At 41.3% G+C, this 144,179-nt stretch overlaps 2 protein-coding genes across 3 annotated transcripts; one reads left to right on the top strand and one right to left on the bottom strand.

The window, feature by feature from the left end:
• Positions 1-14,816: 14,816 nt before the first annotated feature.
• Positions 14,817-89,534, top strand: Fbxo11 (F-box protein 11). 2 transcript variants are annotated; one of them, XM_057789259.1, is made up of 23 exons: positions 14,817-15,601; positions 65,005-65,129; positions 65,248-65,329; positions 65,985-66,126; positions 68,778-68,907; positions 69,927-70,010; positions 70,246-70,378; positions 72,171-72,277; positions 72,360-72,471; positions 72,563-72,669; positions 72,745-72,882; positions 76,833-77,050; positions 78,912-78,997; positions 80,246-80,340; positions 81,535-81,657; positions 81,752-81,837; positions 82,998-83,074; positions 83,161-83,304; positions 85,900-86,010; positions 87,224-87,331; positions 87,565-87,673; positions 88,078-88,176; positions 88,256-89,534. In XM_057789259.1, the coding sequence occupies exons 1-23, from the start codon at positions 15,337-15,339 to the stop codon at positions 88,383-88,385; spliced, it is 2,811 nt and encodes a 936-aa protein (XP_057645242.1). In that variant the 5' UTR covers positions 14,817-15,336; the 3' UTR covers positions 88,386-89,534. The 2 variants fall into 2 exon arrangements, with proteins under 2 accessions (XP_057645242.1, XP_057645237.1); XM_057789254.1 differs by having other exon boundaries at positions 14,818-15,601; positions 65,982-66,126; positions 88,256-89,533.
• A 14-nt stretch (positions 89,535-89,548) lies between these two features.
• Positions 89,549-110,510, bottom strand: Msh6 (mutS homolog 6). The gene is made up of 10 exons (XM_057789248.1): positions 110,191-110,510; positions 100,046-100,245; positions 96,887-97,056; positions 93,181-95,725; positions 91,515-91,780; positions 90,587-90,704; positions 90,364-90,453; positions 90,101-90,255; positions 89,819-90,018; positions 89,549-89,717 (listed from the first exon to the last, which is right to left on the bottom strand). The coding sequence occupies exons 1-10, from the start codon at positions 110,448-110,450 to the stop codon at positions 89,636-89,638; spliced, it is 4,086 nt and encodes a 1,361-aa protein (XP_057645231.1). The 5' UTR covers positions 110,451-110,510; the 3' UTR covers positions 89,549-89,635.
• Between the last annotated feature and the right edge of the window lie 33,669 nt (positions 110,511-144,179).

Below are 144,179 nucleotides of genomic sequence, written 5' to 3' on the forward strand. Positions count from 1 at the left end.
ACCACTGCCCAGCACAAAGTCAACTTTAAGAAGCGGTTTATTTTGAATTATGGCTTAAGAAGGATGTGCTGGCTAGTTTTATAACAATTTGAGCCGGGCGGTGGTGGCGCACGCCTTTAATCCCAGCACTTGGGAGGCAGAGGCAGGCGGATCTCTGTGAGTTCGAGACCAGCCTGGTCTACAAGAGCTAGTTCCAGGACAGGCTCCAAAACCACAGAGAAACCCTGTCTCGAAAAAAACAAAAAACAAAACAAAACAAAAAAAAAACAATTTGACCTCAGTGGAAAAAATGCCTTCATAAAATTGTGCTGCATTCTTTTCTCCTCAAGTGACTTCTGATCATGGTGTTTCCCTGTAGCAATAGAAATTTAACTAATGGTATGGGAGAATTGTCTGTATTCTGTCAATCATATCTTAAATAAACACTGATTGGCTGGTAGCCAGGCAGGAAGAATAGGTGGGAAAACCAGACAGGAAGTAGAGGTGGGGCAATGAGAACAAGAGTATTCTGGGAAGAAGGAAGCTCTTTCCACAGTCCTGCCCAGACCACAGAAGAAACAGGATATGACCTGCCCTGCTGAAAAAGGTACTGAGCCACGTGGCTAACATAAATAAGAATAATGGGTTAATATAAGTTATAAGAGCTAATACAAAGCCTGAGCTAATGGGCCAATCAGTTTATAACTTATGGAGACCTCTGTGTGATTTTCTTTGGGACTTGCTGGCTATGGGAACTGGGCAGGACAGAAACCCCAACGAGCAGGTCCTCATGTTACAGAATGGCACCCAATGTGGGTCAACTGCATCCACATAAAACCTGACAGAGCTTGGGAAGTAATTCTGGGAAGAAAAGAATAAAGTAAAGCATGGTTTCTTGGTAGCAGCAATTTCTCAGGTCTGCTCTGCTTGCTAGAGGCAAGCAAGCACTCTCATTTAAGAGAGGATTCCTGACTCAGCTTTAGCTGAAAAACCTTGCAGCTCTTTTAAAAGGTCCTGCCATGAAACACTTAAATGGTGTTGATGAAAAACTGACCACATGCTTTTTGGTTTTCAGCCGTAGCAGAAAAAAAGGTGTGCCATTTTAAAATGCCGGCTTTCTGGGCCATCTTGCCAGTAAAAACTCTGACTCTTTCAGTCAGGTGGTCTGACTATGGAGCATTTGAATGTAGTTTGTGAGCAGAATGCTGCAGCTTGCTTGCTGGCAGGAACCTTGAAATGCCATAGAGTTGTGGCAATAAACATGGTTCTGGCCGGTACCTCTATCATGAGCCTGGAATCTCATAAAGCTAAGGAATGGGCTGGATCCAGCTGTCAAGGCCACAGCTTTAATCCTACCCATATTGTTTGGTAAATTAAAGACTCGTGTAGTCAGCAAATGAGAGATTATTCAGTAAAGAGAGATTCAAAGAAAAAAACCTCTAAATGGTTTACTGTGTGTTAAAAAATATGTGCTGGCTTGGGAGAAAAAAAGAAAAAGGTTAAAGTCCTTAAAATAAAGAAGAAAGAAAGAGGGTAGTTGGATGTGGTGGTACATACCTTTAAGCCCAACACTTGGGAGACAGAGGTAGACTGACCTCTGTGAGTTCAAGGTGTGGTAGCACACACCTTTAATTCCAGCACTTGGGAGGCAGAGACAGGTGGATCTCTGTGAGTCCAAGGACAGCCTTGTCTATAGAGTTATTCCAGGACAAAGATATACAGAAACCCTGTCTCAAAAAGTCAAAAATTAAAAATAAAAGAAATAGAAGTTAAAATAAAGACACACAAAGATGGAAAACACACAGAGAATCTTGATATTGTATGTTATTAGGCTCTCATTGAATTGTTTGAATGCTGAGGAAGGAGCAACAATTGCTAAAAGATATTTGCTTATAAATGCTGCTGAATTAATCCAAGATAAATATTTTGAAAATATCTTGACTTCAAGATTGAAGTCAAAAGATATGTTTGGAGAAGAGATTTTGCTTATGTTTCTACAGGAAATGGGAAGACGTGGATTCATTATGAATTAAGAAAAATCAGGTTTGATCAAGGAAGACCACCTGAGAAATCTCTGGTTGGAACAGATGGCCTGGATGTCAGAGTTATACATCCAGAACAGATTCAAGATTGCTGCCTGAGATGATCAGCCTCACAGGATACTTCAGTCAGGACTTGATCATAATTCTAAATTTTCTTTAGGTCTCCATAAGATTATCAGCACCCCCAACCAGCAGGAAGTAGCCTGGAATACTACACCCACATTTCCAAAAGATGGACTATGGATATTTTCCTTTGTTTAAAAAAAAAAGAGGGGGAAGTCATATGGGAGAATTGTCTGTATTCTGTCAATCATATCTTAAATAAGCTGATTGGCTGGTGGCCAGGCAGGAAGTATAGACGGGAAAGCCAGACAGGAAGTAGAGGTGGGGCAAAGAGAACAAGAGTATTCTGGGAAGAAGGAAGCTTTTTCCACAGTCCTGCCCAGACCACGGAAAAACAGGATGTGACCTGCCCTGCTGAAAAAGATACTGAGCCATGTGGCTAACATAGATAAGAATAATGGGTTAATATAAGTTATAAGAGCTAATACAGGGGGCTGGAGAGATGGCTCAGAGGTTAAGAGCACTGGCTGTTCTTCCAAAAGATCCTGAGTTCAATTTCCAGCAACCTCATGGTGGCTCACAACCATCTATAGTGGGATCTGATGCCCTCTTCTGTTGAGTGTACAATCAGATAAAACACTCATATACATAAAATAAAATAAATCTTAAAAAAAATTTAAAAAAGAGCTAATACAAGGCCTGAGCTAATGGGCCAATCAGTTTATAACTTATGGAGACCTCTGTGTGATTTTCTTTGGGACTTGCTGGCTGTAGGAACTGGGCAGGACAGAAACTCCAATGAGAAGGCCCTCATGTTACAAACTAAGATAAAGGGATACAGCAAAATAGCCAGTGGAGGAATGGTAGCTAGTAAGAGTGAGGTCATACTGGTCACAGTCTGCAGTCAGGAAAAAGAAAACAGACAGAAAGAGGAGCAGAGTTATTTAACCTCAGGGCCCAATCCCATTAATTCATTTCCTAAATGGCCCCATCTTATAAAGGTTCCATAACCTTCTAAAACATCAACACTACTTAAGAACCGAATGTTTAAAACACACGAGCTATGGGATACATTGCATTTTTTTTTCTTTCCTGGCCACCACAGGCTTAAGTCATCTCATAATGCAAAAGCATTATTTCAATTTTTAAGTTTCTTCATAGTCTTTTTATGAAATTAATTACATTCTCTCTCTCTCTCTCTCTCTCTCTCTCTATATATATATATATATATATATATATATATATGTATGTGTGTGTGTGTGTGTGAGAGAGAGAGAGAGACAGAGAGACAGTGCAGGTGGAGGTCAGAGGACTTATAGAAGTTGGTTTTCTCCTGCACCATGTGAATCCTGGGGACTGAATTTAGGTCCTCAACCTAAAAGCCATCTCACTGATTCCATGCCTTTGAATAGTTCCAACTGTTGATGGAAGTTTCTGTCCCATAGAAACTGGTTTCTGGTCCCAAATAAACAGCCCCAAATAAACAGTCCCAAATAAACACATAGAGGCTTATATTCATTATAAACTGTTTGGCCTATAGCTCAGGCTTATTACTAACTAGCGCTTACAATTTAAATTAACCCATAATTCATATTTATGTTTAGTCATGTGGCTTGGTACCTTTTCTCAGTAAAGCATTTTCATCTTGCTTCCTCTGCATCTGCCTTGTGACTACTTCTCTGCCTTTCTTCTTCCCAGAATTCTCCGGGTCTTGTCACCCCACCTACACTTCCTATTTGGCAACTAGCCAATCAGCATTTTATTAAACCAATATGAATGACAAATCTTTACAGTATACAAGTGCATTATCCCACAGCACCCAATACTTCAAAAATCCAAAGTCAAAATCTCCTCTGACATTCAAGGTAATCTCTTAGTTGTGTTACCTTTTAAAAGAAAATGAAAAATAATTTACATACTTCCAATATACAATGACAGGGGGTAATCATTTTCATTCCAAAAGGGTGGAACAAAGGCATAACAAGTTAAAATCAGACCAAAGCAAAACTGAAATCCAGCAAGGAAAACACCAAATCATATAGCTGTATCTGGTCTAGAGCCTAACGTGGAATCCCCACCACTCCAGGTCTGCTGTCTATAGCAGATATCAATACTCAAGGCTGCTCAGCACTGCCTCAGGCTTTCTTGACAGAAGTCCCACAGTCCTGGCACCTCCAACATTCTGGGGCCACTTCTGGAACTTAGACTTCACCTTCCCAGCTCTATGTGCTGGCCACTCAGGGCCTTTCAGGGAATTCAAACGCTCCCACACATTGCCTGGCCTTGGTGGCTTTCTGGAATGTTGGTGTGAGTCTTCATGCCCCCCTCACTTGTATGTATTTGATGCATGACAAAGCAGTACCATGCAAATGATGCTGCCAAGTTCTTCTGCAGGTTTGAGATGCAGCTGACCCACTTGGACCACAGCTGTAGAGGCCTCTCTATACTTTGGTGGCTGAATCTAAGAAAATACGTCCGTCGTTGGCCATTTGGGATCAGGAAATCCTTTTGGCAGTATATCCAGTTCAACCCTTCTCTTCTCAAACATACTTGTATGTTTATAAGCCAGAGCCTTCAGTACATCCATCCTCCTGTCCCAGTGTAGACACAAGCTTCCTCTATGTTGGCACTATTTCTTCAATAAATATATCTGCTTCTGCATTCACCTTGTTTGTAAATTTATTTAATTTGCCTACCACCCATGGAAACAAAGATGTGCTGTTTCTTTTTTTGTTTGTTTGTTTTTTGTTTTTTGTTTTTTTGAGACAGGGTTTCTCTGTAACTTTGGTGCCCGTCCCAGAACTAGCTCTTATAGACCAGGCTGGCCTTGAACTCACAGAGATTCGCCTGCCTCTGCCTCCCGAGTGCTGGGATTAAAGGCGTGCACCACCATTGCCCGGCGTAACTTTATTTTTATTGTTTTAACACATAAACATACACTCACACACAGAAAATGAGAGTGAGAGAGAGAGAGAGAGAGTGAGAGAGAGAGAGAGCATGCACGAGCTGCTTATTTCTGTCAACTTGACACAAACCAAGGGAATCTTAATTAAGAAAATATATCCACAAAGCCACAAGACTCTCTATATAGACAAGTCTATGGAGTATTGTCTTGATTAATGATTGATGTGGGAGGGCCCAGCCCATTGCAGGTGGTGCCCCCCTGAAAGATGGTCTTTGACGGTTTAAGAAAACGGACTGAGAAAGCCACGTGGAGTAAGCCAGTAAGCAGCATTCCAATTCCTGCCTTCAGGTTCCTACCTTGAGTTCCCAGTCTTACTTCTCTTGATAATAGATAATGATGTGGAAGTATATGCTAAATAGACCCTTTCTTCCTCAAATTGCTCTTGATCTTGGTGTTTTATCTCAGTAATAGAAATTCTAAGACGTGCACTCTGCCGAGGTCAGAGGACAACTTTTTTTCTTTTATTGTGTGGGTTCTGGGGATTGGATTCAGGTCATGGGGCTTGGTAGCAGTGTTAGGCCTTTGTCTGCAACTTTAAATCTTCTTTTGCTTACTTGCCAAACTGCACAGTTCTCTTATCTTTCCACTCTACAGCTTTCTGCATAGACCTAGATAAGAACGAGGAGGATTAAGCAGGACACTGCCTAAATGCTATTCTGTCTTGAATTTTTCTCCACTAAACAAGTTAGTCCATTACTTTTTCTTTTTCTTTCTTTTTCTTTCTTTTTTTTTTATTTTTTTTATTTTGAGACAGGGCCTCTCTACACAGCTCTGAAAATCCTGGAACTCACTATATAGTCAAGGCTGGCCTTGAACTCACAGAGATCCACTTGCCTCTGACGCCCAAGTGCTCAGATTAAAGGTGTGTGACACCACACCTGACTTTAGTCCATTCCTTTTGAATCCAACCTCACTCAAAACTTCAGAACATGGGCAGAGCACAGAAAGAATCTTTGTCATAATGTAACATGATGGCTTCCAATCTAATTCCCAACAGCCCTTCTCCCCAGCCCCGAAACCTCATGAGCTGTGTCTCTACTATTTTCATTTCTCTAGAGCAGTGGTTCTCAGCCTTCCTAACACTGCGGCCCTTTAATTCAGTTCCTCATGTTGTGGTGACCCCAACTATAAAATTATTTTCATCGCTACTTCATAACTGTAATTTTCCTATTGTTACAAAATGTAATGTAAATATCTGTGTTTTCCAATGGTCTTTCCCAACCCCACGTGGAAGGGTTCTTTGACCCAAAGGGGTCACAACCCACAAGTTGAGAACCACTGTGCTAGGCATTCTGTCTTCCAAATTCCCACCTGCGTGGTCCAGTAAGCTCTTCTTCTAGCCTTCCAGGACTTCTCTAGACCATAGCACCAAACTCTTCTGTATCTCTTCCTCAAACAGTTGCAAAGGTTTAAAATCCATAGTGAGCTCTATCACTGTAACTCCCGACTCCTGGTACTACTTCTCTATATTAGTTCCTTTCTTCACTACCGTGGCAAAATACCTGGCAGACACAATTTAAGAAAAACTGAGGATGCAGCTCAGAGGTGGGATGCTTACCTACCATGCACTAGCAAGCACAAAGTTCTGTGCCCAAGTTTGCAACATGGATTAAAAAGAAAAAAGAAAGGAGGGACTGAAAAGATGACTCAGCAGTTGAGGTTGCTTGCTTCTCTTTCAGACAACTGGAGTTTGGTTGCCAGTGCCCACACTGAGCAGCTCAACACGACCTGTTACATCAGCTCCTGGGGACCCGACACCCTTTTCTTGCCTTCAAAGGCACCTACATTGTATATACACACATAAATAAAAATGCAATAAAAAATGTTTTTGAAGAAGAAAAGCAAGCAGGGTGTGGTGGTGTACACTTTTAATCTCAGTACTCAGGAGGCAGAGTGCTATCTATGAATCAGGCAGATATCTGTGAACTCAAGTCTAGTCAAGTGAGTTCCAAGCCAGGTAGAGTTACACAGTGAAACCCTGTTTCAACCCCCATACCCCCAATGTAAGTAATATTATTTATTTGTTTGTTTATTATATTCTAATTCCAATTTCTACACGTCTCCTGTCACATCCTCCCTACCACCCTACACTTGTGGAGTCCATGCCTCCTTTTTTTCTCTCTCTCATTAGAAAACAAACAAAAAACAGAATAAAACAAAGGGAAAAAAACAAAGAAAAAGTATAAGACACACACACACAATGGAAACCATAGTGTAGTGCCAAAGACCAGTAAAGCAAAACAAACAAACAAACAAACAAACATTATGAGACAAAGATCCTCTAAACCTACCACTGAGTTTGTTTCCTGTTGGCTGTGGATGCTGGGCACAGGGCCTGACCGTAAGTGCGGTTTGTGCACCCACTGACCATGGAAGGGTTTGTTGGGCTCGTCCACCATGGTGGGGAAGGCATGGTGGTTGAAGTCTGAGGCTGCTTCTGCACTCAGAGAGAAGCTAGCAGACAGGCAGTGAGGCCAGGTTCTAAATCATCAAGGCCCAAACCCGCACCTACTGACCCTCCTCTTCCATCCAGACCTCCCCACAACCCTGTTAAAGTTCTGGAACCTTCCAAAATGGTGCATTCAGCTGGAGACCAAGCTAAAACCATTGCACGTTCAAACTGTCACACCACTTTTTATACAACGTCTTCCTTCCTCTCCCTAGACCACAGCTCCAAACTCTTCCATATTCCTCTCCCAAAACCGTGGCAAAGGCCTAAGAGCGACAATCACTTCAGTAACCACCCCACTTCTGGTACTATTTTGGATTAGTTACTTTTCGTTGCTTTCACAAAATACCTGACAATAACTTCAAAATGTCTTTTTTCTTCTAAAGGCCTACATCTGGTTTCACTCCATATGAAGGTCAAAGCTAGTCTGATTGGTCTGAGGGTAATTCCCTCTCCTTGGCCAGAGACAAAGAATTGGCATGAAGCCAATTAGTTATGGACCTGAAGGTTTGGGTAGCATTTCAAAGTCTAGTTCTTTCTCTAGCCTCTCTTCTTTCCCTTGGAATCCTCTCTGTATCTTGAATGCCTATTTCTCTTTCAGCCTGGTGTTTCTGGCCTGGAAACACAAGGTTGATCTTATCCTGGTTTCTGCCCAATGATATGACTTCTCCCATATGTGAGCCCAGCACTCAGTTATGGTAATCACCTCAACAATCCATGCTTACAGTCTTAGTTCTGATTTTTCTGGGATTTGCCCATTTCCAGAAAGAACTGAAGACTTTATCAACTGTAAGGTACAGTTGTTGCCACTGTTTCTTTTTCTAGAGCTCGGTACTAACCCTGCTCCCAAGGCCCCCTTTCCTGCAGTGTGTTCTAACTGCAAAGATTCCTGACTTGAAGCTGGTTACAGCTTCAAAGGGCCATGATTGCAGAAACACAGTGGGAGATCAGCGTGTCCTCTGGCACATGCCTGTCTTCAACTGCCTGCTTCTTTTAGTTGTTAGACCCTCGGGTAGGTTTATTGCTATCTCTTTTCTTCCTTGTCCAGTTTTTTTTTTTTTGTTTTGTTTTTGTTTTTTTTTCTCCCTAACATTTACTACTCCCAGTGGGACTTGATTAGTGTTTTGTTGTTGCTTTCTCTTTTGGAGACAGGATCTTGCTCTGTAGCCTTGGCTTGCCTAGAACTGGATATACAGAATCAGCTGCTTCCAAATCAGAGATGCTCCTTTCTCAGCCTCATGAGTGCTTCTGGGATTAAAGTCATTTGCCACCTTACTAGGATGAGTATTTATTTTAACCTGCTACTTAAGTGGGACCAATTCTTCCTCTAATACACATAAGCCTTCAACAGCTCCTCAACCCCTACCCTGCCTCAGCCCTGTATGTTTCTCGACCTGCTGCTTCCACTTGCCCTCAGCAGCTACCCTCTCCCTATGAGTTCCATGTACTGCTTGAGTGGAGAAACCCTTCTGGAGGATTCTCTTTTCATCAGATCCAACCCATGTCAGGTTCATGCCTATAGCTGCCCTACCTCTTTCTTTTATGTCTTTCTTATACTTAAAAAAAAATTCTCAGGGCTGGAGAGATGGCTCAGAAGTTAAGAGCAGTGATTGCTCTTCCAGAGGACCCCAGTTCAATTCCTAGCAACCACACTGTAACTCACAACCATCTAGAATGAGATCTGGTGCCCTCTTTTGACCTGCAGGCATACATGCAGGCAGAACACTGTATACATAATAAATAAATAACTTTAAAAACACAAATGCACATGTACAATAAACAAATAAATAAAATACATTTTAAAAATTCTTATAACATTAATTTTCTAGTCACATTTCCTTAGAAGAACATACCTACTCCCTATGCCCCCCCCAATGTACATGTAATCTTTTGTTTGGTTAGTTTTTGTTTGTTTGTTTGCTTGCTTGCTTTTCGGAGATGGTTTCTCTGTAGCTTTTGGAGCCTGTCCTGGAACTAGCTCTTGTAGACCACGTTGGCCTCAAACTCACAGAGATCCGCCTGCCTCTGCCTCCTGCTGGGATTAAAGGTGTGTGCCACCGCCCAACTGTACACAGAATCTTAACCCTGGTCAGATAATGTGTAAAGTAAACTCACCCTCAGCAGCAATGACAATAATGACTAACCAGAGACTGAACGTCTACTATGCATTAGGCACTGGTTGACGCACACTCTTTTTTAATAGACACTAATGTCTTTAGTCCTTGTGATAACCCTGCACAATGAGAACTATTATTATAGCTCCCCACCCTCATTTTGCAGATATAGAAACGGGCCCAGAGAGGCCAAGGGATTTGCTCAAGGTCATCCAGCCAGTGACTGTACTTCTGTGACCTTGTCCCTCACAACCGTGGCCCTTTAGTTTCTGTCACCTCCTAGGCCTTCCATAGGACAACTTCCATACAGAACTTTGACCTAGTCTTCTCAACATTGACAAACTGAGTTCTCCCTTTTAAAAGCGAAATATAAAGATGTATAAATATAGACCATAATCCACCCTAAATCTTGAACATAATTAATTTCTCATACTGTGCTGGTTACATTATTCTTTGGGGAAGGGCATTGAAGCTATTCTGCAATTCTTTAAAGATGACCTCTAGAGAAAGTATAGCTGGATGGAGATCACCAGGCTTTTCCATGTAGACAGACATTTAAAGCCTTGTTCCAAGTTAATTTTTACTACCCTATAAAGTACTATCCGGGCACATACTAAAGAATGACTTTCTGAAGCTTAGTGAAATAAGTCATTCATACTCCAACACCGATATCTTAGAGCTGGTTATTCCTGTAGGGAAACTATATTCAGATCAAACTAATTTCTTCAATGACATAAAAGGAGCGAGAGGCTTTGGGGTGTCTTATGTAACCAACTGAGTGCTGATGGCTTGGGACTTGATGGCAGCTGACAGGGAAAGGGAAGTTGAACCTTAGAAATGGCAGAAATTATAATTTAAAAATTACAATAAATATCACCTGCCAGGTATTAAAATGATTAAAGGGCTTCTTTTTCTACACTCCTATTGTGAGAGGTTTCATAAGCAAATAATTTTAAGTATGTTAACCTGTTAAATACTAGTAATTAGCTGAGAAAAACAAACACAAATGTTCTTGAAGATGGAGCGAACCCTGAAGGAATTTCGTCCTCTGAGATCATACTAAGTGCTACTGAAGTAATTCTTGAAGACTGCCACCCCAGGTGAAACCCCCTTTACATTTTCCTCTCTTTCCCGCCACCTAATAACAGTGTCTGGAAAAACAAAACCAAAAATCAACCAACCAAACAAACACCCCAGGGGATTTGGTTCAGTAGGTAAGAGAGTTGAGAAAAATGAGAACCTGAATTTGAATCCCAGCAGCACCCACGTAAATACATGGGTTCACTCCATGCACCCACTTGTAGTCCTAGTGCTATGGGAGGCAGGCACAGCAGTTAGACTCACTTGGGCCTGCTGGCCACCAGCGTGTGAGACCCTGCCTCAAAGGGGGCATGGCGGTAAAGCAGGCCATCTGATATCTTCCTCAGGCCTTTATGTGTGAGCACGCTGGAGCACAGCATACCTGCCTATATACCACCCACACAAAACAGGGTGTAGCTCACAGTGGTCTTGAACTCACAACAATCCTCCCACCTCAGCTTCCTGAGTGGTGAGATTACAGGTGTGAGCTATCATGCCCAGCTCATTGACAACTCCTATGGCAACTGTCAGGATCAGTTGCTAATATACACGGGCCTGGCGATGGATGAAAACCCTCTGGAATGTTTTAGGTTTTCATGAGAACCATTAAATATTTGTAATAGCTGTGAATGGAGGACACTGGACTGGTAGACAGTGGGTCTGTTGCTGAGTAGTTAACGGGGTATGGTTTGGTCACCTCATGTCTCTGGACTTTAGTTTCGCAGTCTGTCAAATACAGAAATGAAATGGTCTCCAAAGCCCACCCTAAAAACTCTGAGCTCCACAATTTTAAGATATTTTTGAACACTGGTGTACAAACAAGACTTAATTCCACGAAATAAACTAAAAATATGTCTAAACCAGTGACATGGGAATAGATACTTTAAAAAATATTTCCCCAAAGATTCATTATTGTTAAGCTAGTTTCTCTCTGACACTTCATCATTTCAGCTAGGAAACGGAGCAGAGCAAATGCCATCTCATGGAGGAGGAGGTGCCAGTGCTCTCAATACTGCCAAGGTTCAGGCAGGAAGGATGTAAGTTCAAGGCCCGCCTGAGCTACAACAGAGATCATATCTTAAAAAACAAAACAAATCTAGTACATAAGGATTGTTTCCAAAAGAAAAGAAATCCATTCTTTGTCGCTCAGGAAGATGAGGAAAAGAAGGCAAGGGGCCAGGGGAGAGCTAAGAGCTAATCCACTTTCCGTGCCCTCTCCTGGTGGAAAGATAAGTTGGATGTAAAGAGCTGACAGATGCACATACATATGGATATTCAAGAAGCCTAAGATAAAGGGTTGCTTTTCTGGGCATGCCTGCAAAAGGCCAAAGCCTCTTCGAGTGCACTATCAGCCTCCAAGTGTGTTCAACATGATGCAGGGAGAACAATGCAATGTTGGAAGAGGTGGCCCCAGAAGCACAAAGCAAGTCTCCTGCCTCATCAAGGCATGGGGTATTTGAGAAGTCCAGAAGTGATGATGTGTTTCAGCAAGATGACAAAGTGCCACTCTGAGGATGACCAGATCCGTGAAGCCTTGAGTTCAATACAGACACTGTAGTGTGGGGGAGGAAAGAAAGTGACAAACACCTCCAAATGAATTACAATGAAAGGAAACCGCATAATATCTCAAAAATGATAGAAACTACCAGTTTTACCTAGGGGCCACACTAGAGAACAATAATACATGGTGTGGCACTTGGGGCATAGACATCAGTCCTTTCCTCCTGCCATGTAAACCTCCCTATTCCTCAGTCACTGTTTATTAGAAAACAGAGTTCCTGGGCAAGCAGTATATGGCACATGCCCTTTGCATTTGAGAGGCGGAAGTAGATCTTTTTGAGTTCAGGACCAGCCTGGTTTTACAAAGTAAGGTCCAGGTCATCTAAGAGCCTGTTTGGAAGGAAGGAGGGGTGTTTCTTTTCTTTTTTGTTTGTTTTGTTTTACCAGACAGGGTTTCTTAGTAGCTATGGAGCCAGTCCTGGAACTTGCTCTGTAAACTCACAGAGATCTGCCTGCCTCTGCCTCCCAAGTGCTGGGATTTAAGGGTATGCACTACCACCGCCCGGCTATAAAATTTTAAAGTAATCAGGATATGGACACAATTATACTATTTTCCCATACTTTTAAAACTCTTCCCTCAATGTTTATTTAAACCTAAAACCAATGTTTATTTTCACCTAGTTAACAACCATAACATTTTTAATGCTTATTTGCATATTTGCTTAGAGATGAGCCTTGTTATACATATACAGTTCAGAATGGCTTAGAAATGGCCATCCTTTTGTTTCGGCCTTCAGAATTCTGAGATAATAGGCATGATCTACTCGTGCACGACTGGGTGTTTTGTTTGTGTATCTGTGCACCACATACATCCCTGGTGCTTTCAGAGACCAGAAGATGCTGACAGATGCCCTGGAACTGGAGTTACAGACAGTTGTGAGCTGCCATGTGGGTGCTGTATTGAACGTGGGTCCTCTGGAAGGGCAGTCAGTGCTCTTAAGGAATGAGCCTTCTTTCTTCAAGATGTTTTTCAAATAACTGTCTTCACATACAGGTTTTGAAATGATTGTTCACAAGTCTTCAATTTCCTGACTTAAAAATAGAACATCTCAAAAATCACCATACTCGCCCCAAAGAAAGAAAGAAAAACAATTGTATATTATATGATAAAGTTTTATTTAAACGGCAGGAGAGATGTCTGCTATCCAGAAAGGTGATTTGCCTAGAGTCACCTAAGAACTCTGGGGCTCACACAGCACAACACTGGTTTACTGCAGTCCTGGTGCTTCTCTGAGAATTCACGTTTCTCTCTCTCGGTCTTGCTTTTATCAAGCTTGGTAATGTCTTATCTATCTTAAGCCTAGAGAGCAGTCAATGAAATTCAAGCAGGAAACCACTGAAAGCTCTGAAAAGAAGGGAATCCAGAAGTGAACCACTAGCTAGCTGTGCTATAACGAATAAATAGCGAGAGGAGTGCGTTTTCAGCCATCACAGTGGCAGCCAGGGAATAGAAATGCGATCTCCTTGGGGAGAGATTATGCTAACGGGACCAGATACAGATACAAAAGTAATTCCTCTTGGGAGTTTCTCTTTTTGAGTGTGTGGGCCCTAAAAAATAAAACAATGAAATAGTCACGATCACAACCTCCACACATTTATTTCTTCCGGAACATTATGTAGACCACTTTTCCAAACATCAAAGCAAACTAGCTGGCCAAGATCTAAAACATTCTGGTTTGGGTTAACAGACATTGGAACCGACTCCAAACTTTAAGCTCGGCGAAAGCACATCTCTAAGGTTTGCAAATACCCCCAGCTGGTTTCATGGGCACAGAACCTGGAGCGCTCCCTACAGCTCAGAGTTAGAACCTACCGAGCACAGAAATCCCGAGTTACCAAAGACTGACTCTCTCACTCCACTCCACTTTCCGTTTAAGAAAACCAGGTGAAGGCTGGGGTGGAGGGAGGCTGAAACGGCAAAAAGCAAGATTAATCACTTCTCCCAATTACATCAGCAGCCCCCGCCCTTTCTTCCGAGCACCTCCTCTCCTAGAATCTTCGCTGCGTACTGGCGCTCCTTCGCCTACCCCCAGCTCCATTATATGCCCTGATACCTCCCCATTATCACCCGCCCTGCCACACTCCCCCTTTCCTCTTTCCTCCTCCTCCGGGGGGGGGGGGGAGAAGGAGGAAACCCGAGAGAGGAAACAGGGCGTTGGAGGAAGGGACTTCGCGATAAGAGAGGAGGCTCCATTGGCCCGGAGGATGCACGGGCGCTCCCCATTGGTCCTGCCCGGCCGGAATCCCCGCCCCCTGGCCCTGCCCCCTCCCCTCCCCCGCCGCCCCGCGGCCCTCCCCCGCGCCCCCAGGCCAGCCCCACGGCGGGGAGGGACCGACCGGGTTAGAGTGGAGGCTCCGGCGGTGTCAATGGCTCCTCCTGCCACGGTGCAGCAGCAGCGGCGGCGGCGGCGCTGGGGCTGAGGAGGAAAGGCTCCTTTAAGGAGGAGGAACGACGACGCCTCTTTTTGCCCCTATCTCCTCCCTTTACACTCATTTCCCCTTCGCTGGGGGGGGGGGCGGCGGAGGAGAGAAGAGGCCGAAGAAAGAGAAAATTCCTCGCAGGGCGCTCTTTCAGGGGGTGTGGGGGGAGGAAGAGGAACGGAGGCGCCCGGCGCCCCCCGCGCGCTCCCGCCCCGCTCTCCCTCTCCGGGATCGCCCGCCCACTCCCCCCGCCGCCGGAGACGCCGCTCGGGAGTCGGCGGGCCCGGCTCGTCTGCTCGGCCGCAGACGCCGCCGCGCTTCGCCTCGGGCTCCCCAGGCGGACGGACGCCCTTTCTTTCTTTCTCTCGCCCGGCCCGTCTTTCTGTCTGCGTCCCTCGCGGCCGCCCCGCCCGGCGGCCTCGGCCTTGCCCGTGCGCCAGGCCTGGCCGACCGGCCTCGCTCGAGCTCCGGCTGTGCCCCCGGCCTCCTCGCGGACCCGGGGGCTCACGCCCGCCCCGGGCCCCCCCGTCTCTCCGTCCGTCCCTGCTCTTTCCCGCTCCCCACCCCCCTCTTCCCCGGTACCCGGAGCTCGCGGTGAGTGTGAGAGTGTGTGTGTGAGTGTGTGTGTGTCCCTCCGCCAACGCCGCCACCTCAGCCCGGCAAATGAACTCCGTCCGAGCCGCCAACCGGAGACCCAGGCGAGTGTCGCGGCCGCGCCCGGTGCAGCAACAGCAGCAGCAGCCCCCGCAGCAGCCGCCGCCGCAGCCGCCCCAGCAGCAGCAGCAACAGCAGCCGCCGCAGCCGCCCCAGCAGCCTCCGCCGCAGCCACAGCAGCAGCAGCCTCCGCCGCCGCCGCAGCAGCAGCCGCCGCCGCCGCCACCACCGCCTCCGCCGCCGCCTCAGGAGCGGAACAACGCCGGCGAGAGGGGTAAGGCCGCGCTCGGGGCCGGGCAGGCGGGCGGGCGGGGGCGGCGGCGCGCCGGGGGTGGGAAACGGAGGCCGAGCGGAGGCGGGTCCCACCGTGCCGCAGTGTTCGCCTGGGCCCGTCCTGGGTCCGGCCTGGCCCGGCAGGAAAAGCCGCGGCTGCGCGATTCGCCCGGGCTGCGGCTCAGGCCGCGCTTTGTTTGGTTTCGGGGCCGGCACTCTCCGTCCCCACCCCTCCTTGGGGCTTCCCGGCTGGCTCACCCACCCCACCGGAGTCTGTTAGCGGCCGGGGGCGGGCAAAGGGTGGGATTTTTCTCCCCCTTTTTGCCGCCTGGCTGGGTCTGGGCTCCCCCTTTCTCGTGGTAGATGGGGGGACAGCCGGCAGCGTGGGGCGGTGAGGCTGGCTGGGGAACTTGTTTTCCCCTTCTCTGTGGGCTCCCCCTTGCCCTGGAGGAGGGGGAGAGGGGCGCCCGAGTGGTCCGCTAGCTAGGGAACTTGTGTGCCCCCCGCTTCAGGTCATGGGGCAGGGGGAGCAGCGGGTCCATTCCAACCCTACGATGTTTGCTGCGCAGTTTGCCTTTAGTTACGGAGCCCCTGGGAAGGACCCGTTAAATCAATACCTTTAAATAAATATAGAAGCCATCGGCCATTTCCAGCCCCCTCCCTCGTGTGCAGTGCAGTTACCCTTCCGCTGTGTCGTTCCCCTCATCTATCCTCCCCACTACACCGCGGTGCTCCCCTCTGTCTCCTGGTGGGTTTGAGCACCCCTGTGGTGGAACCGGCCCCTTGGGATCGTGTGTGTATCCGTACGTAGACTCTCTCGCGCGCGCGCATGTGTTGTGACCAAGGCCTAGTGAAATGTGTCATTTGGCCCCAACTGTGCTGCGCTGTCTGGTAACCACCATTGTCTAAGGGTTGAGGCTCCCCGAGGTTGGATTCCTGCTTTAGCAAAAAATAATGTTCGGTTTTGCCTGGATGATGTAGTTATCTGGGGAGGTTTGTGAGATGAGAGTTGCACCTTGATCTCCGAACATAAGTAGTCTCTCTATTAATGAACTGCTTGTAGTGGGTGTAAGTAAGCACGGTATTTTTGTGTATGGTTGTTTAAAGGAGACTTGTTAGGAGACATTTTGCGTGTTTGGTTGGCGGATTAAGGTTAATTTTTCTTGGGTTGCGTTGGTTGTCACATCTCCTTTGATTAAGAAGACTACGTTTAAAGGTATTTTTTAGAATTGTACATTCTTTCCTTAACTGTTTAATTGTATTTGATCGAAATATTTATCAGAAGTAGGCAATTGTTAGTTTGAAAAACAGTTTAAAAGGTTTGCATTAGTCACTGTTACTATAGACGTTGAGAAAGCAGTTTGTTGTATGTTGTTTGAGAGAAGGGGATGTTTCCAGCCAGCTAGAGTGCTTTTGCAACAGGGTTGGTAAAAATGTTTTAGCAATTCTGTGATACGTTTACCAGTTTTTGACAAATTAAAAAAAAATGTATCTCATCGTTACCTTTCCCTTAAACTACCAGAGTTCCATCCAAATAATTATCAGGTCTTCTAGAGTTGACACTAGGGAACACAAGCAAAATTGAAATGTTACATGAAATGTTAAAGATTCTGTCGTTACGGTAAGCCTTTAAAGAGGTCCTGATCTGTTGATAGTAGCAAATCACTTAAAGTGTCAGTCCACTCCCATTGTGTATTTTTAAATGTTTCTTCTGCATTCCAGTCTCACCACTTGTTCTAGTTCCAGCTAGTTGAGGTAGACCCTGGGCGTTTTCTTCATTTATTCTAAATTATTAGTTACCAAAGTCTATTCCTACCTACATCTTGGTTATTGATGGTCACACGCCACAGTGTCAGTTTTCTTTTTATTGTTGTGCAAAAACTGACAAAGATGTTTTTGAATTGTGGTTTCATTATATACTTAACCAAATAGTAAGTGAAGTGCACTCTGGGGTTGTTGGTTGTGTTGTAGCAAGTAGGAACTGTTGTGGAGGTTCAGTATTCGCACAGAGGGGATTAGGACTTGCTGGTTAGCCTGATGACCTCAAAAATGAATAAAATATTAAGATGAATTAAGACTAAAGTAATAAAGGTTTTGCTAGACTTGTGCAAAAATAATATCTTTTTTTTTTTTTTTTTTTTTTGGTTTTTCGGACAGGGTTTCTCTGTGGTTTTGGAGCCTGTCCTGGAACTAGCTCTTGTAGATCAGGCTGGTCTCTGCCTCCCAAGTGCTGGGATTAAAGGCGTGCGCCACCACAGCCCGGCAATAATATCATTTTTTGAAAGATTAGCATTTTTGTTACATTTTTAAATGTGCTTAAAAATTTTAGGGCGTATACAGAGTATTTCTAGCTTAAGAGTATCATATTATTAATAGCCATTTAGGAATATGCTGTAATTAATAATTTTATGAGGAGGGGCAGAAAGATTATTGGATGGATAAAGGAGCTTGTCACCAAGCCTGATGACCTACCTGCCTGAGTGTCCATGCTGAGACACACATGGAAGGAGAGGACCAGTTCCCTTAGGTCATTTTCTGACCTTATACCCTGCCGTACACATACATGAAATAAATGAATAATAAAGATTTAAATGATTTTATAAGGGAATTAAGGAACCAAGGCTAATGTGTTTGTGGTTATTTTTTAAGTCTTGATGAATATGTAATTCTTACATTATTCTTAGTTATAGTTATATAATAGTGGTTCAGATAGTAAATCAAAGTGAGAATCACAATTTTTAGACAAACTGGTTCAATCTGTGTATAAAGTTGACTTATTTCATATGAAGATGTGCTATAAGCTTTTTAGTTCTAATACAGTTATAGACATTTTTTAAACGAAAGTTCTTTCAGGTTGTTTGTTAGTTGCTCCTTTATTCCCAAGTTAACTATGATAAAAATTCCTTGGCTGTGCTATTAAGTATCTATCTACAGCTGTGTGTATCTGTTTTGTACACATATACACATTTTCTCTTGTATTTAATGACCAGTGTTTGACGTGCAATAGAAACTTGGATAGGATCTTAGTAGGATTATATGCCACTTACCTGGAGAATTTAATAGGCTACACTGGGAGAGGAGTAATCGTCTACACTAACTGAAGCTGTTTGTTTTAGACTGAAAATTTTTAGTTTGGGATTTCACGTACTACTAAAAACTAGAAAAAAATTTGTGTTCCATGTAGTCACAGTTGAGAAATATATTCCATGATTTAATGAAGTTGGAAAACATTGGGGTTGAATTTTGTTTTTTGGTTTGTTCATATATTTTGTTTACTTATTTATTTAGAGTCAGGGTCTCCTTTGTAGCTCTGACAGGCCTGGAACTCACTGCATAGACTGTGCTGGCCTCCCACTTCCTGAGTTCTGGGATTAAAGGTATGCACCACCATGCCAGGCTATAGCTTGTGTTTTTAATTTACTATTTATGGAGAACTCTGTTTAGTAGTTGTATATATAATGTGTAAAGTTCAAATCAGGATAAGCATCAAATAAACATCACTTTGAATGTTTATAATTTCTTTCTGGTTAAAAACAGTCCTAGTTTTTTTTTTGAGGTACATAGTACATTGTTTCTGTAGTCCTCCTACTATAACAGCAGAGCACCAGTGCTGAGTTCTCTTTTTACTGTGATGGTGTGCTGTCCCACTTTCCACATCCTCTCTCCAGCTTTCGTGATTCTGTATCAGTGAGGTTAACTTTTGAAGTTCCACATAGACATCTGTCTTTCTGTGCTTGGCCTGTTTTACTTAACATCACGAAAATGACAGATTTCATCCTTTTCTCTCCCTGAAAAGTGTGTGCATGTGCTGGTACTTTAGTTGCTAGTTCTTGAGTTGTTTGCATCTCCTGACTAAACAGTAAATGAGGCAGTGTAGGTTTAACATACTGAATTCATTTCTTTCGTTTATGCGTGCATGTTTACTCTAAAATCCTAAAAGGGTTTTAGCTTTTGCAACCTGTCCCAGAGTTCATTCTCTTTATTCTTAGAACCTATTTTTTTTTACTTTTTCTAGAAAATACAAGGAAAACAAATGTGTAGATGTGCTATAGATATTTTAACTAGTAGTTTTTTAAGATTTATTTAATAACATTTCTGTGTGTGTGTAGGTTATGTACATGTACGAGTGCAGAAAAGAGTGTCAGGTCCCTAGGAATAGTTAGGAGCCACTTACTTGACAGGAATGGGAACCTGGATCCTGAAGAGAAGAGCAGCAAGTGTTCTTAACAGCTGAGCCATCTCTCTAGCCCTTATTTAAAAAAAAAAAAAAAAAAAAAAAGTCTCTCCATGTAGCCCTGGATGGACTGGAACTCACAGCCTGCCTCTAACTCCCACGCCTAGGGATCAAGAATGTGTGCCACCGTGCTCAGTTTCTTAGTTTCCTGTTGCTATGTTAAGGCACTGTGACCAAGGCAGCCTATAAAAGAAAGAGTTTATTTGGGGCTTACAGTTTCAGAGGGTTAGAGTCCATGGCATTCGTGGTGGGTGATATTGCAGCAGGCAGGGCACTAGAAAAGTAACTGAACACTTAAGTCTTGTACAAACACCCAGCAGAGAGTGCTGACTGGGAATGGTGTGGGTGTTTGAAACCTCAAAGCTGGGCCCCCATGGCACACTTCCTCCAACAAGGCCAAACCTCCTCTGCCTCCTTCTCAGACAGTTCCACCAACCGGTGACCAAGCATTGAGACTTGAGCCTATGGGTAGAGGAGCATTTTAATTCAAACGCCCCCACCTGGTTAACCAGGTTTTTTTTTTTTTAAGATGCTAAAATCATTTTTTAACTGGTTACGATTGACCCATCATTGTAATCCCAGCTGTAGGGAGGCAGACACAGGATCATGATTTGTAAGCTAGCCTGGGCTACAAAGCAAGACTCAAATAAAAAATAATTAGTACATGTGCACAATTTAACATTCAATTCCCTTTTTTTATTAAATATTTTTACATGTAAATGCCTGTGTATGAGGTTGGGGAGTATCAGATCCCCTGGAGAAACAGGCAATTTTGTAGGTGCAGGGATTTGAACTCGGGTCCTCTGCAAGAACAGTTCTTAACCACTGAGCCATCCATCCAGTCTTGATAGTACCTTTTTATATATGCCTCTCCCTACTAAATTCTACTTGGGATCAGTCACTCTTCCCAACTTGTCCATCATGATGTTATTATAAGAGAATTTGAGTTGTGTAAATATATTTACATAGAAGTTTCTGAAAATAGTGGTAGTTTCTAGTATGTGGGAAAGAGCATGACTGTTTTGGGTGCTGAAAATTTTATAAAGCATTACTTAAGAAATGTACTAATGCCATATATTAGTAGATATTGCTATTTATTATCAGAAGTGATTTCTTAACACAAAAATTTAGTATTTATTTTTATATTTGTATGATAGTATGATAAAGATCTCATCTCTGACTGTAGGCTCTGGTCATGTGTGCTGGATATATCTTCTGTGTGACTATTTGGGCTTATAGGATTTTACCTTCAGGTTCTTCATACTGCTTATAGAAGGAACCTCTAAGACCTATTTTTGGATCTAAAATGTGATTTTTCTTTTTTAAGGAATTAAATGCCCTGGGACACTGTTTCCATCTAGCGACATAACCCTCACTAAAGCTCCTGAGAGAAGAATGTTGTTCTTTAGACCGCTTTCTTAAGGGAGCCTGTTTTCCCAAAGCTTAGAAACTGAGGGATACAAAATGTTAATGTCACCATTCTGCTGGTGAGACCTCAAGGCTGTCATTGCAGTACTTTTTTTCTTTCTTTGAAGCTCCTTGAAATCCTGGCAAACCCAAGGGAAGGCCAGCTAACTTGTGAGCCTATTAGGTAGTTAAGAACCGCCAGCAGTGCTGTCTAGTTGTGACGTCTGCCTTCCATAACTCAAATTTGGCAGAGTCCACTGTGCATCCTGCAGTATGCTAGGGGAAGGGGACTAGTTTTAAGACCCTAAACCAAAGTCTGAATCCTAAAATCCTTTCTACAAAATGACTTAGTACAGAATCGGCATATAAACTTTACATACCCTCCCATAGACAAGAAGTCATTTCTGGATTGCTCCTTATAATGCAAGTGTTATGGAGACTGTTACACTGTCTTCTCGGGAATAGCAATAAGGAAAGGCTTACATACATGACAATTTCCAGTATGGATGGAGTTTCCTCTCCAGATAGTTTTGCTTTGTTGAAACAGGGTCTTTATTATGTTTCTCTATCATGGAACTTGCTATGTAGGCTAGGCATTTGGGCACTTAATTTTTTTCTTAATGTTAGAAATAGCTTACTGGAGGCCTGGCATGGTAGCATATACCTTTAATGCCAGCAGGAGCAGGCTGATCCCAGGGTTCCAGGCCAGGCAGGGTGGTATAGTGAGACCCTGTCTTTAAAACAAAAGAAGGAAAAATAGCCAGTCTGTGGTTTATTTCAATGTAAGAGTTCTTGACTTCCTATTTCTCTGTCACTAATAATGTACTCTTATTTTGTATAAATCCTGTTGTACCTGTCTCAGAAGAATTCTGATTTTTACTTTCCATTTCACTTTTTTATTAGCTTGAATTACATTCTTCCAAATAACTTGGATTGGTGACAAAGTGGCACTCCTCAAATTGCACTTGTCCATTGGAAACAAAATTAGGGAAACATAAAATATAAGGGGCCTGACAGATAGACAGCATAGTGTGAAGAACTTAGCTGCTATAGGGCAAGCAGCACACTGCTTTAGGGTCTTTGAAGAGAGGGGAGCACTTGAACTATACAAAAGTGTAAGAAGGAAAGATAACGAGCACCTATGATATGTACATATGATAATCCTCAATAATGACTACTCTTTGAAATATTTTTAAAAAGGGGAGGTTCTGGCCAGTCATGTACAAAATTAAATTTTAGAAAATAAGTGCCCATGAGACATTAAAGACTCGGGTTGGTCCAAAAGTTTTGATCTAGATGACTTGGTATAAACTGAGCAACACTGATTTTTTTTTAAAAGCTATTCTTTTTTATAATAGATTTATTTATTTTATAAGTGTTTTTGCCTACAGGTATGCATGTGTACTATGTGTATGCTTAGTGCCCATGAAATTCAAAAGTGGGCATTGAATCTCCTGGAACTGAAGTGACATTGTTGTCAACTCTTTGGGAGTGGAACCTGGGTCCTCTGCAAGATCAGGAAGTGCTCTTAACTGCTAAGCCATTTCTTCAGCCCCAATAGCACTGATTTTTTTAAAATTGTAAACAAGTAATCTTAAATATAGTGAATTGAGTTAGTTTGTTTTTTGATTTTTTTATATATAGATGAGTGTCTGCATGTAGGTGTGTACGCGTAAGTGCAGGTGCTGAGTCCAGTGGTATTGGGTCCCCTGGAGATGAAGTTAAAGGCTGGTTGTAAATCTCCTGACATCGGTGCTGGGAATTGAACTTGAGTCCTCAGGGAAAGCAGCAAGTGCTCTTAACCACTGAATCATCTCTCTAGACACTGGTTGATTGTGTTTGTCTGTTTGTTGTTCTTAAGTAGGAAACAAGCAATAGGTATTGAACAATAAACACTAACTTTCTGCTGAGCACTAATCTTCAGGCACTTTCATAATATTCTCTCATCGAACCATGCAGCAAGTCTGGAAAGTACATTTCATTATTCATTTTTCAGCAGAACAATCAGGAATCACATTTTCATGCATAAGAAGTAGCAAAAAGGACTTTCAAAGTTGATTTATGTCACTGACTCCGTGTAAAAGGAAATGGCCAGAACATGTTTGGTTGAATGCTTCCATCGTGTTCAGAGGAGGATTAACCTAGCCCTTGCAGCAGATCCGTCCTTTATCTGATCTCATCTAGTTTTTGGAAATGGGTACGTTAGTTTCGCACTGTTAATGAGTCTCGTGGCTTCACATGTTCCAAATAACCTTATGATAATTTTCCTCACTTGTGGACTAGTTAGTCAAATGCTGCTCTGATGGACCAATATGAATTTTTTTCTAGCATGTTGATGACACCACTAGCAATTATTGTACAAAGAAGGGTCGATTTCCTCTGAATTACAGTTTAAGAGTAAAGGATTTCAAGCCATTTTAGCTCATGGGTACAGGTGGAATATCTCAGGAGGGGAAATGTGAGTTAAATAATAGTTAAATAACAGTAATTTAAACTGGTTTGGAAGTAAATATGCTTCCCTTACCAGAAGATTTTTTTGTTTTAATATTTGTTTAATATTAAAATAGATGTGCTTAAACTTAAAGTAGAGAATAAAGAAATGAAATCAACTAACTTCCTTCCTGTAATTTACTTGGTTTTAGCCAGATACCAAAAATAATTTGTTTTACTTTAAAGTGGACACTAATTGTGTTTATTCATTTTAAAACACCTTAATTGATACGTATGTTAAAACAAGTGTAGGTTCTATATGATTATTGCTTACCTCTCAGTTTCTGACACTTTCAGATGTTCTGCTCTTCTAACACGTAGGACATTGAAAAGTTAACGATTTAAAAAGTGAAGGAAAAATTATTAAAAGCTGTTCTACTTGGTGTCTAAACATTAAAAACTATTACTACTACTGTATCATGAGAAAAGGAGGGTTAATTAATTTTTTCTTTTGTTTTATGAGAAGAAAGATTTAGGGTTTATGTGCATGAAAGTTTTGCTTGTATGTATGTATTGTATGTGCAGTGTATGTGCCTGTGAATGCTTGTGAGCCACAATGTGGGTGCTGGGAATCGAATTCACGTCGTCTGCAAGAAGAGCAAGTGCTTTTAACTACTAAGCCATCTCTCTAGCCCAGGTTACAGGGTTTTTTCCAAGTGTAAACATTGGAAGGATAGAACTAGATTTAAAAACTAGTGCTTTAAATTATTTTTCAATAGTAATGGTAATCTTAGTTTTTTACTGTTTCCTGATTGAACAACACTGTTTTCCAGATAGTCAAGTTGAATTGAGGCAGAATCTATGTTGAAGGTTTTTGTTTGGTTTGGAATTAACTGACCACCAATGTAGATTCAACCTCTTTGTATTACTTCTTTAGTATCTTGCTTAGTATAACCATCTGATTTGAATTACATACAGTCTGCGAGTTTGTCAGCTCTACTTGGGTTTAGATGCCTTCTTGCCTGGTGTACAGAGTTTATAAAATTTTGTTTTCTGCCTAAGCATTGATTTTATATCTTGTACCCATAATATATGACATAGTACATATATATGGGAGCATGTTGGTTTTGAGAATTTATAATCTGAAATTGGAGAGATGGTTCAGTGGTTAAGAGAATTGACTGCCCTTCTAGGGGACTTGGGTTCAATTTGCAGGGCATGCACGCATGCGCGCTCACACACACACACACACACACACGCGTGTGCGGCAGTTTACTACTGTCTGTAAACTCATGTTCCAGGGGACCTGACACCCTCTTCTGGCCTTCAGGGCTAGTCATCAGGTATGCATGTGGTACAGAGACATACACATAGGCAATACACATAAAATAATAATTTAAAAAGGAAGAATTTATATCAACAGGAAGTTGCTGGAGAGAAGAAAAAACATAAAACCCTTTAATTTATTTTTTTAAAAGTTCATTTTATGTGTATAAGGGTTTACCTGCTTGAGAATGGAAGCCTTGAAGGTACATTCTGCATGGCTTTTCTGAATGCACTCTGACTTTAGTTTTCTTAAGGATTCCCTCTCTGAAACTGATTTTGCTTTAAGGATTGGGATAGAGAGAAGTAGATTTGGAATGGGTTGTAGTGGTACATATAGATGAGTCATTTGAATCAGTAAAGGACATTTGGATTTTTAAATTTTTATTTTATGTGCATTGGTGTTTTGCTACATATATATTTGTATGAGGATGTTAAATCCCCTGGAACTGCAGTTTCAGACAGTTGGGAGCTGCCATGTGGTTGTTTAAAATTAAACCTGGGTTACTCTGGGAGAGCGGTCCTTAACCGCTGAGCTATCTCCCCATCCCTAGAGTCTATTTTACACACACACACACACACACACACACACACACACACACACACACAGAGAGAGAGAGAGAGAGAGAGAGAGAGAGAGAGAGAGAGAGAGAACATTGCAGTAATGATTTTTGTTAATCTTCTTTTTTTTTTTTTAAAGAAAGACGTGCCAGGGGCTGGAGAGATGGCTCAGAGGTTAAGAGCATTGCCTGCTCTTCCAAAGGTCCTGAGTTCAATTCCCAGCAACCACATGGTGGCTCACAACCATCTGTAATAGGGTCTGGTGCCCTCTTCTGGCCGGCAGGTATGCACACAGACAGAATATTGTATACATAATAAATAAATAAATTTAAAAAAAAAAAAAAGAAAGAAAGACGTGCCAGGCGTTAGTGGCACATGCCTTTTTTTTTGTTTGTTTGTTTGTTTTTGTTGTTGTTGTTTTTTTTGTTGTTTTTTTTTGTTGTTGTTGTTTTTCGAGGCAGGGTTTCTCTGTAGCTTTGGTGCCTGTCCCGGAACTAGCTCTTGTAGACCAGGCTGGCCTCGAACTCAGAGATCCGCCTGCCTCTGCCTCCTGAGTGCTGGGACTAAAGGCGTGCGCCACCACCGCCCGGCTCACATGCCTTTTTTTTTTTTTGCCAGCACTCAAGAGGCAGAGGCAGGCATATCTCTGATGAGACCAGCCTGGTCATAGAGCTAGTTCCAGGACAGCCAGGGTTACACAGAGAAACCCTGCATTGAAACAAACAAACACCCCTAAAACAAAAAAAATCAGACTTGCAGTCAAAGTATGTTAAGTACACAAGTAGTGCCCAGTTTGATTCCTTTGGACAAATTTGTAACTGATAACATCTACATGAATACATAAACATTACGTCTTCTGTTACTGCTCCCAACTCTTTCTAATTCCCTGGATTAGTTGTACATGTTTTAAACTTTATGTTAATAAAATTATCCTGTGTGGACTCCTGTGTTCCTTGCTACTTGACTGTAGTATTTGTGGGCTTCATCTATGTTGATGGCTTATAACATTAGCCTTTTCACTCATTTATTACGTTGCTTAAATATGCTGTAATATTGAACCTAGAGACAAACATAGAAATTGTTTTTGTGTTTGGATGTCAAAGAACCTTATTATGTGTATCTTACATTATTATGTGTACACACACATATTATGTTATTATGTGTGCACACATGTCCACAATCCTTTTGCATTTTATGTCAACATATATTGTTGCATCTTCTCAAAGAAATTTACAAGAAATGGAAGATAGGACAGTTTGAAGACAAGTGAACCCTGGCTTTTCATGATTATGTCACTAAAACTTCACCATTCTAACAATCCAAAAATACAGTGGAGGAGAATGTTATGTCCTCTGTGTTCATTTTTCAGATAGCCACATTGGTATTAAATTAGCTGGGTTATGCCAGAGACATTACTATAAACATGTTGGTGCTTGTTCCCCACCACCACCTTTTTGTTTTGTTTTGTGAGACAGGGTTTCTCTGTGTAGCCCTGGCTGTCCTGGAACTCACTCTGAGGTTGGCCTCAAACTCAGAGATCCTCCTGCCTCTGTCTCCCGAGTGCTAGGATTAAAGGTATGGGCCACCACCAACCAAATGACTTTTTTTTTCTGTTGTACATTATATCCTGACTGTAGTTTCCCCTTCCTCCATTCTTCCTTGTCCCTCCCCCCACCTCCACTCTTACCCAGATCCATTCCTCCTCTGTTTCCCTTCAAAAGGGAAAAAAAGGGTCCCAAACACAAGCAAAAGAGTCAGAGACACCCTATTCCCAATGTTCGGAGTTCCACAAGAACACCAAGCTATTCAACCATAAGATACAGAGGACCTGCCGGGCGATGGTGGCGCACGCCTTTAATCCCAGCACTTGGGAGGCAGAGGCAGGCGGATCTCTGTGAGTTCGAGACCAGCCTGGTCTACAGAGCTAGTTCCAGGACAGGCTCCAAAGCCACAGAGAAACCCTGTCTCGAAAAACCAAAACAAAAAACAAAACAAAAAAAAAAACAGAGGACCTACGCAGACCCATACAGGGTCCGTATTTGTCGCTTCAGTTTCTGCTTAGTTGAAAATGTGGGTCATGTTCTCTTTGTGTCCACCCATCTGGCTCCTATAATCCTTCCTCTTCTCAGGGGTTTCCCTGATTCTGCCTAGTGTTTGGCTGTGAGTCTCTGCATTTGCTCCCATCAGCTGCTGGAGGAAACCTCTTTGAGCTAGGCTCTGATCTGTAAGTATAGTAGAAATCATTTTATTGACTTTCTGTTTTTTTGTTTTTGTTTGTTTTTTTTAATTTTTATTTTTTATTTTTAATTTTTGGAAACAAGGTTTCTCTATAGCTTTGGAGCCTGTCCTGGAACTAGCTCCTGTAGCCCAGGCTGGCCTCAAACTCACAGAGATCCACCAGCATCTGCCTCCTGAGTATTGGGATTAAAGGCTTGCCCAGCTACTTTTTTCCCCTTAAGGATCACTATGAAACTTGCTTTGGCCATGCATTCTTGGGCTCAAGAAATCTACTTCAGTCTTTTAAGTAGCTGGGATTTAACATTTGTGCACCACTGTCCCTGCTCGCTTGCGCGCGCGCGCTCTCTCTCTCTCCTCCCTCCCCACCTCTGTGTGTGTGTGTTGTGTGTGTGTGCGCATGTGTGCGCGTAAATGTATGCACATGTATGCCATAGCATATGTGTGGAGGTCAGAGGATACTGCTGGGTGTCAGTCTTCACCTTCCACCTTGTTTGAGACTGTGTCTTTTTGTTGTTGTTGTTGTTCCCAGTTGTCCACCTCCGTTTTCCTGTAGGAATGCTGGAACTACAGGTGTCCGGGTACTTGTCCAGCTTTCACATGGTTCTGGGAATTGTGGCTTTTACTCATTGAGCTACCTTTGTAGCCCGTACAAACTGTGTTGTCAGTATTTCAAAGTTTACCTTTCATTGCCTGAAATCCTATCTACTCAAGAGGCTGAGGCAGAAGGATTATAAATTTAAGGTTAGCCTGGGCAATTTGGGGAGTTTCTATCTAAAAATAAAACTTTGGAAAGAGAATTGGAGATGTGTCTCACTAGTCTTGAGTTTAATTCCCAGCACGGTTTTCTTCTCTCCCCAACCTACAAAAATAAACAAACTTCATGTTTCACTTATAAATTACAGGTTTATGTGGTTGCAAGGATAGCGTCTTTTTATCTTTAGAAATTTTAAAATACTACAGATTTTGATTTTTTTTAAAGATTTTAATTTTTTTAATATTTATTTATTATGTATACAATATTCTGTCTGTGTGTATGCCCGCACACCAGAAGAGGGCACCAGATCTCATTACAGATGGTTGTGAGCCACCATGTGGTTGCCAGGAATTGAACTCAGGACCTTTGGAAGAGCAGGCAATGCTCTTAACCACTGAGCCATCTCTCCAGCCCCAGATTTTGATTTTTGAGTATTCACTCCAATAACTAATGCTACTGAAGTGGTTCTAGCCTTAAAGTTATTAAAAAGGGTCTTGCACTGGGCAGGTACCACATGTGTAGGCAGAGGGATTATGAGTTCAGGATGAACCTGGGCACAGAATTGAGTTCCAGACCAACTTGGAGTATATGGTGAGAGCCTACTCCCCATCCCCATCCCCGGGGTATTCCTAAATAGCCCTGGCTGGCCTGGAACTCCCTATGAAGATAACACTGGATGGAACTCTAGAGTGCTGGGATTAAAAGCATGCTCCGTCACACCCATCAAAGAAACACTTTTTCTGTTCTCTGGCTTTTTGCTCATTCTTAACTGCTCTTTATTGTTTTACAGTCAGTATATAGTAAGAATTTAAAAAAACTTAGGGCTGAAGTGATAGCTCGGCAGTTAGCAACACTGGCTTTTTTCCCTGAGGACCTAGGTTTGGTTCTTGGCACATGAGTGGCACATGGGTAGGTGGTTCACAACCATCTGTAACTCCAATTCTAGGGTATCAGACACCTACTCTGGCCTCTGTGGGCATCAGACATACACAATATGCAAAGATGTGCTTGCAAGAGAAAGACCCATTCACATAAAATAAAAATAGAAAAATCTTAATTTTTTTTAAAGAATTGGTAACTTTTTTGGTTTTTTTGAAACAAGTTTTCACTGTTTAGCCCTAGTTATTCTGGAACTCATTTTGTAGACCAGGCTGGCCTCAATCTCAGAAATGTGGCTGCCTCTGCCTCCCAGGTGCTGGGATTAAAGGTGTGCACCACCATTGCCTGGTTAAGAGTTTTAAACTTTAGTTGAAAATTTGAAACTTACTTTGCTGTCTTGACAGACAGGAAAAAAGATGAAAATAAACATCATTGGTAAGTTCTCAAGTAAAAGCTTGTGCTAAAGTGACTTCCAGTCTTGTGTCCCTAGAATACAGGTGTCCCCCGAGAATGACTGCTTGCTTGAAATGGATGATATGGTAGCCTTACATACCAAAGGAGAAGAGATTCGCAGCTTTATGTCTGTTCTTAGTATTTGCTGGTCTAGACTGAGGTTATCTTTCCTGTCCACAAAAGCAGGTTAGAGGAGATTACTGTCTTCCTTTCCTGGCTTATCTTTTTTCCAGACAAGGTCTTACCCTCTTTGTTTCAGCTTTGTGTTTTTTTTTTTTTTTTTTTAAATTTATTTTACTGAGCTGTGTTTTGTAAATGTTACCTAAAAAATTTGGAGATAAGAATCACCTCCTCCCTTTCCCCCTCAGAGTGATTTCTTTTTGACATCTACTCCTTTTCTTTGGAGGGCGGGGGCTGGGTGGTGGTGTTGGCGGCAGTCTCATTTGTAGACCAAGCTGGTCTCATACTTCTGGCAGTTTCAGCCCCTGGAATTCTGGAATTACAGGCATGAATCATCATGCCCTGTGGAGAAGGATTTCTTAATTAGGGACTTTTTTTGAGTAAAATGACTTCTGAGACCTTACAAATTCTTTGTGTAGTTTTTGAGTTACTAATATAATTCAATGGGGTTTGAATTTATTAGTCATTATGTATGCATAATTCTTGCCTTGTGAAACTTAATGCTAAGTTAAATTGACTTTAAAATAAAATACAGGACCAAGTTGGATTGTAAATAACGATATTGTTTTCAATAATTTTTTTACTTTTTTTTTGGTAGAGACTTACTGTGTAGACCTGACTGGCCAGGAACTCAGAGATCTGCCTGCCTCTGCTTCCCAAGTGCTGGGTTTGAAGGTGTGCACCACTACCACCTTGCTTTTTACTTGTGCCTTTTTCTTCTAACAAGTAGAAATCAATGTTTTCATTGTTTAAAATAATAATTTATTGTTTAAATCAGATACATATACATTTTCAAGTGTGGTGACCGATGTAGACGTGTACTAGTCTATGTGTGTCTTCAGTTTTGTGTGGGGCTTTGTTGGGACCCCTGTTGTTTAGTAATATTTTTGCTTTTTAATGGTCTTGTACCATTTTGTATTTCAAAAGTTATTTTAACTTAACAATTATTTAGCGTTTTTGTGTTTGTACATTGTTTTTTTAAAAAGGATTCTAGCTAAGGAAATGCCTGCAGAATTCTGGTCACTCATTTTATTTTCATGGTTTTGTCCTATTTTATTATACTTTTTTGACCTTATCTAGAAATTAAAGGTAAGAAGATGGGTTTAAATTAAATGTGTGTTGCTAGAGTCCAAATAGCTCAACTGCAGAGATAGAACAGCACTTGAAGCATATGTGCACAAGTAGTTATGTCTCCCAGTGGGCTTTACGGAGCTTTCGGAGTTCGCAGGAAGCCTAGACTGTTTTTAAGTTAGTGATTTGAAAGTTTTTCTGGAATCTCTAAGAGTTGAAAGACTAAGAACAAAATGTCAGGAACTTGAACCAAAGCATCTACATTAAAGCTCTACGTTTAGGGGGTTAGAAAAATTCCACTACCTATTATGGACATGTTTTAACATAGAAACCGAAACTAAGAAATGTGCGTTCTTGAGTTGATAAATGTCTGAGTGTTTTAATGAGAATCTTGATAAGAAGTTATGATGGTAGAGGTTACTCTTTTACATTTTTTTCAAGTAGTATATATGTAACCTAAAAAGAAAGAATTTTGTGACATTGGTTTTGTCATCATAGATATGACAGCAAAAGTGAAAGTAGATGTCTAGTTCTACATCAGATTAAAAGGCTTCTGTACAGCCAAGGGGTTGAAAAAGGAGCCTATGAAACAGAAGAAAATATTTGCTTACCATTTATCTGATAGGCAGTTAATTTCCAAAGTATATAAATTATTACTACCCTTGATAGTAGAAAAACTAGTAACTATTAGAAATGGGCAAAGGACTTAAGAAATTTCTCCAGTAAAGATAAACAAATTAGCAAGCAAGTTGGTGAAAAAAGACGATGTCTAACCATCTGGGAAATGCAAGTTAAAACTAAGATGTTTTCTCACTCAGCTATTTAAAAAAACAGCAGCAAAACATGATGGGCTGGAAGGGTGCCTCAATGGTGTTAAGAGTGCTTACTGCCCTTGCAAAGGACCTGACCCAACCTTTCTGTCGCCCATGTGGCGACTGACAACTTCTATTCTAGATCCAGGTCATTTGATGCCCACTTCTGACCTCTGGGTATTCCTGCATGCGTGTGGTACGCATAAATTCATGCAAGATTACATATATACACATTAAAAAAAAATAGGCAAGGCTTAGAAGTGTAGAGTATTTGCCTAGCCTGTGCAAGGCCCCGTGTTCAATCCTTAGCACCTCACTCTCTAAAAGACAAGTATTGGGGGGGATGGGGGCGCCATGTAGAAGACTGAAGCTTTTGTAATCACTGTTCTTAGATATAAAATAGTACAATTCTGTAGAAGATTTTCAAAAAACTAGTGTATTCCCAGAAATTCTACTTCCAGTTACTGACCCAAAAGAGCGCTGAAACCAGTACTTCTTCTCCTCTCTCATCTTGGGAGTTAAACCCAGCAGGCAAACATTTTCCATTTGAACTCTAGCTCAAGTCACAGACAGCCTCTGTATCTTAAAAGATGCTGACTCTCTGTGTTGATAACAATAATTATCCATAGTAAGTAAGGTGTAAAAACAATCCACCTTCTATTGACAGATGAATGGATAAATGATGTACACACACACACGCACAGGAATATTATTCAACCTTTAAAAAAAAGATACTGTGCAATATGCAATGACATTGGTGTACTGTGAGGACTGTATGTTAAGAAAATAAACCAGTCAGAAGAAGTACTACCTGGCTTCATTTATATGAACTATCTAAAATAGTTTCCTAGAATGAGCTTGTCAGAAAATGAGGGAGGGTCAGTGGAGAATTAAGTTATCAGCAAACATAAAGTTTCAGTTAAGCAATACAAGTAAGTGCTGGAAACCTGCCAGTCTTCAGCACAGGTTAAAACAACAAAACTCACCTTAAGTGATATTGGCCAAATAAAAGGAACTAGTTAAAAAGTTGTGATTTAGTATATTTTGTTTTGTTTTTGAGGTAGGATGTATGTAGCCAGGTCTGTCCTGGAACTCTCTATGTAGACCAGGCTGGTCTAGAACTCAAAAGATCTTCCTGCCTCTAGCCTCCTGAGTGCTGAGATTAAAGGTGTGCACAACCACACCTGGCCAGTGTTTTTGATTATGATATGAAATCACACTACTTGGTTAATTGTGTAAGTTTCAGCTTAATTCTTTTTAAATTAGAAAAGCTTAAACTTTATATTTCTCAGCGCAGTTGTAAATATTTACTAACTTCTGACCAGTTTTGATATTTATAACCCAGCAGCTTTGCAGTTGACAGTTGGCTAAAGTTACTGTGGTTAGAACTGAGCAGAGCTAATAGCAGAGATCTAGTGGAGAATTTAAAGGATAAATATTTGGGACTTTGAACAAGCAGTACTTTCTGGAGTAAACTTGGTGAGCATGGCATAAAAATCTTTTTGTACCAATTAGATTATGATAACAAATACAAAGAAATTTAGTAAACTGAATGAGGTTTGAAAGGAAAATGTGTTTTTGTTGATAGTAGTTGGTTCTTCTAAATATCAGTGGTATAGATCGAAGGCTCTTTGATGTTTTTCATAAAATTGGGTTTGGCTCTAGAAAAATTAATGACTGTTGCTTCAAGAGATATTAAAACAGATTGATAAATTGTTTTGTCTTTATTTTACACACACACACACACACTTTTGTGTGTATGGTATATCCATACTAGAGGATGTATGAGGTAGTCAGAGAACGAACACCTTGGGTGTTGGTTCTTGCAACATTCTGCCTCATTTGAGGCAGGATGTCTTGTTCACCTCTGTGAACCAGGCCAGCTGGTTCCATAAACTTGTGCGGATTGTCCTGTGCCTTTCTCTCATCTTCCCTTAGGAGCACTGGTGTACAACACCCTAGGTCTAGTGAATGCTGGGCGTACGAGCAGCCGTCTCATTCTTGCTGCAGAGCAGGCACTTACCTTTGGGCTGTGAGGAGACCTAATCTGTTTGGGAATAAGTAACTGCTTTCAAAAAGTAAGGGCCTTTGAAATATAATTAGTTGCTATTATTTTCTTTAAATCTTTTTTAATTTACTTTGATTTCATGTGTATTGGTGTATTACCTGCGTGTATGTCTGTATGAGTGTGTTGGATTCCCTTGGAACTGGAGTTACCAACAGTTATGAATGGCCCTATGGGTGTTGGAAATTGAACCTGGGTCCTTTGGAAGAGAAGCCAGTGCTTATAACCTGAGCCATCTCTCCAGCCCCCACTAGATTTTTAAAATTGATTCATATGTTCAGTTAGTTATTAATGACTGTCTTACAGGATTCTTACAAACCTAGACCAAGAGAAAACAAGAACTTACCTGTTTTAAATACATTAGACATATATCAAAGAATTCAGAGATGTTTGTCTTAAAATAAAGGTTAATGAACTGGGAATAGCTTGATGATAGACTACTTGCTTAGTATGCTCAAGTGCTAGGTCTGATAAAGTACCATTAAAACCCAAGTAGCTGGACATGGTGGAGCACACATGCAGATCTCTGTGAGTTCCAGGCTAGTCAGATCTACATAATGATACCGTGTTTGGAGAAGAAAAAAAATTTAGAGGCTACTGATTGATTTAGAAAAATCATTAAGAGTGATTCTAGATAATAATTTATATGGGTATATACTTGATGTGTTTATCTGAGACTGTAATTTTTTTAGCGAAAAAAATTAATAAGAAAAAAATTTAAATAAAATTATCGTGGCAGTTATATTTGTGTTTTGTCAGTTGCAGGAAACTTGTAAATGTGGTTTTAGTAAAGCTTTAACTTACAAAGTAATGCCAGCATTGGCACCAGATACTTTTTTGTTCTTTTCTGTTTTGTTCCTTTTACTTCTCTGAACCTGGTTTTGTTCATATAATTACTGGTTGACATTACTAAACATTTTGAGATAACATTAGATAACAAATCTGAAACTTCGTTTTTGGAAAAAAAAACAAGAAATCAGAGTAATTTGATGTTTTTAAGACAAATGTACTTTGGTGTGTAAAAGCAAAAAAGTAGACTGTCAGAAATAGTGTGTGGAGAGAACTAAGTATAGCAGATATGTGCTATAGTTAAAGCTACAGAGGACATGCGTGAGTGTGCACGCAAGCACAAACATGATGTTATAGCAGTAAGTTTGCAGGGTTTTTTTTTTATTTTTTTATTTTATTTATTTATTTGTTTGTTTTGTTTTGTTTTTCGAGACAGGGTTTCTCTGTGGCTTTGGAGTCTGTCCTAGAACTAGCTCTGTAGACCAAGCTGGTCTCGAACTCACAGAGATCCGCCTGCCTCTGCCTCCCAAGTGCTGGGATTAAAGGTTTTTTTTTTTTTTTTTTTAATGTCTTGGCTGGGTATGTAGCTCTGTTATAGTATGTGCTGACATCTACACAGCCCTGGGTTTGGTATCCAGCATCATGTAAAGTAGACATGGTAGTATATACCTTAACACCAGAACTGCAGCCTTGGGAGGTGAAGGCAAGAGGACCCAAAGTTCAATGTCATCTTCAGCTACATACTGAGTTCAAGGACACCCTGGAATACATAAGATCCTGTCTCAGTTTGGTGCAGGGGTAAATGCCTCCGCTCTCAGCGCTCAAGCTAATGAAGGATTCCAAGTTTTTTATTTGAATGTATATGATTGTTTTTCTTTTTAAATTAAAAGAAGCCACAAAATATACAGGAATTAGTTTGTTATTTAAGTTTTGCTTTTTAGTTAGATACTTAGAGTATTCATTTCTCCATATCCATCACTCAACTTTTTTATAGTTGCTGAGTAGTCTTTATAAATATACTGTGTTTATTATAATGTTTTTCTACTAATTGATATGTAAGTTTTAATTTTTATCTTTATTGAACTATAGCAATTAACCTTATGCTGGTATTTTTGCATGCTAATGTCGCAGTTTCAGGAAACAGATTCATAAAATAAGGTCATTGGGTCAAAAGAACCTGGGCAGCAGAGGCAAGCAGGTCTCAGTGAGCTTGAGGCCAGCTTGATCTACAGAAGTAGTTCCAGGACAGCCAGAGCTGTTTGTTACACAGAAACCCTGTCTTGGTGTGTGTGTGTGTGTATGTATGCAGTTTATCATTCCCATTAATGTAAAAGATTAAATACTATTGAATGAATATGTACATGAAATACTTAGGGAATAACTAGGCCTAGGGTTGAAGTGATTTCCAAAGATGCTCAGAGAAAACAGATAAAGTAGATTTGCTTACTTTGGTTTGGTTCAGTTTGACTGGATACTGGGTTTACGATGGTCCTTCTGTCTCTGCTTCATAAATGCTGGGATTATAGGCCACCCCTTTTGGCAGGTAAATTTTGAAGAATGAGTATATACCACAGGTAAAGGAAAGAGAAAAAGAAGGACTTAAAAAACCCCAAAAAACAAAAATCTGTTAAAGAATGTGAGTAAAATGTCGAGATTGGGAGAGTTACCAGTATACTGTCTTCACTGTGTCATACTCTGTTCATCTCTTTGTTTGCTCTGAACTCCAACTTTTTGGAGTTAGCTTGTTGTTGATTTAAGATTTCTGAACCTTTGGAATTCTGGATTTTTAGAATAGCAGGTTGAGTTGGTAATCCAGGCAGGTAGAAGTCAGAAATGCATGGTAACTGTAGTGGTGCGTGCTTGTATCCCAGAACCTGGTAGGTGGGGCAGGAGGAGCTGGCATGTAGAATGATCCTCAAGATCAGCCTCTACCTCTAATAATTTGATGCCAGCTAGTTTGAGATCTTATCTCAAAAAGAACTTGAGGGTGGAGGGAACCAAACTCTTATCCCAAGCATTTCAGATAAAGATTTTTGCTGGACCATGGTGGCACTCTTTTAGTCCCAACAGAGACAGGTGAATGAATCTCTGTGAGTTTAAGGTCAGCCTGGTATATATAAAGAGTTCCAGGACTGCTGGGCGGTGGTGGCGCACGCCTTTAATCCCAGCACTTGGGAGGCAGAGGCAGGCGGATCTCTGTGAGTTCGAGACCAGCCTGGTCTACAAGAGCTAGTTCCAGGACAGGCTCCAAAGTCACAGAGAAACCCTGTCTCGAAAAACCAAAAAAAAAAAAAAAGAGTTCCAGGACTATACAAAGAAAAGAAACCCTGTATCATGAAACAACAACAACAAAAAAAACTCAATCAAAAATATTTCTAAGCAGTAATGCTGTTTGACAGTTAAGTTTGCTAAATATTTAACTGGAGCATATTTTCCTTGTTTAGAAGTATCTATATCAATGCATGGACTTGTCATACACAATAGAAACACTGTAATTTATGTTAAGTGCAATAAGATTTTTTGGAAGAATTTATATATACTTGTATTTATTTCTGGAAGCATGGGAAACAATGTAGAAAATTTCAAATGGTAGCAAACACTACTTACAACAATAATAATAACCATCACTTTTGGTCATTGTTCTAGGGAAGCACTAAATACTCTTTAGTGTTGTAACAGCCCACATCAGACAGATAATGTTTTATACAGTTTACATGTGACAGTACAGAAGTTTAGGAAATGTAAAGAGATTGGAAACCATGGGTGAACCTTCGTTACTGTATTATACTGTACCAGTCATGATTAGCTCATATAAAAGATGTAAAACTATTTCTAAGAAATGTCACCTTTTGTTACATGAAGTTAGTCACTACTGTGCTGCAGTTACCTGCCTTTTCTGGAAGGAGGAGAGAGTACACCAGCATCAGGAAGCAGAGGCAGGCAGATCTCTGAGTTCTAAGACAGCCAAGGCTGTCTCAAAAAACCAAGAGAGAGAGAAAAATAAGTAATAAATTACATGCTTATAATTTTTTTAAATTCAGGATGTTTAAAAATTGAAAAATTGCAGCAATTTAACAAACTAAGGAAAACTATACTTTCATCCAGTGAAAGTAAATATCTAAAACATAAAAATATGTAAAATTGTGTTTACTAGAATCCTATGTTTACCTCCATATCATTTGTTTTCCCACTTAAATGTGTGTGTGTATGTATTCTTTGAAAAGGTTTTGCTTTGTTTCTTCAAACAAAGTTTTTGACTGGAACAACCTTTTTAGACCAGGCTGGCCTCAAACTCACAGAGATCCTCCTACCTCTGCCTCCGAAGTGCTAGGAACTGAAGGCATGCACTACCACCGCCATGCTGAAAATGGTTCTTAATGGATGCGTAATACTTTGCTTGTATACTGAAGCTTTCCTAATCACTACTAGACATGTGAGTTACCATAACTTTTCCTGCATTTTAAGTTGTGCTGTAGATAGAACAAAACCAAAAGAATAGTACTATAATTTCAGCTCAGAGAGTCTCTTGTCTCTTCAAAAGGAGCATTAACAAATGAGAGTCACAGTTATAGTCTTTGGAACAATAACCACTGTCTTTGCCTGTGTCTTTTTTCTCTGAAAATTATAAAAAAGGAGAATAAGAAAAAACCTTGACTTTCATTCTCAGTGAAATTAAAGATTATGATTATTAAAGGCTATCAGAAGTGTCAGAAGCTGTAAGTCTAAGTATATTTGCTGAAAGGGGGGTTTCACCTTGAAGTTATTTATAATGAGAGAGGTAGTGGCAGAAATAACTGGTTTGGTTTAAGAAGGAAGAGAAAATAGATCAATCCAGAAGCATACACAGTCCCAAGTTCAGAAACAGCCATCCTCTGGATTGTACTGTGTGACATCTGCCCCCTCATACCCCTGCTGCCTGGTCTGCCAGTGTATTCTAGGAACCAGCGTATTCTGTATCAAAAACAAAAGAAGTGGTCATGGTAGTAGAAATTTACCAGAGCACCAAAGGACACGTTAGTAAAGGTGTTCCTACAGCGCACATGTGTGTTTGTGTGTGTGTGTGCGCGTGCGTATGTGTATGTGTATGTGTGCGCATACGAGAGAGAGAGAGAGAGAGAGAGAGAGAGAGAGATTGATTGATTGAGGGTCTTACTTTATAACCTTTCAGACTAAAATTAGATGTGTAAGCCACCTTGTCTGGCTCCATGCCCCCATCCCAAACCCATTTTGATTTTTGAGTCCCTCACTGTATATACCTTGGATGTCTTGGAATTCACTATGTAAACCAGGCAGTCCTCAAATTGGGAGTGGTCCTTTGGCATTTGCCTCACAAGGATTATAGGTATACACAGCTGTGCCTGGTTTGTTTCTGAGCTGAAGATGCTGTAAAAATTTCTACCAAAGATGATCAGAAATCAGGAATGCAGGAACTCAGGGAAAAGATGGTAAACCAACAAGAGATGGAGTATGAACTGAGAAAACTTAGAAAAGAACTAGAAAAGGCAAAAATTCAGAAGTTCACAGAAGTTAGAAAGAGGAAATAGCCTTGAAAAAGCAGCAAAGAAATAAGCAGATAAAACTAAGAGGAGCCAGGCTTGGTGGGCACATGCCTGTAATTCTAGCATTTGAGAGGTGGAGGCAGGAGGATCGTGAGTTCAGCATCATCCTTAGTTTCATAGTGAGTTTAAGGCCAGCTTGAGCTCTAACAGACCATGTCTCAGAAGGGAGAGGAGGAGGGTTAATGGAAGGAAGGAGGGATGGATGATGGATGGTCTTTGCCTATAATCCCAGTATGCCTGTAATCTCTATTGGGTGGTAAAGAAGGAAGATTGTAAATTTGAGGCTAGTCTGAGTGCAAAGTGAATTTCAGAATAGCTTTAGCTGTGAGACAAAATAGTATAGAAAAAAGAGATGTTTACAGTTGTAAAAGATGGTCAGAAACTCTGGATGTACTGTTATCCAGCACTTGAGAAGCAAAATAAGCTGGGTGGTGGTGGCGCACGCTTTTAATCCCAGCACTCAGGAGGCAGAAGCAGGCGGATCTCTGTGAGTTCGAGGCCAGCCTGGGCTACAAGAGCTAGTTCTAGGACAGGAACAAAAAAAAAAGCTACAGAGAAACCCTGTCTTGAAAATTCAAAAAAAATAAAAAAAGGAAGCAAAACAAAACAGATAGGAAATAAATTGGAACCTCTGTCGAGAAAACCAAGATAGTACAAGATGACTGATAAGAGCTTTATGACTGAAAAGAAGCTGACTTTACTGAAATATACATTAAAGACTGCGCTGAGGAAAAAAACTAATCATTTTATACCAGGTAGACAGACAGCCACACATCCCCACAAATCTGACTAAGTAATTTATAAGGTATTGAAATCAGGCTGGCCTTCTATAACACTGAATAGTAAAGCCGCATTTATAACATACAGGGGGAGTAGGGTAGGAACAGAAGATTTCTCCTGTCCAGTCACATTGTCATTGAAGTGCACATAGAGCTCAAACGGCACTGTGTTTTGTTTGTTTGTTTGGGTATTTTTGAGACAGGGTTTCTTTGTGTACTCCTGGGTGTCCTAGAACTCATTCTGTAGACCAGACTGGCCTTGTACTCACAGAGATCCACCTGCCTCTGCTGGGATTAAATGTGTGTATCATCATGTCCAACTAAGAACACTGTATGAGTCCTGCAGAAGTGCAAGAGAAACCTCAGCTGACAGGCATATGGAAGAAGCTTTGGTGGTTAGTATTGAATATAGATACACTCCCAAGGACGTAGAAATACAGAGGCCAAGGTGACAGGACAGTGTTATTCACAGCCATGTAATTCTGAAGGTGACTAATCTTGCCAGAACATGATGTTGATGTTATGTAACTCAGTAAGACAGAAATGATAGGAGTAAGATACAGGCCTGTAATCCCATCTAGTCTGGAGTCTGGGGCAAGAGGATCACAACGTCAATACCTGCCTATACCACAGAGAAAGAAGGTGGAATATTCTCATAACCTCTTGAGAGTAACTAATAACCAAAGAGATTACATCACAAATTGAGTAATAAATTCAGTGGTGGAGCATAAACATACAAAAGAAACATTAAAGATACCACAATAAAATGTTATTGGGATGAATGAGGAAACATCCTTAGTTTTAACGTTCTTATGCTGTAGCTAGTGAATAGAGAAATATAGATGAATTATGGAAATTACAATTAATCATGCGCCTGGTAGTACTACACGTGACTAACTGTAACTTCTATAATACGTGGGCAGAACTAGTTTTGCCTGGAAAGCAACCTCAAAATATTTCTCTTGTTAAGGCAAATTAAGCCCACTAATTGTTCTGTTTGAGTTTTTCAGCAAGAGGATTGAATTCAGGCCTTCCAGCATGCGAGGCAAGTGTTCTACCAGTGAGTTAACCTCAGATCAGGCCCTTTATTTTTTCTTTCTTAAGATCTTAAGACTCCTGTGTTTTGCTACATGTAAAGTTGGATGTAAATTTTCTTTCACTAGATTTTAATAGGTTTTTGGGTCTTTCAATATTAAAATTTATATTTTTGTTTTTAAAGTTTGATTTAACAGTTGTGAGTCACCTAACTAAGGCATTTTCAAGGAAATGTGCTTTTAGGTATTTTGCTGCATGAACACTGTGTGTCCTTTTGTCACAAAACAAGCCTTAAAAAAATGAGAAAACATACTGACTGTTTTTGGAATGGCAAAATAACGTCAAAAACAGCAGTTCTCCTGGAGGAACTTATATAAGTTAATTTTAAATAATAGACGTGCTCTTTCCAAGTGTATGTAAGGAAAAAATGAATGTTGTTTTTTCATATAATCACGTGGATCATTGAAAACTAAGTATGACAAACATAGAATTGTGCCGGTTGTGGTGGTGCATACCTTTTAACCCAGCACTCATTTAGGCAGACGCAGGTAGATCTCTGATTTCTAGGGCAGCCTGGTCTACAGAATGAGTTCCAGGACAGCCAGGACTGTCACACAAAGAAACTCTGTCTGAAAAACAAAACAAACAACAACATCAAAACTCACAAAAAAAGCCAAAAATGTGGAATTGTGTAGGCTGAATACTCATGCATAAAATAAATTTTAAAAATTTAAAAAACATAGATGTCTTTTTATAATCTTAGTAAGAGAAAACATTTAAGTGATTCGAGCTAGGGTGTAGCTTGGTGATGGAGTGCCTCTTTCGTCTACACAAGATTATGGTGCTCTGCCAGGACCAACAGCAAACCAGCTCAGATAAGGGCTAATAAAGTGACAAATATGAACATAAAGTAATTTTAAAAAATTAAAAAAAAAAAAAAGAGCAGTGACTGCTCTTAAGGGGGACCTGACTTCAGTTCCCAGCCCCTGACAGCCAAATGTAACTCCTGACCCAGGGGTGTGGGCGGGCAGTGCATACATCTGGTGGTCAGATATGCATACTGGCAAAACTCATACACATAAAATAAAGTAATAAAGTAGTTGATATGCTTACTACATTAAAAAAAAAAACACTTTTGCAGCTGGTGGCTGGTGGGATGGATCAACATGTAAAGGTGCTTGTTATACAAACCTTGTGACCTGAATTTGATTCCCAGATCCCAGATGAGGTGAAAGAGAGAACAGATTCCACAGTTGTCCACTCCTACACATGCTCCCCACCTTATCATTTGTATGTGCACACAATAATAAATTTAAAAAACAAGCACTGGTTTTTTGCAACCTCAGCACTTGGGAGGCAGAGGCAAAGGCAGGAGAGAAAATGCAAGGCCAGGGTGGGTAAGAATCTTATTTCAAAAGAACAAAACCAAAGTCAAATAAATTCCTGTCTGAATGGTTAAGGAAAATGTGTTTGTGTTGTGAAATAGTTGGTCCTCCTACATTTAAGAAGCATGGGACACACCACAAATAAATAAAACTTGAAGAAGTTATGCTGAGTGAAACCAGCTACTCTTACAATGCCAGGTAGGACTGAGCAGCGTGGTGTAGTGAGAGGCTCTGACAGCAGGACTACTCTGAGGTCCAGGCCAGCCTGGGTGCATAGCAAGGCAGTGTCTCCAAATTAAAAAAAAAAGGAAGGAAGGAAAAAAAAAACCCAGCCATTGGGTGGACTTTATTTAACTCAGTTGTGGAATGCTTGTCTAATGTGTACAATTGGTGTATGGTTGCATTTGACCCAGGTATTAGTTATATCCATTAAAAGCAGAATGGGTATTGTTGGGTTGTTCAGTATGTATGGATTTGTAGCAAATATTTATGTACATTCTAAAATTTACAATTAAAAGTGAATGGGCTGGGTAATGATAGTGCACTATTTAATCCCAGCACTTGAAAGGCACAGGCAGACAGGTCTGTGTGAGTTCCAGGCCAGCTTGGTCTACAGAGCTAGTTCTAGGACAGGCAGGGCTGCACAGAGAAACCCTGCTTTGAAAAAACCAATAAAATAAATAAGACATAAATAAATCATATCATAGTTATATACAGCGCATTTCCAGACAGTGGGTGATAATTCAAATAGGTAGTTCTTAGAAAATTAAGTTGTTTTTAATAAGAAGTTGCCAGCCTCATTCACAGAGAAATTAAAGTTACGGTGTTCTAGTTTACTTAGGCAGAAACATAAAGGCTGGGTGGCATGTTCTTGTTCTGCTGGTTGTGATGGAAATGGTGTATACACCATGGACTATTCAACCTTAAAAGGCTGACCTCAAACTCAGAAACCAGCCTTGTCTTTGTCTCCAGAGTGCTGGGATTTAAGACATATGCCACCATGTCCAGCTTATGAGTCTTAATATTATCATATCCTATATGAATTTTCTCAAGAGAACTCATCAATGGGCAAGATTTTTCTGATGAATAATGTTCTATTTTATTTTATTTTTGGAGACAGAGTCTCACTATTTAAACAGGACTTGAACTCAGAGAAATCTGGAATTAAATTCTGAAATGAAAGGCTTGTACCACCAAAGCCTTTGTTCTCATTATGTCTCTAAGGATTAAAAAAACCATCTGCCTAGTTCATTATTCAGAAATATTTGCAAAATAAATCTCAGCATCTCTGAAGAGAAAAGATGTCATGAGAGTGCTCTTCTGCTTTGTATGATGTTTGTGTGTAAACTCTACTTGGTGCCAGAGACTGCTGATGTTGAAATCCTCGCTACATTTCTTGCAGCCAAGCATGGTGCCATATGCCTATAGTCCCAGTCATCAGGAGACTGAGGGGGCTAGACTGCATTTGAGGCCAGTTTGGGTAGGAGTTGAGATAAAGGGAAAAAAAATAAAGGTCATTTTGTACTTTCCCTTTATTTTCTTTGTAAAATAATAGACAATTTATCCTGAGGAGGACCATTTGCAAAGACATAGTAAATGATATGCTGAGGTATAAAGTATAAGGGACAGCAGGAAAGGGGCAGTAGGAAATAAGGATAGTTATAACAAGGTAGTGGAAATACCGTCAGTTACAATTAATGGACTAGCAGTGTGTAGTTAAGAGTTCTAGGCCAGGTGGTGGTAACGTACTTGGAGTGAGACCTAGAGGACTGAGAGTTAAAATTCGCATAAAACCAGATGGGCATCCAACTCCCTCCCTGTGTCTTGTGTGGTTAGGCATACACCTGCTTCTACTATTAAGGCAGGAAAGCTGAAGATAAGGAAGGGCCTTCAAACCTGTGAGGATGATGACTTAAGTGGGAGGTGTGCATATGAATGAACAGGTGAAAATGCTAGGTTAAATACTAGGTTTCTAGATTTGCCTTTAAAGATGGCATGTCAGTATCGTGGCATTAAAGGAGGTAGGCTGAGCCGTCCAGAAACAAAGTGAGAGCCATGGCTGTAGCTCAGTATTAGAATGTTTGCTTACCACATGCACAGCCCTGGGTCAGTCTGTAGCACCCTACAACATCCTCCCTTAATAAAAAAAAACCAAAGTGGGTTACAGCTGTTAATACAATAGCTGTAGCATAAAAAAGGCTGAGCAAGATGGCTCAGTGAGTAGTGGCACCTGTCGCCAAGCTCATCAACAAGTTAGATCCCTATGTCCCACATGGTAGAAAGAGAGAAGTGACTCTTGCAGATTGTCCTTTGGCCTTCACACACATGCTGTAACATATATGTACACAAATAGAAAAAATAGAAATCTAAAAACAAAGAAAATGTTTTTAGAAACTATAGCAAAAACATATGTGTTAACATGGCATACTTTAAATGAAGAGTAATGCTTTTAATCTGAATTTCTCCTATAGGAAAATGTACTTACTGTGGCTCAATTCTTAGCCCGTGGTATTATTTTGGAATACTATGGAGCTTTTTGGAAGTGGGACTCGGCTGTCTGAAGGTATGGCCAGCCCCAGTTTCCATCTAGCTTTTATCAAAGACATATGTGAGCAAGCATCTGTCACAGATATTTCACCATAGTTTTCCCTACCATTATGGACTGTATACACCCTTTGAAGTCAAAAGCCAAAACAAATTTTTCCCCCATAAGTTTTTCATGTTAGATTTTTTTTTTTTTTTTTAGTCATGGTAATGAGAAAAATAAGTAGTAAACTAACTTCTCCACTAACACATTTATAGTAACATTGTTTTATAATCTTGTGATTCGGTGTTCAACTTAAGAAATGATTTAATACTTGCTTCCATGTTTTTGTTCTTATTATCAAATATGTGTGTATTGATACATGTATTTATTAATAAAGAACTGGCTCGTGTAGTTTTGTGGCCTGTGGCATTTAAAATCTGCATATATAGTCTACCAGGTCTGAGACCTATAAAAGTTGATGGAATGAAGTCTGGATCTTTTGTTTTATTCAAATCCTTAGTCCCACTCAGCACTGATGGAGAGCTATTTAGTTACTCCAGAGTTTGCTGGTTTCAGTTTTCTTCTTACCACAAGATGCTCTCCAAATTGATACATTGGCACCCAAATTTATTTTCTTAAGCCTTGCGTAATCTGTCACTGTCCTGGAACTCACAGAAATCTACCTGCCTCTGTCTCCTAAGTGCTGGGACCAAAGGCATGTGCCACCACACCTGGCCATAATCTCCTTAAAGGATCTCCTTAAAGATAACCCTCACATAAGTAAATAGTGTTAATTTTATTTGTTTTATTTTTTATTTTTTTTTGGTTTTTTGAGACAGGGTTTCTCTGTGATTTTGGAGCCTGTCCTGGAACTAGCTCTTGTAGACCAGGCTGGTCTCGAACTCACAGAGATCCGCCTGCCTCTGCCTCCCAAGTGCTGGGATTAAAGGCGTGCGCCACCACCGCCCTGTGTTCTTTTTTTTTTTTAAAGTCAAGACATGCAGGCAGGATGGTACACATACTTAATTTGAGCACTAGGGAGATAGAGGCAGCTGAATCTCTGAGATCCAGGCCATCCTGGTTCCAAGACAGCCAGAACTGCATAGGAGACCTTATCTCAAAACAAACAAACAAAAACAGAGAGTGAACTATAGCTTGGTAATAGTGTGCTTATCATGCATGTCTTGAGTTCAGTCTGATTCCTACCCTCCCCAAAGGATCATATATGTTAAATATCTACACACAAAGGAGGAAGAAGTACTTCTTTGTTTCTATAACTACTTAGATGATTATAACTACTGTTCATAGCAGTGTCCTTCTGCTATCTATTCTGTATTATCTTTGCATTAACAGCTCAGCTGTAATTCTTCTGATTCCTGAAGTATCTGGGCTATTTGTAGTCTTGATTAATTGGGTTGTAGTTTTCTGTTGATTTTTCATTACATGAACAATGATAATATGATATAACCTGGGGAATCTCCTACATGCTGTACATGGTCTTCCTTTTCCCCTTGTGAGTGAGGAGTAACCGACCAATTTTCTCTCAGTAGTCCAGATAAAATACTTAGGCAGCTTAAAAACTCCACTACTTTTTGATTCAGATACTCATGGGTATTTGAAATGGCCAGGTAGCAGTGATAACTTCCAATTTAGTGGAATTGTTTTATCTCCTGATAGAAGCCTTTCTTTCTTTGGAACTAAGATCTCTAGGCTGGAAGAGTATATGCTCACATATACTGGAAGGGTATATGCTCACAGTGACAAAAAGCAAAAATTTTGTTAGTGTGCCACTAAAGACAAAAGAGATAGCACTCTCATGATTCTTGGGCCTGCGAATTTTGGCTACTGAAGAAACCGTACCATATGTTAAACACAAATTCAGAAAAATACATAGTTGCTTGTAGATCATCATCTCATTCCTACAAAGTATTAACCTAACAATCTTCAAAAGATTGTTCTCTAAAGCCAAACTGTTTTAGAATGGTATAGTCAGTGAATTTCACAAGCATTTGCAGTGTTGTGTCTAAGGCAGATAAGATGCTGGTCTTCCATTTTGGAACTGCTCCAGTGATAATCAGACTTCAGTGACATCAACCTTACACCGCAGGGAAAAATGTCATGTCAAGTCTGGTCTCCACTGCTGACAGACTCAGCGCTCAGCAGCAGCCAGAACTAAACCCACCTCCCTTCTTGCCTCTAAACCCAGCTGCTACTTGCTTAATGGACACTTTATTCATGAGTCCATTGGTCACTAATAGGGAACGTCACCACTGGAATATTTATTAAAAACCTCCAGCCATTGACCACAGCCCATCGATTGGTGTATGATTGTGTATCTGGCTATATTCCTTCATTACTGCCCTTCAGTAGGTGGCCCAGAATGGAGCTGGAGTACTACAACTCTCCACCCAGAACTGATTTCTACATGTTATACAGGAATATCCTATAAAGTAAGCCCCATCTTCCTTTATCAACTGATAAAGAATTCCCCCTGGGGTCACGTGTGCTGGTGACAGGAGTAAGGATCATCATGAGATGTTTCATCTAAGTTAGGGCCTTGTTGGCACAGTTGTAACTGTATCGCTTCCATTTGATGACAGAACATTCTTGCCCTTTCATCTGCCCCTTTCTGGGCCAACTGTCATTGGCCTATACGAGCAGTTCTGACCAGAAATGTTTTGTCATTTCCAATCTGAGACTTTCAGAGCTCTCTTTGTTTTGCTCCTTCAGCTAGCAATTAGCAGTGTTAAGAAGTTTGTGCTTGCATATATGTGTATGTATGTGTACCATCCTCAGAGGCCAAAGAGCGAGGGTGTCAGATCCCTTGGAGGTGAATTTACCTTGCCCCATGGGTGCTGGGTGTTGTAATATGAGGAGTGGGGCTGCGTCTCCGGCACCCGGCCGCCTGCATGGCTAGCTTATGCCCCGAAATAATTACACGGAAACTTCATTCTTTTGAACACTGCCTAGCCCATTAGTTCCAGCCTCTTATTGGCTAGCTCTTACGTATTGATCTAACCCATTTCTAATATTCTGTGTAGTACCACGAGCTGGCTTACCAGGAAAGATCTTAACCTGCGTCTGTCTGGAGTGAGACAATCATGGCGACTCCTCATTCGGCTTCTTTCTCCCAGCATCCTGTCTGTTTACTCCACCCACCTAAGGGCTGGCCTATAAATGGGCCTAGGCAGTTTCTTTATTATTTAACCAATGACCTTCCTCCATCAGCTGGGAACTGAGCTTGGGTGTTTGCAAGAGCAGCAAGTTTTCTTAACCACTGACCCATCTTTCTAAATCTTTTTGGTTTTTCAAGACAGGGTTTTTCTGTAGTTTTGGGGCCTATCCTAGAACTAGCTCTTGTAGACCAGGCTAGCCTTGAATTCATAGAGATCTGCCTTCCTCTGCCTCCTGAGTGCTGGGATTAAAGACATGAGCCACCTCTGGCAGTTTTTAGAAAGATTAAAGAGGAGACTTGGGAGATTACTGTGTGAGAAGCATGAGTACCTGTGTGCTGTGTGCTGATCCCCAGTCTGGTATGGCAGCACGTGTCTTAAGATCCCTGTGCTTGGGGAGTTAGAGACAGGAAGATCTCAGAGGCTTGCTGGCTAGCCACAGTTGACCTCCCAATTCAGTGAGAGATCTATCTCAAAATATAAAATGAATAGAGCTGTGACCATAGCTCAGCAGCTAAGAACACTTGATGGCTCTGTCAGCATCTGTATCACAGCTCACAGCTGCCTGAACTCCAGCACTCTCTTCTGGCTTCCACAGATACCTCCTCCATATGCACATACCACAAACATACAGATAAGAAGGAGAAAAATAGATAGAGACACAACCATTGGCTCTCTGACCTCTGCACACACACAGGCAGGCATGTGTGCCTGCACACACGTGCATGTGCCACACATATGGAAGGGGGAAGGTAAGAGACTTTCCTTCTCTCGGATGAAGCATTTGAAGTAAGTAACCTGACTTACAACTAACTTATAATTTAATGAATAGAAATATTAGTTTAGGATGGATTCTGTTTACAATTAGTTTGGTATTACAAATCAAAGATGAGTGAGGTTATATTCACATGCCTTTGTAAATATGATCAAATTGCTAAGTTTTTAATTGAGGTAAATTTAAGGTTCCAGCAAATATACCATTTTTGGTAAGGACCTCCCCTCCCCCAGGGTTTCTCTGTGTAACAGCTCTGGCCGTCCTGGGACTCATTCTGTAGACCAGGCTAGCCTTGAACTCCACCTGCCTCTGCTGGGATTAAAGATATACACCACTGCCACCCAGCCTTACTTTTGTTTTCAAGATGGAGTTTCACTGTGTGGTCCGGGCATGCCTTAAACTTGCCATTCTCCTGCCTCAGCCTCTCCATACTGAAATTACTGAGATTGCAAGCATGCCTCTGCTGGCTTGGGCATCAGTTATCTTTTTTATAGTTCTGACAGGTCTACTTCTTATTGAGCTAATTTAACAAGAGCTTGGTTTAGATTCTATCTTCTAGATTGAAACAGACTTGAATGAAGCACAAATCCTTGTATTCGGAACTGTTGAGTCTTTGGACTAATTGTTTTAGATTTGTTTTAGTTATTAATTAGCAGTAATATATCTGGTACTATGATAATTAAAGCTAAAGGAGGATTCCAAGAAAGATTTATATATTGTGCGTGTTTTGAGAGTTGAACTTGAATTGTTATTCTTTGCCCCGTAGATTACATTACTCCACCTTGCTTAATCCCTTTAATAACACGGACTTCATGTTTTTACTCCTTGTTTTGTATCATGAATGGTGGAACTCCTTCAAAATTCAAGGTGTTTTGGATGTAAATTAAACTCAGTGTGTGAAAAATAAATAATTAAACACAGCAAGTCTTATTTCTGATTTTACACAGTTGTATCTTTGCTCTTGTCAGTTTGTCAACCTAGCATGCTGTTGGTTTTTCTCAAAGAACTGGATAATTGCCTACTGTAGATGAGCAGTCACCTGTTTTTGATTCTGCTAGCAGAAAAGAGTGTTGCTGTCTTACAACCCCCTCTTCCCTTCCAAAAAATAAAGAAATGCATAAGATTGGCTTGGGCTTACCTACCCTGAAATAGCGGCCATGGGAGACGGCTTTGTGAAATCAGTTCTAGTGGCTAGTCAACTATTTTTAGAGTCTGCAGGTGACTTTTGTGGGAGTGGGGTAGGGGGCATGAAGCATTTTACAAGTGGAAGTCCAAGAACAACTCTCTGCTTCTTTGGTGCCCCTTTTACATGGATCCCAGCTATCAAAACAAACTCACATCTCCAGGCCATTCATTGTTTATCTACTGAGTACCCCAAGGCTAAAGTTTGTTAAATGTGTTGGTAAGATTCCAGGGTAAAATGTTTAATTAAGGATAAGGATTGAAATCTTATATTCATTGCCATTTACATTTACTGGCCATCAATATGAAATAGTCAATTTTTAATGTCCTGGTTGTGATTTTTGGCAAGAGCTAACCAGTTGGAACAGTGGTGGGAGTTTCTAAGTTTATTTGTACATGTGTGTGTGTGCACAAATGCATGGGTGCCTGTGCTTGTGGAAGTCAGTTCTCCACCTTTATGTGGGTCTCAGGGAGCAAATTGAGATGAGTTGGCCAGGCTTGCACAACAAGTGCCTTTAGCTGGCTTAGCTCTCTGGCCACCCCAGAAAATTTTGTAATTATTTGAAATACAGTACTCAAATTCCATAACACTAAAAAAACAGAAGTAATAGAGACTTCTATGCAGCCTAACATAATTTTATACCCTATGTACTTCATTATTGGGAGAAAACACAGTCTCCCATTAAGTGTCCGTTTACTCTAAAAAATAGATGTAGATGTTCTGTTCTGTTGGTTTATTAGAAAAATAGATGTAGATGCTTTGTCCTGTTGGTTTATTAGGAAAAAGATATTCTGTACTGTTGGCGGACAGATAGAGAATTTGACAGACAGACAGTAAGGAAAGGGGAATCCTAACACTTAGGAGACAAGGAGAGTGTCTAATGAGGCCTCTTAAAACAGTACCCCATGAAAACTTCAGTGTTTTATTATTCTAATGTAGATTCTTCAGTTTTACCATGATGGGTCCTGGGTCCCACCTCCTGCCTTTGGTTTCAGTTAATTATGAATTCATTTATAGTAACCCAAAAGCAGTGGTTTTAATGATATTTTGGCGCCATCTGCCGTTTCTTAATGTGATACTCCATTTACTTTGGTAAAACTTGTAAGGAGGAGGTTAAAATATATGTTCTTTCTTATTTTTGCCCATGTAAGCATACAATTGAATTTAAAGTATGCTTTACCTGCCTAAATTTTTATATCACATCTGACATGACTATAGAAATATTTTTGTACTCTTGTCTCTGCTGGTTTTGCATGTTCAACCAGTGCCCTTTAAGTTCCTGGAGACTTTGCTTATGGAGTCTCAGTGACAAGGCTCCTTACCATTCATGTTTTTATGACTCTTCTTGTCTCTGAACACCTAGTTTTTCATCTTGTATAGGTTTGTTTCTTACCTGCAAAGTTCCACGGCTGTCCATTCAGATGAACACTCATTCCATAATTCTAAACTCATTTACAAGATGTAGTTGCTGTTTTGTTTTTTGGGTTTTTTTTTTAATAAGATTTTTTTTTTCCCTTGGTTTTCCAAGACACGGTTTCTCTGCGTATCCCTGGCTGTCCTGGAACCAGGCTGACCTTGAATTCAGAGATCCAGCTGCCTCTGCGTTAAAGGCCTGTGCCACACTGCCTGACTTACATTTACTTCTTAACATCTTTCCCCAAACTCCAAAACAGGGTTTTCTTTTTTACTTAATTTTTTAAAAATTGATTTTTTGTTGTTGTTGTTGTTTTATGTGTGTGCTGCTTTGGTCACAAGTATGTATACGCACTAAGTGCATGCTTGATACCCACAGAGATCAGAAGGGATCCCCTGGAACTGGAGTTACAGATAGTTGTGAACCACCATGTGAGCTCTGGGAATTGAATTCAGGTAGTCTGCAAGAGTAACAAGGACTCTTCTGTTAGCTGAGTCTCCAGACCTTTGAAACAGGGTTTTTATTGACCTCAAGCTAGCTTCCAACTCCAACAGTGTAACTGAGATTAGCCTTAACTCCTGATCGTCCTTCCCTCTCTTCTGTGATAGCATATGCCTGTATTTAGCTTCTTTTATAGAAATCATTTCTACTACAAATACAGCATCTTCTATTCATAGTCTTTTGATCATCTTACACGATCTAGTACTGTGTCTAGTGTAGCAATTTGTATATATGGGAATATTAAAGATTATTCTAGGTATGTCTTTTCTTTCTCAACAGAGATGTCTTCGTGTTCACATATGTGAGTATAGGTACCTTCAAAGGCTAGTGGAAGAATCTGATCCTCCTACAACTAGAAATATAGAGGTTTTGAGTAACTAGATGTGAAGGCTAGGAATGAACTCGGGTCCTCTTCAACAGCAGTACACACCCTTAACTACTATGCAGTTTTTCTGGATCCCTGTTTTCGTAATCCCTAGAAATTAAATCTGCATGTATTATTAGATATATAAACTTGGAACTTTGTTGTCCTAATTGAAAGACTTATGCATAAAGAGAGATGGCTCCAAATGGTAGTTTTTTAGTAAAGTAGATCATATGGCCATTCAGAGCTCATTCAGTCATTTCTCTGTTACTTTTAGATGTTGTCTATTGAGTTCTGCTGTGATGATCAACTTAATTCCCTTAAACCTTTCGGTTGATAGCTATAGATCCGTTCTTTAGTATAATGATGACATTCTCCATTCTTGCTTTTTATTGAAATACTGTCCTAGATAAGTTCTGTATTTGTATTGTATTTGTACTGGCTGATTTTGTGTGTCAACTTGACATAAGCTTGAGTCATTAGAGAGGAAGGAGCCTCAGTTGAGGAAACGCCCCCAAGAGATCAGCTGTAAGGTGTTTTCTCTATTAGTGGTCTGTTGGAGAAGGCCCAGTCCATGGTGGGTGATGCCATCCCTGGGCCAGACTAAGCAAGCCATGGGAAGCAAGCCAGTAACCCTCCATGCCCTTTACATCTGCTCCTGCTTCCAGGTTCCAACCCTGCTTGAGTTCTTGTCCTCACTTCCTCCAGTGATGTATTATGATCTGAAAGTGTAAGCCAGACAAGCCCTTTCCAACTTGCTTTTTGGTTGTGGTGTTTCATTGCAGCAATAGAAACCATAACATGTATGATGAAGGTAAAGAATGTCTATATTGCCTGGTGGTGGTGGCGGCACACACCTTTAATCCCAGAACTTGGGAGGCAGAGAGAGGCAGGCAGATCTCTCTGAGTTCGAGATCAACCTGGTCTAAAGAGCAAGTTCCAGGACTGGCTTCATAGCTACTGAGAAACCCTCTCTCGAAACACCCCCCCCCCCCAAAAAAAAAAGAATGTCTATATTGGGAACTGGAGAAATGACTTCAGAGGCTAAGAGTTTCAACTACCCTTCCAAAGAATCTGGGTTCAATTCCCAGCATCCACATGGCAGTTCACAACTGTCTGTAACTCTAGTTCCTGGGGATCTGGCACCCTCACATGTAAATACATGCAGGTGAAACTCCACTGTACATTAAAAAATAAATACATCTTTAAAAAAAGAATGTCTATATTGGTAATGTGTGCAACTGTTTTAAGTTTTCCAGTAATTTGTGTGTATATTGAGTGTAGAAGTTGAATATATACTTGTGTTCACCTTATTATGAAAATGGATAATGTAATACTTCTGTAATGCTAAATATGTACCAGAAGTAAATTTTCCTTCTCCAGTGCATAGTATTACCCTATCCCTGGGCCACTAAAAAGGGATTCTTCCTAGTTGTGTTGATGGAGTGTTGTTTTGCCTGCATGTATGTTTTTGCACCACTTACATGCCTGATGCCCTTAGAGGCCTATAGAACTGTGAGATCCCGTGGGACCAAAGTTACAAACATTTATGAGTTACTCTGTGGGTACTAATAATTGAACCCAGGTACTGTGGAAAAGTAGCCCGTGCTTTGAATGTCTGAGCCATTGCTTTAACCCCCAATGAACTTTTTAAATACCGGGTGTTGCTTTTATCATTTTATCTGTTACTCTGGGGCAGGGGGGGGGGGGGGGACACAAAACATTGTTTGATTCTTTTTCAAAAGATTGAGTGTCTACTATTTCTCTTGGAGCTTCTCTCCTCCTTTTGTAAGGCGGCTACATTATTTGCTGGATTCTGTCATCTTATTTCTGTATTTACTCTTTAGTTTGGCTGAAATAGATCTGCATGTCTGGAATATTTTTTTATTCTACCTCCCCTTGTGTTTGAGGGTTTAATGAAGAGTCATTACTTCCTTTGCGACCTACAATGAAGGCCATTATTTTGACATTCACTATGACAGTTGTCCTTTGTTGTATTTGTACTTTTATAATCGGAAAAAAAATAATCACACTAACTGGCAACATTGTTGACCTTTTTACAGCTTTACCAAATGCCTTACATTGTTGGCTATTTTACAGCCTTACAAAATGACTACTGGAGTTAATAGAGACAGGGTTGTTTTTAACCTGTAGTCAGCCCTTGGCATTTATGAATTTAACTCTGTAATTTTTGCTTTTTGAGACCTATCATAAGATGTATTTTGTAACCATTATTTTTGCTTTTCTAAATACTAAATAGGTAATATTAAAAAAACTTTTACTTGGGATTTGAAATAAAATTTGTATACATTTTGTAACTTTCGGTGTCCCATCACAGTTATGATGATAGCTGATGTTGAGATAATATCTTTACCAAGAACTATTATCAGTCATCACAATAAATACTAAGGTGAACAACCATGACACATACCCATTTATTTTAAATGTAAGGTTACTATTTGTGTGGTGTGTAATGCGTGTGAGTAAGCAAGTGTATGCAAACAGTCAGGCCATCTTTCAGGAGTTCTTCTATCATGGGTTCTAGGCATTAAATTCAGGTTGTCAGCCTTGTACAATAAGTGTGTTCACTTACTGAGCCTGTCTTGCTGGCCTACTTACTTATCTCTATTTTGTAGATGAACTGAGAATCAGTAAAAGAATTGAAATTTAAAAATGAGAAACTGAGGCCAGGGAGATTTCTCAGTTGGTTAAAATACTTTATGGTGTGATCATGAAGGCCTAAGTTCAGATCTTCAGGATCCATATAAATCAACTAGGCCCAGCATCATGTATCTGTAGTTGTTGGGGAAGCAGAGACACGGGGACCCCAGGTCAGTGAGAGATAGTGTTAAAAATTTTCTAAAAAATAATTTAAATAAGAGTAGAGAAACCATAACCGTGTGTGTGTGTGTGTGTGTACACATACACAGAAACTTTCTGAACAAAATGGGGCCAATAGTGAATTCTAAATAAAGGCCAGTCTTTCTAGAAAGAACTCTTTTATCTTTACGTTGTCCTGTACTGTCTCCAGTTAATATTGATATTCTTTTACTAAATGAAAATACCCAAGGAGCTACCTCTTTAGAAAATGATTCTTAAAAGGTGTGTGTTCCACTACTTTGTCTTTTTCTGCAGGCCTCTAAAATACTACTAGGTAACAGGTGTACTTAGTGATATTTAGTACAAACAATTTGCAGTAAAACCCCAGCTGGCCACGGACTGATCATCCTCATGCCTTGACCCTCTGAGGTTGAAGATTGGGGCCTTGTGCTACCATGACTAGGTCATACTGGTTTTTGGTTTTTGTTTTGTTTCATTTGTAGAAACATTACTAGACATTGTACTGTAGTGAACTATGTGAAAAAAAGAACTGATTATGCCTCTTCCCCATTTGTTTTCCTTCTTCCAAATAAAGTAGTTGTTTAGGTGACATTTCACAAAGCAGAGGAGATAAAATCATGTGTTCCACTTGTGTCCCTAAGAAGAACAAAAGGAGGACTGGAGTCACAGATGTGTGTGAGCTGCAGTGTTGGTGATGGGAACCAAATTTTGGGTCTACTGCAAGGACAGCAAGTACTCTTAACCGATGAGGCATCTCTCCAGCTTGAGGTTAAATATGTAGTAATTGTAAGAATAAAGTAGGAGCCAGACAGATGACTCAGCAGCTAAGAGCATTTGTTGCTCACGAAGAGGGTCTGAATTCTGTTCCTAGCAACCACATCCTTCATAACCACCTGTACCTCCAATTTCAGGAGCTCTACCGCCCTTTTCTGACCTCAGTAGGTAGCACACACACCAAACACTCAGACATACACTTAATAAATCCTACAAATAATAAAATTAGCCTTATTCCCATTTTGCTCTTTGTACTTGGGTGATCTAAGTTATTCTTTCTCCAGTAAATATAAACCAATAAAAAACATTTTTAGAAATCTTGCGTTTCATATGAAAATAAGTGATAGACACGATAAACCTTTCCCCCTACGCTTGTGTGCTAAGATTGAGGGTCATTGTTTGGAGCGATGGTCATTCTGATGATATATTAGTCACATCAGCTTATACAGGTCTAGCTGTGCTTTTAATTACTGTGTTAACTAGTTAATCTTGGGTTAAACTTGGAAATGATTAATATTATGCAAGTTGCTGGACATGGTGACTACATAGTGAGTTCCAGGCCAGCCTGGGCTACGTAATGAAACATTGTCTCAAAACAACCTGAGAAATGTCACTAACTTTAAAAATAATTTTTTTCTTGTTCAGTAGAATAGGAATATATTTATGAAGATTGACAGGTAATAATGAAGATGCAAAATTGAATGAACAGTGTAAAAAGAGAAAACACCTTTTGAAAGAAAGAATTTTTAGACTTGCAAGATGGCTTGGCAGGTTAAAGTGCTTACCATAGAAGGAAGCCTCATAGTTTGAGCTCAGTCTGTGGAACCCACGGTAGAATGGGGGAAACAATTCCCAAAAGTTTTCCTCTGACCCCCACATGTGGTGTGCATTCACATAGACACATACTAGTAAATAAAAATAAATTCAAGAAATTTTATGATGTTCCGTTTTACAAGGAGAAGGGACTGTTTTACACTCCTCTCCCTGAAAGCCTGAGAAAAATGTCCTGAGGAAACAGCTAGTTATGTGTAACAGGAAAGCTAAAATATTCCCAAGGAAATGTAAACTTGGATTAGTAACTGTAAAAATTGAGAGATTTGATTTTTCAAGTTAAAGTATGAAATTTAATCAGTTCTGGAACAGAGATTTCTTTCTAGACACTATCAATAATTTTGACCTAAACAAAAATAATAACACAAGTCCATTGAGCAAAAATACTTTATCATTTACAGTGCAGTTTTCTCATGAATTGGATGGCACATTAAACGTGAAGCATCACTGTTGTGCTCTATAAAAATGATGACGAGTAGTCTGTGCTTTCTGACCGCATGCACGCTGCAGTGTATTTTCAGATGACAGGAGCAGCTTCCTTTGTAGACCTCACTTGTCGCTCTGTAGATCTGGCTACTCTCTTCCAGGGTTAGCTAGCACCATGCATGGCACAGCCAGCCATTCATTGACTCTCTCATTCAGCAGATACTTGTTAGCCATGCTTTATGCCATGCAGTTTAAAACAAAAAGATAAGAATTTCTTCAGTAGAATTGAATCCCCATTGGGTTTCTGATATTTATAATTAGCAAAGATTAGACTTTTCAAAGTTGTTAGAAAATAGCCAAAGTGTTTTTATCTTTTTTTTTTGAAGAAGGAATTGGCTAATCCGTACAGTTATGTGATGGTGAAAATTTAACAAACATGTTTACATGTTTATATAAATAAATATATTACTATAGGGTATTATTTAGCATTGTATTAAATGGTTACATTTAGAAAATTTGTAATATAAGTATAACCAGAGTCTGGTCACATTGTACACCAGGCCAAGACTTTCAAAAGCAGATTTAAAATATTTACTTTTGGATTCTCTGTCTTAAAATACCTCTGTTTTAAGTAAAGTATTTAAATTAAAGAATATTTAAAATAAGTGTTCTCTTGATTTTACTTTACTCATGGATATTTTTAGTTGGAAAAATTCTGTAGTGTTTCCTAGCTGTGTTAGAAACAGTTGTCAAGTCAGTGCTTTGCACTGTAAGACTCAGAGCTGTTTCTAACACACAGTTGTTACCAGCACAGACTGGACCGTTTGCAGGTTGCCCTGTGTCTCTGTAAGTAATGTGGAATATAGATAGTCTGTGTATAGGGGATAGCTTCTATATGTTAATTTCTATAAACTATTCTGCAAACCTTTGATATGGTCACAAATATATATATATATATATATATATATATATATATATATATATATATATATGAAAATCAAGGTGTTCTACCTAGCCTTAGACTGGATAGACACCAGATTATTATTTGCATCCTAATACATTTTCATTGCTACTTAATTATAAAGTTGTTAAATATTTACCTTTAAATTAAGAAACCCATTTATTTTCTAAAGATCTACCTTTTCCTAGTGGTTTCAATTCATTGTGAAAATTCAAGAAAAAATACAGGATTTGAAGAAAAGTCTGGAAATGTAAAAATAAATTTTGGTTATGTGTGTATATATATAATATGTATATGTAGCTTTCTGTTAAATTGCATATTAAGTTTTATTACTATTCTCTCTTTTTTTTTTTTTTTTTTTGGTTTTTCAAGGCAGGGTTTCTCTGTGGTTTTGGAGCCTGTCCTGGAACTAGCTCTTGTAGACCAGGCTGGTCTCGAACTCACAGAGATCCGCCTGCCTCTGCCTCCCGAGTGCTGGGATTAAAGGCGTGCGCCACCACCACCCGGCTTTATTACTATTCTTGAGGTTACATATATATCTAAGTGGGGTGTTATAAAGCAAATCCTAATTGAGTTACGGTATTTAGTAGCTGCAGTGGACCATTGACTTTATATAGTTTTTCTTATTTATGTAATATATCATATTTTACCTGTTCTTGTGTGATAGGTCTGTCTTGGGGAATATTTCTCTATAATTTTAGATGGGAACAAAAAATAATGTAAAAAATTGTAAATTTGGAGGATAGAAAAGTTAAATCAGTTCCTATCTGTTCATTCTTCAGTAAAAATCATATTCTCATTAGTTGTGGAAATTAAGTAATTCTCTATTGAGAGTAACCAACATTTACTGAGTCTCTATAGGTACTGAGCTGAAACAGTGAAAAAAGATATAAAAGAGCCCTTGCCTTCAGAGATTATAATTTTGTTAAAATGTTACAGCTAAGGTAAAAATAATTAAGGCAACTTTCTTTATCATTGTTCTATTGCTGGGAAGAAAAATATCACTAAGGCAACTTTTTTTGTTTCAAGACAGGGTTTCTCTGTGTAGCCCTGTCTCTCCTGGAACTCAATCTGTAGACCAGACTGGCCTTGAACTCAATGATCTGCCTGCCTCCTGAGCACATGTGCCACCACACTTGGTTCCAAGGCAACTTTTATGAAAGAAAGCATAATTGGGGGCTTGCTTAATTCTAGCCCTTTATCATCATGGTGGGAAGCATGGAGTCAGGCAGATGTGATGCTGGAGAAACAGCTGAGAGCTACATGCTGATCTTCAAGCAGAGAGACACTGGGCCTGGCTTGGGTTTTTGAAATCTCAAAGGCCACACCTCCTAATCCTTCTAATCCTGTCAAAGAGTCCCTCTCCCTAGTAAGTAAGCTGTCAAATATGAGTCTGTGATGGTCATCAAACCACCATAGTCACAATACTACAGTAAGGAAGATGTGGTACATACTCAAAGACAAATCATAGAGACAGTGATAACTAGAAAATGTCCTCCTTTGCTTCTTTTAAGTCTTTAATGCTTGCTCTACTGATAGGAGAAAAAATTCCAGAGCAGATGGGTGGGTGATCACTTCAATAAAAAGATGAGGGTGTAAGTAGAGAGAGTTTGTGTAGAATAACAAAGTTGATGCTGTATTTTGAGTCTTAATAACATTATTCTGAGCATGGCTAAACTAGGCTGATGTATGCATATACTCCAAACATAGCAGAGTGACATCACAGAATTTTAGCTGAACCCCGAGGAAGGAGGAAGAGGGGGAGTGGGTGCTGGGAATGAGAGAACCCAAGCAGTGAGTAGGAGATGGTGCTGCTGTAGTAGCGCATACTTGTTGCACTTGAAGAGAACCTGGGTTCAATTCTAAGCTCACAGCCATCTCCTGCTCCAGGGTATCCAAAGCCCTTCTCTGACTTCCACAGGTACCAGACACGCATATAGTATAAACACATTTATACAAGCAAAGCATTCATTCACATAAAAAAATAAATGTTTTGGGGGGAGCTGGAGAGATGGATGGCTCAGTGATTAAGAGCACTGACAGCTCTTGCAGAGGTCCTGAGTTCAATTCTCAGCAACTACATGGTGGCTCACAACCACCTGTAATGAGATCTGGTGCCCTCTTATGTGCAGAAGTACATGCAGACAGAACATTGTATACATAATAAATAAGTAAATCTTTATAAAAGACGCTTTACATATTTAAAAATGATTAAAGATGTTCAAAACAAATGTTTTTAAAGTGTGACATTGTAACTTTTTAAAACAGCTTGCAGAGACTTAGAAATTGAAAACATTGACAACATTCCTCATTGTTCGTAGTGACTAGAAAAAGACCTACTGGTCAGATACTCATAAACAAATTCAATGATAGAGAAATCTTAAAGATAGTATAAAACGTTTATAAAGTAATTAGGGGCAAGATGGTAAAGGACTTGGTGCACAAGACTAATTTGCGTTCAGTCCTAGGAACTTGTGGTAGAAGGGATAGCTCTGAAAGTTAAACTAAAAATGAATATTCTAATAGATTAAAGAAGGGAATAAAGCAGTGGTGATGAACGCCTTTAATCCCAGCACAGGAGGCAGAAGCAGACGGATCTCTGTGAATTCGAGGCCAGCCTGATCTACAAGAACTAGTTTCAGGACAGGCTCCAAAGCTATAGAGAAATCCTGTCTCGAAAAACCAGCAAAGGAAAACAAAGGGGGGGGGGGATAAAGCATGAAATTTTAACAAACAAGCATGAAAAAGTAAGTCAAATTAACTTTCAAAAATTAAGGTTGGTAGTGCATGGCTTTAAACCGCAGGGAAGAGCAGGTGGGATGGTCATTCCAAGTTTGAGGCCAACCAGGTCTACATCACTAATTCCAAGGATATATGGCTGTATAACACAACCCTGTCTCAGAAAGGGTGGTGGTAGTGCCTAAGATGATACTTAGGATACTTTATGAAAAGAATAAAAAGAGCTATTACATAATGATACGTTGAGTAATTTTCCAGGAATTAATAATCTTGATCTGTAGCCACTTAACATTTTGAAGTATATAGAATAAAGGCTTATAGGTTAAATAGATTACCTAGAGACACAGTGGGAGATTTTAGCCTATTTCTTTCTGAAGCTAGTAGATAACCATACTAACCCAACTCACAAGAATGGACAGATACTGGAATTGAACCATATTAAAATGGAGTTAAAAGAACACTTTCTGTGCTGGGCAGTGGTGGTGCACACCTTCTAGCACTCAGGAGGCAGAGACCTGTGAGTTTCAGGGCAGCCAGGGCTGTCCAGAGAAACCCGTCTGGAAAAAAAAAAAGCAAAAACAACAAATACATTGTTGTTATAATAAGAATACATTTTGTTATATATCCCAGAGAACCCTCAAACTCTTGGTCCTCCAGCCTTAGCCTCCTGCATGCTGAGGTAATGAGCATGTGCCCGATACCTGGCTAAAAACAATGTTTAAATGAAATATTAACAGCTAAACTCCCCGCTCATTTTGTTGCTCTGCCTTGGGCTTCTTTCTTTTTTTTGGGGGGGGGGGGGTTGAGACAGGGTTTCTCTGTAGCTTTGGTGCCTGTCCCGGAACTAGCTCTTGTAGACCAGGCTGGCCTCGAACTTCCAGAGATCCGCCTGTCTCTGCCTCCCGAGTGCTAGGGATTAAAGGCGTGCGCCACCACCGCCTGGCCTTGGGCTTCTTTCTTGAGGGAATAGAAAGTCTGGTTTCTCTTTTAGTTATACTAAGGATGATTGATTTTTCAATTGCTGAATTTATTCATTAGGAAATTGCAAAGCAGTGATTCTGCAGTTTTATTATTTTCTTCTGGAGTGTGTGTCTGTAGGGGAGACATTTCTTGTCTATTGACCATCTGATGGTTCAGTTTAAGCCAAGAAAACAAATTTTTTACTTTATGAGTTTGAGTATTTTGTCTGTATGTATGTCTTACACCACATGCATGCCTAGTGCCTGAAAAGGCCAGAAGGCGCCAGATCACCTGGAACTGGAGTTGTGAACACCTACCAGTGTAGGTGCTAGAAATTGAACCTGGGTCATCTGGAAGAGCAACCAGTGCTCTTAACCGCTGACCCATCTCTCGAGTCATTTCTTTTCTTTAGCCAATAAGAGCCTCTTCAAGCTAACTCCCTGTCCCGTAGAGAGAGAGTGTGTGTGTCCCTGAACCACAAACAAGTTCCATGTGTAGATAGATGTACAGAGTTTTTGTTTGGTTGTATTCTTCAATTGTTTCGTCTTAGTTTAGTAGTTTGGGCCTTGTACATAATGGGCACTGTACGTTCTTCAGCCCTGATTGTTTGTTGTTTTGTCTTGGGTATTTTGTCTGGCCTGACTGTATCCCTGGCTGTCTTGGAACTCATTGTTTATACCAGACTGGCCTTGAACTCACAGAGATCCAACTGCCTCTGCCACCTGAGTGCTAGCAGCCCTAATTTGTATGCCACCCTGTATATTGGAGGTAGTGCTTCATCACACTGTATCTATAGAATTGCTTCATATGTTGTAACAGCTTCACAGTAATCCATTGTGAGTTATCTGACAGTGAACATTTTGGCTGCTGTCTTGTAGGACAGCTACTGTGACAAATGTCTTGGTAAATCTACTGCTTTCCCGTGTGTGTGACAACAGCTGCAAAAGCAGCTGTCAGAAGAGCTTGCCACACTGCCTTCTGAGAGCAATGAAGTCTTTCCTCTTGTCTTTGATGGTTCTAAAATGTAAACTGTCTTTTGTACCTTTGGTAATGTGGTACATAAAATCAGCTGGAAGGTGGCAGAGCAGGTGGATCTCTGAGTTCAAGGCCAGCCTGGACTACACAGAGAAGGCCTGTTTTTATTTGTATTTCCTTACTTTAGAACTGTATGCCCACATCTTCTTTACCACTACAACCTGTTAATCATGTATTGGTGTGTGAACAAATTGTCCCTTTGTAACGTATTGCAGTCTTCTTTTTCTGTCTTTATTCTTTTGGCTTGTTTGTAAAATTTGTAAGATTTTTTTTTTAATTCAAACTTAGAGAATTAGCTATAGAGAGTATTCAGTCCTTTAATGGTTAAATCACCTTTTTACATCCTACTTTGTGAGTATATGTGTCCTCAAACAAGACTTTGTCCTAAAGAACCATGAAGTCCAAGTCTCACTAATTGGTGATGTGGGAGGGAAGTATTATTCTTCCCTCAAGAAGCACATGTTGCTCTTAGTTGCCCTGTCTCTTTGAGTCCTACAGAACAACTTTTCTGTTATGTTTTGACAGAAACCATTTTACTTCATAGAACAAATTTGGGCTTGTTTGATTCTTCATAATTCTCCTTATGCATCTTTATCAGGGATATCGTAGAAATTCTATTATGCTATCGGGTTTTCAGTTTCAATTGTTTGTCTTATTAATGATGTTAACTTTGAGCTCTTAACACAGTTGACTGTTATACTGTTTCACTTATAATCTCTGGGTAGATAACTTTTAAGTACCGTACTTGTTATATTTTTCAGCATATTTATATCATTGTTAATTTATGGATTATACATTTGCTTTGGTTTCTTTTGATGCTCCAGCATAATTTTGCCTTTTCAAATTCACTTCTACCTCATTTTATATGACCTCATCACTTTTTGAGTAGTTTCTGCCACAAGCTATTCTTGGCTTATTTTGTACTTTTCCTGCCCCAGCCCTGGGATCTACCATTTTTTTCCAATGAGTATGAAAATTTACTTTTATAAAAAATGTTATTCAGAAGCAAAATCCAACTATTAGTCATGCTCATTACTTTGGGAAGCTTTGCATTCTTAGATGTGGAGAGAGCTAAGAATGATAAGCACATTTTCCATGCACATCTAAATATTTACATCTGTATTTCTATATTCTGTGGTTGAAAATCATGAGTGTACACTTTATACCTTTAATTCCAGTTTCAACATCAAAGGGCTTCTCCGTGCTTTGTGTTTTTATATTTACAGCTGTTTTCTTTAACAGAAATATGGCTTTCATTACCCTGTGTACTTATTTGACCGTTGTATCGCTCTGTTGTTACTTGAACTCCCATCTCTGCCATCACCTCCGCTGCGTGATTCTTCCCTTCCTTCCGGTCTCCCTCAGCCTCTACCTTGCCCTCCCTGAGGCAGATTTCTTCCACATTTTGGATCTCTAGGACCACGTCTGGGTATCCTTTCTACCCTTTGGTATCTAGTACACAATACTGATGGCAGAAGTGACGCCTCTTTTGCTCTGCTCTGCTCTGCTCTGCTCTGCAGTGGTGCTCCTTGACAGTCTGTTCCCCTCACCTCCCTGTTCCTTCCTCTTCTCTTCTTAACTAGGTATCTCTTCATTTTTCTAATGTCTTCCAAGCTTTTTGTTTTGTTTTGTTTTGTTTTTGTTGTTTTGGTTTTTTGAGACAGGGTTTTTCTGTGTAGCTCTGGAGCCTGTCCTGAAACTCAATCTGTAGACCAGGCTGATTTTGAACTCTCAGAAATTTGCCTCCCGAGTGCTGTCATTAAAGGCATGCACCACCACTGCCCAGCATGTCTTCCAAGCTTTATAAGACTTCTAACATCTGTCAGGTAGTCAGTCATTCAAATGGCTGGAATTCCATACAAAAATTCTGTTTGCTCCTATCTCTTGCCAAATTTGAAATTTTTTTTTTAGAAAGTTGAATATCATTTTTCTTTTATCTCTTACAGATGATGTTCCTGCAGATATGGTTGCAGAAGAATCAGGTCCTGGTGCACAAAATAGTCCATACCAACTTCGTAGAAAAACACTTTTGCCAAAAAGAACAGCGTGTCCTACAAAGAACAGTATGGAGGTCAGTTAGTTATAATTGTTTTTGTAATGAAAGAATTGTGGGGGAGAGGACACAGTTTTGAGAGCTAATTATATACTATAGAAATACTTGATTGATAATTTTTTTTCTGGTTCTGAAGGGTGCCTCAACTTCAACTACAGAAAACTTTGGTCATCGAGCAAAGCGTGCAAGAGTGTCTGGGAAGTCACAAGACCTATCAGGTATTTTGAATGGGAAGCTAAGGAGTAAGAAGAAATGAGTTTTCAAAGCCATCCTGGTCTACATAGAGATTTCCAGGACAGCCAGGGCTACATAAAACACCCTGTCTCAAGTAATGAATAAATAAGTAAATAAATATTTGATGCCAAAAGTTTTTAATTAAATATCTGAATATGTTAGGAGTAGTTACTACTAAAAAAAATTTCCCTCCTTTTTTAAAGATTTATTTTTAGTTATGGATGTGTGTCTCTGTGGGGAGGGTATTACAATTGCCTGATAGCTTACAAGGTAAGAACAGTACCAGCTCTTAAATAAAAGTCTTTTTTTTTAAAGCCAGGCCAAGTAGTATAACCAGAAACCCCAGCTACTTGGGAGGCTAATGTGGATATGTGCAGGGTTAGAGGGCTGGGAAATTAAGTGCCTGACTAAGTTAGTGAGTTCACGGCCAGCCTAGGAAACTTTTCAAGACTGCCTTAAACATAAACAAACAAAAGCCATTGTTGTATATGTTGGTGTATACACATATATGTAAGATAAAAGGAAAATATAAGTCATCAAAAATACTAGCTGTTTGCTAGATAAAATAACATTTAATGAGGAAGTCATTGTTTGATAAATGAATTGTTTACATTTTGTTTGTTAATCTCTCTTTAGCAGCACCCGCCGAACAGTATCTTCAGGAGAAACTGCCAGATGAAGTAGTTTTAAAAATCTTCTCTTATTTACTGGAACAGGATCTTTGTAGAGCTGCTTGTGTGTGTAAACGCTTCAGTGAACTTGCTAATGATCCAATTTTGTGGTAAGTAAAAACTTCCTTGTTATCTTGAAATATAGTATGGGATATATAAATGCCAAATGTAGGGAAGTAAGTGTTAACAGCTAAGTAGTTAAAAGAAAATTAAAATGTTTATAAATTCTAATCGGGTGGTGGTGGTGCACGCTTGTAATCCCAGCACTTGGGAGGTAGAGGCATGTGGATCTTAGTGAGTTTGAGGTTAGTCTGATCTACAAAGCAAGTTACAGGACAGCCAGGACAAGACTGTTAGACAGAGAAACTCTTGTCTCAGGGCAAACAAACAAAAAATCCTTACCTGATTATCATAAATGTGGAGGACAAGTCAATCCAAAAGGTATTTATAAAGCAATGAATGAAATTGATTCTGCTATTTGCAGATTGATAACAGTTGAGTGATTTGGGAGGAGATGTTTTATTTTTGGACTCGGGTGGGGTATTAAAGACAGAGTCTTGTGTAGCTGAGACTGCCCTTGAACAGGTTCCGCTGTCTCAGCCTGGGGTGTGAATATATGCCCCCACACCCAAATCCTTTCAGTTCTACGTTTTTAAATGAAGCAGAGTTGGGGTGTAATAAAAATATTTCAATATAGACTTCAGTACCAGGGTCAAGAAAAAGATGCTCAGAGATCTACCTGCCTCTGCCTTCTGAGTGCTGGAATTTTAAAGGCGTGCGCTACAATCATCTGGCCAGCCTGGTGTACAGAGCAAGTTCCAGGACCTGTCTCAAGAGAGAGAGAGAGAGAGACAGACAGACAGACAGACAGACAGACAGACAGACAGACTCAGAATAAAGTAGGTCGACCAGGAGCAGGGCTGTGGGTTTCTTAGAGAGTCACAAAGATATGCCCAGGTAGAGGCTCCACAAGATTTGAGGCAGGGCTAGTCGGACTGGTGACACATACCTTTGATCCCAGTCCCAGCAGAGCAGAAGCAACAGAGTTCAAGACCAGTTTGGTCTACAAATGGAATTCCAGGCCAGCCTGGGCTATATTTGAGACCTTGTCTCAAAAACAAACAAACAAAAAAATAAGCTGGGCAGTGGTGGTACATGCTTTCAATCCCAGCACTCAAGAGGCAGAGACAGGCAGATCTCTTGAGTTCGAGGCCAGCCTAGTCTATAGAGTGAGTTCCAGGACAGCCAGGTCTACACAGGGAAACTGTCCCATCCCCCTCAAAAAAAAAAAAAAAAAGAGAAAAAAAATCATCCAAGTATAATTTGAAAATAGTTCCTTAAATCTGGTAGCTCAGTGAGTATATGTGTTATACACACCTGAAAAAGAAAAATAGCTACATTCATTGTATTTATGAAAATGTTTTCACTATTTGCACAGTTTTTCATAACAATGTGTAGTTAATGAGTAGGAAACTAGAGATCCTCTCCTTCCAGCAGTAAGGAATGAGGTGAGGACTGGCACTACGACTGCTCACTCTCCTCCTAGAGGATACAGTGCACATATAGAACTCATGCAAGGAAGTCACACAAACACCTCTTTTACAAAAAGAAAAAAATGAGTGAACTGTATAATGTCACTTAGATTGAGATAAATCAGCTAACGGTGACTTTTACTTTAAAAACGGTTGGTTTTTGAGCCAGGTGTGGTGCACCCCTGTAATCTTCGCAATTGGGTGGTAGAGGCAAGAGACTCAGTTTCCCAGCTACATAGGAAATTTGAGGTTACATGAGACCTTGTCCAAAAGAGAGGGAGGGAAGGAAGGAAAGAAAGAACATGAAACAAAAGGTGAATGGAGCAGAGTGAGGATGGCTACCCTGAACTGTTGAGACGCTCAGAAGTGAAAAGACACCACCACCAAGCCTCACAGCCTGCATTTGATCTCTGGAACCCACATGGTAGATGGAGGGAAATGGCTCCCAAAAGTTGGCTCTGACCTTCACATGTATTTACATGACATGTACATACTCCCTCCAACCCACACAGAGTTAAATAAAATTTATAAGACATTTTTAAAAGATTTTGAATAATCAAAGTAAATGAATGATCTATAGATCAAAAAAAAAAAGACTGGAAGGAAAATACATCAAACTATAACAAATGCATTCAAGCTTGTGTTTAGTCTTTTATGCTTGTGTTTTATGGAGTAAGAGAAGGAGAGAGTGCGTAGGCAGGAACTTCTTGGTGTTTTGTAGCCCTGGCTGTCCTGGAACTAGCTTTATAGACTAGGCTGGCCTCAAACTCACAGAGATCCGCCTGCCTCTACCTCCTTAGTGCTGGGATTAAAGGCATGTGCCACCACTGCCAGCTTTTGAAAATTAATAATTTTTTAAAATACATTTTGTCAGCCAGGTGTAGTAGCACATGCCTTAAATCTCAGCACTTGGGAAACAGAGGCAGGTAGATTGTTAGTTTGAGGCCAAACCTGGTCTACAGGAAAAAGAAGGTATTTTGTCTGTGGTCCCAGCTATTCAGAAGGGTAAGGCAGGAGACTCCCTTGAGCCCAGGAGTTTGAAGCCAACCTGGACAACACAGAGGCCTTGCACCACCAATACCATCTCAGGAACTAATAAGTTAACTAATTTCTATATTTTGATATTTATCTGTCCTTACTAAAATTTTGATCATTCAGATAACATGTTAAATATTTTATTAATGTAGAGTATTTTATAAGGAAATCTTTAATTACTTTTTTTCCTTCAGGAAACGATTATATATGGAAGTATTTGAATATACTCGCCCTATGATGCATCCTGAACCTGGTAAATTCTATCAGATTAATCCAGAAGAATATGAACATCCAAATCCATGGAAAGAGAGTTTTCAGCAGTTGGTATGAAATACAGAAAATACAGATTTATATTACGTATCTGTAAATACATTTCTTTATAAAAAAAAAATAGATCTGGAGCTAGAGAGATGGCTCTGGGGTTAGAGCGTGTATTACTCTTCTAAAGGACCTGAGTTTGGATCCCAGCACCCACATAGGCAACTCATAGCTTCCGGTAACTCCAGCTCCAGTGGATCCAATGCCCTCTTCTGGACTACTTGGCCAATTGCACTCACACACAACTATACATAATTTAAAGCTTTTAATTAAATACGTAAATGTATCCAAGAATAGATTGTAATCCCAGTGCTCAGGGTGCTAAGACAGGAAGATCTTAAATTGAAGGCCAGCCTCTGTCTGATAGTAAGACTTCTAGAAGGAAGAAAATGTAAATAGCAGGAACCATCAGTAGCATGGATGGTTGATTCCAGTGGATCTGTTTAGATTTGTACATAGATTAGTAGGTTTTAGTCATTTTAAAATTTTACGTATGCCTTACCTTTCTTGTTTTTAAATGAGGTCTCACTGTGTAGTTGTGGCTGTCCTAGAACTCTCAGAGCTGTCTCCGCCTCTGCTTGTGATGGATTAAAGGCATACACTGCATCCTTCATATTTTAATTTTCTTGTCCATTTTTAGTGATTCTCAGCTAGGCACGATTGCTTTCTCAAATGTCAGGGAACATTTGGTGGACTTGAGACACTTTGTCAAAGCAGAAGAGGGCACTTATCTTTAGTATCAAGTTTGGTAGAGACCACGGATGTTATTGAATAGCCTCTGCTTCATAGGACAGCTTCCATCTCAAAGAACTGTCTAGCCCAAAGTAATAGTAGTGGTGAAATTGAAAGTCTGCCTATCTTACTAGATAGTAGTAAATAGATTCTTCATTGTACTGTATGATTAAAAATTAGTTGGGATAGTTGAGAATTGTCTCATATTTAATAAACATTACACTGGTACATTAACTTCAAACACTGTGTTTCTATGATAGTAGACAATGTCTGTCTTGTTTTTGACATCTTAGTATAAAGGTGCACATGTAAAGCCGGGATTTGCTGAGCATTTCTATAGTAACCCTGCGAGATACAAAGGAAGAGAAAATATGTTGGTATGTTTGTTTTTATTTTTTAATTGGCATATGGAATTTTGTTACAGCATTTTCAAATAGAATGTATTTCTGTTGACCTCCCCCTTGTCTCTCTTTCCATTATCATGACATATGTTCTATACTACCATGAGCATGCCTAGTCCTGTCTCATTTGTATTTTTATGACTTTACATAATAACTTTCTGTTCTGAACAATAGTAACTGTTCTGTACTGATACTTTTATTTTTTTTCTAGTATTATGATACTATTGAAGATGCCCTTGGTGGAGTACAGGAAGCACATTTTGATGGGCTTATCTTTGTTCATTCTGGGATATATACTGATGAATGGATATATATTGAATCTCCAATCACTATGATTGGTGCAGGTATTTTGAAACTCATTATTTTTAGAATTTTAGCATTTTATAATATTATTTATTTTACATATTGATGCTTTTTAGTGCTAGTGACTTAAAATCCAGTTGAACTTTGTTAATACCTTAGTGATAGGAAAGCCCAGCAGTGGAGATACTTCAACCCTTTGTATATAAGGAAAACGAAAGCAGGGAAGGTTAGAGTTACAGATGTTTGTGTGTTTGATGTCACTCGTGCAGTTGCTCTCAGTTACTCATTGGAAGAGAAAACATGGTCATGTGATTTTTCCCTTTGAAAACAAGCATGCTGGTTTGTTTTATTTTGTTTTTTGCTACTGGGCTCAAACTCACTCTACAAGTGCCTACCACTGAGCCAGCTCCCTAACGCTAATGCTTATGTTTTTATTGCTGTGCCATTTTGTCTTTTTAGATATGCTTTATTTTGTGTGTTCTTGTATGTATGTATATATGTGCACCACATGCATGCCTGGTGCCTGCAGAGGTCAGAAGAGGCCATCAGATCCTCTGGAGCTAGAGTTAGAAATGGTTCTGAGCCTTCACATGGGTGCTGGGACCTGAACCCAAGTCCTCTGCAAGGGCTTTTAACCTCTGAACCTCTATCTCTAGCCCCTACTGCTGTGTTTTTAAAGAAACAAATTATAGCTTTTAAATGCTTTTTGCACTAGTCAAGTTTCTAACACTAAATGTAATAAAGTATTTATTTAAAATACTAATGAGTTATTTCAAGATTTGACTTTCTTTTTTGAGAATACATTTGCTAAAACCTAACTTTAAGTTAGCTAATACTATTACTAATGAAATTTGCATTTACTGCCTCTCTGCTTCCTCCCTAGCTCCACCATAAACGGGGAGGGTTGAGAGTTTAATCTTTGTCTAGCATGTGTGGAGGACCTGTTTAAGTCCTAACAACACCACTACCCTAAAAAGAAGAGAAAACTGTATCTTTAACAGTTGAGGTTCCCACTGAAAATTAATTGAAATAAAGAGATCTTTTCTCTCCCCGGGCTGCTGCTGCTGCTGTTGCTGCTGCTGCTGCTTGTGGTGGTGACTGGTTATTTCTTAATATTTGCTGCATTTGATATTTATATTCTTTATAGTTTTTGTTTTTTGTTTGTTTGGTTGGTTTTGGTTTTTGGAGATAGGGTTTCTCTAGCTTTGGAGCCTGTCCTGGAAACTAAATCTTGTAGACCAGGCTGACCTTGAACTCAGAGATGCCTCTGCCCCCCCTTAGTGTTGGAATTAAAAGGTGTGAGCCGCCACTGCCTGGTTTATAGTTGAATTTTACTGGAAGTATTACTTACTATATGTGAGTTTGGGTGTAGGGTTGATCAAACAATATCTCCAATAGATATGATCATTTGTCATAAATACTAATGAAGCATAGTTAACTAAAAGATCAATATTAGTCCTGCTGTTTAATATTGATATCTTTTTAATTTATGTATTCATATGTGTGTGTTTGAGTATGGACATGTGTGTATGGAATCCAGAAGAGAGGGCCAGATCCCTGGAGCTGGAGACACAGGCAGTTGTGAGCCACCTGGTGTGGGAGCTGGGAATTGAACTTAGGTCCTCTAGAAGAACAGGAAGTACTCTTAACCACTGAGCTATTTCTCCAGTCCAATACTAACTAGTGTTTTTTACACTCCCCTCTATGGTGATATAGGCTTGTCCCCAGGCTATCCTGAGTCAATCCTACTCTTGGGGGAGGAGGGTGATCTCTGCACAAATACTGCACTGGTCGAATAGAATAAAGCCGATGCTTCAAATGTCTTCCCTACAGCACCTGGGAAAGTGGCAGACAAAGTTATCATTGAAAACACTAGAGATTCAACTTTTGTTTTTATGGAAGGTTCTGAAGATGCTTATGTTGGCTATATGACCATACGAGTAAGAAATTTTTCATTTCGAAATATTTTTTGAATTAGGTAATGCGGTGACTATTATTTTAAATACAATTTCTACTTTTCAGTTCAACCCTGATGACAAATCTGCCCAGCATCATAATGCCCACCACTGCTTAGAGATTACAGTGAACTGTAGCCCTATTATTGATCACTGTATCATCCGAAGTACATGTACAGGTTCGTGTTTCCTTTATGTTTTCTATAAAATAGAGCCACTATATTGTTCCTCAGTGGTTTTTTTTAATAAATAAATCATATTTTTTTATAGTTGGTTCTGCAGTGTGTGTTAGTGGTCAAGGAGCATGTCCCACCATCAAGCATTGTAACATCAGTGACTGTGAAAATGTCGGGCTTTATATAACAGATCATGCACAGGTATTTCTATAGTTCGAGCTTTTTTTAAATTAATTTTTTTGAAATTGCACTAATGTTTGTTTCTCATTGTTGTAGGGAATATATGAAGATAATGAAATTTCTAATAATGCATTAGCTGGGATATGGGTTAAAAATCATGGAAATCCAATTATTAGACGGAATCACATTCATCACGGACGTGATGTTGGTGTGTTCACATTTGATCATGGCATGGTAAGATTTTTTTTATTAAGATAAAAGCTGGCTGCCAATTAATATTTCATACTTCAGCATTATTTTTTTATCATCTGAGTTGAAGAATACCATTGTATTTTTAAAGTCATACAATATTCATTCTATAAATTCATGTGCCTAAATCATCATGCCCAGAAAAATACATTTATGGTAGAACTCATCAAGAGTTGATGTGATCTTTGAAGTTTAATCTAGCAGTTAGTTCTCAAGTCTGAATATATATAAAAATCACATGGAAACCTATGGAGTTTTTGGTTGTTGTTGAAGGGAGTGTGTGTGAACTTCTATGCCCACATCATGTACAGTAAGGATTTCCAAAAATGAGACCAAAGAAAAGTGTTTTAACCAGTACCATAATGAGTCTAAGACAGTTTATCTGTAATGTGTTTGCTTTGGAAACAATAGTCTCAATTGGTTTAGGGTTTTTTTTTTTTTTTATTTGTTTGTTTGTTTGGTAGGGAACAGTGTTGGGTCAAACCTGGGACAAGGGGAATAGTAGGCAAATGTTTCTACCCAGCCTCCCATTGTTAATTTTTAACTTTCATAAATTCAAAGCCAATAGAAATAATAAGATACTAATTCTAAAACAGGCAAAAATTATTGAGTATCTAAATTTGGCTCTTTATTTTACACAGTTTTCTAGACTTGACTTTTAAGTTCTCTGAAGTCATTATTCCAAAATAGTGTTACCACTATACCACTACAATCTGAGAAATACCACTATAATCTGAGAAAACTGTCCCACTTAAAATTCAGGCTGTGGCTGGAGTTTGTATATAAGAAAACAATGTGGAGGCAGGGTGGTGGTAGCACGGGCCTTTAATCCCAGTGCTAGGAGGCAGAGGCAGGCCTCTGTGAGTTCGAGGCCAGCCTGGTCTACAGAGCTAGTTCCAGGATAGGCTCCAAAGCTACACAGAGAGACAAGACCCTGTCTTAAGTAGGGAGAGGTGGTGGTGGGGGGGGCTGTAGAGTGAAGGTGTAGTGGTGCACACCTGTAATGTTAGCACTCGGGAAGACAACAGGTTTAAGGCCAGCCTGAGCTTCATAGCAGCTTCCTAACCCAGGCGTGGGCGGGGTGGGGGATCAGTAATACTGAATGGTGATGATGTAGCTCTTTTACTGACAGCTGAGAAAAGGGGTTTGGATAATTATACCAAGGGCACTGAAACAAGACTGTTACAAAGTTACACTCCCTTGGAAACACCTACTGGTAATAGGTCCTAAATAGAATTCTTCATCTTGTGATAGAACTGTATGCTATAGTATGCCTATGTTTTCTTTAGGCTGTGTCCAGAAGTTACATTCAATTCAAGTATCATATTTATGAATACTTTTGTCTCATTCACAAATGATTAGAAGTAGAAAGGTAATTTAGCCTGAGTACAAGCTCCTTATTTATAAAGTATCTATGGTTAGTTACTAAAACTCACTTTAGTAATTTACTCCTTATCTTATACCCCTTAGGTAGGTTTTTGTAGTGTTTGTTTACATATTTGTGTTTACAAGTATTATAACAGCATTTTGGAAACAACTCTCCACAGTGTTTTGGATTGATAGTTCCATTAAGGGTTAGTGAGAGCTTTTCTAAATAATCACAAATTTGTGAGGGAAAAGAAGTGTATCTTTGCCTGTTGTATCTTTGGATTTCTTTGAATACCGTGCACAATCTGAAAACCCTTTAGAGCTGTGCTTCCATTCCAGTCCTATTTGGCCTGTTGTCTTGTTGGCAGCTCATAATTGGTAGTCACATCACGCATCCCAGGTAACCTTTCTAAGATTGGCCTTTGTTTTCTGTGGAGCTTCCAAGAACATGAAAATAAACATTAAAACCACCTACTGGTCTATCATTTGTCTTTGAATACATTCATATTTATTGTTAATTTTTGAAGTTACCATTTTCTGTGTATATTGCATTCCTAGACTTTGAATTCCTGTATTCTTAAAATAAATCACAAGAGATGTTAAGGGCTTGGGAGATGGTTCAGTATGTAAAGTGCATGCTGCTCAAACTTGAGAGCCCAAGTTTGGATCCCCAAACCCATCTAAACCTGGGTACTACATCACTCGCCTGTAATCCCAGACCTAGGAAGGCAGAGACAGAGTGATAACGGAGGCTCACTGGGCAGCTAATATAGCCAAATCCTTGAGCTCTGAGCTCAGTAAGAGAACTAGAGAGAAGACTCTGAGGTTATTAGTATATACTGCTCTCATAGCTGGGTTCCCAGCACCTGTCTACAGCTCATAACCTGTAACTCCAGCTCAAGAGAGATCCAATGCTTCTGGCTTCCAAGAGCACCTGCACTCAAGTATACATACCCTACACTGATACACATAACTAAAATACATGTTTTAATAAAAATGGGGGCATAAATGGAGGAAAACACCTATAGTGACCCTACCCTACACATTTGTACACAAACATGTGCTTACTACCCATGGATATATGTGCTACACAAACACCCTAAAGATTTTCTATTTTTTTTACTTAAAAAATTGTTGTTTCTTTAGACTTTGGTTTAAAAGAAAATAGAAAATAGAAAAAAAATGAAATGCTTTGCTACAACTTTAGAGTTTGAGCTCTCCTATTTTAAAAAAAGAAAAAATATACTTTTCAACTAGCTTCATCCCATCACTCATAAATCTTGTGGGGATTTGGTTTGGTTTTTTTTTTTTTTTTTTTTTTTTTTCGAGACAGGGTTTCTCTGTGGTTTTGGAGCCTGTCCTGGAATGGTTTGGTTTTTTTGAGATAGTGTCTCACTTATTTAGCCTTGGCTGACTTGAAACTCACTCTGTAGACCAGACTGGCCCTTGAACTCACAGAGATCCACCTGCTTCTGCCTCCTGAGCACTCTTTTATTTTTTTTTAATGTATATAGGTATTTGTCCATGTGTGTCTGTTTATCACATGTGTGCAGTGCTCACATAGTCCAGAAAAGGATGCCATCCTCTAGAATTAGACTTACAGACAGTTATGAGCTACCATCTGTGTGCTGGGAATTGAACCATTGCCCTCTGTAAGAACAACCAGTGCTCTTGATAAGCTGTCTCTCCAACCCTATATATTGTTTTGTAAATGTTGAAAACCTCTTGTTCTTACAGCTGCTGGTCTGTATTTATTTTGTATTTGTTTATCATCCTTCCCATGCTCCTTGACTCTCCATTCCTAAATTTTACATTCTGTTTCATTTATTCTTGATATGAGTCTGGGTTTTGTCAGCTAGCCTTTTCCCCCCTTCCTTTTTAGAAGAACTTAAGGGTTTGGAGCTTGAATTTCTGCCCCTTGAAAATGCCTGTTGTTGTTACCTTTGAAGTCAGTGAAGTCTGCAGTTGGGTCATCTTTCTCTAATGTAGTACCGTCTTCCTTCCTCTTTAGCATCATTGGTATCTGGGTATCAAGCATAATAGGCATTTTATTTTCCCCACCCTCAAACCAGTTGTTAAATTTTAATTGATATGTACAAGTGTTTTGTCTCTGCGTGTGTATATGCACCAGATGCATGCCTAGTGCCCACAAAGCCCAGAACACATTATTGGATCTCCTGGAACTTGAGTTAAATACAGGTTGTGAAACACCACATAAGTGCTGGGAACTCAGCCCAGGTTCTCTGCAGGAAGAGCAGGTGTTCCTAACCATTGTGCCATCTCTCCAGCCTCAAATTGTTGATATTTTTAAGACAATAAACATGTATTTTCTTTAATGATGTCAGCCTTTTGTTAAAAGAATAATACATATTAGGTAAGTAATTACATTTATTGAATAGTTCTTTATCTGTTTTCTTTCCTACCATTGAATGCATTTACAATAATTAGACAATTTGTATTGTTTCTGTATTATCATTTGAACATTAATGTATATTTTTCTTTTTCTTTTTTTTCATTTCTATTCAGAAAGTAGCCTTTACATACAGACTTTAACTCGTGTTTTTCAGGGTTACTTTGAAAGTTGCAACATACACAGAAACAGGATAGCAGGCTTTGAAGTGAAAGCCTATGCTAATCCCACAGTGGTTCGATGTGAAATTCACCATGGACAGACTGGAGGAATATATGTCCATGAGAAAGGAAGAGGACAGTTTATAGAGAATAAAATCTATGCAAACAACTTCGCAGGAGTATGGATTACCTCAAATAGTGACCCAACAATAAGGTATTTGCATCATTACAGATACAGGTTGGGTTTATTTTGCTTTGGGGGTTTTGTTTGTTTGATTTTACATCTGAGAAAAGATGCTGAATTTAACTCTTAAAAAATATATTTTGGGGGAGCTCTGGCTGCTCTCCCAAAAGACCCATATTCAATTCCCAGCACCCACATGGCTGTTCACAACTGTACGTAACCCACTTCCAGGGAATCTGACACCTTCATACCAAATGCACATAAAAAAGTTAAATAAAAATTCATATATATATATACAGAGAGAGAGAGATGGCTCACTGGTTAAGAGCACTGGCTCCTCTTCCAAAAGACCCAGGTTTAAGTCCCAGCATCCACATGGCAGGTCACAATTGCCTGTAACTCCAGTTCCAGGGCATTTGACACCCACACACAGGCATACATGTAGGAAAACATAGATGTGTTTATAGATGTTAGCACAGGTTATTAACCGCCCATGTTATAGGTTATTAAATAGGTCTATAACTGTCTTAGAACATAAATGCCTTTGTCTTTTTTTTTTTTTTTTTAAATGAAAGACAGCAAATAGTGTGCTTTAGTACCCTAATTATCTCAAAGATCCTAGGACAAAGAGACTAAGAGTCTCTAAAAGTTTTTGGCCCACTCTGGTCACAGTAAGAAAGCAAACAAACTTAAAGCAAGTCTTAAAAGCATCATTGGTCAGCCCTGTAGTACAAAACTATTTTAATTTAATCAGAACATGGTTTTTTTGTTTTGTTTTTGTTTATTAAATGGGGTCTCTGGTCTCCTTGCATATTTGACTGGCCTCAAATTTTATGTAGACCAGGCTACCCTTGAACTCACAGAGGTCCACCTGCCTTTGCCTCCTGAGTGCTGGGATTAAAGGTGTGTACTACCATGCCCAGCTGATTTTGGTTTTTCGAGACAGGGTTTCTTTGTGGTTTTGGAGCCTGTCCTGGAACTAGCTCCTGTAGACCAGGCTGGCCTCAAACTCACAGAGATCCGCCTGCCTCTGCCTCCTGAGTGCTGGGATTAAAGACGTGCACCACCACCGCCCGGCCCAGCTGATTTATTTTTAATTATCAAGTTATCTGTTGATTTTATGAAAATATATAGACAGAAGTTTCTTTTTTGCCTGGTCCCACAGCCATTAGGTCCCAAAGAAACACACAGAGGCTTATATTAATTATAAACTGTATGTCCTGTTGCTCAGGCTTATTATTAACTAGATCTCACAACTTAAATTAACCCATAATTCTTATCTATGTGTAGCCATGTGGCTTTGTACCTTTTTTCAGCAAGGCATTCTCATCTTGCTTCCTCTGTGTCTGGGTAGTGACTGACTCTCTGCCTTCCCTAGGCACATGTTTCTAAAACAGCTAAAAGAAACTGTTTTGAGGGTTTCAAGGGAATGTTTAAAAATACTATTTTGGAGTTGGGTATGGTAGCAAACACCTGTATTCCCATTGCTTGGGATTCAGAGGGTGGAAGAGCCACACAAGTTTGGGGCCAACCTGTCTGCATAATGAGACTGTCTGAAAAAGTTAAAACCAAATCAAAACAGGAAAAAATATTATTTGGAATGTTTGGATATAGCTCAGAACTTACCCAGCAATATAGAAGGCCCTAGATTAGTTCAACACTGCAGAATAAACATACATACATACATGCGTTTTCATCTTAAATAATAAAAGAATTTTGAAATATCAGGTAGCTTTTTTGGGTTTTTGTTTGTTTTGTAAATTAACAAACTAAGTTTCTGAATATAGAAGCTAAATGATTTTTCATGTTACCATGGATGATCTTATGGTATAATTGTCTAAAGCAAATTTTGTTAAGTATATGACTTTTTAAAAATTTATTTACATTATAGGGGGAATTCTATATTTAATGGAAATCAAGGAGGAGTTTACATCTTTGGTGATGGACGAGGACTTATTGAAGGAAATGACATTTATGGTAAGCATGATTTTGTTTTATAAAACTTAGACGTTAGCTTTTTTCTCATATGTGTGCACCGGACACATACAGATTTATTGAATGAAGGAGAGTACAGATGAGGCAGGCTCAGTTCTTGACTTCTACTTTCCTTGTGGCTACCTGTGCATTGCTCAACTCCTTGTTTCCTCTGGATGTGTGTCCTACGTTCTTGATAAACTTCAGTACCTGCTTGTCCTTGGAGATCTTGAGCAGTTCTATAGTGCACTAGAGTATGAAGTCACATTCTACCAGATCATGTCCTATATAAACTTGGTATGTTTGGTGAGATGCCATGGAGTCAGCTGTGCCTCGACTTGCCGTACACTTTATTACTTTGTGGCCTTGTAGAAGCCCACAGCCATGCTGTAGTGCAGAGCTGTGGCTCTTGAACTTCGCAAGGACTAGGATAATAAAACTAGCCTACCTTCTTCACATCAGTAGTAGACTGTTCTGAAATTATCTAAGGGAGAGAACTGATCTAGTTCCTTTAAAGTCTCAATGAAGGGTCTAGAGCGATGGCTCAGTGATTAAGAGCACTTGTTCTTGAGAAGACCCAGGTTCAAGTTCCAGCACCTACAACTATCTCTAACTCCATATCCAGGGTGTATATGATACACAAACATTCAGGAGAACAAAATACACACACAAAAACAAAACAATAATAAATCTTTTTTAAAAGAATAAATTCTCTAGTATTTAAACATTCAATGCTGTATATGCAAAGCACTAAGCCAAATACCACAGGAAAATAGAAATAAGACCCTAGTCTTAAGGAATATGTATGACTTTTTTTTTACATTCACTAAATCACTAAATATTTAATAATAAACAGTTTTGTTTGAAGTTTAGTCTACTTTGAGCTCAGTAGAGAAGGGAAGTACTTCTCACTAAAACTTTTATTTAGCAACTGATTAAATACCTGTGTGCCAGACACAGTTCTACGAGATACATAATATTAAATACCTCTAGTTGCTAATCAGAACACAGGCATGAAGAATTTAAAATACTGACTCAAAGTCACATTGGAAATGAATCTTTGGTAACCTGGCTTGACCTCTGATCTAACTACAACAGTTCTACATCTACTATATTCTAGTCCTATTGGTGTTGTCTTGTAATGCTCACTAAAAATCTAGTACATGAATTGTTAGTATTGCTTGATGTAAAATTTTTACTGTATACTACTAGACTCTAAACATTGACATTGTAAATTTTATTTTCAAATAGGCAATGCATTAGCAGGAATTCAGATTAGGACAAACAGCTGTCCTATTGTTCGACATAACAAAATTCATGATGGGCAACACGGTGGGATTTATGTGGTAAGTTAATGTATGTACTTATGTAAACCCTTATATGAAGTCAAGGCCCGCGGCTAGGGATCTGCTTCATTGGTAGAGTGCTTAGCTAGATAGAGTAGGTTTCGTTTCCATCACCACTTAAACCCAGCCTAGTAGCCCAAGCCTATATAATCCTAGAATTTGGAAGAGACAGGAGGATCAGAAGTTCAAGTGTAATTGTCAGCTATATAAGCAAAAATCAAGATTAGCCTGGACAGCATGAGACCCCAACTCAAAAAGCAGGAGAGAAAGAAGGAGAAAAGTACAAAAAGTGACTCATTGATGCCTACACATATGCTTTTGGCCACATCTTCTAAGCGCCTCTGTTTGTCTTAACTCTCATGTTCAAACCTTATGTTGAAATACTATTAAATTACCAACCCTTTCATGAGAGAGAGAGAGAGAGAGAGAGAGAGAGAGAGAGAGAGAGAGAGAGAGAGAGAGAGAGAGAGAGAGAGAGAACTGGTGGCAGCTGGATATGTTGGCCTGTAATTCCAGCACAGAGCTAGGACAGGAGAATCGGGCAGGGGCTGTATGGTGACATTGGTGACAGTGCACTTGCCCTACAAGCATAATAACTTGAGTTTGATAAAAGTATTTAAAAAAAAAATAAAAGGTACTAAAAATCTGTTTTAAAGAAAAATGACCATTCACACCTTTAATCCCAGCAGCAGAGGCAGAGGCAGGTATCTCTGAGTTCAGACTAGTCTACTTAAGGAGTTCTCAAGCTGGAAGGGCAGTTTGGGGCCCAGTGAGATGGATGATGTAGCTGTTAAAGGCACTTGTACAAGCTTGACTTTAGAAAAGTCCAGGGCAAGGCCTGTGGGGTAGCTGGGCTCCCTGGAACCCGTGTAAAGGTAGGAGAGAACTGACTCCACACAGCTGCCTTCTGTCCACCTCGCTGTACCATGGCATATGCACACCCTCACACATCATGCACACACACAGTAAATAACAAAGATTTTTAAAGACCAGGGGAGAAAAGAATGATGGAAGATACTGCTTAGAAGTAAAGCGTATTCCTAGCATTCATGAGTCCTAGGTTCAGTTACCAGTGCTAGAAAAGTTGTCATCATTTCCTTACCTACCTGCTGTTGGCAGAACTGTTTCAGGGAGGATCATCTTAAGATTCTGCTGTAGACAGCATATACTGTAACCAGTTTATCTTCTGTTCAGCATGAAAAGGGACAAGGTGTAATAGAAGAGAACGAAGTTTACAGCAATACTCTGGCTGGAGTCTGGGTGACAACTGGCAGCACACCAGTACTGAGAAGAAATCGGATACACAGTGGCAAGCAGGCAAGATCACTTACTTGGTCTTCTTTGGGTCACTACCGTTTGTTTTTAAAAAGGTATCATCTGAAAAAATTGTTTTCTTTCCCTTCGAATTTAGGTTGGTGTTTATTTTTATGACAATGGACACGGTGTGCTAGAAGATAATGACATCTATAATCATATGTATTCAGGGGTTCAGATAAGGTAAATGTTTTCTTGGCTTCTTTTGTGAAGGACTTGGGAGCACGTAGACTGTGAAAAATTGTTTTAATGATCAGTCACTCTGTAATGTGTATTCATATTCTGTTTGCACTTGTAGCTTTTCTTGATCAGGAGTTGATAACATAGGCCAGAAGAGCTAGCTCATTTCCCTGTTCTGCAGTTTAGAGCAGTTCAGCTGCTACCTACTCTTATCCCTATGTCTGGCATGTCATTGGCATTCGATAAAATGGAAACTTCTGCTTTTATGCTTTTTTAAAAAAAAAAAAACAAACCTCACTATGGATACCAGTCTGATAATGCCTACCTCTGCCTGCACAGTACTAGTGCTGGGATTCAATACATGCACCACATGTCCAGCATAAATTTTTATATTGCATCTGTAGTTTTTTATGAAACAAGTCTTTTATTATTATTATTATTATTATTATTATGTATACAGTGTTCTGTCTGCAGGCCAGAAGAGGGCACCAGACCTTATTACAGATGGTTGTGAGCCACCATGTGGTTGCTGGGAATTGAACTCAGGACCTTTGGAAGAGCAGGCAATGCTCTTAACCACTGAGCCATCTCTCCAGCCTGAAACTACAAGTCTTTGGGTGTGGTTGTTTAACTTTGGTTTTTGTGACAGGGTCTCTAGCTAGACCATGCTTGTTTCAAACTCACAAATATCTGCCTCCCAATTAAAGGTATATGTCACTCACCATGCCGGTCCCTAGAATCCTAAGAGTCTCAATGATTATAAAGTCATCCTTTAACTTCATTCATGTGTGAAGATATAAAGTCATAGAACTTCAGCTTAGCTTAGTTATAGAGCTCTGTAATGATAATCTATAGCAGAATAATACAAGGTGAAGTTCTATGGGAAAAACAAGATTAATCAAACCATTTATAATTTTTATTTTGGGTATGCATGTGGGCAGGTATATATGTGCAAAGGCACAGAAGTGGAGTTCAGAGAAAACTTTCAACCCAGTTCGGCTTCCCCCACGTGGTTTCAGGTCATTAGCATTGTCGTCAGGTGCTAAGCCATGTCACTGGCCTCTTAGTTCATTCTTGCCGTGATTGGTGATGCTTGTCAGAGTTATAGAAGAGTTACTGAATGAGAATGGTTGACTTAAATGCTATTTCTTTCTTATCCATAGGACTGGAAGCAACCCTAAAATTAGACGCAACAAAATTTGGGGAGGACAGAATGGTGGAATTCTAGTTTATAATTCTGGTATGTTTAATCCAACATCTTTTTCTGTGTTAATAAACTTTAGAAATATGCTTTCTAAATAATGTACCTAAATTTTACATTTATAGGTCTAGGCTGTATAGAAGACAATGAAATATTTGACAATGCAATGGCTGGAGTCTGGATTAAGACAGATAGTAATCCTACACTAAGAAGAAATAAAATCCATGATGGAAGAGATGGTGGCATCTGTATATTTAATGGGGGTCGAGGTATTGTTGTTAATTTTGCATTAGTAAAAAACCCAGTTTTCTGTTGTTCTTCTATATCTTTAATGATCAGTGACACTGCCAACCAAAATGTTACAAATGGATGAACGTTTTCCTTATTTTTAGATGGTTAGGAAATTAGTGCCTAGAATTAAATAAATGAATATGTAAAGTATTTCCATCTTTTGTAACTACCTTGACTCTGTGCCAGTTGTCAGTAAAGCTTTTTGAAAGTAGAGTTGCACATCCTCACTCTGGTCCGTTTATTATTCTAATAAACATTAAATCAAGTTACAGAAGTAGATGTGACAAATAAGTATGTAAAATACATGCAACTCTTTATAACAAACACGTGTTGATTTTGTAACTGTTGGAGAACTAAATTAACAAAGCCAACTTGATCCTGGTCCATAAAGCCAGCACAGTTTGCCTTGATGCATTAGTCCTACATTGGTCACCCTTTGCAAAGTAAATGTTCAGAGACTGTGTGAGACAGTGCTGAGAGCAAAGCACAGTTCCTACAATGTCAACAACCCAACACCCAAAATTCTGTATTACCCAACATGAAAGAAATATACCAGTACTTGAGATAACTTAAACTCCCTAAGAGGTTAGATTTAATAATTCAAAATTGACATGCTGATATAGTGAGGACAAGCCAACTGTAGTCTCAGCACTTTGAAGTCTGAATAAGAAGCACCATAAGCCTGTGATTTAGTGGAAACTGTCTCCAGAAAGAGAGACACAGAGTGTGAGCGCCAGGCAGTGGTACACACCTTTAATCCCAGCACTTGAGGCAGAAACAGGTGGGTTTCTGTGATTTCGAGGCCAGCCTGGTCTACAACTAGTTCCAGGACAGCCAGGACACAGAAAAACCCTGTTTTGGTTTGGGGGGGGGGGGGTCGGGGGAGATAAAATGTACAGAGGGGCTGGTTTTAATTGTGGAGTATTAAGCAAAAGTTCTTACAGTAAAATAAGCTATCTCAAAATATTCAACTGGTAGAGGGAGGGCTTTCCAAGTATAATTGTTTGCCTTTGACCTATTTTGTCATACCTCATTGAGTATTTGTACCAACCACTGGTAGAGATAGCTAAAGACCATAAATAAAAATTATGATAACCATAAAATCTACAATTAAATGGAAAGGCACATTGTTTACAAAATCTGAGGGAAACTGAAAATGGTTTAGAAGGTGCAAGAAGTGAAGAGAGCTAAGAGTGGCTAAGAGGTTTTCTATGTGCAGTGGGGATTTTAACTGTCTTCACAGCATTAGAGAGCTATGATGAAGACAGCACAATGTATAGAGGTGCTTGTGCACAAGCCTGAGTACCTGAATTTAGTCCCCATATCCCACAAGGTAGCCCAAGACCTCAACATACACACACCTACATTCATATACATTTTCAATAAATGAGTGAAGACAAGCAAGCTGGTTAGAAGGAGGGACTTGGTGTAATATAGGCAAGAAGTTAAGAATACATGAACAAAGACTGTAAGGGCTGTATGTCTAAAAAGGATAGGAATGGGGTGGGAGAGATGGCTCAATGATTAATACTGTTCCTGCAGAGGACCTGGATTCAAGTCCCAGCATATACATGGTGGCTCTCTGTTAATGTCCATGTTAGACCTCTCTGAGCACCAGGCTTGCATATGGCACACAAAAATACAGACAAAATCGGAGGGAATGTGCTGGTGTTCAGTTGTAGATTGGGTTAATACAGTTAACACTGCAAAGGGAAAGATGAGAGAACATTGCAGTGAGATACAGTGCAGTGCCCAGAAATAGTAGAGGTCAAATGTCTACTGAAATAAAATGTCTACTTTCTGGAAACAAAAACACCCCTGTATAATTACTTACTGTACCAAAAAACAGATAGTGGTCTTACTATGAAAGTCTACACACCACTTGCATGCCTGATATTTACAGAGGCCAGAGGAGGGCTTTGGATCCCCTGAAACAAGTTAGAAGTGGTTATAAGCCACCATATGGTGTTGGGAATCAAACCCAAGACTTCTGAAAAAGCAGCCAGCACTCTTAACTGCTGAGACATCTCTTCAGCACCCAAAAACAGGTTGTCCATGTAATAGCTGTTAGTAGTGTACTTTACTGTGAAAGTAATTTACCAACTCATACCTAGTAATACAAGTATTTGAAGGATGAAGTCCTTGGCCCTTGCATAGTGGTTGGTGTAAGGTGTGAAAACCTCACAGAGGAAGTGACAGAACGAAAAAGTGCAAGGCATTCCAGGAATAATACGAAACAAAGGTTCACAAATGCACAGTAATGTAGTCAGACAGGAAAAATCAACTGTGTAAGTTGATTTCAGACCATTCAGAAATTAGTTTTGAGCAGAAAAAGTGTCAGATGAGACAGGAATGAGGAAAATGATCAGAAGTCTACAAATTATAATATAGTTATTAATAAACAGGAGGGAGCCAGATACCATGAGATGCTAGCCAAGTTAGCCCGTGTGCTCCAGGCATGATGATGGTACACGCCTGTAACTCAGGAGGCCAACCCTGGGCTACATCTTAAGACCCTGTTTCAACAATGTTTGCTGTATGCATTAGCTTTAATCTGAGTATTTTAATTATAGGTCTCCTTGAAGAAAATGATATTTTCAGGAACGCTCAAGCAGGTGTTCTTATCAGCACTAATAGTCATCCAGTCTTAAGGAAAAACAGAATATTTGATGGATTTGCGGCAGGTTTGTATTCTTTATCTGTGACTTGTTTTAAACCTGTAATTAAAGGTTTTCTTGTATTTTATTTGGTAAGAATGAATCTATTTAAGATTCTAGGCCAACCTTTCTCTGCAACCTTGGCTGTCCTGGAATTCTCTCTGTAGACCAGGCTGTCTTAAAACTCAAAAGATCCATACACATCCACCTTGATGTGTGCCACCACCAACCTTGCTTCAAGGAACCACTCTAACATTTGAACATTAACTGGAATAAATCTGTAATCAGGCTGGGCAGTGGTGGTGCACGTCTTTAATCCCAGCACTGAGGCAGAGGCAGGTGGATCTCTGTGAGTCTGAGGCTGGCCTGGTCTACGGAGCAAATTCCAGGACAGCTAGGGCTGTTGACACAGAGAAGCCCTGTCTCAAAAAAACTGAAAAATAATTTATAGTCAGATTGGAAATGCAGATAAATTTGAGTCGTGTGACTTTTAAAATATTTAAAAGTGAAAAAAAAATGGCTACTTTAATTACTTCAAATAACCATTTAGCAGCTTTTCTTTTTTAATATGAAAACTTTCAGCATACTTCTAGGTACTCTCCCCTTTATCCCAATCTCCCTTTATCTGTTGCACAGTCTGGTAAATTTTTACACTCATAGGCCCTTTCTCTTTCAGTATTATTCCCCAGTTTGCTTATCCTTGTGACCATGTCACTGTCAGCAGGGAAAAGTGAACGTTACTGTTGATGATTAAAATACTTGCAATTTGTTCTTTAGATAGTAAGCAAACTAATTTAATGTGAAACTACCAGCTTACATCTGTCCTCATTTGGAGATTCTTTAAGAATAAGTGGCCAGGCCGGGCGGTGGTGGCGCACGCCTTTAATCCCAGCACTCGGGAGGCAGAGGTGGGTCGATCTCTTTGAGTTCGAAGCCAGCCTGGTCTAGAAGAGCTAGTTCCAGGACAGGAACCAAAAGCTACCGAGAAACCCTGTCTCGAAAATAAAAAAAAAAAAGGTGGCCAGTATAAAGTGGTAGCAGTACACCTTTAATCCCAGAACTTTGGAGGCAGAGGTGGGTGGATCTCTATGAGTTTGAGCCCAGCCTGGTCTACAGTAAGAGTTCCAGGACAGCCAGGGCTGTTAGACAGAGAAACCCTGTCTTGAAAATCCAAAAAGCAAATAACAAATGAACAGTGTAAAGTGATGATGCATCTACTTGTTTATAAATTTCACTTCAGGTATTGAAATTACAAATCATGCAACTGCAACACTAGAAGGCAATCAAATTTTTAACAACCGATTTGGAGGCTTATTTTTAGCATCTGGTGTTAATGTGACAATGAAAGGTATGTTGGAGTCTGTTCTTCTAAGCACTCTAAAAATGGGAGTTGGAAGTCATTGTTAATTCCTTCTGTCACTTTCTACATTAGCAGCAATTTTAAGTGACCAGTTTTGAGTTTGCCTTAAGCATGTTTTAAGAGTTGGGATATTTTACACAAGGAAAACATATTTCTGTTCTTAGTTTCTTACATATAATTGTATCCTTGGCTAGCTGTTGAAAATACTTTTGTTTTTACAGATAACAAAATAATGAACAATCAAGATGCCATAGAAAAGGCTGTTAGTAGAGGACAATGTTTATATAAAATATCAAGTTATACCAGCTATCCCATGCATGACTTCTACAGGTACATTTCTAAATTACTTGAATACAGAAAAGTGGAAGTTAGTGAGTCCCTTTAAGTTGACATTGTCTACAATCTTTTGTTCTGTTGTCACTGGGGAGGGAAAGCAGTACTTGTTAACTGATGTCATCATATAAGTATTTACTAAGTTATAGACCAGGCTGGCCTTGAACTCACAGAAATCTACCTGTCTTTGCTTTTCAAGTGCTGGCTGGAACTGTTTTAAAGTAACATTTCCACTGTGTTATTTATAACTCAGGTTGTTCCATTTTCCTAAGACACAATACTACAGTTTCCTTTTGGTCTAGACTATAGCCAGCCATATAATTCAGGTAAAGGTCATGAGTGATAAAATGCACTGTTTTAAATTCCTGACAAGCTCAGTAATACAATGTTTTGATTTTTAGATGTCATACTTGTAACACCACAGATCGAAATGCCATATGTGTGAACTGCATTAAGAAGTGCCATCAGGGACATGACGTAGAATTTATTAGACATGATAGGTACGTAGAATACTTGTTGCTATATTGCCCAGTTACTTCCCTTCACTTTGCTAATTTTTGGATTTTCATTTTGCTTTAGGTTTTTCTGTGACTGTGGTGCTGGAACACTGTCCAACCCTTGTACATTAGCTGGTGAGCCTACACACGATACAGACACATTATATGATTCTGCTCCACCTATAGAATCTAATACATTGCAGCACAACTGAATTCCTCCCTAAAGAAAAAGTCCTGTCATTCTAACATCGTAACTTAAAAACATTTTTTTGGAAGATTTAAAATACTTGCCCATGCTACAGAAAGAGACTGTACTGAAAAGATGGATACACAAGGTCAGTTGACACTATGAAGCTCAAGCTACCAAAAAGAAAGTGGCAATATATTGACTCAGGATCTCAAAGCTGGGTATTTTAGCATTACTGTGTAAAGACTTTTGAAGGGACAGAAGTGAAGACAATAAGCTGCAATTTTGTACAGATACCAACTTCTGAAAAAGCTGGTGTTTTTACAACTAGCATTGAATGCAGTCCGATTTGCAGTAGTAATCTTCAAATAGACAAGCAGCTTTGTTGCTGCCTTTATGGACATGGGTACCAATTGCTTTTGTAATATGGTAAAAATGTGAGCTAGCACTTCTGCATTGATTTTTTTTAACATGTATTCAGATTGAGAATATGATTTTAATGCTTTAATCTCATGTAGTTTGTTTTTAATTTCAAGCAAAATCTTATTGTACTTGAATGTGCCCTGTTTTGTTAGCACACCTAGACTTGCTGTAACTGTACTCATGTCCCAGTATGTACGTTCTTTCTATGAAAGAGAAAAACACTAATCTTAAATTATATCCAGCAATGTTTCTGGTATCCTTTAAGAAAAGTTAAGACTATTATTTCCTTCCCTCTCCTGTGCAGCATTCAAAAAAAAAAAAAAAAATCATCCCTAGAAAAAAGTTGAGTGTTTTAATGAGACTTCCTAGGAAGGGATGCACTGTAAACAAAAGTATTCTTGTATCTCAGTTTTGTGAAAGGTAAAAACTACTATGTTTTAAAGTTCACTTTAGAAAGTCTCTTCAAAACAGGCCTGTATTTGAATTCTGTTCATAGTTTTTATTTGAACAGTTTAGACAAAATGGCTGGAAATTAAAGCAGTTTCCTACATTAAGCTGAGACCAGTATATATACAGCCCTATACAGTTTCATAGCTCCCCCTCCCATTATGTGTATTGGTGACAGTGGGTATAAACAGCCTGAAAGTGTATGCATGTACCATAACATCTAGACTTAATATATTGTGGAGTATTCAATAACCATTATGTAGAAGGTAGATGAGAATTAAAAGGGTTTAATTTCCTAGAAAGAAAATGGAAAAATGGTCATTTTTAAAAAATAAAGTTTATTAGATCATAATGTTGTCTGAATTTACCACCTTTGTCAAAAGTCAACTCAGCTTCCAATGTAGTCTACAATTCCTTAATCAAAGCCAGCAACCTATGGATAGCTTCAGCATCTAGAGTCGGCTTTTCACTAGACAGACAAACTTCCCTTTAAAAAAAAAAAAAAAAAATTATTTCATTTTGTCTATGTACCAGCCTTCCAACTAACTAAGTCAGCTATAGGAAAATTATATTCTTTATAATAATTACCGAAATAGTCGTAATGACTGATTCATCTTCTCAAATTCTCTTGCTTTTCTGTGTCCCTTTTGAATAACCTCCTCTGGAAGATTAGCAAGCCTTGCTGCATTAAAGCCGTAGCTCTTGGGACAGGCTCCCTTAATGAATTTATAGAGGAAGGTAATAGTCTCCTGGCTGGGATCCTCACATTCATTTTCTACCATGCAAGCCTTCAAGAAAGAAAAGCTATTTTATTACAGCTCTATGATTTATGTGCTGCCAAATGAAAAATGCCTGGGTAATTCCACATACCATGTGTCCTAGGCGCACAGAAATGTTTTTAGAATAGTCTTCTACTAATGAATGATAGTGTGTAGAAAACAATGTTCGACACTTTATGGTTTCAGCAAGTTCTTTAACAACTGCATTGGCTATTGCTGTCCCATCAAAAGTTGCAGTACCTCTTCCTGTGAAAGTGAAATGTACTGTACATTAAGAGATGTACACCTCATGACAGGGTGCCAGGAGCAGCCTGGGCACACAGAAAGAGGGAAACAAAAACTGCTTCTTCTTACCTAACTCATCCACAAGCACCAAAGAATGTACTGTTGCATGCCTAAGTATGCTGGCAGTTTCACTTAGTTCAACAAAAAATGTACTTTCACCTAAAAAAGGAAACAGGACTATTAACAACAGATTATATCTTGTTTGAATATGACAAGCAAGAGGTGAACATGTTTTTAAAGTTTGACTTTTATCCCTGCCTTAGGGGTGGGTGGAGGAGAAAGAACAACTCACCTGACATTATCCTATCTGAGGCACCAAGTCTAGTAAACACTCTATCTACCGGTGTGAGCCGACACACTTCAGCAGGTACATAACAACCCATCTGGGCCATTACAGCCAATAGACCAGCCTGTGAAGATGGAAGGAAAGTCATGATTGGTATTAAGAGAACCTATACATAGTACACATTTGACTCAAGAGTTCTTATGGAGGAATCTGGCACTCCATATAGGTAAAGCCTAACAAATATTTTGGACTTCTTTACAGCCTTTTGGAAATTTAAAAGGCCAATTTTAGCTCTGTGGTTGGCTAAGTCTAGTGAGTAATAGGAAAAGACAAGATCAAAATGGCTGCTTTGTTTCCTCTAAGTAGTTATAACATACTGGGGAAGAACAGTACAGCTAGAAGGATGTACACATGCTGGGCAGTGGTTGCACACGCCTTTAATCCCAGGACTTGGGAGGCAGAGGCAGGATCTCTTTGAGTTTGAGGCCAGTCTGGTCTATAAGAGCTAGTTCCAAGACAGCTAGGACTGTTACACAGAGAAACCCAACAAAAAGAACAGGTACACACATGAGGCCCTGGACTCAATCCCCAGAATCAAAATAAATCAGTATCATTATTTTATTATATAATCTCTACAATTTTGTTCACTTTGAATGTACCTTCTAAATTTAGTCAAGTCAAAGACCCTCATCACCTAAAACCTCCCTCCTCCTCTCTGTCTTTGTCGAGGTCATGAAAATCAAAGCCAGGGTCTCGCACATCTAATTGTGTTTACCACCTTAACATTAGCTAAGGTTTCTCTCTGGTGAGACAAATCCAACTTTATACAGTTCCCTCTGCTTCCCTTATGTGACTTTGTGCTATCTGGAAAATGGACTAGAGTATATTTGCCCCTCACTACTTTCTAATTAATAGAACATGAAGGGTAAATTACCTGTCTTATGAGTGTAGATTTGCCCCCCATATTTGGTCCAGTAACAAGTACACAATAGGCTTTGCCATTTTCTTCTTCTTCTTCACAGCCTATCAGGATGTCATTAGGAATAAAATCATCTCCAAAAAAAGTCTTGGTAATGCAGGGATGTCGTGACCCTTTAAGCTCTAGGAAGGGGTGTCTGTCTTCTCTCGGTAATAGAATTTCTGGGCGACACATGGGACCATCTCCTCCTTGACTATAGTTAGCCAAGCACAGTAAGACATCTGTCAAAAGAAGTTAAAAGCATCGTTTTGTTCATTCTTGCTAGGTATACATTATCATACCCACTACACAGTACTTGTTCTAGCTACTATAAAATGTCTTTTTAAAAATGCGCCAGCAAGATGGTTCAGCAGGCCAAAGGTGCTTGCCACCAAGCCCAATGACCTAAATTCAATCCCCAGGATCTGCACAGTAGGAGAGCAAATTCCCACTAAGCTATCATCTCCACAGGAACTGTAACAAGCCCAACACCTAACACACACAAAAGGTACTGTACTACTCATAAAGTATGTTTATTTTATGTTCTATTTTGTCCTAAAATGTTCTTAGTGCCAGGCATGATACCAAATACCTTTAATCCCAGCACTTGGAAAGCCATGTAGTAGAGCCCATTTTAGAACAAAATGCTGTGACTCAAACCAAGTTATTGGCCTGGGTGTTTTATGGAAAACTTCTTATGGAAGTTTCCATTTCAGCAGTTCTCTAAGTCCTCTCTTCTCCACATCCACATGAGGGTGGCTTCTTATATAATAAGGAATAAGAGATAGATCAGCTGGGAGGTCTATCTAAAGGTGTGTGTCCCAGCATTGGGAGACAGAGGCAAGGGGGAAATCTTAGAGTTCAAGGCCAGCAAACATTGTGACAGGGGCTTATAGCTAGTGCTGGGGAACAGCAGAGAGACAAATGAACCAATTTAGAAATCTGTGCTGTGAAAGGATTTTACTATTCAGTCCATTTAATAATTGTGTTCAGATGAGGGTTACAGTCTCAGGATAGTACCTTAGGGTTGTAGTTCAGTGGACAAATGCTTTTGAAGCACTAGCTTCAGTCCCCCACACCATCAAAAAGAAGAAGGGGAGGAGGAACCTAAAACAAATTTTGGTTTCCATATTTTAAAAAACAGATGCACTAAAGATTACCAAATTTCTACTTTAAGAAAAAAAAATCAAAACCTCAATTACAAAAGCAATTTGGGGTCAAGAGTTGGCTTAGTGACAGTGTTTGCCCAGTTCTAGATTTGATCCCTAACATGGCAAATTAAACTGTAAAACTAGGCAACAGTGGCTGTTGAGGAGCTGAGGCAGGAAGATTGCCAGGAGTTCAAGGTAAGCTTGAACTAGAGATTCTGTCTCAAATCAAAAAGCAAATGACCCTAGTACCAATAAACATTTTTAAAAGAAATCTGAAAAAAAAAATCTTCCCTCAATTCAGCTATTCAAAAAAATGTCACCAAGTTATTAATGGCTAAAATCCAAATTTCAGTTACTTCAATTGCCTTGTGCAATGTAGGTCATTTGATTCAAAACAAAAATGTATGCATACATGTCAGTATACACACCCATGATTAAAGATGTGTAGCTGAGACACAAAGCCCAGGGAACAGGGTTGTTTAAAGCCTTACCCAATACTGCAATGCACTCTACAGCAGACTGCCAGGCCTTGTAATTTTTATCAAAGTTATAGAACAGCCGCCTCATGCAATCCTTCAAAGATATGTCCCTACGTTCTTCAGCATTTATAAGATTAGCCAACTTCTTCTCAATCGTTTTGGTCCAGTATCGTTTACAGCCCTTTTTAGTAGATTTCAACTCATATTCTTCTGGTAGGTTGCGGGTAGTAAAATTCTCTGGAATCTCCAACTGGTAACGGTTCCTACCAATTCCCCAGTAGACTATGGTCCTACATCCAAGCCGATTACGCTGTTTATCTAAGTACTCCAGAAGACTCTGTTCATTCTCTCTTATGTCAGCAAGTGCTTGGTCATAATCAGAGTCAAATCCTGCCTTTGGAGTAATGAGTCCAGTCTTTCGAGCCCTCTCGTGGTCAAAAGCAGTATCCCATCGGTTCAGCTCTGTGTTCAGATCAGGAAAGCAGCCTTCAGGACTTTTTGTCTGTAGAGTGACAACCTGCTTAAGGGTTTTAGACTTAAAATCATCAGCGACATCCTCCATAAGCCCTATAATCTTACACATTACTTTGAATCCTTCTAGAGCAGAAAGAAAATCAATGATCTTTTTTTTGCTGTATGTGGTTTCTTCGTACATTATAGCCCTGCTGTCTGGGTGGTTCTGGCTTTTTAGGGGAGACCCAATATTATGGATCTTACTCAGTAGCCTCTCAAGATCTGGTAGCTTCTTTAGGAGGTCTGTAACTTCAGTGATTTTGTCAGGCAAAGCCATTAGGTCTTCCACAGCATCTAAGCGGTCACTTATAGCGCAAGGGCTACAGAGGGGGGCACAAAGCCATTGTTTTAGGAGCCGCTTGCCAAAGGGAGTATGACAAGTATCAAGTCTCTCTAGCAAAGTCCCTTCGGTAGAACCATTTGTCCCATTAAGGAAAATCTCCAAGTTGTTTAATGTCACTGAATCTAGCACCATTCGCTGATTGGCTTTAGTAAAGACAGCACCAGGTCTTACAGTGGTGACCATTTTAGAATCCAAGGGAAAATATTCTTCAAAATTAGCCATTGATAGAAGCTCCTGGTCAATCAAGCATTTTTTGAGGTAGAAAACACAACCACCTAGAGCAGAGAGGGCCAATTCACTATTCTCTCCTGGTGTCAGGCCAACAGAATCTGACCCTGAGGTCATACTTTTAAGTACCCCAGGCAGCGCTACACCACTGTCTTCATTTAACTTTCCAGTAAAATATCCTTCTTCAAGGAGTGTTCTCAGAGTCTTGGTGGCATCCCAAAATTGGGAACCTGGTATCAGACCTTCCTGAAGACAAGAGGACAATGAACCTTTCAGAACTGTTTTAGTTTCTGTTGAGAGATTTCCTTTCTCAAACAAAATTTGTACTGGAGGATAGTGTGCCACAAGAGTCCTAAATCTGGAACAATGGCGATCATCTGAAAACTGACCCATGAAAAACTTGCCGAGTGAAGTGTCAACGAAACACACACCATATACACGAGTGTGCCCAGAGGAATCTTGCTCTTTCTCTTTAAGGCTCAGAAGGTACTTACTGTAGTTCTCAGAGGGATCACCTTCCAGCACACTGTACGTCTGTGTGCCCTTGGTAATGATCCTACAAACCTCCCTTCTCACCACTCTGTCAAACTTAGACACGTGTGCCATCTTCCGGCATCGTGCTTCCATCATTTCCGGAGTCTCAGTCTGTTCCACTCGTGCTACTTTATAGCCCTTCTGTACCAAGGAATCTGAAAATCGGCCAAATGCAATTTCAGGAAAACCAGAATGGGCCCAGTTGCCCTTCATGAATACTAGTCCCAGCTCACTGACTCCAATAACGGCATCCATGTGATACAATTCGTAAAACTTCCCCACCTTATAAAAAATAACAAGATCAAAGTTCTGAGACTTAATCTCCCACCACTTCCTCATCCCTGGAGTACAAGAATTAAGGAAATCTTCAGGCACATACAATGTGGAAGAATTAAAATCAGGGTGATCAGGCCGTCTCCTGTGCTCATCTCTTCTCTTTTCTGGCTTAAGCCATTCTAAAGTTTCATGATACCAAATAGTGGGCCCACTATTGTTGTCACCTCCTCCGCTAATATGGGTTTGGGATTCAGAATTCTGAGGGGCAGAGAAAGCACTCAAGGTACTCTTGGTCTCTGATGAAATTCGAGTTGCTCGTTTGGTGGCTGAGGATGTTTCCTTCCTTGAACTTTTCCTTCTAAATGTGCCGTGACCAGCCATTGCTCTCTTCCGCTTTGGAGCACCTTTGGCCAGGGTGCCCAGGTCCTCACTATCACTGTCTCCAACTCCACTGCTCATTTCGTCGCTGCTTCCTTCTTGCTTAGCATCTGGCTTGAATTCTACATCAGAGCCACCAATGTCACTCTCAGAATCTGATATGATCCTTCGCTTTTTTACTTGCCGACTGCTTCGCCTAGGCCCCTGCACCTTAGGCTGCAGTTCTTCACTTTCGCTTTGATTATCGTCTTCACTCTTATCGGATACATAAGCTGCATGCTGCACCTGCCAGACAAAGAGGGAAAAAATTTTTAAAACAAAACTTGAAAAATCCTTGTGTAGAACCCAGACGTTATGACTCGGGCTCATAACCTCAGTACTTCGGAGGCTGAGGCATAAACATTACCAGAAAAATTGAGGTCAGCATGAGGCAGGGACGTAGCTCAGTTAACTAACATGCAAATTCTTTGGTTTGATCCCCAGTAATTCATAAACCAGGAATGTTGGCATACACCTTTAATTCCAGCACTTGGGAGGTAGAAGCAGGAGAATCACTGAAGTCATCCCCAATACATGTCAGTTCAAGGTCTGTCTTAGAGAAATAAAAACAATACTACTGTGAAATAATTACCTATATGCTGCAATGTTGCACACATCTTGAGAAAATGTTCTTTCTTAAGGCTATTTATTTAGCCTAAGTACAAACATAAACTGAGGGGGCTGGAGAGATGGCTCAGAGGTTAAGAGAACTGAATGCTGTTCCGGAGGTCCTGAGTTCAATTCCTAGCAACCACATGATGGCTCACACCCATCTATAATGAGATCTGGTGCCCAGAACTATATACATAATAAATAAATTTAAAAAAAAAAAAACATAAACTGAACCTGATACATCAGGTCAATAATCCAACTTCTTGATGTTAAGTCAGGAGTTCTGGCTAACCAGGGCAACTAGGCAACACCCTATCTCAAATAAAAAATAGCTTTTTTCTATAAAGGAGTGATAAAAAAGACTAAGTGGTAGAGCACTGGTCTGACGTGTATGAGACCATGGGTTCAATACTAAGGACTAGGAGATAATGTGTAACAGCCCATAATCCCAATATTTGAAAAGCAAAAATCAAGAAGATTCTGAGCTTGAGGCTAACCTTCAGCTACAAAGACTGTCTCAAGGGGGGGGGGGTAACTGTTAAAATCTAGGAAAGTACAGATGTGTGTATGTATGTATATATACACACATACACTGGACAGTCACTTCAAAAACAAAACAAAACAGGGTTTCTCTGTGTATCCTTGTCTGTCCTTGAACTTGCTCTGTATAGACCAGGCTGGCCTCAAACTCAGAGATCTGCCTGCCTCTGCCTCCCCAGCGCTGGGATTAAAGGTGTATGCATCACATACATATCATTTTACCTCATTACGCTTTAAGAGAACAGAATGCCTGACCTCTGTCTCGTCCTCCTCTTCTGGCTCTGAAGGCTCATCACACACTGCCAACTCAAGCCTCTTCATCTTGTCTTTATTTAAGGCTTCATCTGCGCGTTGCATTGCTCTCAGAATTTCAGACTTTGAACTGTAGAAATGACCTCCCTTTTGGGCTTCCTTGGACTTTGAACCTAGAAATATACTTACAATGAGAACACAGTGGCTGAATGATTGGCCAAATTACACTGAACAAGAATGGTTACAATCAATTATAATTTTTTAATGCCCCATTTTGACATATACATAAGTCAAAAGTTTATAGGAAGGAATTTTCAGGGAAAAGCTAGCAATAAAACTGGAATCACCAATTTTACTTTGAATTTGCCCTGTTAAATCATCCCAGGTCACTTAAGTCTCTCTTCTAAGGTCTCAGAATGTGCCACAGTATGACAAACCTCACAGTGAAGCAGATACCAATGTGGTTTGGTTAGGGACTCTTTCTAAAATTGTCCCAAGGACAGATCAGATATATTTAAATAAGCAGCTGGATAACCAGGCTGGAATGTAACTCAACTGGTAGAATGCATGCCTAGCACATGAGAGGCCCTGGGTCGTATCCCCAGCGCCCTTATACCAGAACCAGAAGTGGTAATACTAAATGTAATATCCAGCCCTTGAGAGGCAGACATCTGGAGAGTCAGGAGCTCAAGATGCTGCAGAGCTGGAGTCCAGCCTAGGCTACATAAAATTCAGTCTCAGAAAAAGAACCAAACTGCAGTTCTTTAACAAAGTGCCTATCATTTAAATACGTTTTCCTCCCAACATCAAATGCAATATTCAAAGACCTTCGCTTTAAAATAAAACTCTTCATTTAAAATTTATTTCATAGGAATGCAATACAATGGTTGAATGTTGGCCTATCACGAACCCTGGGTTCAATCCCTAGAACTTGATTTTCATTATCTTAAGTGAAAATATTTTTATCTATTCAACAAAAACTTCGCATCACAAATTTAATGCTAAAAATTACTTTTCTAAGAGACGTTAACTGGAAACTGAAATGTCTCTGATCTGTTCTTCTGCCAAAATAGAACCATGACTGGAAAAGAAAAGCCAAATGTCTAAATTAACAAATCTAAAGCATTATTATATTTACCTTCTTTCCGCACATGGAAACAGGACTACCTAAACTTCATCGGAACTAACAACTTCTATGAACCATCTAAGACAAACTGAAGATACAACTTACCCTTTCCCTAACTCTAAAAAAAAAAAAGCTATAACCTGCAACTGGAAGGGGGATCTGAACTTTTCCCAAAGTGCCCCCTATAGCTTTACTGCATACACCACACCACATAAACACTTGGTCCAGTAACTACAAGACAGAATTTGGACACGAGGCCTCTCCATTCATGCTCCTGGCTAGCAAACTAAAACAAGCATGTTACTTCAACTGTGTGTGTGTGTGCGCGTGCACACACACAGACACACACACATACAGACAGACACACACACGCACACACACTTGATGGGACCTAGCCTGCAGCAGAATTGTAATTCCAACTCAAAGAGACACTGAAGGAGGAGGACTCTAAATTCAAAGCAAACAGGTTGTGGTGGTGCACACCTTTACCCAGCACAAGGAAGCAGAGGCAGGCAGATCTCTGCTGAAGCCCAGACTGTTGTATATATTAAGTTCCACAACAGCCAGAGCTATACAAAAAACACTTTGTCTCAAAAACAAATTCAAAGTCAGCCTAGGCTACAAAGTGAGTTGAAGGTAGCCTATACAATTTAGTCTGAAAAAGTAAAATAGGCCCTCCACTACTCCCTTAATCCCAACACTCAGGAATGGGAGCAGAGGCAAGTGGATCTCTTGTGAATTTGAGGCCAGCCTAGTCAACAGTATCCAGGACAACCAGGGGCAGAGTTTCCCCAACACTAACAGGAAAAAACAAGACCTTGTACTTGGGCACATTCTGGGCAAGGGCTCTATCACCAAAATATACCCTCAGCCCAACAAATGGGAATTTTAAAGAACAAAGGATAGAATTTTAAAGACCAAGACATAACACTTCACACACACTGACAACATAAACACTTTCCTGATTTTGCCCAGGCAGTTTTAAAATATTACATTTATTTCTAAAGAATCATTTATCATTGGCTGCCATAAGAAGGCATTTTATAGATGAGTAACAGTATCGGAGCTGGGCGGTGGTGATGCACGCCTTTAATCCCAGCACTTGGGAGGCAGAGGCAGGTAGATCTCTGAGTTCGAGACCAGCCTGGTCTACAAGAGCTGGTCCCAGGACAGGCTCCAAAGCTACAGAGAAACCCTGTCTTGAAAACCCAAAAAACAAAACAAAACAAAAAAACCCAGTATCATTCACCAAGATTATATAGCAGGTTAAGTAAGAGAATCAACTTCCTGGTTCTCTATCCATTGACATGGTATTTTTCAGTGAACCTACCCTTTGCAGGACAAGCATACTGAGCAAGAGGTATTGGTTCTTAAGATTTCTGGGAAACTGACCCTGTTGTATCCCATATATTAGAGAGTTCAATGTGCTAGCCTGGGATGCTGGGAATAAAGGATGTGGACTTGCTCACAGGTAATGTACAGTGCACTGTATCCTGTATGTATACTATATATAACAAGAGACAGGAGATGCACTTGGCCCATGTGAGGTGAAGTTTGCAGCACTGTTGTTGGTGTCTGTGCAGATAAAGCTGGGTTTATAGAGAGTTCTGGTGTGATACACAACTCAAATATACTCAATAGACTTTAGTTTTGGAAGCCATGTGGTATGCATCTGTCATAGAGAATGTCACTGATCCACACTATTATCCTGCTTACATTACCTACTTATTCCTTCAAAATAGAGCTAATAGAACTTTTTACACTTCTCCTGTCTGTTTCATAGTTCAATTAACTCCCATCAAGAGACAAATTTTTCATGAAGAGCTTTAATTGCTGTATGTCATTCAAAAGACAAAAATAAAGGTTCCATACAAAATGAAGGAGCACAGACCAGCTGCATCCCATCTCTTTAATGTCAGATTACAACTGCTATTTTTACAATGTGCTGAGGAATCTCTCTCTCTCTTACTCACACACAATTTCACTATATAATGGACAATCAGTATCTCCTCTCCCACTCACCCTGTATCTCTTACCTGTATATGGCTTTAACATCCTTTTGTTAACCCAGCCCCTTGTTGGACTGTCATCAAAAAACTGGACATGAACACGAACCGATTTCCCTTTCTTCCGGATGAATGTTCCATCAAAGGGATGATTATAAACCAGGCAAGGCCACCAGGGATAACCTTCCATCTTAGCCCAAACCAAATCGCCTGGTGAAAAGTCACAAGAACTGTTGCCAAAAAGAAATATAGAAGTCGGTTAATATTTAGTTACCTTACTTCAAAGGAAATTACCCATAAATAAACAATTTTAAGGAAGCTCTCATTAAGAGGGCTGGAGAGACGGCTCAGCAGTTAAGAGCACTGACTGCTCTTTCAGAGGACCCAGATTCAATTCCCAGCACCCACATGGCAGCTCACAACTGTCTGGAAATCCAGTTCCAGGGAATCTGACACCTTCCTTCCAATGCACATAAAAAATAAAGTTAAATAAATCATTTAAAAAATCTATTTTTTTTTAAAAGACTCCTTTAGAAACTTCTGGTAAGTCAGCAAGCTAATACAATGCTTATTTAACAATTAAAACAAACTGGTACTAGATGACAACTGTTTCTCAGAAGTTTTAAAATGAAAATTCAGACAGTTATCTTGCCAGTTACAAGACTTACAGTGGCTGGGCAGTGTGGTGTACACCTTTAATCCCAGCACTCAGGAGGCAGAGGCAGGCGGCTCTGAGTTGAGGCCAGCCTGGTCTATAGCACTAGTTCGAGGACAGCCAGGGCTGTTACACAGTGAAACCCTGTCTCAAAAGTCCAGAGAGAGAGAGAGAAATAGTGACTACACATGCCTAAATGATTTGGCTCTTGTGGGTTGTCTCTGAGCACTCAGAACAGACCATTCAAGAACCCCCTCAATGACAGAAACTATTCCTGCCCAAGTGCATTCAATAGCAGTATTCTCTAGGCCACTTAAAAGGTTCTCAGCACGTACAGTATTAAAATATTGCAGCCTTTGCAGGCTCTGCTCCAAGACCGTACCCAGGGTATGTAAAAAATCCAGGAATGCAGCTTTTCTATCTGAGGGGAGTAAGAAACACACACTCAAGAAACATCATTTTTTCAGTAAACATAAGAAAACAGCCATTCTGACACACAAGGAATCACAAGTTCCTCTCAGGCTTAGAATGTCACACCGAACAGCTGGAAATGAGTAACTATGACAACGCTTGCACTTGGTCATGGAGGCAGGAGGCAAAGTCTCTCTGTACTTAGCCTGAGAGACATCATACAAAGTGACATTGAAATTCAGGACCTAAGCAATGAACAGCTGGCTGGACCTCGTATAATAAAAGTGAGGAGTATGTGCAGCTGCTGAGAGGGTTTGTACAGGGAGTTGTGTCTTTAAAGTTATCTGCCAGGCTTCTGCAAGCAGAAAAACTGGCACAATAGTTGTTCCATGCTTGACCTTGGCACAGCAATGGACACTTGGGAATTTGTCCTTGTGCATTTCATTTACTTTGGATTTGCTCTGAGGTTTTAAATCAGCTAACTGTATGAAACTGTCTTGAAGCCATGGAATAAAGACCTGGCATGAAAGTATATTTTATTCATCAAAATTATACAGTATAAGAACAAGTCATCCTTCTGTCAATTCAGATATAATCATGCCCAAAAAGTGTAAAACACACCACCAGTGGGCTGTGGAAAGAACCCCACAGCTGTTCTTCTTAGGGAAGAATTGTGGCAGTGCATGAGAAACTACAGGCAGAAACAAATGCCACCTACAGCCAGCCCCATCACAATTATTCATCCGGTGGGGGCCGACCAGCTGGATAGCCATCATCTGCTGTACATTCCTAGCGGGCCCTGGCATTAAGATGAGCACACTACTACAGTAAGAATAGTTCAGACATTTCCAGAGTGGTCAGTTGAAGTCAACTGACTTGGACCCAATCATGAAGCAGTATTTCTTCAAAAACCACTTCCCCAACCAGGCATGAGGGCACATGCCTGCAATCCAGCCCATAATTATGGCTGAAGCAGGAGCAACTCAAGGATTTTAAGGCCATCCTGGATTACAAGACCTGCTCAAAAATGTGTCTACATGCACACAAGAACACATTTATTTGGGAAACATAGGTCAATGGTACAATACTTGTCTACCACGGGCATAGCTATGGGTTCCATTCCGGCACTCAAAGAGGGAAAACAGATACTTTTATAATACAATAGAAAGAGGACTAGAGAAATGGCTCAGAGGTTAAGAGAGTATTGATTACTCTTTAAAAGGTACTGAGTTCAGTTCCCAGCAGCCACATGGTGGTTCACAGTCATCCAAAATGAGATCAGATGCCCTCTTCTGTGGTGCAGGCAAGTATGCAGACAGAACACCGTATACATATTAAATAAAATAAATCTTTTTTTTAAAAAAAAAATACAATAGTAAGAGAATATGAGCATCATCTTGTATTGTCTCTGTATCTTTATAAGGACTGGCATACAATTTCACTTTTTGGGTTTCTGTTGTTGTTTTCAAACAGAGTGTGTGTGTGTGTGTGTGTGTGTGTGTGTGTGTGTGTGTGTGTAGCTCTGGCTGTCCTGAAACTCACTTTGTAGACCAGAATGGCCTTGAACTCAAGAGATAGATCCTTTGCCTCTGCCTCCCAAGAGTGATGGGACTAAAAGTGTGAGACACCACCAATGCCTGGCACAACTTCAGATTCTACAGTGATAGTACAAGTTTATGCATATCACATCAGGTTCACTACACGGTCACCATTAAGAAGCTGTATTGGCACAATTCAAACAGATCTTCAGTGACACATTCCCAAGAGGAAGAACCAGGGGACCAAAAAATAAAGATAGAAAAACTGAGGTCAGGAGGTCTGGCATAAACTGTGCCTTAATACCAAGCAAGTTTATTAAGTAAAGCATGTAATATACAGCTGGGGGGGGGGGGGGACAAAATCAGCAGGAAGTTAATCAAGCAATGCTGTAAAAAGGGATAGAAGACATCTCAAGTGCACCCAGCAGCTTTGGAACTGAACACGTGGCCCTTGGTGACTAGGGTGGGGGTGGGATGTTTCCAGGATCCTGAAACTTCCCCAAAGCCCTGTCCCCAGGCTATTACTGGCCTTGCTAGGTTTTCAACTAGGAACCGGTAAGTTCCCTCACCACTCTCAGGGACTTAGATAAAGGCCTAGCCCTCAACACTAAGCCTAGGGCCAAGTGCGGGCTGGCCTTCCCTTCCTTCACTCAAGCAGTTTAGCCACTGAAAAGCTGGACTGAGTTCTCTAAAATCTTTTTTTCCTTAATTTTGTTCTTTCGTGATAGTGTTTTCTTGTGTAGCCCAGATTGTCTTGGAACTCCTCAGTATACTTGGATAACAAACAAAAGATCTGTCTGCCTCTGTCTCCTAGGGCTGGGATCAAAGCCACCACGCCTGGCTTTGATTTCTAAGGAAGGGGACCTTTTCTCTATATTCCTTTATTATCGCTGACAGATGTCTATGGCTGTATTTTCCAATGTGGAGCACATTTAACCTCTGTTGCCAACCAAGACAATTTTTTTTTGCAGTAGGGAAAAAGATGCCAATGAGGTCAAGCGTCGCTGGAATTTGCTCTGTAGCCCAGGCTGGCCTCAAACTCCGAGATTCACCTCCCTCTTCGGGCTAAGTGCTGGGATTAAAGGCTTGCACCACCACTGCCCGGCTCTCAGGTTTTTCTAGCAATACTAAAAGCTTTGTGTGTTGAGTGCATGTGTATAGTTATACATTCACAAGGATGTGGGGACCAGAGGTCAATCTCAGGTGTCATTCCTGTTACCAGCCATCATTTTTTTGTTCTGAGACAGAATCTCTCACTGCCCTCAAACTTGCCAAATGGGCTAGGCTGCGTGGCTTGCTAGCTAGCCTGCTAGCCCCAGGGATCTGCCTCCCCAATGCCAAGGGCATATGCCACTATGCCCAGCTCATTTTTTAGGTGGTTTTTGTGTAATGAACTAAGATCCTCATACTTGTAAAGCAAGTTCTTTACCATCCAACTTCCCCAGTTCCCACATATACTGATTATGCAACCTTCAACCCCAGCACCTGAGAGACAGAGGCAGTCTGGACTACATCTGGGACTACAGCAGAGCCAGAGTGATAGTTCAGCAAGTCAAAGTACCTGGGTAAGGGTGCCTCTCACTGTAGAACTCTAAAATAACTCTGAGGCCTCTCAGCCTTAGTGCTTTCACCCCTCCCCTGGGAACCAGGAATCTAACAATTACCCACACACGTACTGAAATGTTGGAAACTTTCCATCTCCCTGAGTCTTTGTGAATGTTCTCCAGATAGAACTCTGTTACTGAAATTGGGGCAAGATAACCCTTAAGATGTTGACTCAATTCCTGATGTTTTTTGTTTGTTTGTTTTGCTTTTTCGAGACAGGGTTTCTCTGTAGCTTTTGGTTCCTGTCCTGGAACTAGCTCTTGTAGACCAGGCTGGCCTCGAACTCACAGAGAGCCGCCTGCCTCTGCCTCCCGAGTGCTAGGATTAAAGGCGTGTGCCACCACCGCCCGGCTAATTCCTGATGTTTTGACTCAGTTCCTGGGAAGGGGTCAAAGTAACCCTCAAAAGTTTCCTCACCTGATCTGGCAACCGCCCTCCAGTCCTGGCTCGGACCAATTATTGTTAATAGCACTTTGAATAAGCCAATCCCAATAGTTGGAAAACAACCCCCAGACTCCCCCCATGTTTCTGTGGCTTTTTACTTTAAAAGTAGCCTGTACCAGCTATTCAGGGTCTTTTTGGCTTCTCGAATGCTGAAAGACCCTGTCGCAACAGAATCAATCAAATCCTCTTGCTTTTATATCAACCGTGGTGTGAGGGTGGTCTCTTGGGGCGACTCCTCAGTGATTGGACTCTAGGGTCCAACATCACAAGTTGTCCTGAACTCCATACACACCCCATGCCGTGAGCACAGCCATACCCGCCTCTCAGAGCCCCACATATATAGTGCAATTACTTTTGAAAAAAGAGCCAAGACATCCTAGTGTGGTGCATGCCTTTGATCCCAGCGTGTGGGGGCCAGAGGCCAGTGAATCTCTTAAATTCCAGGCCTGCCTGGTCTTCAGAGAGAGTTCCAAGACAGTCAGGGCTACGCAGAGAAACCCTGTCTCCCAAAAGTCAAGACAGTGGAGAGGAGATGGCTCAGAGGGTAAACACACTTACTGCCAAGCTGGATGGCCCGAGCTCTATTATCTGCAGGACCCACACAGTAGAGAACCAACTACCCCAAACTGTTCTCTGACTTTCACAACCTACTATGGCACGCATATTCTAACAGGTAATTTTTAAAAAATAGAAATAATGGGACTGGAGAAATGGCTCAGCAATTAAGAGCACTGGCTACTCTTCCAGAGGAACCAGGTTCAATTCCCTGAACACACATGGCAGCTCACAGTTATATGTAACTCCAGTTCCAGAGGCTGAGGTCCTCCTCTGGCCTTCCTCAGGCACCACATATGCACATGAGTATATATACATACATACACACAAAACACATATATAGGCATCTTTTATATTTAGCTGTTCCTGAGTTGTGTCCTTTATCAAAACAAGCAAAAAGTGGGAAATAAGTGAGCCAAAATTATCTTATCCCCTCCCACAGTAACATACATTGGCTCTTCATGATGCCCAAAGTGAAATGCCAGAATATTGGATGCCGTAAGTTTTTAAATTTTAAATAAGCTATTCTCGGATAAAAGCTAATAGTAAAAATAAATTCCAGACGCAGTGACAGACACTTGTAATGCTTAGTATCCAGATGTGGGGTAAGGGGAGGTCAGAGATTCATTACACAACAAATTTTGAGGCTAGCTTTTGATATTTGAGACTGTCTCAAATATTAATTAGTGGGCTGGAGATAAGGCTCAGAGATTAGGCTGTTCTCCCAGAAGACCTAGATTCAAATCTCAGCACCCAGATCACAGTTCATGACTATCTGTAACCCTTCTATCCTCCACGGGTACCAGATACACATGTGGTGCACAGGCATACATGCAAACACAGCACACATAAACAAAAGTAAAACTTAACTTTTATAATAGCCTTAACATGTAACACGAGCTAGCCTGGGACTCTCTACATTGATAAAGTAGCCTCCACCTCACAGAGATCCACCTGCCCACGTGCAGCCTTTAAAAAATATTATTTAGCTTAAAATTTAAATAAAATAATGTAATAGTGAAATGATCCGCTTAAGATAACCAACAACCATGCTATTTAAGTCAATTAAGAGCATAAGAGTGCTTTAATAACGGCCAGACCAAGAGTGAGCTAATGCCTCTAATGCCTCCAAAATGTCTCTTGGGTGCAGCTCAGGAGTACAGTCTTTTTAAAGGCAAAACCAGTTACATTAGTGTTTGGGGGAGGGATGGTTTGGAGTATCTGTGTAACATCTGTCTTTCTGCAGAACTTAGAAGTATTTTCCAGACCCAAAACTAGAGTTACGTTTTATTAATGCTTCTTCTTAGTTATTTTAATTTTATGCTTTAGCTTGCGCAAACATTAATTACTTTGGTTAATATATCTGGCCAATGATCAGGGTTGACAGTACCAAAAGTGTTGCCAAGGTGGAAGTGGTTATTGGGGGGGGGGGGGGATGAGCTGAAGTGGTTAGGCACTGTTTTGTTTTTGTTTTTTTAAACAAAATCTCAATCGTGCAATTTTACCAATAAAGACTCGGGAGCCAGATATTGGGGTGAAAGCCTGTTAGCTCAGAGGCAAAGAAAGCACCCAGCCGACTTCCCCTTTTTCCTACACATCTCCAACAACAAACCTCAAACTGAATGAATGTCCCATCCACTTCCTAAGCATCTCTCTATCCCTCCTCCTGACTCCCTCTTACTCTATGGCTTTTTTTTGTCAACTGGTTGCTTGCTAGGCCTCTTGACCCATGGTTGACTTAATCCTGTTTACAGTATTCAAGCAGAAAGCTCTTGAGCTAAAGCTATGCAAGGGCTGAGCCACATCACAACTAGAAAAGGGTTTTCCAGTAAATAATGCAATCTTAGGGTTCACATGTCCTGCAACAAGACAGACACAAAATGGTGTTACCATACTCATTTCAAAAGCATTTTAACTGAACTAAGAAATGACCTACTAAGGGGGCAACTCGGTAGCAAAGCATTTCCCTGATATTCGGGTAACATTTAGTACATGTGGGTACCAACTACTAGCTGTTTATAAACCTCATCAACAACTTTAACCTACATTTGAAAAAAGAATCCATTAATTGACCAAAGCTAGTATCTGCCTCTATAAATAAAGCTAGACGTGGTAGCACAGGCCTGTAATCCCTGCACTTGAGAGGAGAAAACAAAAGAATTTGGAGTTCAAAGTCAGCAAGTCACAGAAACAGTGAAAGTGGTGCATTCCAGGTGGTGGTAGGACCACGGTTCAGAAACAATGGGGAGTAGGATTGCTAAATTCACGACCAAAATGATGTACAAAGCAAGACTCATCTCCAAAATTTAAACTGATTTAGAGATACCATATAAATAAACTATCCAGACTAACCTCTGATATTGTGTTGGGGGATCGGAGGACTAAACAAAACTAAAAAGACCACGGCATGCCTGTAATCCCCAGCACTCAGGAGGCTAATGCAGAAGGCTAAAGTTAAAGGCTAGCCCAAGTTAAAAGCTAGCCTGCTCTAGTGTGACCAAAATCCAAGAAAACCCACACCAAAAACACCCACAAGTTAGGACTGTATATGTATGAGTCAGTCTAAAATATTTTTTAATATTTTTCTATCTATTTTTTAAGCCTAAAAATGGAAAAAGAGGAAGCCAGAGAGATGGCTCCAGAGTCAGTTAAAAGCACATAAGTACTGTTCACAGCACCAACACTGGGTGCTCACAACCACCTGCTAACTCCAACTTCCGGTGCCTCTGGCCTCCATGGACATCTGCACTCATATAAACATACCAACACATATAAATATGTATGCTATTAAAATGTTTTTATAGTAAATTAAGACTGTAATTTAAAAAAATGGAATTGGAGGGAGGAAAATGAAGAGGGAAATTCTATATTAAGATAAACTAAAAATAAAAAAAATTAAAGGGAAACAAGGAAAAATGATAGGCAAAGATGACATTATACCCTGAGCCAAGCATGGCAAATGTTTTTTTTTTTTTTTTTTTTTTTTTTGGTTTTTCGAGACAGGGTTTCTCTGTGGTTTTGGAGCCTGCCCTGGAACTAGCTCTTCTAGACCAGGCTGGTCTCGAACTGAGATCCGCCTGCCTCTGCCTCCCAAGTGCTGGGATTAAAGGCGTGCACCACCACCGCCCGGCTATGGCAAATGTTTTTAAGTTCAGCACTCAGGATGTAGAGGCAAGCGGGTCTCTGTGAGTTCAAAACCAGCCTGGTCTACATAAGTAGTTCCAGGACAGCCAGAGACACACAGAGAGATTGTCTCAGGACAAAAAAAAAGGGGGGGGGGCAGAGCTGAATGAGAGGACAATGCAGAATAGAAGGACCCATCTGCATTACAGGAAGCTGATAAAGAAACAGTAAACAAGCAAATTACTAACACTTCAGCACAAAAAAAAAACCTTTTGTTTTTCGAGACAGGGTTTCTCTCTGTAGCTTTGGAGCCTGTCCTGGGACTCACTCTGTAGACCAGGCTGGTCTTGAACACAAAATCCACCTGCCTTAGCCTTCCGAATGCTGGGATTAAAGACGTGTGCCACCACCACCACCCAGGTCAAAAGGAAATATTAACAGCAAACATGACGCTGTTATCTTCAGCTCCCATCCTACACTCAAGTCTTGGGACTATATCAGTCCAGTAACTGGACAGGTTACATTCTCCTGCAAGTTGTCCTCTGACCCTCTTTCATTTTTTAGTTTGCAGATTCTCTTCCAGAACCAGAAGTCACTCAAATCTGGCTAGTTCCAAGTGTTCTTTTAGTCTGTTCACAGAACTGAATCGCTTCACCTGAACCACCCCTTCTCCCTCCAACGCACAAAAAAACTCCTATTTTACTCTGGGATCAGTTTCTACTCAGGATACATTAAAATACATAAAGTACCTTACAGTAAAGTAAACGCGACCCTTTATTTTGGATGCCACAAAATCAATTCACAGCCAAGTAAATATGCGTTCTTCAACAGATGCTCGCTTCAAGTTCCCACAAGCAGAGACTACTAATAATTCTTTAGGTCAGACACAGCTAGGGCCTTGAACACACTACAGCAAGCGCCGAGTTATAACCTCCAACCCTAGACCACTCAAGTGGCTTTTTCCGATCATTTAAATACACAATTGCGGGAAGGACATTAAAGCTCAGTAGTACTGCATGCAAGGTATTACGCTCCAGGCCCAGAACCACAACCCCCCTCCCAATACACACAGACTGCCTCTACAATCAGTTAAACTCTGAAAAATCCAACAATTCATTCCTGTAGGACACCTTGAACACAGGGCATCAAAAATCGCTGCGAAGAACCACTGGCTAGAGATTTGATCTGATTTTTCTTTAGTCTCCAAGTCATGGCTTAAACAGTCACCACCACATTATGTGTTTAAAACAATAAAAGCAAGCTTTCCAGAATGTCTAATTACCCCAACAAAAACAAACAAAAAAGACAAATTCACAAAGTGATATGACAACCCCAGGCTGGTTTCCCCAGCAAACTTTCTTGCCAAGGGCACTACACTCCAATACTTCGAAGGTCCACAAAACCGAAAAACCTTCCGCACCCTTCCCTCGTATGGAATCATGCGTTTAAAAACTGCGTCGTCCCAAACCGGAACACCTTTTTCACCAGATACAAACTTCCACCTGCAGCCCAAGTTCCCTGCAATCTTCTCCTGTAGGTACACAATCGTGACGTGTGCCCCGCCCCGCCCCCTCCAGGCCCCGGCTCGCAGCGGGACACGCCCCCGCCCGCGGAGTCGAAGGGGGGGGTCTCAGCCCCAGAGCCTCCTGACCTGACCCGACCCATCCCACTCCACCCACCCCACAGTGGGCATGCGCCTCCAGCGTCCCCCCAAAGTCCCAGGCACTAGCCCCGCTCCTCCCGGGCAAGCCGCCCCTCCTCCGGCCGGCCGGCCGCCTGGCCCTGCACAGCCTCCCCTTCCTTCCGGCCACCCACGCGCCGCCTCAGCGTCCCCAAGCAGCTACCTGTCGGGAACCGCCGGCACGGCCGAGCTCCGCGGTCCCCCGTTGAGGTTCTTTGCCTCGGGCGACGAGGCGGACACCGCCGCGGGCCGGGGCTCGGATCCAGCCTCGCTCCAGGCCGCATCCCTGCCGCGGGAAGCGGAGGCCCCGGAGACGGCGGCGGCGGCGCCTTCTTCGCGTAAGGCCCCGGCCGCGGCCTTTTTGGTGTCGCCAAGCGCCGGGGACTTGGAAAAGAAGCTGTACAGGGTGCTTTGTCGCGACATGATGGAGGATGGCGGGCCCAACCGTGCCGCCACTCGGAGCGCCTACAGGTACCGCCTCCGCCGCGCGGCAGCAGCTGGCGGGAAAGTCGGGAGGAGGCGCGTCCGACCCGAGCGCCCGGAGCCCGGCAGCCAATCCGCACGCACCTTGGCCGGGGCGGCGGGCGGGGCCCCACCTCGGACGTGCCCCGGCGTCGGTGGGCGGGGTCTAGTCGCCTCGCCCCGCCCTCATGGCGGGACCGGCGGGCCTTGAAACTCTAGGCAGGAAAGTTGCCGGGTTTGCGGTGGGCACCTTGGGAAGTCCACCCATCTAAGACGGAAGTGGCGAGCGCGGTTTCCGGAGCCTAAGCTGGAGCGGCGGGACTCACCCTGCAGGAGGCCGCAAAAAACGTTCCCCGGAAACACCTGGCGCTGCGGGCGGCCCTGCGGTTGGACAGACCAGAGCCCAGAAATTGACTTTTACCGTTTCCTCTGGACGGTGTATTTATTCGCAGAGCGGTGTGCAGAGTGGCACTTGTGAATGCCAAGTGCGAGGCCCTGTATTTCAAACCAGCTATCCACAAAACTTTCCGTCACCCATCATTGCTTCAACTAGTTTATGCTTCATAATCTCTGAAGTAGACCGCTAAAATCCACAATCTCATATCAGAGTCCTTTGGCATAGGTGTTCAGATTTTTTTTTTTTTTTTGTATTTTAAAAACTGAGAACGTTAAGGTAATGTTGAGAGTTGAAATCTGGGCCTTAGCAGCCCTAACACACTAGGCTCTTCCCACCCATCCTCAATAACTGAATAAAAGAGAATAACAAAAACCAGAGAAAGGAGGTTTATTCAATGGGGCCACATCAGGAAGAAAAAGAAGTTCGGAGGCCCCCTCTAAATTCATCTTTGGGGTACTGATATGAAGTTTAGATTTAAAGAGAAACCAAAACGGCCCTTGGGAAGGGGTAATCTGGCCCAAAAAGGCCTCTGCTCCCGTCTGACCTGCAAGGTTGACACAAGGTTTAGAAATGTGTGAAACCTCTTTCCCCGGAAACAAGTTTTCCTCTGGCCAACACCAGAATTCGCCTCCCAACGCCCCCTCCCCCCCCCCCCCAGTCCCCACCTCGAAATTCCTGGAGAAATACCAATTCCTTGGGATCCATTGTTTCAATTGCTTGTTAGACAAAGGGAAGGGGTTTAAGTGTCTCTCAGAAGGGCTTCCTGCCAGGCTGGTTACAAGACTTTTAAGAAGTTAAAGCTCCTATTCAAATTCAAGAAAGCTGTTGGAGCCAGGTGTAATCCCAGCAGTCTGGAGGCAGAGGCAAGTGGTTCTCTGAGTTCAAGGCCAGCCTGACCCATAAATTGAGTTTGAGGACAGCCAGGACTCTGTCTCCAAAAACCAAGCCGTGCCCCCCCCCAACAAAAAAAAAGAATAAAGAAATTGGGAGGATAATGATCCTGTGATCTGTCTCTTAAATCAGCTATAAGTAAATATGGAATCAATCCCAACAACTTCACTGTGGCAAAAGGGTATGTAAGACCCTCATCCCTTATTCTCAAAGGGGCGAGAAGAAATTTCCTAGCAAAATGTTTTCCCAGGAAGATAGTGGCCTTCTCCTCTTCCACCCGGGAGATTCCAAGTTAGAGGTCACTTAGCCCAGCCAGCCAGCAAGTCACCTGGTGATAAAGAAACAAGGAAAAAGCTGACTTAGCAGAATGGGAGGAAGCAAAAGCAACTTCAAAAAGCCTCTTTGTAGTTATGCCTTTAAAAGCCTACCCCACAGAGGAGATACAACGTCTCTCTCTACCTCGCTATAGCGGGGTCAGTAGACAGGCCAAACATGTTTGTATTATGCTGATTAAACCTTGCTTATTACAGTCTGGGCCTCTTTGGTGGTCTCTCTCTGAGGGTCGTAATCTGGGCACAAGAGGTAATAATAAGATTTGCTCTGACACTGGACAGTGGTGGCACACGCCTTTAACCCCAGCACTCAGGAGGCAGAGGCAGGCAGATCTCACTGAGTTCAATGCCAGCCTGGTCTACAAAGTGGGAGCCAGGGCTGTTACACAGAGAAACCCTGTCCAGGAAAAAAAAGAAAGAAAGATTTGCCCTGAACCGGGCTGTCCTGGAACTTGCTCGCTCTATAGACCAGGCTGGCCTTGAGCTCAGAGATCTGCCTGTCTCTGCCTCCCCATTGCAGGGATCAAAGGCGTGTGCCACCACTCCGTAGCAGAACACAAGGTTTTTGAAGGCAAAAATAACATTCTGACAATCTTACTAGGCAGCTGTGTATACGTGTGTGTGTGTGTGTGTGTGTGTGTGTGTGTGCAAGCAATTTGACAGAAGCTAAGATAAGCAGTTAGCTAGAGGGGGAGTTTGCACAAGTCGGAAGTTTAACCAAAGATAGGTAAATTAGCTAGGACATCTTGACCTTGGGTTCCTAGAATAGAGTTGGCTGGTTTTCTACTGGAGATCAAATTCTAGTTAAATCTGAAAAGGCCTCAGTGAGGATACAAGATGGAGGAACTTCTGTACTGTCTTACCCTGTCATTCTTCAATAAGGTTCCTAAGGATCCTGTTCCTGATTCAGGAGATCAGAAATTAAGAAGACAGGAACCTTGAGATCAGGTCTGAATGAGCCAAAGACTTCAGCCAGCATATTTACTAAGTACAGCATTATATATATTATATATATCATATATATTATATAGAGAGAGGGGGGGAAAAATTGAACAGAAGAAAACACAGTGGGACAATGTCAAAAGAAAGCTAATCAAGTAATGTTGCACAAAAGGGACACAGGGTTTCTCAAGTGAATTACAGACCCAGCTCACATCATTCTTGGTACTAATACCTTAACCTTTAAGGGAAGGACTTGGGTTCCATAATCAAAGCTTCCCCCAGTTTCCTGGCCCCAGACCATTAATGTTCCTGGTTTTAACAAGGAAACATATTCCTTCTCCAAACATCATAGCCTTCAGGAAAGCCTTGGGTTGGCCTGACCCCAACAGCTTCACAACAATGTCCCCTACACACGTACACACACACACACACAGCCGTCACACTCTATATCCTACAGAGACATTATGAGTCCCTAGCTAACTGACCTCCCAGGGCCACAACATTGACTTGGAAAGTGAGTTGACATCCAAGGGATACCATGTTCTATGTTTAGTTCTGTATTTTCCCACTTCCGTGCCTCCCGTCTGGTACCAGCTCTTGCTATGAAATCTTCCATCCCCAGAGAGCTTGCTAGAAGGGGCTCCTTCCTCTGACAGAATGGCTTTGGATCTCTTCAGAGACCCCACCTTGCTGTCTGTCTCTGGTCCTAGGGCCTGAGCTCTCCTTAAAGCCCCTGCCCTGCCATTGTCCCTCATTCTGTCTGTCTATGCCATCAACTCTTCTAACCCAAACGATCATGGTCAAATAGAAGATTAAGCCAGAGGTCCCCACACACACACCATGCTGATTAAATCTCCCCCTTGGGAGGCAGAGGCAGGTGGATTTCTGTGAGTTCAAGGTCAGCCTGGTCTATAGTGTGAGACCCTCCTCCCTTATTCTCAAAGGAACGAGAAGAAATTTCCTAGCACTTGGGAAATTTCAAAGCACAAGGACGCCCAGCCACCTGGTGGAGTCTGATAAATGTGTCCTGACTCAGGTATAGGGTAACCTTGCTTTAAGGTTTTTTGTTTGTTTGTTTTTGTTTTTGTTTTTTTTGGTTTTTCGAGACAGGGTTTCTCTGTGGTTTTAGAGCCTGTCCTAGAACTAGCCCTTGTAGACCAGGCTGGTCTCGAACTCACAGAGATCCGCCTGCCTCTGCCTCCCAAGTGCTGGGATTAAAGGTGTGCGCCACCACCGCCTGACTTCCATGGCTTTTTGTAACTGGGAGCATAAGAGCAGGCAGAATGCTCCCTGGAGCTTGCATCCTGTTCTACCGAGGCCGGGAGTTCAGCTCCCAGGACTACACCCAGGATAGTGAAAAGAATGCCTTCAGAGCAGCAGGACTTAGGAAAAATTCTTCTCTCTCTGAGGGTAAATAAGGAAACACACGCTTCCTGATGGTAACTTTAAAACAGGAACAATCACATGCTTTCCTAATGGTAACCTTCTCTTTTACTTCAACTGAAAAAATCCTTTTCTGAAAACCTCTCCGTCTCCACACAGCTTCATCTCTTCACACACAGCTTCACAGTGCTTCTCTCTCCGTCTCCACACAGCTACATAGCACTGCTCTCTCCGCCTCTCATGCTTCTCCTTCTGCACATTCAGCTACATGTCCCTTTCAGTGTATGCACACAGACACAGACATGAGCACACATGCACTTCTCTCCTACATCTCCCTCTACATCAAAGCCTTTGCGTTGCATGGGGAAGCTGCTTGTTCGTCCAGGCTGCCCAGAACCGAAATAACCACACAGAAATTGTATTAATTTAATCACTGCTTGGCCCATTAGCCCTAGCTTCTTATTGGCTAACTCTTACATATTAATTTAACCCATTTCTATTAATCTGTGTATTGCCATGTGGCTGTGGCTTACCGGCTAAAGTTCTGGCGTCTGTCTCTGGCAGGGCTACATGGCTTCTCTCTGCCTTCTTTCTCCCAGCATTCCATTTAGTTTTCCCCACCTAGCTCTGTTCCCCTACAGCTCTGCTATAGACCCAAACCTGTTCCTTTATTAACCAATGGTATTCATAGCATACAGAGGGAAATCCCATATCACCTCAAGAAAAGTATGAATCACATTCAGGGTCATGCGGCATGTCTTGAGTAAACAATAAGAGACAGAGCCAAACTGATCACAGTTTCTCTCAGGCTGAGGAGGTCACGCTGACCGGTCAGTGAATAACATAAGCAAGCAGCTCTAAGAGGTCAGGGTTCCCAGACAGGAAGTGGCACTGAAATTCAGGACTTCAGCAATAAACAGATGGCTGAACCTTGAGGTTGGGAATATGTGCAGAAAGTCCATTCCTGAGAAAGTTATATCTACTAAAGTTGCTCTGTGCCTGACCATGAACCAGCAATAAACACCTTGGAGATTGTCCTTGGTTCGTCTCTAGGTGAAACCAGTTTGCTTTGAATTTGTTCTGAAGTCTAAAATTAGCTGTGACTGAGAATACTATTCCTTTCCTATGTCAGTCTGAGTGATGAAAAATATCCTAGTGTTACTTCTGTTCATCAGAATTAAACAGATTAAGCAGAAATCATCTTCCTGCTCATCCACAGCTGTATGTGTGCCCAGAAGATGGATATTTTCACGAGATAAACACACAAGCAGTGGGGAGAATACCCATAGCTGGCACACGAGAAAAACTACAGCCAGAAACAACCAGTCATCTACAGTCGGTGACCCCACTCTCTCCCCATCAGAGAGTCACTCATCTGGCAACTGGACCTGTTGAATACTAGATGTCACCTGCCTGTGCACTCGGCAGAGAGAAGGAGAACTAACTGGAAATGGTAAGGCTTTTGAAACCTCAGGATCCACCACTTGTGACATGCCTCCTCCAACAATACCATACCTCATAATCCTTCTGAAACAGTTTTACCAACTAGGGAATCAAATCAGGCATTCAAATATGTGTCTATGGGGACTGTCCTCATTTGAACTACTGCAGTCTTGGTTTTGCCAGTTTAATTTGTAGGCTTCCAGAACTTAAATGAAGAAGGCAGAAGAAAAAAAGTTATCCCTGTCCAAAAGCTCGTGGTTGTTTTGTTTCTGGCAGTGATGGAGATGAAACCCAGGCCTCACGAATGCTAGCCAAGTGTTCTACCACTGAGATACAGCCTCATCACTGTTGAATAACAAAGCACTTCTGTGTGTCTGGTGCTGGGGATTGACCAGCGCCTCTCACACGCTCTACCATTTAGCTCCATCCTCACCTCCCTACAGCTCTAAGGGTCTGAGCCAACTGTTACAGACAGAGAAACCAAAATCTCTCCAGCCCGGGGAGAGATTGAGAGTTTGGTCCTTACCTCAGCGGTAAAACATTTGTCTGGAGTGTGTGAGGCCCTGGGTTTGATCCTTGATACCGTGAAGAGAACAAAAGTTAGACCTCTGGAGGCCAGGCTTACCCCTTAGCAGCTCTGATGACTGTGCTCACCTGTCAGCTCTGTGGAAATGAGAATCACCTCGGAGCCTGCCTGTGAGGTCATGGGCAGAGAGGACAAATTGAGAGAAGACCTGCCCCTCAAAGTGGGCAGCTCCTTCCAGCTGCTGGCTGGAGCAGAATGGCCTGCTGCCTCTGTTTCTTTCTGAGTGATGGGTCTGTTGCTGCTGCTGTTGTCTTCTATTGACATTAGGCTTGGGGTCTCTGACCTTCCACTGCAGCTGAATATCAGCAATGACCTAGGAACTTTCCAGGCCTTCAGCATCCATTGGGGCAGCCGAGACATTCAGCTGTGTGGTTCTCTGCCTTTCCAGCACATAGACTGTCAATTTTGGATTTCCAGTCCCTATCATGTAAGCCAATCTAATAAATCCAATTATAGTATATATGCACTCTATTGGTCTGTTTCCTAGATTACTCTGGCTGATAGGCTGGCTGTGTAACCTTGTGCTACACCTCTCTGTAAAAACTAAACCTCTCTGTGCTTGAAAGAGGCATCTCTACAGGTTAGGATGCGGCTCAGCTGCAGAGCGTGTACTTAGCACGTATGAGGCCTGGGTTCCCAGTATCCGCCCCCCCCCCTCAAAGGCCACCCTTGGGCAGATAATGGTACCCATCACACAGGGTTGTTGAGAGAGTTCAGCAAATGGCTCCCCATGAAGTGCTCAGAACCGTATAGCACAGACTAAGTACCATTTAATAATGATTTGGGAAAAGCAAGGCATTTGCCCAAGGGTCCTCGGTTAATTGCTAATGAACAGAAACGGAATAAATAACACTTTTCCATCTCTTGGTTCCAGGTTCATACTAAGTAGAAATAACTCAACGGTTTGCTTTAGGAAGTATCTGCTCCTAAAAAGTAAATCATAAGTGATGTGGCTTAGCCACGGAGGCTAGCCGCTCGCCAGCACAGTGGCCTGTGCCTGTAATCCTAGCTACTTGGAAGGTTGGGGTGGGGCCTTTTAGAGCAGCATGAGAAACATGGCAAGACAGCAGCTGCAGGTGTGTGAGCCTGGCTCACCGGCTGCGGGTGCTGTCTTTAGAGGCGGAACCCCTTGAAGGTGGAGCCTCACAGAAGAGTGACTAGGGGCAGGCCTTGAGGTCTATATCCTGGCCCCACTTACTGTCCCCCTTCAGCTCTCCAATTCACTGGCCTCATGGTCCTGCCACTCAGGAGCCATCTGCTGTTGTGACTTCCTCTTCTAGTTTGGTTTTGTATTGCTGTGATGAAACCCTAACTATTCGACTTACAGGTTATAGTTTATCACTGAGGAAAGCCAAGCCAGGACAGGAAGTGGAGACCACCAGGGAATGTTACTCTTGTTTGCTCTGGCTTGCTCAGTTATATAATTCAGGACCGTCTGCCTAGGGGTAGTGCTGCCCACAGGGGACTAGGTCCTCTTCTATCAATTAGTAATCAAAGAAATGCGCTACAGGCTTGCCTACAGGCCAATCTGATGAAGGCGATTCTTCAGCCAAGTCTCCCTCTTCCTTACTCTAGCTGAGTTTGCATCAAGTGAACAACAGCTCACCAGCACACTTGCCCCCCATGATGGACCGTATTCCCTCAGTACCATGACCTCACACTAACCTCGCCTCCTGAAAGTGGCTTCTTGTCAGATGATAGCAGAGAATGAGGTCCTTCAGGAACTACCTGACCCTGTGTTTCATTTTTTGTTTTTAAGATAGGGTCTCTATGTAGCCCTGATTGTCAGTCAACTATGTAGAGCAGGCTGGCCTTGAACTCAAGATCTGCCACCCTCTGCCCCCTGAGTACTGGGATTAATGGCCTGTGCCACCAAGTCTGGCTGAGCATGTGGTGTCTAAACTTCTGGAAATGGCTTGCAGGAGGCATTTGAAAGAGTTTGGATCTGTAAACTAGAAAGTCCCTGAAGTGCTATAAGGAAAGCTGAACCGACCATTCTGGTAGGGCCAAAGAGGACTAGAATGCTCATAGTGACTTGGAGGGTGAAAGTCAGGCTGCTGGAGTTTGAGAAGAGAGCAAGGATTCTGCCAGGAACTGGACTGAGGCTGTTCATGTTCATGTTATGGTGAGGAATCTGGCAGATTTCATTTGTGTTCTGAGACACTGAACGAGACTGAGGGGTTTGTGGAGGGAATGTTTTTTTTAATAATTAACTTTATTTTATGTGCATTGATATGAAGATGTCAAATTCCCTGGAACTGGAATTACAGACAGTTGTGAGCTGTCATGTGGATGCTGGCAACTGAACCCAGGTCCTCTGGAAGAGCAGCCAGTGTTCTTAACCACTGAACCATCTCTCCAGTCCCTTGTAGAGGAAATGTTAAAGCAGGATACTATCCAGGCTGTGGTGTGGTTCTTGCTTGCTGCGTTTACACAGGTTACAGTGAGAAAGTGCAGAAAAATCACATGGCAGAAAGCAGACGAGCGGAACCCACACTCTGCTGGTTCCAATCTTTATTTTTAGGATGAAGTTGTTGTGCTTCCCGCCTCGTCATGAACTTGTGGGCTCAAGTGATACTCCCACCACAGACACAGTCTGCTAAGTTTATTTTGACCACCCCACTCCATTACCTTCCCCAAAGCCCATTCCATAACACTGTTATTTGGAGGATTAAGTTTCCAGCAAATGGATTTGAAGGGTGTACATTCAAACCAAAGCACCATGCGTAATATATCCCGTAGCATGACAATCAGAATGAAAAACTGATACATTCCATGATGTTTTCAGTATTAAAGAATCTCTCCAGGTTCAGTAGAGAGTGTGCTGAGAAGGATTCCAGGCAAGTGGGCTCTTATTCTTTCTTTCTTTCTTTCTTTCTTTCTTCCTTTCTTTCTTTCTTTCTTTCTTTCTTTCTTTCTTTCTTTCTTTCTTTCTTTCTTTCTACCTCTATCTATCTATCTATCTATCTATCTATCTATCTATCTATCTATCTATTATTTTGAGGCAGGTTTTTTCTGTGTAACAGGCCTGACTGTCCTGGAACTTGCTTTATAGCCCAGGTTGTCTTTGAACTCCCAGAGATCTACCTGCCTCTGCTTTGCAAGTGCTGGAATTAAAGGCGTGCACCACCCCTGCCCTGACTTTCAATCAGGCTCTTTAATAACTCCTGGTAGTCACATCTTGGGGAATGTGGGAAGGCTTGGAGACCCACCATAACTCACAGAACAAAGGGAATTTATTATGAATTTCAGAGTGTAGAGGTTTCTGAACTTGGACAGTGGGGATCTCTGAGCTTAGAGGGGAAGGGCTTCTGAATTTAGCAGATGAGTGAAGGTAGAGAGGATAAAACAGTACTCTAGAAAGCTAATGCTATTGTATTACCCAGCCTTCCACTGTTGCATGAGAGGAATCTTAACCCTTTAGGGAACTGTGGATGGGATGTAAGGCATGATTGCTCCCAGGGGCAGTCTCTGTGATTTAATATTCATTTGTTGGCTAAGTGAATACTGATGGGATTGTAGGTAGTAGGCAGGCGATGTGGGTGATTTGTTTACACCTTAAAGATTTCCCTTTCCACGCAGTCCAAGAGAAGTGTTTCATGAAGACATCAGCTGCACTGCTTTCTCTGCCTAGGCAGGAAGCCAGGGATTGATGGATCACTCCTGAAGGAGGCCCCAGGTGTAGGGTGAAGTCTTTGGCTACTCCCTACATTATTTTCTTGCAGCTGTGTGTCTGAGACAGGATGGACATTCTTTTTATTTCTTTTTTGGTTTTTCAAGAGAGGGTTTCTGTGTAGTTTTGGAGCCTGTCCTGGAACTAAATCTTGTAGACCAGTCTGGCCTCAAACTCACAGAGATCCTCCTGCCTCTGCCTCCTGAGTGCTGGGATTAAAGGCATGTGCCATTACTGCCTGGCTCAGGATGGACATTCTAATAACAACTTAGAGCCCCATCCCTTCACCAACAAAGCACTTAGCACCTGGGACCATGTCTTAGTTAGGATAACTATAGCTGTGAAAAAGAAAACCAACCAAACAAACAAACAAACAAAAAAAAAAACCACTATGACCAAAACCAACTTGGGAAGAAAAGAGTTTATTTTGGTTCCTCTTCCACTGTTCATCATCATCATCAAAGATCAGGAAAGGAACCTGGAGGCAGGAGCTGATGCAGAGGCCATGGAGGGAGCTGCTCACTGGATTGTTCCTCACGGCACGCTCACCCTGCTTTCTCATAGAACCCAGGGCCACAAACCCAGGAATGTCCCCACCCACAATGGGCTAGGCTGTTCCCTATCGATCACTAATTATGAAGAAGCTCTACAGGCTTTTATGGAGGCGTTTTCTCATTTGAGGTTGTTTCTCTCAGATGATTATAGCTTATGTTAAAGTTGACATCAGAGTAGTGAGCCCAGATCCTCACCTGCATCCCAGCCTGAAGTGGGAAAGCAAGGCTTTGGGTCCAAAAGCAGCTTCCTTAGGAGAGCTGGCCTTCACAGACAGTGCTTACAGACAGTGTGGCTGATGATGTGGCTGATGGCTTGAAGGGGAAAAGACAGTTTCACAACACAAAGATGAAGGTGTAAGTCACAAAACAATCCCACACCAGTTTGGAATTATGATTAATAAAGGGTTATTTATTTAAGGGGAAAACTTACAGATCACTGTCCTAGACAACAGCCCTCTGAGTGAACAGGAACAGAGTCTAGCAGCCAGAAGCAGGAGCCGGAAGCAAGAGAGTGAGAGCAGGGCTACCGCTGCTTTTTAAAGCAAAAGAGAACACACCCAAGTGGGCTGGGATCTTAAAGGCTATTGGCTGAAGGAGCAGAAGGAACTCTCGCAGCACCTCTCTATTAGGCAAGACTTTCTTTACTTCAAACATCCTTTCTAAAGTATCTATATTTGAATCAGATAACAAAATGTCATCCATGTAATGGTAAATTATCAACTTAGGAAACTGGTTACAAATTATTTCCAATGGCTGACTGAAATAAAGTATTGGCACAGGGTGGGGCTATTGAGCATTTCCTGTGGAAGGACGGTTCATTGGTATCTTTTAGTAGGCTGAGAATTATTATAAGTAGGCACTGTGAAGGCAAACTTTTCTCTATCCTTTTCTTGTAAAGGTATAGTGGAGAAACAACCCTTTGAATCAATAACTATGAGAGGCCATCCCTTTGGTAACAGAGAAGGCAGAGGAATTCCAGATTGTAGAGGGCCCATATGTTGAATAACCTTGTTGATAGTCCTTAGATCTGTCACCATTCTCGATTTTCCAGATTTCTTTTCTTTCTTTTTTTTTTTTAAAGATTTATTTATTATGTATACAACATTCTGCCTCCATGTATGCCCGCACGCCAGAAGAGGGCGCCAGATCTCATTACAGATGGCTGTGAGCCACCATGTGGTTGCTGGGAATTGAACTCAGGACCTCTGGAAGAGCAGCCAGTGCTCTTAACCTCTGAGCCATCTCTCCAGCCCCCCAGATTTCTTTTTAACAAAAAATACAGGAGAATTCCAAGGGCTGGTAGATTCTTCTATATGCCCAGCATCTAATTGCTCCTGTACCAGCTGTTCTAAAGCCTGCAACTTTTCCTCAGCTAGAGGCCACTGCTTAACCCATATTGGTTTTTCAGTTAACCATTTTAAAGGTAGGGTTGTTGGTACCTCTGAAGGTTTATCAAGTTTTGTGTTCTTGTACAGCCCGAATGGCTGGTGTCCATTGTCTATACTATCTTCTAATATTTTCCTCAGAAACATAAGTTTTTGGGGCTGCAGGAATGTTAATCTGGGTATTCCATTACTGTAATAGGTCACGACCCCACAAATTCACTACAATATTAGCTACATATGGCCTTAGTCTTGCTATTTGCCCTTCTGGTCCTATGCATTCAACCTATCTCATGCTTTTGTTTTACCTGAGATAGGGTTCTAATTCCCAGGACCTGAACTCTACCTCTTGAAGAGGCCAATTCTGATGCCAAGATTCTGGAGTAATGATACTTACATCCGCACCCATGTCTAATAAACCTTCAATATAAATGCCATTTATACAAACTCTTAGCTTTGGTCTTTGATCGTTTATAGAAGTCTGCTAGAATATACATTTCCTATGTTCTACTGGATTTTTTGACTCATCCTCCATATTTAATCCATCATTCAGATGTGTTGCTTTTTACAGCAGGCATTGGATTTTTTAATTTTCTTGGTGAGCCACATTCTACATTGTAACTGGGAATGACTGGACCACATTCATGATGGGGGCCTGTAAGAGGCCTTCCATGGTGTTTCCTGATGGTATCAGGTTGCCTTGTCTATCATTTGTCCAATGTTGGCCTTTGCCACACCTCCTACATATATCTGAAGGTTGGGTCCTCCTATTTTTGCCATTGCCAGAGGAGTATTATTCCTAGGAATCTGTTGTATACAATACCTTTCAGATGTCCCATTCTACCACAATTAAAACATTTGGTATTTTGATGTCTTCTCTTACCATTGAAAATTGCTTCTCCTACCCACACTTCAGTACCATAATCAAGAGTCTCAACATTAATTGTATGCAAGACCCATTCATTCATGGGTACTGATCTGATCTTTAAAGGCCCAAGGATCCGTTCGCACTCAATGTTGGCATTCTTATAACCCAAAGATTCAATTATTATACATCTAGCTGCTAGGTCAGTTACACCTATTTGTACAGCCCTAGTCAGTCTTTGCAAAAAGTCACCAAAAGATTCTCTCTGACCCTATTTAATCCTAAGATATGATTCAACTCTCTTTCCTAGTTTCTGAATCCTGTCTCAAGCCTTTAAAGCTGCTGTGCTACATAGGGACAAGGTGTGGTCATCATAAAGAGCTCGATCCTTAGGATCAGAGCAAGGTCCTTCCCTAGAATTTGATCTAGGGAAATCTCAAGTCCATTTGCTTTCTCTTGTTGCTCTGAAATTCTCATCTCCTCTTTAAAAAAACACCTCCAAAGTAATTGCTGTTCACTTTCTAGGACTGCTGAGATTAATTGAGCCCAATCTTGAGGCATTGCTTTGTTACTGAAAGCCCAGATTTTGACTATCTCCCTAACAAAAGGCGAATGTAGTCTGTAAGCTACAATTGCTTGTTTGATCTCCTTTAGATCCGTCATACGTATGGACTCCCATGTATATTCTCTGACAAACTTAGGGTCCTTGGGACCAGATACTTTTTCTGTTGTTATTAATGAAAAGGCAGGCAGAACTCTGGGGAAGCTATCCCAGAGATTTTTACATACTGACGAGGTTAAATTTTACCTTTGTACCTTTTGTTCCTGGTCATCAAATTCGATGATTTCCTCATTTTTTTTTCAAATCTGTTTACCATTGCCTTTTGTAATGTCTGGATTTCCTGTCCAGTGTTCTGCTCTAAAGCCCTCATTGAGGATTCCAAGGTATGAAGTCTGCCCAGTAGAGATAATGTCTTGTCCTTGGACATAATCTTCATAGCATGCATATTACCTTCCTGGAGAGACATTCTATCAGTCATTCTGTCATACCCCTTTGACAGAGTGCAATTAATACATTTAACAGTGCAAATTCTCTTAAATAATGTTTCAGTACCCACTGTCATTTATTGGGATTTATGTGCCAAATCATCTGTTTCCTTCTCCAGAGCACTTAATCTTCCGTTAAATGAAATCATATCCTTCTTCAGATTTCCAAATTCTTTTTTTTTTAAATATTTATTTTGTATACACATGTATGCCTGCAGGCCAGAAGAGGGCACCAGACCTCATTACAGATGGTTGCGAGCCACCATGTGGTTGCTGGGAATTGAACTCAGGACCTTTGGAAGAGCAGACAATGCTCTTAACCACTGAGCCATCTCTCCAGCCTCCAGATTTCCAAATTCTTTCTTGAGAAACATGGCTTCGGTCTGTAAAGACTGCACCATTTCTAAAAATGCCTCATTCTTAGCCCTATTGTCAAACCATTTTTTTAAGAAGAAAATATTGAAGACAAAACTAATCCCCAGAATTAAGATTAATGATGTAGAAGGGACATCATGTAAGTCTTGTGAAACCTCACACATGCTGTAAGTAACAAGGCTATTTAAACTTTGGATGGTTAGGTTGTCTAACATATTGCTCTTTTAAATTAGCAACTTATGATCTATATTTAGGATATTAAATCTTACCTGTGGTTTAATTAGCTGGATTAGGTGCAATAACCATAACCTGCCAGTAGGTGTCTCAGGCCACCTACAAAACTAACCCAGCTGAGCCTGGAGATGCAGTTGGAGTGACATGAATGGTATGAATCTGATTTTAGTGTGAAATGCTAAACGATATGCTTAGATCAAAAAATAGTTATTAATAGAAATCACAAACTGTGTGTACTGTGGTGGGCCCTGATCAATCAACAGCCACAGGAGCACAGGGATAACAAGATAACAGCAGGCACTCAGGAAAGTCTGTATCTTGTCTGAATTTCCATGCAGTGTGTGGTGGTGGGAGGACTGGAAGCCGCTATGAGGTGAGTAATGAGATAACATAAAGAACCACAGCCAATGTGCAGCAAGAAAAGCCACCACTTTGCGAGAATTCTATATCCAAATGAACTGCTGGCTCCACATACAGGCCACGCCCACCTAAGGGAGGGCCTAGCCAGGCGCACTTCAAGCTGGCAGCGGGTAGTAGAGCCGGGGTGGGGGTGGGGTTCTAAAACCAAACGTTTGTTGGGTGCCAGATGAAGGCATAAGTCACAAAACAATCCCACACCAGTTTGGAATTATGGTGACTAAAAGGGTTATTTATTTAAGGGGAAAACTTACAGATCACTGTCCTAGACAACAGCCCTCTGGGTGAACAGGTACAGAGTCTAGCAGCCGGAAGCAGAAGCTGGAAGCAAGAGAGCAAGAGCAGGGCTATCACTGCTTTTTAATTAATTAATTAATTAATTAATTAATTAATTAATTAATTTTTGGGTTTTTCGAGACAGGGTTTCTCTGTAGCTTTGGAGCCTGGCCTGGAACTAGCTCTTGTAGACCAGGCTGATCTCGAACTTCCAGAGATCCGCCTGCCTCTGCCTCCCAAGTGCTGGGATTAAAGGCGTGCGCCACCACCGCCTGGCTATCACTGCTTTTTAAAGCAAAAGAGACCACGCCCAAGTGAGCTGGTATCTTAATGGCCATTGGCTGAAGGAGCAGAAGAGCTCCCTCAGCACAAAGGGAACTTTTCTGTCTCCTAGGTTTTGGGGTGGGACAGTGCATCCCATATCATGTAACCTGGCCTATGTGCCAGAACTCTCAGAGAAAGTCATGTTGGAGCTCGAGAGATGCCCAAGTGGTTATGAGCACTGGCTGCCCCTCTAGGATACCTGGGTTCAATTCCCAGCACCCACATGGTGGCGACTCACAAACATCTATAAATCCAGGGGCTCCAGTGCCTTTGGCTTCCTCAGGCATCAGGCATCCACATGGTACACAGATACACATACAGACAAAACACATATTCACATAAAAAAAATAAAGTGTTTGTTTGTTTGTTTGGTTTTTTTGAGACAGGGTTTCTCTGTATAGCTTTGGCATTCTGAACTTGCTCTGTAGATCAAGCTGGCCTCAAACCAGATCCACTGTAAGACCCAAAGTTAAGCTGTAAGCCCCACCTGCCCAAGGACCAGCCAACTTCCTAGAATGCTGGAAGTTGTAAAAACCCTGTGGGAAATATGGTGGCCATATGAGTTTGTCCTTAAAAGCCCCTACAACACATGTTTTGGGGCCACTCATTGGGAATTCCAGGGCGTGGTCCTGACCAAAGTCCATCCTAGTCCTCATTTAACTAAAGCTTGCTTCACATTTGGCTCAAAATTGTGGAACTGGTTTTTCTTTTGCAAATATCAGGATTAACACCACCTGCTTCTTCTGGGATCAAAGGCATGTACAACCATGGCCTGACAATTTTGTTTTTTGTGTTTTTAGAGAGTAAAGTTATAGGGCTCAGCAGATACAAGTATTTGCTGCTCTTAAGGAGGACCCTGAGTTTGTTTCTCAGCACACTTACCACCTGTGATTCCAGCCCCAGAGGATCTGATTCCATCCTCTCCTGGCCTCTGAAGATATCTGCACATTGATGACACACATAGACACATACATAAATAAAAATCCATCTTAAAAAAAGCATAAAATTATAATTCAAGACTGTCTTGGGCTTGCTTGCAGCTGCAAGGGAGAGGGGGATTGCAAGTCCATGGCACACTTGGGTTACTAGATTCTGTGAGATGAAGTGTTCAGTTAGGACCTTGGCCAGTCTGGTGAGGACTGTGGCAGGTGACAGAATACACCATGCAGAGAGAGCCTGAGTGTGGAGTTTATTTGAGATAAAGGGAATGGGAAGGAAAGAGAAAACAGAGACAGAGAGACAGGGAATGAGGAGAGAGAGGAGACAGAGAGGCAGGGAAGTGAGGGAGAGAGAGAGAATGGCTGAGACCTACTGGGGGGAAATCAGGGGTGGGTGGAGATTGTCACTTAAAGGGACCTTGTGTACAAATTAGGACCTGCTTGCCATATGCAGAGGGGTGACTGTCCAGGTCCCCAAGAGGTACAAGGATACTGACATTGAGCAGTGGGGTATAGCCTGATTTCTGGGAGAGAAGGCAGCTAGTGGTTCTGTGACCAGAGGGTGGTGGGGAGACCTCTGCAAAGTCACCCACATCTTCCACCTGACTGGTCTCTGTACTTCTGAAGAAAGAGCCAGCAGGCGAGCATCCTCGGGCCTGCTGGAAGAGATAAGATATGCCTCAGTAACACCCTTTGTGTCCAGACTTATCTCAACAGCACCCCAAAGTAGGACGCAGCTGGGTCATGCTTGCAGCTGTTAGGGCTCAAAATGAAGTGTGCCAAGGAATAGTGCCTGGCAATTCTAATCACTTGCCACCCAGCAGGAATGCATCCTGAGAAAGGTGCAGTCAGGCCATTGGATGTGAGTAGGTGACTTACACGAAGATGGCCATGTACACTATCACCAGGCGAAGCACTCAGGGACCGTGTGTAAACAGCTGTCTGCTGCACTGTCACTTGGTGCGTATGGCTGTGTTTCAGCTGAAAAAGCTCCTCCTATCCCCGGTCTCCCTCTTTTTCCCCTGACTCTTCCCCAGGCAAGCCATAAACCCCCAGAAGGTCACTTCTGAAGGTCACCTCCACCCCCCAGAAGTATCTCAGTGACCTGTGTCCTGCCTTGTAGAGGGAGCTGCGGGCTTCATTCCTGCCGCCAGCAGCTCCCAGCCTCCTGGCTAGTTTATGCCCTGAAATAACAACACACAAACTGTATTCATTTAAACATTGCTCAGCCCATTTCTATTAATGTGTGAAGCACCATGAGGAGTGCTTACAGGGAAGATTCTATCCTACGTCCATCCTGGGTCAGAGCTTCATCGCATCTGCCCTGGAGAGCATCGGCCTGGCATCTCAGCTCACTTCCCTTCTTCCCAGCATTCTGTTCTGTTTACTCCACCCACCTAAAGGCTGGCCTATCAAATGGGCCAAGGCAGTTTCTTTATTAGCCAATAACCTTCCTCCATCATTTCCCCCTTTTCTGTTTAAATAAAAAAGAAAGGGTTTAACTTTAACATAGCAAAATTACATATAACAAAACAGTTATCAAGTAAGAATTACAGTTACAATATTTATATCTATTTTATCTTTTACCATAACAAAGGAAAACTATAACTAACCATTCTTCAACTCCATCAAAGACTCCAGAAGGATATAATATTACCTAAATAAACAAGAAGTAAGAAATTTACAAAACTCTAGAAATGACAGAGACATCTCACTGCCTGGACAGTCACCCAAAGTTCCTCTGTATCGTTGGGACATCCATCTTCAGCCTACAGGCCCATAGTATCCAGAGACATTTCCATGAAGCAGGAAATTTCAAAGGCAGTTCAGACACTATCTGCTGTGTCCTGCAGAATGTCTTGCAGACTCTTTCATGAATCAGGAACCCCGAAAGATTATCTCACCTTTAGGCAAGTTCAGTAGTCCTCTCTCTGCAGGTTCTCGGTGTCCAGTTTATGCAATAGTCCAGGCAAGAGCAGTTTCTTGCCCAAATGGCTATCAAACTCTATAAGGTGCCTCTTCAATGCCCATCTTCTTGAAGTAGATTGGTGCTGCCAGGAGCAGACGTGTCTCATTGTCATGAAAAACCCTAAGTTATTAAAACATTAAATGTCCTATTCTATAGTCTTTGAAAGATATGAAGAATGTCTATCTAAAATATATCTACATACATCTAGAAAATCTAACTAACATGACTACAAGCTTGATTATTATTAATGATTATCCATTAACAACCTATATACATTACATTTTTACATGAACTACACAGTCACAATACTTTAATCAATAGCAGAAATACATATAATAAAATTGACCTTAATTTTAAATCACTAAAGCAAAATCCATATCAATGCAAACTATTCATATCTATATCATATCCCCCTTTAAATGTAAAAGAACATTTATAAACAATATTTGGGAATATGGGCACAGTTATTTCTCTCCAAACTGCTTCCTGCTCTATAGGGGCGCTGCTAATCAGGTCTTTTACGGTATAACCTGTGTACTAGATTCATCTCAGTCAGCAGTTGAGTGAAGTAATTTTTTGAAGGTGTTCACAGCAACCTTTCAGGAGGGCATGGTTTATCATACCATATTGGGATAGAAGTAATCCACAGGGTCTCATCCTCTGTGAAAACAAAAGAAGAAACTCCTTTCCAAAGCATCATGTCCTTAGATCCAAATTTTATTTTATTTATTTATTTTTAGATTTTTTGAGATAGGGTTTCTCTGTAGCTTTTTTGGTTCCTGTCCTGGGACTAGCTCTTGTAGACCAGGCTGGCCTCGAACTCATAGAGATCCGTCTGCCTCTGCCTCCCGAGTGCTGGGATTAAAGGCATGCGCCACCACCGCCCGGCAGATCCAGATTTTAAAGTCAAGGTATTTTCAAAATATCTATCTTGGATTAGTTCAGCAGCATTTATAAACAAATATCTTTTAGCAGCTGTTGCTCTTTCCTCAGCATTCTAACAATTCAAAGAGAGCATAATAGTGTACAGTATCAAGATTCTCTGTGTATTTTCCATCTTTGTGCAGCTTTATTTTAACCTCTATTTCATTTATTTTTAGTTTTATTTTTTGAGACAGGTTCTCTGTATATCTTTGTTCTATAATAACTCTGTAGACCAGGCTGTCTTTTAACTCTCAGAGATCTGCCTGTCTCTGCCTCCCAGGCATTGGGATTAAAGGTGTGTCCTGCTACACCTTGAGGTCACAGAGGTCAATCTACCTCTGCCTCCCAAGTGTTGGAATTAAAGGTGTGTACTACCACACCCAACTACTCTCTTTCTTCCTTTTTCTTTTGTTTTTTACTTTAAGAACTTTAACTTTTAGTCTGCATAAATTTTTAACACACTGTAAATCATTTAAAGGTTTTGTCTTTGAATCTGTATATTTCTCTTTTTCTGACCACATGAGCCTTTAAATTACTGAGCAATATGGGTAGGATTAAAGCCGTGGCTTTGATGGCTGGATCCAGCCCATTCCTTAGCTTTCCAGCCTCATGGCAGAAGTACCGGCTGTAGCCATTTTTATTGCCACAACTCTATGGCGTTTCAGGGTCCCTGCCAGCAAGCAAGTTGCAGCATTCTGCTCATAGACCACACTCAGTCGGATCGGACCGTCTGCCTAAAAGAGTCAGAGTTTGCCCTGGCAGGACAGCCCAGAAAGCTGGCATTTTAAAACAGCACAACTTTTTTTCCTATTACAGCTGAAAACGAACAAGCATGCAGTCAGCTTTTCTCAACACCATTTAAGTGTTTTGTGGCAGGACCTCTTAAGAGCTGCAAGGTTTTGCAGCTAAAGCTGAGTCAGGAAGCCTCTCTTAGATGAGAGTGCTTGCTTGCTTCCAGCAAGCAGAGCAGACCCAAGAAATTGCTGCTACCAAGGAAACCTGCTTTACTCTATTCTTTCCGAAGCTTTCTCAGGCTTTCTGTGGATACAGTTGCCCCACGTTGGGAGCCATTCTGTAGAGGGAGCTGTGGGCTGCGTTCTTGTTGCCAGCTCCCGGCCGCCTGGCTAGCTTATGCCCTGAAATAACAACACACAAACTGTATTCATTTAAACATTGCTTGGCACATTTCTACTAAAGTGTGTAGCACCATGAGGTGTGCTTACGGGGAAGATTCTATCCTACGTCCATCCTGGGTCAGAGCTTCATTGCGTCTGCCCTGGAGAGCAGTGGCCTGGCATCTCAGCTCACTTTCCTTCTTCCCAGCATTCTGTTCTGTTTACTCCACCCACCTAAAGGCTGGCCTATCAAATGGGCCAAGGCAGTTTCTTTATTAGCCAATGACCTTCCTCCATCATTGCCCCATGCCTAAAGAGATATTCAGTCCTATAGAAGCAGAGGAGGACCTGAATAACAGGCAAGATGAGTCCCTCAGTCTGCCCCCATTAGTACACACCTCCCTTTCAGCCCCTCATTCTTCCACAGGTCTGTTTGCAGCGCCAGGAGGAACAGACCTGTAGTCCCAGCTCTGGGAGGTAGAGGCAGGGGGATAAAATCAAGATCATCCTCAGCTGAGTTCCAAGTTGGAGATTTCTATGGCTACATAGAGGAACAAACAAGCAAACAAACAACAGTCAATCCCAAGCCACATAAAATTTTAAAAACCTAACCCAGCACACCTAACTCACCAACCTACCCATTGTCTTTCCCAGGCCTTCCTCCTAATTGCTCCGCATTACCTCTGACTGGGGAAATGGGTTTGTCTCTTGTGGTCTAGCTGACAGAGCTGAAAATCATTACATGGCTCTGATCCTGGCTCACTCCCACAGCTACCTAATGCTTAGTAGAGGTCCTCAAAGACTTTACTTGGGTTAAGCTGACGGTAGCTGCAAGGCGCCGTGTGGCCACCAGGGGTCAGCCCTCGCCAGGCCGTGAACCCAGACACTCAGTTCATGGGTGCAGTTCACGAAAGAATACTTGTCTTTCAGCTAGGGCTCCCGGGACCCCATCCCACTAAGGTGACCAGCTCCCCCATATTTCGCTGGTTCCAAAGGCAAATGTGAGGTCAAAGTCGGGGTTTGGAGGTAGGGCTGTCACATAAACCACAGGAGCACAATTCAATTTGAATTCTTTATCTTCTCTTTCTTTTCATCTGTCTCTCTCTGTCATTCACACACATGCTCATAAAATAAAATACATTTGTTGGGGTTGTTTGTTATGGTTTTTTGGTTTGTTTGTTTGTTTGTTTGTTTGATTTTTGAGACAGGGTTTCTCTGTGTAGCCCTGGCTGTCCCAGAACTTGGTCTGTAGATCAGACTATCCTTAAACTCACAGACATCTGTTTACCTCTGCCCATCAATGCTGGGATTAAGGTATGGACCACGACAAATTAAGATCAAACAAACGATGTTTCTACCCCCCAATTTCAAACTTCTTCCTCCAAAACCTCGTGTTGTGCCCTTCAGTCTGGGCAGTACATCCACACTGAAATACCCACTTCATCCTCGGTCCTCCAGCATGCACATGGGCCTGGTAAGACTGACTCAAAAACCTCCTTGGACAGGCACAGTGGCACACTTCTTTGGCCCCCCAGCCTTCAGGAGGCAAAGGCAAGAGGATCTCTATGCGTTTGAGGTCAGTCTGGTTTATAAAGCAAGTTCCAGGACAGCCAGGACTGTCACACAGAGAATATTTGTCTCAAAAAAAAAAAAAAAAGTCAAAACCAATAAAATAAAACAAAAACCAACCAGAAAACAAACAAACAAAAATCAAGTTGTAAAATAACGTGCTCATCAGTAACTTTTCTCTAAATTTACAAAACCCAATAAATAAGAACACCAAGAAGTGGACTGAAGGTTTTGGAGTCTTGTTCTTTAATTAAAAGTAGAATAATGTTTAGCTCAAAGGGAAATAATGTGTTTGTTTAAAGAATTATAGAGAGTGGTTTGGCCGACAAAAATCAGCTGTTGTGGCTGGATATTCTGGTGGGAGGAAAAAGAAGATGCATGCTGTGGAGGGTGTAGACTCTGATCAGCATGTCATGCCCCTGGCTGCTACCTGCTTCCCTTCCCACTCCCAATAAAAGCTCTCTCTGTCTCTCAACTCCCTAGGATATTTTTGTAGGTGATAGCCTCTGGGTGGTTTGAATAAGACTGGCCCCACAGGTTCATCTATTGAAGGCGTAGTCGTCAGGAAGGGGCACTTTCTGAAAGGATTGGAAGGATTGGGAGGCTTGGCCTTGTTGGAGGAAGTGTGTCACTGGGGGTGAGTTCTGACGTTTAAAAAGCCCATGCCAGGCTTGCTCTCTCTGCCTACAGATCAGGATATAGCTCTCAGCTACCGTTCCAGCACCATGTCTGTGTATTCCTTGTTATGATGATCATGAACTAAACCTCTGAAACTATAAGCAATCTCCTAATTCAACACTTTCTTTTCTAAGAGTTGCCTTGGTCATGGTGTCTCTCCACAGCAAGAGAACAGTGATGGTCTCCATCTTTGCTTTGTTGGCTTTCGAAGATCTGTCTCCTTGTTCCAGCAACTTGTCCCTTGGGTTGACAAATAGATCAACCTGGCCAATAACAAAGAGATTTATATTATTTTCAGTTCTCAGGACTGCTAGCTCTGATCAGGTCAGGTTAGTGACCTAGAGACTCTCTGCTATTGGTCTGGGAAAGTAGAGCTTATTGATTATTGCCAGGAGTGTATAGCACAATTTTGGTTCCTCAAGAGGGAAAACAGATCATTAAAAACTAGATGTTGTGGTGCACACCTGCAATCCCAAGACTAGGAAGGGAGAGGCAGGTCATTGTTTGGTCATCGTTGGCTTCATACTGTGTTTGAGGTCAGCCTGGGATACATGAAACCCTCTGAAAAACAAAAAAAAAAAATAAAAAAACAACCCCTTTCTCCACTTGAGAATATCACAGCATCTTCTATTCTTCTGTTAATGACCCGTTTAGAGTAAAAGAGGATCTACAATCTAGCCAGAGAACATTTCAATTTTATATATGGAAAAATTGAAAACAGGAAACATCCTGAAGGCAGCCTAGAGCCCAGGTGTTGGCAGGATGTGCAGTAGAAACACTGTTGTGGTTGTTGCTGTGTTTTTGTTTAAATTCAGTTCTATGAATATTTCCTATGTAGGAGTCACTTCAGCAAGATGGGAATAAATGGAGAACCTGAAAATTTAAAAGCACTTATGAGGTGGAGGCAGGAGGATCAGGAGCTCAAAATCATCTTCAGCTCCATGAGGAGTTCAAAGTCAAGCATGGTCTATATGAGACTATGCAACAAAAAACAAGAGTCATCAAGATTGAGCGCAGGAACAGGAAATGGAAGAGGGAGACTGCCCTTCTTGCCAGAGCATCCTGTCCAGCTACCCATTCCTGCTGCCTGCCCCCACCTTGAGAACAGCATCTCTGACTCTTCTTACAGGCTTTCCTGACACTCACTGTCCTACGGAGGTTTTCTAAGGCTTTTGGCAAAGGTGGCAACAAATGAAGAGGCAAAAATGAAAAACCAAAAATCATAATCATAATCTGAAGCACTTATCTAATTATTTTTATCAATAAAAATGGACAGCTATTGGGGTAAGAAGCTGAATGATTAGAGAAGCCACCAGTCACCTCCTCTCTGCCATTCTTCCATCCAAGATGCCTGTGATCCTCTCTCAGCTCTACCTTACTACTTCCTGTCTCCTGTGTCCTCAATCCAAGACCTGTATGGTTAAACTTGGTCAGCTAGTGGTTAGCTCTGCCCTCTGACTCAAAGCAAACTTTATTGTCAGAATGCAAACAAAATATCACACAACAATAATCCCCAGTCTCTAAGAAGCAGACACTGACAGTTTGGAACCCGTTGCCTCTGACCTGTATAAATGCCCTATACAAGAAATGTGAGCCTCACACTTAAAGCCCTTGGTACTTCACCCTAAATGGCCAATCTCAGAAGGACAAAGTGGCTTTTAGCATTCACTACCTAATGAGACGGTGAGCTGTCCTCCTCTTAGCTATTAAAATACCAGCCCCACTCAAAGGACGCATTTCAAAGCCAGGCAGCCTTTCTGAACTGCTCCAAGGACCCTCCCTCTCAGCTGATGATTCTCCCTGAGAACTGGCCTGCTGTGCTCATGTCTGTCTAATAGTAGACTGTTTATTAAAACCTTTATATCATTTTGGTCCGGTAAGTATTTTTACTTCCATGCCTTGGGCCTATTGCTAGCACAATGGTGCCAGAGGAGCTAGCAGCGTCTGGGCAGAGCGAAGGAGGTGAATGTGGTTAGTTCACTGGTCGAACAGGGAAGTGACTAAGAGGAGGGTGAGCCTGTCAGCGAGGACCAGCCCTGGAGAGGGAGGGGGGCATGTTCGTGCTAACCAGCAAATGAGTTTTTCAACAGCTCATCCATTCTTTCTCCAGTTCAGTAGTGAAATATTACCTGTGTGCACTTGAATCACCTTCAGAGGCTTGTAACACACCCCTGAAGAGATTAAAGTGATTTCCCCCGAGTACTCCTTGATTTAATGATAGCTCAGTAAGGAATGAAAACAAACACTGTGAGCATGAGAAAATGTTGATTGCCTCCTAGTGGAGGTTAAGGTGAGCTGCTGCAGAGACCCAGGAGGAAGGAGAACCGGCTCCAGGCCGTTGGTGAGGCACTGTGTGTTCCCAGTCTGGGTTTCATCCCAGTCCACTGGGCTCAGGGTCCCTGGTGTGGGGCACATTACACCCATCTTCAACACACTCTAAATGGTGCCCACTTTGCTGCAAGGGACTCTTACTTTCTGAGTCAAGACAGGAAGCGGAAGACGAGGTGAAGCAGCGACGTGGTTTCCCAGCCTCCGTTCTTCTGCCGGAGAGATTTGCCCACGTCTTTCCTCTCTAGTGGCCTACCCATACAGCGCTCATGCGCTGTACACACTTGCCTTCTTGTGACAGAATGCCTGGTGAAAACAACTTCGAGAAGGAAGTTTCTTTAGTTCACAGCTTGAGGGTACAGTCGCTCTATCGTGACACTGAAGCTTGGGCAGCTGGTGATACTGCACCTACAGTCAGGAAGAAGAGAAAGATGCAAGCTTGCACGCTGCTGGCTTTCTCTGTTTTGTTCAGTCTAGGACTCTAGCCCAGGGGATTGTGCTGCCCACAATGGGCAGGTTGTCCCACCGCTTGTTGTCCCAACACTTTAACTTATCTAGGTAACCCTCACAGACACCCCTAGGGCTTGTTTTCTAGGTGACTCTCTGTCCTGAGTAGTGGTATTAAGGTGTGAGTCACCACACTCACCTCTCTTCAGGTACATTTGAGAATCACATTGGTTTTGGTTTTGCTTTTTGAGGCAGAGTCTCCTGTAGACCAGGCTGGCCTCAAACTCACAGAGAACCACCTGCCTCTATCTCCCGAGTGCTGAGATTAAAGGCTTGTACCACCACATCTGTTCTGCTTATTTGATTTCTAATCAATGTCTTACTATGTGCTCCAGACTGGCCTTGAACTAGAGATCTTCATCTTTCAACCTTGAAGCTGCTTTAGACACTTTTTTTTTTTTTTTTTTTTTTTTTTTTTTGGTAATATGCTATTATCTTCCAAAAGTGCATTCCAGTTTCAGGGAAAGGAAATGAGTTCAATGAGAAATATCTCCCCTATGGAAATCAAACTCGACCTGCCCATGACAAGGTTTGTTTTCTCTGTCTTCTAAGCATTGATGGAAACTCACTGAAACCAACACAGAGCTGTCTCTGCAGCTGTTTGTGTTGTTAGCCATTCAATTTTTGGTTAAAGAGGCAGTCTATATGGACAGACACTGTTCTACCAACAATTCTGTGAGCAGTTTCATGCTTGCTTGCGTTCTCTTTCCTTAATGAACTAGAACTGAGCACATTGCCCTCTTGGGTTAATCTGGAATGTGGGCTAGGGGATTTCATGTTGGTCCAAATATGTCACTGGGATTCTCTATTGTTCACCTATATTTCCAGACAGGCAGATTTCCACAGAGGTTTGAGAGCTGAAGGACGTACATCTTCCTACATCTTCCTGGGGGCCTGGCTGTACTCCTGCAGCTGCATCGCTTCCTCCTTTTTGTGTGTAGGTATTTAATCTCCATATTTACATATCTGTATACGAATGATTTACTAAGAATCTGGGCTTGGATTAGTTCATTTTCCAGGGGCGGGGTTGTCATTACCATATTTAGGAAAGACATTTGTAGCACTGGAGTAGACCCCACCACCCCTCCCAGCTACCTCGCCTTAGCGTGGTAGTCTCAGTGCCTCCCTATGGAGGCCATGGTAGACCTGAGCCTCTGGGGTTTTCTGCTTGGATAATTCCTGGTGCAGAGGGATAGGGCTCGTTGTCTGTTTCAGAGGTCATAAACATTCCTCAGCCTTTAGCTTTGGTGTCTCATGACACAGTGGCCAGAGCTCAGCCTGGTCTCTCATCACCAGACAAATGATATCGCTCACAAAGCAAATGGTTTATGGAACATGATTATGGAGAGGAGCAACTGTGCAAACAATAGCTGTCTACTGATCTAGGAGGGCCATGGCAGTGTGATAAGTTGGCTATTATATGGCTTCAAATGGAAAAATCAGTAGAACTCAGCAGTTGCTTTAATAGGATTTCTGAGAGGAGAAAGATTGAGACAAAGATAATACAACTAACATTTATCACTGGCTTTATGTAACCAGCATTATTTTGGGGTTTTGTGGTACTGTGGACTAACTCCAGCCTCCTGCCTCCTAGGCAAGTGCTTTGTCACTGAGTCACTCACACTCATGACTCCTGTTCTGTTCCTCTTGTGTCAATGGGGTACACACAAAATCCTATAAAAATAGATTCTGCATTTCCATCATTTTACAGAATAGAGAGTTGAGGCTTAGGGATGTTAAAGAACTTGCCCAAGTTCTAGGAAGTACCAGAGCTAGGATTTTGATGGACAGGCAGATGATAGGGAGAAGAGACACACCTAGGTGATAAAGATGGCAGACCTCTAAGATGTCTGGCTTCCTTACCCTCTAGGCCTGAGACAAAAATCTGTCATCTTAAAACAAAGGCCTTGTGGGTTTTTTATTTTCTCCAGTGGGGCCCTTATTGTTGGAACTGGGGGACAAGTTCAAGCCATATCAAGACTTGTTTATGCCAAAGTTGACCTATCAGCCACCCAGTCTGTTCGAACTCATCTACCCTAAATTTGGAAGGAGGACTTCTTAAAGACCCTTCAGACCTCAGCCCTGCAGGAGAAGTGGGATTTCAGGCTCCAGGTCTCCTCTCTGCCATGCAGAGGGTCCTTGCCTTGCTGTGTGTGTTTCTTCACCCCTACTAAAAGCCTTTCTTCATAGGCTGATTCTGTCGGCTGCTGCCTGTTGAGTTTGAGATTTTTTTCCTGCCTTTTAACTCTTTAGCTGGCAAAGAAAACATACCTGCTCAAGACCCAATTTCCCTCTGCTGGCACTACTTTGGCTGGTCTTCAACATGGGATTCTTCTGCCCCAACTTTCAGAGTATTAGGATTACAGCTATGTCTTAGTTAGGGTTTCTATTGCGGTGAAGAGATGCCATGACCACAGAAACTCTTTTTCTTTTTGAGACAGGGTTTCCCTGTGTAGGCCTGGCTGTCCTGGAACTCACTCTGTGGACGAGGTTAGCCTCAAACTCAGAGATCCACCTGCCTCTACCTTCCAAGTGCTGGGATGAAAGGCGTGTGCCACCACTGCCTGGCTACCATGGCAGCTCTTTTAAAGGGAAGCATTCAATCAGGGCTGGTTTATAGTTTCAGAGGCTCAGTCCATTACTGTCATGGCAGGAAACATGGCAGTGTTCAGGCAGGCATGGTGCTGGAGAAGGGGCTGGAAGTTCTACATCGTGATTCACAGGCAGCAAAATGAGACTGTGTGTCATGCTGGGTGCAACTTGAGCATATGAGACATCAAAGCCCACCTCCACAGTGACACACTTCCTTCACAAGGCCACTCCTCCTAATAGCACCACCCTTTATGGGCCAAGCATTTAAATACATGAGTCTATGGAGGTCATAGACTCATGATCAAACCACCACAAAGCATAACTGGCTAAGTCTATTGTTTTGGTACTTCATGAACAACAGTGTGGATATTGATTTGTAGCCACTGAAAGCATCATGAACAACAGAATGCATATTGATTGGTAGCGACTGAAAGCATGCAACCTCTTAGAGAAGAGCAGAGTCTGAGCTGGATGTGGCAAGACAAGCCTGTTATCCTGGTGCATTGAAGGAAGATTGGAAGTTTATGGTTATTTTTGATGACATAGTGAGTTCAGGGTTGGTCTGGGTTACATGAGACTCTATTTTAAAAAACAAACCCAAAACATTTTGATTCTAAAATGTACATGGAGAGAACAAGCGTGGTGGCGGCTCACACCTGTAGTCCCATCACTGGGGCCGAGGTAGAATGATCTTGGCAAGTTAGGAGCAAGCCTGGGCTACACAGAGACTCCAAGTATCCTGAGCTACAGAGTGACTCTAAAGAAAAATTCCAAGAACAAGTAAAACATATATGGGGTAGTCTAATATTATATACCTCAGGGTGTAATAAATTCTCTGTGTTCTTTCTTCTATAAAAAATAAAGTAAAATAAACACAGAAAGTCAAAGGAACAGAAACAGACAAAAATACTTTTGAAAAAGAATAGTGTCAGAGAACTCATGTGACCTGATTTCCATTCTGTGAAGTCACAAGAGTCAAGACAGAAAGATCTATTGATCTTTGGTGTGGAGTAGAGTTCAGAAATAGATCCAAGTACACAAGGTCACCTGATGTTTGACAATGCCTCCCAGAAAATTCGGAGAGGAAGGTATTTTAAGGAATAGCACTGGATCTGCAGATAGATGTCATACAAAAAGACTTTTAAAATTTATTTATTTTTATTTTATGTTCTTTGGTGTTTTGCCTGCATGTATGTCTGTGTGAGGGGCCCCTGGAATGGCGCTGTGACCCACCATGTGGTTGCTGGGAATTGAACTCAGGACCGCTGGGAGAGCAGCCAGTGCCTTTAACTGCTGAATCATCTCTTCAGCCTCTATAAAAAGTCTTAAACCCTACTCCACACCATATATAAAATAATCCAGAACAAATCCTATATAAAATAATGCAGAACGAATCATAAAGGTAAATACAAAAGGGCCGAGGCTGCAGTCTTCTGCAGAGCGCTTTCCTAGCACACAGGCTCTGGATGCAATTCCCTTGTATGGCTAAAGTGAGAAAACAACAAATTCAAAAGCAAATAAAAATAATATAAAAACTTATTGGTAGGGCTGGAGAGATGGCTCAGTGGTTAAGAGCATTGCCTGCTCTTCCAAAGGTCATGAGTTCCATTCCCAGCAACCACATGGTGGCTCACAACCATTTGTAATGAGGTTTGGTGCCCTCTTCTGGCCTGCAGACACACACACACACACACACAAACAGAATATTGTATACATAATAAATAAATAAATATTAAAAAAAACTTATCGGTAAAGCTTTGATAAGAAAATATCTGTGAACTTGGAACTGGGGTTAAAGTTTCTTAGATTTGCTACCAAAATACAACTCATGAAAGAAAAGAATTAACTTAAATCAAAACAGAGGCCTCTTCTAGGCTTGGGGATGGTTCAGGCGGTGTGGAGTGTGTGCTCAATATACTCAAAGCCCTGGATCTATTGCTTCTGTTCCAGGGCTGGAAAAAGGAGAGAGAGAGAGAAAGAGAAACAGATGAAATGAAATGAAGGGAGGGAGGGAGGAAAGAGAAAATCTGCGAGGGGGGGACAGAAGGGTCAAGGAGTTCAAGGCCAGTTTCAGCTACACAGTAAATTGTAGGCCAGCGTGGACTACATGAGACCCTAGCTCAAAAATAACCAATCAAAAAGAAATAAAGAGAGCCAGGTAGAGGGCCCAGTAAAGCGTTTTATGAACTAGCGTGAGGATCAGAGTTCAGATCACCAGAAACGACTCCCAAAGCTGGGTGTGGGTGGCAGCCTGTCTGTAAAGCCAGTGTAGGTGACCGGAGCAGGGAATTCTGGAAGCAAACTGGCAAATTACACCAACCCGAAAGGTGAACATTGGATTCAGCAAGACACTCTGACTCAGGGCTAGCAGAGTGTTACAATGCTTACTGTGGAATCCTGACAACCTGAGTTCAGGTGTGATAGGATTCCTGCCATGAAGACGGGACACACACACACACACACACACACACACACACACTGGGGGGGATGGGACATTGGGGGGATGGGGGTGGGGGTGGGGACAAGAGAACTAGGAACTGAGAGAGCCAGCTAGAAGACACCAAAAATAACTTGTTAGGGTCCATGAGAAATCCTATAGAAGACCCCCAGTCACGAACGCAATCAGCAAGAGCATTTACTAAAATTCTAATGTGTTTGGGTGGCACATGGCTTGAAGGCTCCTTTTAAACAAGATTGTGGGATTCCAGGGCAAGGAGGTTAGTCTGGGGCCTGATTGGTGGGTTTAAACAAAAAGTTTATGGGTGGCTATAGGATTGGTTGGTAGCTTAGTGGCTAGGGGTTTTCAGCTGCAGGGTGGGAGAAGCTGTCTCTAGTTCTCTTAAGCTTGCACAAGGCTGTGGGGTGCCCTTTGGTTGCCCCTGGATTGTGGCTTTCCCAAGAACCAGCTCCAGCTGGTTACCAACTGAAACTAAGGCCTGGTCTCTAGGCGGGCTATTAGCAGGCCCTGTCATGGCTCTTTTTTTTTTTTTTTTTTTTAATATTTATTTATTTATTATGCATACAATATTCTGTCTGCATGTATGCCTGCAGGCCAGAAGAGGGCATCAGATCTCATTACAGATGGTTGTGGGCCACCATGTGGTTGCTGGGAATTGAACTCAGGACCTTTGGAAGAGCAGGCAGTGCTCTTAACCACTGAGCCATCTCTCCAGCCCCCTGTCATGGCTCTTATCTGGTTCCCCAGTCCTCTCAAACCCTGCCTCAACAAGGTAGTCAAAGGAGAAAACTGACTCCCCAAAGGTATTTTCACATACATATAAATAAAAAAATAAATAAAATAGAAACCTTGTCTTGATACATAAGGTGGAAAGCAATCGTCAACCACAGTTGATGTCAACAGTAGACACAAGCATATGGAACATGTATACACACACTCACATAACCTCATGCACTGTGGTGATTTGAATGAAAATGGCCCCAAAGGGAGAGGCACTGTTAGGAGGTGTGACCTTGTTGGAGTAGGTGTGGTCTTACTGGAGGAAGTGTGCCACTGTGGGGGACAGGCTTTGACATTTCTTTCTCTCAAGCTTTACTTTGGGTGGTCCGTCGACTTCCTGTTGCCTGCAAGATATAGGGCACTCAGCTATTTCCTCAAGACCAGGCCTACCTGTGTGCCACCATGCTCCGCACCTGATGGACGGAACCTCTGAACTGTAAGCGAGCCCCCTCAATTAAATGTTTCCTTCCTAAGAGTTGCCATGGTCATGGTCTCTCGTCACAGTAATAAAAACCCAAACGAAGACAAGCACATACATATGCAGGAGGAAGAACTGAGGGGAGGGAGGATGAGTCACACAAACCTGGGAGAATTTTACACAACATAACTAGCAAAAGAATTGATTCCTGAATATATAAAGAATTCACAAACCTCAGAGGGAGGGAAAAAAGGAAACTTGACTCTAACGATAGGAGTAAAATATTAAATACTTCACCAAAGGCGATATATGCATGGGGAATAAACACATGAAAATATGTGCAACATAATTAGTAATTAGGGAAGTACAGGTTGAGACCACAATGAGATACCATCTCATGTTTATCGTAATAGCAGGAATGAAAAGCGCCTGGAATGTTCTTCTGTTGCTAGCAGGAATGTAGAAACACACAGTCTCTTTGGACAACAGTTTGGCGGTTTCACAGAAAGTTACACATTTACCATGCAGCCCTAAAACCCCACTCCTAGGTGTTTACCCAAGAGAAGTGGAATCTATGTTTGTAGCAGCTTGATTTATAATTGTCCAAATCTGGAAAGGACCCGGATGTCCCTCAACTGGTGCAGAAATAATATGTGGTACATTCAGTTAGTGAGATGTTGCTCATCATAAGGTGGAATCAACTACGGACGCACAGAACCACATGAATGGATCTCGGACGCCTTCAGCTGAGTGAGAGAGGCTGCGCTGTGTCTTTCCCTTTATATGACATTTGGGGAAAAAATAAGGTGGAAGGGATAGAAAATAGATCAGTGATTGACAGACACAAGTTGGGTGAAAGGTCGGCACAAGGAATTGTTTTTGTGACTGATGATGAGAGTTTGGAGGACTCAACTCTAACCCTATCTAGGAGGTAAGCACTATTGAATATATTACGAATATTAATGTTGGGACTGGAGAGATGGCTCCGCGTTTAAGAGCACTGACTGCTCTTCTGGAGGACCTGGGTTCAATTCCCAGCAACCACATGGTGGATCACAACCTTCTATAATGAAATTTGGTGCCAACTTCTGGTGTGCAGGCATACATGCAGGCAGAACACTGTATAAGTAATAAATAAGTAAGTCTTAAAAGAAAAAGAATGCTAATGTTAGTAATAGGTCTTTTGGGGAGGTACAGAGATGGCTCGGTGGTTAAGAGCACTTGCTGAGCTTACAGAACACCCAGTTGCCAGCATCCACAAGACTGCTCACAAACTCAAATTCCAAGGCATCCGATGGCGTTTTTTTCTTTTTTAATGCATGTGGTGCACTGACACACATGCAGGCAAAACACTCACACACATAAAATAAAAGTAAATACATCTTTTAAAAAGGTCTTTTGAATATGTTTATGAGTGTATCTTTGCGTGGGTATATGTATCTGAATGCAAGTGTGTATCTGTGTGGGGTATATGTATCTGAATGCAGGTGTGTATCTGTGCGGGGTATATGTATCTGAATGCAGGTGTGTATCTGTGCGGGGTATATGTATCTGAATGCAGGTGTGTATCTGTGTGGGGTATGTGTATCTGAATGCAGGTGTGTATCTGTGTGGGGTAATATGTATCTGAATGCAGGTGTGTATCTGTGCGGGGTATGTGTATCTGAGTGCAGGTGTGTATGGAAGCTGGAAGAGGGCATTGGACTTTACTTGAGCTGGAGTACTGGGAGATTGTGAGTCACCTGGAATGGGTGGTGGGAACCAAACTCAGACTCTTTTCACTGCTAAGTCCTTTCTCTAGTCCCAGGATAATAGATCTTCACTGTGAGCGCCATTCAGTATCTACTGTCCTTCTCATAAATGGAGAGTTGTGCCTCTTGGCTCTTAGATAGACAGTTGTCAAACCTTTCCTTGTGCCTGGCGCTTGGACCACAAGGCTATCACTCCAGTCACCCTTCTGTTAACCAGCTTGACCACCATGTCTTCCTTCCTGCTTCCAACCCTTCACATACCCCTTGAAGAAACCACACTCCATGTACAAAGCGCACCGTAACCAGGGCCTCTGAAGTACACTTCCTGCTGCTTCAGGAAGCCTTGCTCCAGGTATGACTGCCCAGGCAACTGTACTAGCTTTGGAAGACCCCACTCAGACAAGACAAGGGCATTGGATCCCCTGGAATTGGAGGTACAGGCAATTGTGAGCCACCCAGGAGGTTGTGTTCTGCGAACCAAACTGCACCCTCTACAAGAGCAGTACATTTAACTGCTATGCCATCTCCCTAGCACTGACCCT

This window comes from Chionomys nivalis, chromosome 1 (assembly GCF_950005125.1).
Source record: "Chionomys nivalis chromosome 1, mChiNiv1.1, whole genome shotgun sequence".
Classification (NCBI taxonomy): Eukaryota; Metazoa; Chordata; class Mammalia; order Rodentia; family Cricetidae; genus Chionomys; species Chionomys nivalis.

Bases quoted from the DNA above. Each gene is read 5' to 3' on its own strand.
- Msh6 (XM_057789248.1), bottom strand. From the start codon at position 110,450: ATGTCGCGACAAAGCACCCTGTACAGCTTCTTTTCCAAGTCCCCGGCG. The intron at 100,246-110,190 runs GTAGCTGCTTGG...TTTTGGCAACAG, and splicing joins GTGCCGGCGGTTCCCGACAG to TTCTTGTGACTTTTCACCAG. The intron at 95,726-96,886 runs GTCAGGCATTCT...TTTGTCTGGCAG, and splicing joins AAGAGGAGGACGAGACAGAG to GTGCAGCATGCAGCTTATGT.
- Fbxo11 (XM_057789254.1), top strand. From the start codon at position 15,337: ATGAACTCCGTCCGAGCCGCCAACCGGAGACCCAGGCGAGTGTCGCGG. The intron at 15,602-65,004 runs GTAAGGCCGCGC...TATCTCTTACAG, and splicing joins GAACAACGCCGGCGAGAGGG to ATGATGTTCCTGCAGATATG. The intron at 65,130-65,247 runs GTCAGTTAGTTA...CTGGTTCTGAAG, and splicing joins CTACAAAGAACAGTATGGAG to GGTGCCTCAACTTCAACTAC.